The following is a 101,622-nucleotide window of genomic DNA, read 5'->3' as shown; positions in this document are numbered from 1 at the left end:
TGGGTGGGCCTATGCCCTCCCAAGCCCACTCATGGCTGTGCCCCTGCTCCTGCCCCTGCCCTTTATATTTTTGTTCAGTACATAATGCTGTATTGATATGTAGCAGTTACAGTACCTTCGGAAAGTATTCAGACCCCTTGACTTTGTCCACATTTTGTTACGTTATAGCCTTATTTTAAAATGGATTAAATAAAAACAAATCCTCAGCAATCTCCACACAATATCCCATAATAACAACGCGAAAACAGTTTTTTTTTTACATTTTTGCAAATGTATTATATAAAAACAGAAATATCACATTTACATAAGTATTCAGGCCCTTTGCTATGAGACTCGAAATTGAGCTTAGGTGCATCCTGTGTCCGTTGATCATCCTTGAGATGTTTCTGCAATTTGATTGGATTCCACCTGTGGTAAATTCAATTGATTGGACATTATTTGGAAAGGCACACACCTGTCTTTATAATGTCCCACAGTTGACAGTGTATGTCAGAGCAAAAACCAAGCCATTAGGTCGAAATAATTGTTCGTAGAGTGCCGAGACAGGATTGTGTCAGGGTACAGATCTTGGGAATGGTACCCAAACATTTCTGCAGCATTTATGGTCCCCAAGAATACAGTGGCCTCCATCATTCTTAAATTGAAGAAGTTTGTAACCACCAATACTTCCTAGAGCTGGCCACCCGGTCAAACTGAGCAATCGGGGGAGAAGGGCCTTGGTCAGGGAGGTGACCCAATGGTCACTATGACAGTGCTCTAGAGTTCTTCTGTGGTGATGGGAGAACCTTCCAGAAGGACAACCATCTCTGCAGCACTCCACCAATCATGCCTTTATGGTAGTGGCCAGATGGAAGCCACGCCTCTTTAAAAGGCACATGGCAGCCCACTTGGAGTTTGCCAAAAGACACCTCAAGACTCTCAGACCATGAGAAACAAGATTCTCTGGTCTGATGAGACCAAAATTAAAGTCTTTGGCCTGAATGCCAACCGTCATGTCGGAAGGAAACCTGTCCCCATCCCCAAGGTGAAGCACGGTGGTGGCAGCATCATGCTGTGGGGGTAATCAAATGGTTACTCAGACTACCTGCATTGACCATTTTTTACACTGACTTTATGCCCACACACTGGACTCTACCCACACACTAGACTCTACCCACACACTCACATATGCATACACTGACACCCCAACACGCGCACACATGCATACTGACGCCATACACACATTGACACACACTTTCACACTCACCACATACGCTGCTGCTACTGTCTTATCTATCCTGTTGCCTAGTCACTTTACCCCTACCTATATGTACATAACTACTTCAATTACCTTGTAAACCTGCACATCGACATTTATTGGACTCTGCCGACACCTCGTGTGTGACTGGTGTCTTGCTCAGAAGCACGAGAGGCTTCCACGTCATCTTTACTGGGTTGGTGTTTATAACACATAGACCAGGATATTGCACTTTTTGTCAACTCACGGAGCATGGAAAAGTAGCTAGTTGGAGCTGTGGTGACATTGAAACGCATAATTAGAGGACTATAGAGTCACCAATACGTTTAGAAATGGATGACGATGTTACCATTGAGGACGAAGGTGGACCAGAAATACAGAAGACACCCCTTGGAAACCAGGATTTAAGTTTCCTGCAACAAACTGGTAAATTGGCTAGCTAATATCAGCTGCACATCTGTCAGTTTTCTGGCTTGTTTACCAAGCCTAGCTGGCCTGGCTAGATATCCTTCAAAGACTAAAGCTAATAATGCAGCTAGCTAATGTTGTAGCAGTGGTTGTAGCTAGTTTAGCTAGTGTAGGCTAAGATGGCTAGCTACAGTAGCTCGCTAGCAAAATAACTAGATACAGAGACGCCTCATTCATTGACAGGGCTGCCAACTTTTGAAGAAAGCAAATATAACTCCAAGCTATGTGAATTTAATTTCCCCTGGCACACTCCTAGATGGGAGAACATGTTACTGTTTTAAAGCTCTTTCCTGCAATTCTACGTATTTTGACATGGTTTAGGCCCATGACCAGGGTAACAAATAACACCGGTTCGGTGTATTCAGGAATCAGGATGCTTAGAAAATTGAATGAACACAACATTTTACGACTTTGGGATTTTGGGTGGCTGAAATGTAAAGTATGCTAATATTTTTTTAAACATTAAAAAAAAAAATGTTTGACACTATTCAGACAGTAATAAGATGGGGAGACAGGCAAATGTGAGACAGTGGAGAGGTTGAAAGCAGGGATTGATCCCTGTTCTCAGGTGGAAAGTACGGGAGTGTTATCACTACACCAAAGCTTTGCACAGGAAATTCTAATGTTGATGGCAGTGGGTAACCAAATCCTAGATTGTAGTCTCCTTGTCCATAGACTGCCTTCAAGGTAAGGACACAAACGTTTTCAGTATTTTGTAATTTGGGTGAATTCTCTTTAAAATAGGTCTCGAATAAATTCCTGCTTCATTTCTCCTGCTTCAATCACCCAACCTTCAAGGAAACATCTAATAAATATCAATATGGGTTCTGGCCATCATCTTACTCTATGTAGACAAAATATGTGTTTATGAGTTGAGTCCCCCTACCATCTCTGCCTAGCATGTGCCCCATACTAGAATGTGACATTTATTTGATTCCTGGAACATTTCATAGCAATGCTTTTTTTGTATGATCTATTCAAGACTGTCCATGAATGGCTGCAAAAATACATAGCCTCGTACAATTCATTTTCAAAGACCCAAGTAGTCATATCAGATTTTGAATCTGTGATTACACTGGCAACATTGGGAAGAAGTGGAATAATAAAATAATTGTTTGGAATAACAGTTGTGTTATTGCTGACATCACATTAATCACCCTGTATTTTAGCCCATTGTTAAGAATGAGCATTTTTACACTGATCAGTCTAAATAAAGTAAGTAGATAATCAAATCACCTGAAAACAAGATGACATTAATCTGCCCCTACACCCTAACCAAATATGTGTTTTATTTATTGTCCCCCCTCTAGAACCAAATTTACACATTTGGGTTCACAATCTGTTAGGCACTTTTTGTGGTCCCCCTTTTGATGTTGGAGAAGAAAATGTAGTGTTTTTAAGTTAATTTCCTGCAGTTCTACACATTTTGCCGTAGAGGGGCCGTAGAGTGAAATAAAGCAAGTTTTCTGCTATTCTACGCTTTGGTATGGAGAGAACTTTGCAATGTTACAACACATTTCATGCAAATCATTTTGCCATGGGACAGAGAAAAAATGTGCAGTTTCACAGCTTATTTCCTGCAATTTCTACCCATTTTGCCGTGGAGTGGATCAACATTTTCCCCCTGCAATTATACACATTTTGTAATTAATTATGCCATGTTAATATTATATGAGTGTGCATGACTAACAAAATCAGTAGGGCCCCCCTGTAGGTCAGGGCCCATGGGCACATTCCCTTCATGCCCGGTCCGTATTCGGCCAGGATTACTACTTGTTTAGATTGGTTGGTAGTTAGCTTAAACTAAAAATTGTTAGCTGACATGGCTAAAAGAGAAAAGCTACTAATGCACAAAAAAAAATCTAAATTGCACCTGATGTTTTCTACTGTTTTTACACTCAATACTAAGTTGAGACCTCAACATAATTTCCCTTCCTGTCCACAGTCGGACCATTGGTGGCAGAATATGGATGGTATCTGTTGTTCATGTGTGTGGGGGTCTACCTGGTGGTCCAGCACCTGAGCAAGAGGAGAGCCAGCCAGGGACAGAGCAGCTCGGCGTCTGGAGCAGTGCAAGGTGAGTGGCCGTAACCAATAGTTTTTTATTTAACCAAGGAAGTCACTGAGTTTCACAAGTACATTTAGTCTCTTATGCAGACACACCGTCAGAGACACACACACACACACACACCTAGGACATGAGCATTCTTGTTGCAGCTCCAATGCCACATATTCTCAAGACAATGACAAGCTTGCTAAAGCAGAAACCAACTGGCACTCACAGGCTAGAGCCAGCTCTCATTCCATCCAGGCGACTGACACATCAGGAACGGAATCTCGGAATGCCATGGAATTAATGGAGTCAGTAATATCATCCAATCTTAAAAAAAAAAAAAATATCTGGCAGATCCCAATGCAGTAGTGAGGAGACAAGAGGCACTGGAGGCGTCCAGGAGAAGAATGCAGGAGGAGCTGGATGCCAAGGCGGCCCTCTTCAGGCTGAAACAACAACAGGTATAAAGTGACACCTTTCACATAGACGGACCGCACATAGACCATGGACGAACCGTACATAGACCATGGACGAACCGTACATAGACCATGGACGGACCGTACATAGACCATGGACGGACCGTACATAGACGTGGGACGGACCGTACATAGACCATGGACGGACCGTGCATAGACCATGGACGGACCGTGCATAGACCATGGACGGACCGTGCATAGACCATGGACGGACCGTGCATAGACCATGGACGGACCGTGCATAGACCATGGACGGACCGTGCATAGACCATGGACGGACCGTGCATAGACCATGGACGGACCGTGCATAGACCATGGACGGACCGTGCATAGACCATGGACGGACCGTGCATAGACCATGGCGTACATAGACCGTGGGACGGACCGTGCATAGACCATGGACGGACCGTGCATAGACCATGGACGGACCGTGCATAGACCATGGACGGACCGTGCATAGACCATGGACGGACCGTGCATAGACCATGGCGTACATAGACCGTGGGACGGACCGTACATAGACCATGGCTTCTTAGCAAAGAACAATTTCTCAAGTAAGAATTTTGCTAGGATTGTCTGAGTTGGGAGGGGAAAACTATCTGTTATTGGCAGAGAGGTTTGGAACTCTTTCTTATTGGCCTATTAACTAATTTAACGCCTGGTGATATCACCAGACAGGCCAAAACGCCGTCCCACCAAAACAGGCGGAAATTTCAGGCGGTCTTTTCAAACAGCTCTCACACTAAAAGGGCATTATCATTGTTTTCACAGTATTATGCTAACCTCATAGTGTGAAAATAAATATGTAAAGCACAGGAAAGTCACGTTTTTGACTGCACTGGGCCTTTAACACCGATCTGAAACCCCAGGCACCATAACCAAGTTTGCCCATTGTCCCTGCCAAATCTGATCTTGAAGACTTTTTGGTACTTGTCTTTTGTTTGATAGCTGGAGGAGGAGAAGAGACAACAGAAAATTGAGATGTATGACAGCATGAAAGAGGGGAGGAGTTACAGAGGAAAAGCAAAGGCAGCCCAGGTAAGCTGCCTTCTCTATCATAGGCCTACATACCATATGCCATTTAGCAGACTCTTTTATCCAAAGCGACTTGCATGCATTTTACATATGTGTGGGCCTGGGAATCGAACACAACCCTGGCATTGCAAGCGCCATGCTCTACCAACTGATTCATACAGGACCACCATACATAAAATGCAAAGTAAATGCATCATTTGATAGATATTATGGCAGAGTCAGGAGTTTTTTACGGCAGGTCACAGGGTCAGAGAAATCTCTTGGCTGTGATAAGTCGTGATTAGCACCCAGAGTTTTCCCTGACCATGTCCATCCTGACCATGAAGAAACTCCTGTCTCAGACATATTACATAAGTCGTAGTGCTTACATGAAACCCATGAACAAATCTGAGGTTTCTTGTCTGTACATGAAACTAGCTCATAATTATTATTATTATGATGTAACATTTCAGAACACTGAAGAGGCCAGCACATCGACTACAGTGTTGAAAGCAAAGACTGACAAGAAGCCCCTACGGAGCAGTGGTATGTTGACATATTTGATGATGAGAGCAGTATTGTAATTGGGGGCTTCCAGAGGTATGTTTGTAATGGCTGGGAGGGTGTGTAAGCAACACAAAAAGTGTAATTATAATTTTTATGATTGTATTTCCCTTGTGACCCAATAATAAAACGTAAGACATCATGCTCACTGTTAGTAATTAAACAGGTTCTGAATCCTACTAGATCCGTTTCTGCCTCCATGCAATGATGAGCCACTTTCATAGTCATGCAAGGCACTAATCTTACTGTAAATTAAAAGCACTGCTATTCTTACTGAAACCTATTCAAATGTTATACATTTAACATTTCCACCTGCAAATGGTGCCAAATATAAAGTACATACCAGTAGTAACGAAGGAATGAAATCCACAAAAGAAAAACAATTGAACACTGCGCAACGCACCTTTGTACTGCAACTAGTTGGTCTTGCTAGTTATGTACATCTGTCTGTATTATGATGCAGGAAAACAGATAATATTGCTAATATTTTGTATTTCAAAAACATTAGCGATACAAAATGTCCATCCTTGCAACTGATGTTTTTTGGATTATGATCCGGTAAGAAGCAGTACTAAGCTTTTTGGGGGTGGGGGATATCCAAACAATGTCTTTAAAAAAAATGGCTAAACTGTGACGTTGCTCCTTTAAGTAGTAGGTAGGTGACACTGGCGTCCTCCATCTCCTCTCTGTTCCAGTAACCTACATTCTGCCCTGCTGTGTGTATTTCAGGCTTTAATCCCCTGAGCGGAGAGGGAGGTGGATCCTGTGCGTGGAGACCAGGAAGGAGAGGGCCGTCAGCTGGCGGCGGATGAGGTTAAAGGAGGTCAGAGCCACAGGCTCAGGGTAGACATCTCCCCCTTAACCCGGATCTAGGATCAGAATACCCTACTATCGTTCCTAACATGAACTATTAGGAGGATGGAAGAAATATCTGACCCTGTATCTGTGGCTAGGTGTGACTTGTGCCTACTCTGAGGTGACCTGTGAACTCTGATATTTGACCCATCCGAGTCACACACACTGACCCACTGAAGGAAGCTGCCAGCAATCTCAAAGCCCTCTTAGTTATTGATCTAAATCAATCTGTTATTTGTTACTCTCTGTGTTTGGGTTTAGGGATTGGTTTCACAACTGTCTGTGTTTTAGATCATGTTGCCTCAGTAATATTAGCATTGTCAAAAAATACAATGTGTTGCCACATGATAACGATGGATCCTTTCTGTTTTACTGCCTTTGGACAACTTCAAACTAACCAGTGTTGAAAACGATTGTCTTGTTTCCACATTAAAATTTTGGCTTATTGAATCATCTTATTTCAGGACACCCGAGAAGGACTTCTGAGTACGACAGTTTCTAATGATGCTATTCCTGTAAATGGCACCTGTGCCAGTGGGTTTGGCTGATGACTTTCAGTGTATGTGTGTTTTCTTGTCTTCTTTTGGGGTTGGCATCTGTGTAAACTTTCAAATGTGCGCTGCCTACCAAGGCTTCATGTTGTGAGAGTAGATGCTAGCCAGATGGCTTTAGTAGTGCTGTGCACCATACTGCTTTTTATACAATTACATAAATCAGATGTAACCGTTAGTCATCGTGTTATTTATTGGAATATCAATGATCATCAAGCAATTTTAGTTACTGAGAAATAAACTGACCTGCACCTTTTTATCACAATAAAGATATTATAGATAAGTTGTCTACGTATCTGTGATGTTTGCTAGGGAGGCTGACTGTGACGAGACACAATAGCTAATGTACTGGTCCAGTGGCGTAATCATACACCTGCCAACTCCATGTTGCCCACTAGATGGCGGCAGTGTAATGTAAATGAAGCCACAATCATAACGGTGTAGGTACATAGTTTCTAAACTGTATTGAGTAAGATCGCACTGATTTCTATGGCTGTCATAGACATTGTTGTAGTCTTGCTCTTAAATTGATAAGAATTTTATACAATCATTATAAGCCTTATGTTAATTTTCTGCACACCATTTACATTAATTGAGTTCTAGAGCATTTTGTGGTTGGCCTAGTCGGTTATGTCTCAGAGATTGCTTTTTCATTTCACTCTCAGTGCCGCATATTAACTCGGCTGACGTTTAATTTCAAGGTTCAACAATGCTTGCTCTGTACTTTTTTGCACGTCTGCATGCATGGTCTTTCACTTTCACCGGCTCATCACCAGGGCATTCTCAGCTTGTGATCAGACTTGCACGTCAAATACTGGAAGAAAAAAAGCTGAGACCACTGCGTAATCACACACCCCAGCCAGTCAGAGCGCTCCTACGGAGTATCCACTAGGTCAAATCACACAGTTAAGCCGCGTTGCTACTAAGCGTTTTCGACATTCTCACAATGGCGAGGTAGTGGAAAGAATGGGTTGGCTACGCGTCTCTGGGCGAAGAAGAAACCATACATTTTGTTGAAGGTCGCAGTTTTTTGTCATTTATTGATAGCGACGGAATGCTTGCTGATTAGTAGGGCCACATGAAGAGAGGAGTGTACGTTCAGGTGGTGGGTTTATGGAGACTGCTACGTATGCAGCAGCCAGCTTACATCGGGACCAAAAGCGGGTTGGAGAAGAAAGAGGCTTTCCTACCATGAGAGCGAGTTAACCCCGTTTTTTTATGAGGGAGAAACAATTGAACCAATATTGCTTTACAAAGACGCTGTGTTGGCAACAGCGAGAATAGGCTACGAGGCAAATCGGAGTTGGGTCAAGTTTTGGGGAATGGCAGGTCGAAGCCGAAGAGCATGGTTTAGTGTTCTGTTGGGGCTGGTTGTCGGGTTCACCCTGGCTTCCAGACTCATATTACCGAAGGCTACGGAGTTGAAGAAATCCGGTCAGAAACGCAAGGCGAACCCAGCCGGTTGCGGGTTGAACGGAGGTCTGAGGAGAGAATTCGGTGGGATATTATGGCCCCCGCAAGATAACGGATTTTCGGCGACCGAGAAGCCAGTTCCGAGGTCCAACAATTTCCTTTACGTCGGCGTCATGACTGCCCAGAAGTACCTGAATAACCGCGCCATCGCGGCACATAGGTAAGTTATGTGTAGAAATAGAAGGAATGTTGCTTTTTCTCTTTAACAAGATACCATTTTCAGCTATTAGTTTTCTGTCCCAGGGTTTCTGTACGCATCAGTTCTGCTCATTCCTCTCCCCATTCTGAAATTGTCAGCCTACATTTTACATATGTAAATATTGTTGCTAGTTTTCTGCCAAATAGGGATACCGAATTTCAACAATGTTGCCTACACTCTTAAGTCTTATGCAAAATTGTTATTAATCTAATCGATACAAATGTTGCTAGTCGCCATTTAACAGTGTATCAATGCCATGTGTGGCTGTGGCCTGTATTATGATAGACCTTTTTCTTGTGAGCTATTAAACACCTCACGTTAGGCAGATCATGTCCTAGAAGTTGCCAAGACAAAACCTTGTTGGATATACTATTATAGATGATATACAGTCACTATAACTTGTCCTAAGTGACATTTAGAAGTCTTTGTTACAGGGTCTATGTTATAACATGCTCTCAACATTCACACCCACATTTACCCTACAAAAATCATACTTCAATAGGCAAACTCTTCTGTTCAGGTTTTCAGGCCTTTGCCAACTCTGAACACATTCGCTTCACGATTGAGCTGTATCATTCTGTGGTGATGGTTTTGCCATCAGATGAGCTGCGTAGGCTCTTTGGTAGGCTAGTTTTGAATTAGATTGAGTAGGCAATGGCTCCATGCAAGATATCTCCAATTGTGAGGGGTTTCTGTAGGTGTTTCGTAGTAGACTATCACTGATGCTATTAGTATAGCTCTAAATGTAGAGATGTCTGTTTGGAAAGAGGGAATGTTAATGTCATTAGCCTTGAAATGTCTTTCATCTAGGCCCGACTGAAATGCAGTGAATGTGAAGCTGAAGGTTTTATGAAATTATGGGTTGGACCGAGAAGACAGCCTGCAGACTCAACAGTGCTATCTTTTCATGTGTCCAGTCATGTGGAAGATTCAATATAATTCAGGGGAAATGTGTTTGCACATCTGCAAAGACATACAAGTATATCTGTATTCAATCAGATGAATTAGTAGAGTAGTTTATTTAGTCTCCCTCGAATGTCCTTTCAATGGACCGATCATGATGAACGTCTAGAGACCTGAGAAGGAGATATCTATCACAGTTACATCCACTCCCATGTCTTTATTTTGGACCCAAAGTAAAGTCCCATTTAGTTTATTTTCAGTGCAGTGTCTCAGTTGTTAGTTAATTACTAGATTCCCCACTCAAATACAGTTCTATATCCCAATGAAACATTACTAGTGCTCAGTTGGGTAGGGCTCAAGTCAGTGGGCTCAGTGGGCTCAAGTCAGTGGACCTCTTGTAAATACAGGTTATAACACGTTATGCTGTTATTACATGACGTTCCTCCATCTATTTGACATTTTAGTCATTTAATAGACTCTTACAGTAGTGAATATTAGAGGTCGACCGATTATGATTTTTCAACGCCGATACCGATTATTGGAGGACCAAAAAAACTGATACCGATTAATCGGCCGATTTAAATAAATAAATAAAATATATTTATTTGTAATAATGACAATTACAACAATACTGAATTAACACATATTCGAACTTAATATAATACATCAATAAAATCAATTTAGCCTCCAATAAATAATAAAACATGTTCAATTTGGTTTAAATAAGGCAAAAACAAAGTGTTGGAGAAGAAAGTAAAAGTGCAATATGTGCCATGTAAGAAAGCTAACGTTTCAGTTCCTTGCTCAGAACATGAGAACATATGAAAGCTGATGGTTCCTTTTAACATGAGTCTTCAATATTCCCAGGTAAGAAGTTTTAGGTTGTAGTTATTAATAGGACTATTTCCCTCTATACCATTTGTATTTAATTAACCTTTGACTATTGGATGTTCTTATAGGCACTTTAGTATTGCCAGTGTAACAGTATAGCTTCTGTCCCTCTCCTCGCTCCTCCCTGGGCTCCAACCAGCAACACAACGACAACAGCCACCACATCGAAGCAGCGTTACCCATGCAGAGCAAGGGAAACAACTACCCCAAGGCTCAGAGCGAGTGAAGTTTGAAACGCTATTAGCGCGCGCTAACTAGCCAGCCATTTCACTTCGGTCACACCAGCCTCATCTCGGGAGTTGATAGGTTTGAAGTCATAAACAGCGCAATGCTTGACGCACAACGAAGAGCTGCTGGCAAAACGCACAAAAGTGCTGTCAGATACTTAGATACTTGTATGCTCAGTCAGATTATATGCAGCACAGGACACGCTAGATAATATCTAGTAATATCATCAACCATGTGTAGTTAACTAGTGATTATGATTGATTGTTTTTTATAAGATAAGTTTAATGCTAGCTAGCAACTTACCTTGGCTTACTGCATTTGCGTAACAGGCAGTCTCCTTGTGGAGTGCAACGAGAGAGAGGCAGGTCGTTATTGCGTTGGACAAGTTAACTGTAAGGTTGCAAGATTAGATCCCCCGAGCGGACAAGACAAAATCTGTCTTTCTGCCCCTGAACAAGGCATTTAACCCACCGTTCCAAGGCCATCATTGAAAATAAGAATATGTTCTTAACTGACTTGCCTAGTTAAATAAATATTAAATAAAGGTGTAAAAAATAATAATAATAATACATTTTAAAAAATCGGCAAATCGGCGCCCAAAAATACAGATTTCCGATTGTTATGAAAACTTGAAATCGGCCCTAATTAATTGGTCGACCTCTAGTGAATATATATATATATATATACGTTTTCCCTGGTGGGAATTGAACCCACAACCCTGGCGTTGCAAGCATCATGCTCTACCAACTGAACCACATGGGACCATCTATCTATGTCCTTCGTGGGCCCAGACTTGTGTGTGTGTGTGTGTGTGTGTTAGTACTCTTACCCACTCTCCATCCTATAGAGTACCTGACCTCTGCCTGTGTCTCTCTCTGTAGAACGTGGGCTCAGACCATCCCGGGCCATGTGGAGTTCTTCTCCAGCGAGGGTTCGGACACCACCATCCCCATCCCCATCGTGGCGCTGCACAACGTGGACGACTCCTACCCACCGCAGAAGAAGTCCTTCATGATGCTCAAGTACATGCACGATCACTACCTGGACCAATATGAGTGGTTCATGCGGGCCGACGATGATGTGTACATCAAGAGCGAGCGCCTGGAGGGCTTCCTGCGCTCGCTCAACAGCAGCGAGGCCCTCTTCCTGGGCCAGACGGGCATGGGCGCCCGCGACGAGCTGGGCAAGCTGGCGCTGGAGCCCGGTGAGAACTTCTGCATGGGTGGCCCCGGCGTGATCATGAGCCGCGAGGTGCTGCGCCGGATGGTTCCTCACATCGGCCAGTGCCTGCAGGAGATGTACACCACGCATGAAGACGTTGAGGTGGGCCGCTGCGTGCGGAGGTTTGCCGGCGTGCAGTGTGTCTGGTCCTACGAGGTAAGAGCAAAGATGGCGGCTGGTCGTATTGTATACTGCAGTTAGTCCATCTATCACTGCTTTTGAAGGGTTCTTTTTAATTGGTGTTATACAAGAGAAGGCTGGGTAGAAAACCATCTGAGAATGAGGATGTAGTCGGTAGAAACAACCTTCAATGTAGTCCGTCTGAAGTGTACTAAAATGTGAGGGGAATCGCCAACAAGACGCCTATCTTGGTTTGAGGTACTCTGTGAAGTGAAGGACATCATGCAGTGGATTTCCCACACACCACAGTAGAGTGTCAAGGGCATAAGTTGATAGTCAGTAGATCTGGCACCTTCAGTAGGCAGTCCTTAGACTATCTCCTGGCAGATTTACTATTCACATCTTATTCATGTGACCATATGATTGCTTGACAGATGAAAGAAAGGGACAATTCCATTAAGTTATGCTGAGACCAGGGCTCTGAAGTGCCATTTTGGTTGCATATGCTCCCACTGTAAATATTTTTCTGTGTGACCTGACATGTTATTTTGGGAGCGCCAGTGCGTCTAGGAGAAAAATGAGTCCGATATTAATTGCTGTAATGATTAGGGTTTGCTGTACCGTCGTTCCCCAGTGACCTACCGTAGAGTAAAAACCGAGCACATATTCGTTACTGTCATGGCTGCACCTTTACAACAGAGAAGATGGACTGTTTCAAACACAAACAGGTAAACCGATGTGACCCATACTACTGGTGCAATATTTGTTTCTTCCTGTGGTGGGATTGGTGGGCTGCATTTTGCATTCGTAAACCATGAATGTTTACACCTTGTTCCGTCATGTTACCTCATTATCTAGCGAGCTAACAGCCTGGTTACTTCACCATTCTATCCACTACACATTAGAGGCACAGAAAGAAAGGAAAGGGGTGGCTTCTTCAGCAGAGGAAGGATCACACCAATGAGTGAATGACTGATCTCTTGCATGTCGTCACCCACAAACTCAACGTTCTTAAAGAGACCCTGTACAATTCTAATGTTTTGCATCTCAATAGGTACACAATGTAGAAACCTCATTTTTCAATGGCAGGTTTTTGTTTCAACATTTTAGCTTTTTATAATAAACAAATGTCTTTACACTGTTAAATATTAATTTACATAGCACAACGTGTGCTTCATATATACTGTATCTCAATCAATTTCAACTTTATTTTCTGGCCAAACAATATTTTTTTTCCCGCTTATACTGCAATCAAACTTCCTTGTTTCAGACTTTTGCTTTCAAACGTGCGTTGTTCTAAAATCAACCCCATTTAAGGTTCTGCAGGCGTAATTTAACAAGGTTCTGCAGGCGTAATTTAACAAGGTTCTGCAGGCGTAATTTAACAAGGTTCTGCAGGCGTAATTTAACAAGGTTCTGCAGGCGTAATTTAACAAGGTTCTGCGGGCGTAATTTAACAAGGTTCTGCGGGCGTAATTTAACAAGGTTCTGCAGGCGTAATTTAACAAGGTTCTGCAGGCGTAATTTAACAAGGTTCTGCAGGCGTAATTTAACAAGGTTCTGCAGGGGTAATTTAACAAGGTTCTGCAGGGGTAATTTAACAAGGTTCTGCAGGGGTAATTTAACAAGGTTCTGCAGGGGTAATTTAACAAGGTTCTGCAGGCGTAATTTAACAAGGTTCTGCAGGCGTAATTTAACAAGGTTCTGCAGGCGTAATTTAACAAGGTTCTGCAGGGGTAATTTAACAAGGTTCTGCAGGCGTAATTTAACAAGGTTCTGCAGGCGTAATTTAACAAGGTTCTGCAGGCGTAATTTAACAAGGTTCTGCAGGCGTAATTTAACAAGGTTCTGCAGGCGTAATTTAACAAGGTTCTGCAGGGGTAATTTAACAAGGTTCTGCAGGGGTAATTTAACAAGGTTCTGCAGGGGTAATTTAACAAGGTTCTGCAGGCGTAATTTAACAAGGTTCTGCAGGCGTAATTTAACAAGGTTCTGCAGGCGTAATTTAACAAGGTTCTGCAGGGGTAATTTAACAAGGTTCTGCAGGCGTAATTTAACAAGGTTCTGCAGGCGTAATTTAACAAGGTTCTGCAGGCGTAATTTAACAAGGTTCTGCAGGCGTAATTTAACAAGGTTCTGCAGGCGTAATTTAACAAGGTTCTGCAGGGGTAATTTAACAAGGTTCTGCAGGCGTAATTTAACAAGGTTCTGCAGGCGTAATTTAACAAGGTTCTGCAGGCGTAATTTAACAAGGTTCTGCAGGCGTAATTTAACAAGGTCCTGCAGGGGTAATTTAACAAGGTTCTGCAGGGGTAATTTAACAAGGTTCTGCAGGCGTAATTTAACAAGGTTCTGCAGGTGTAATTTAACAAGGTTCTGCAGGTGTAATTTAACAAGGTTCTGCAGGTGTAATTTAACAAGGTTCTGCAGGCGTAATTTAACAAGGTTCTGCAGGCGTAATTTAACAAGGTTCTGCAGGGGTAACTTAACAAGGTTCTGCGGGCGTAATTTAACAAGGTTCTGCGGGTGTAATTTAACAAGGTTCTGCGGGCGTAATTTAACAAGGTTCTGCGGGCGTAATTTAACAAGGTCCTGCGGGCGTAATTTAACAAGGTTCTGCGGGCGTAATTTAACAAGGTTCTGCGGGCGTAATTTAACAAGGTTCTGCGGGCGTAATTTAACAAGGTTCTGCGGGCGTAATTTAACAAGGTTCTGCGGGCGTAATTTAACAAGGTTCTGCGGGCGTAATTTAACAAGGTTCTGCGGGCGTAATTTAACAAGGTTCTGCGGGCGTAATTTAACAAGGTTCTGCGGGCGTAATTTAACAAGGTTCTGCGGGCGTAATTTAACAAGGTTCTGCGGGCGTAATTTAACAAGGTTCTGCGGGCGTAATTTAACAAAGTTCTGCGGGTGTAATTTAACAAGGTTCTGCGGGCGTAATTTAACAAGGTTCTGCGGGCGTAATTTAACAAGGTTCTGCGGGCGTAATTTAACAAGGTTCTGCGGGCGTAATTTAACAAGGTTCTGCGGGCGTAATTTAACAAGGTTCTGCGGGCGTAATTTAACAAGGTTCTGCAGGCGTAATTTAACAAGGTTCTGCAGGTGTAATTTAACAAGGTTCTGCGGGCGTAATTTAACAAGGTTCTGCAGGTGTAATTTAACAAGGTTCTGCGGGCGTAATTTAACAAGGTTCTGCAGGCGTAATTTAACAAGGTTCTGCAGGCGTAATTTAACAAGGTTCTGCAGGGGTAATTTCGGCTATCAGAGATTATGGGTTGCAGCTTGGCAAAAGGTGCCTGTTTTCTGACTGGCATCCTTTGTTAGTGTGTTCATCTCACCGTAACTGTGGAGCTTCCGTGCTGCTGTCCTCCTCACAAGCATTAGACAGAGACTAGAGAGGGAACTGTCAGACTCTTAATTCAACTGTCGATCAGTTCATGTCTTTATTCATTAGGCCCACTTGATCTGACGTGTGCGTTCGCTTACGCCCCGGTGCCCCGCTGGTCCTTTGATATCAAGGTTATTATGACCCAGAGTCACGTGTGTGTGTGTGTGTGTGTGTGCCGTGTGTGTGTGTTTATTGACCAGTTTGTAAACCATAACAAGACATGTTCAGTTTGCAGTTGTCCACTGGGTTCCTTTGCAAACTACCGGAAACAGTATGTTGTGTATTTTGGCAGCAGGCACAAGGCTCGGCACCCACCCACCATACGGTTAACTTGGCATTCTTCACTTCAGTTAGTCATTTAGCCATAAATCAAGTCACGGGTCCCATAGTCACTGTTGAGACATGCAGCTAAATGCACATTTCTCCCATCCAAATAAATCTGCATATAATATCAGGCCTGTGAACAAATTGGTCAAACACAGCATCTGTTTTTTTTTAAAGCTGCTAATTAATCTGGTTTGGTAGGTGGAATGAGACAGACATGTCTGCTGTCTCATATACAGAGTTCAGTCCCAGCCACCTTTACGACTGGCCTGGGGCCACTTTTAAACAGCCATTTGATGTGCGTTTTAATTACAGCTTATTGTTTATCTAGTTACAGAGAGCGGAGCCAAGCAACTGCATCATTAATATCAGTGAGAGTGTGTGTGTGTGTGTGTCTCTCTGTCCTCTTCCTCCTAAGTGTGTGTGTGTCTGGCTGTCTGTCCATCCCTTCCTCTCTCCTCATCACATCTCCATGGTGAATCTAAATGACTGTTTAACATTACATTGTCTGAAATCTCAGACCATTTCCACATTTTGATGATTCAGTCCGTTGGTAGGAAACCTTGCTGACATCACAGTGGAGGTCTTTACTACTAAAATACACATTCAAAGTTTCTTCTGAAGATGTATTCCTTCAATAAGAGGCAGTTGTTTGGTCAGCCAAGCCACCGACAGTGTGTTTTGTGGGAGCGTTTGAATGAATGTCTGTACATTAGTCTATTTAATGTGGTGAAGGAAGAGAAAGAGGTGTGACCCAAACCAAGGCTTATTATTCATCTAGGAGTCCAGTCTTAGATGTGAGACACAAAGCCTCTCTTTGTGGTACTGCTAATAAAACACATCCCACTAACTAGTGGAGGGGTGGGATGCAGGGGTGGATGGATGCAGGGGTGGGATGGAGGGGATGGATGGATGGAGGGGTGGGATGGATGCAGGGGTGGGATGGAGGGGGTGGATGGGTGGAGGGGGTGGGTGTAGGGGTGGGATGGAGGGGATGGATGGATGGATGGATGCAAATAATCACATGGGCTCACAGTGAAATATGGTCCTGAGTCACGTGATTGTGTCTGTATAGGCCCAGGTCTCACTCCCTGACCACAGAACCATCTCTGGTTTCCTCAGTAATGCCTGCCTGTGGAGTTAGTTGCTATGGTAGCTGTGCATCCATGTCTCCCTTCACTACGAGTGAGTCAGTGTTGAGAGTCATTATCCAGATGGTGTTTTAGAAGAGCCCTCCAGTGATTTAAGAAAGAGCAGCAGAACCACCATCACTGGGCTTTGAGTCTATTTACCCTCTATCACAGCCACAGAACCCAGCGGTTTCTGTCAGACTAGCTGTTATCATACACTACAAGTATGTGGACGCCTGCTCCTCGAACATCTCATCCCCCTTTGCTGCTATAACAGCCTCCACTCGTCTTGGAAGGATTTCCACTAGATGTTGGAACATTGCTGTGGGGATTTGCTTCCATTCAACCACGAGCATTAGTGAGGTCAGGCATTGATGTTGGGCGATTTGGCCTGGCTCGCAGTGGGCATTTCAATTCATCCCAAAGGTGTTTGAGGGGGTTGAGGTCAGGGCTCTGTGCAGGCCAGTCAAGTTCTTCCACACCGATCTCGACAAACCATTTCTGTATGAACCTTGCTTATTGCACAGGGGCATTGTCATGCTGAAACAGGAAAGGGCCTTCCCCAAACAGTTGCCACAAAGTTGGAAGAAAAGAACTGTCTAGAATGTCATTTCTGTAGAATTAAGAGTTCCCTTCACTGGAACTAAGGAGCCTAGGGTTGTTGTTGTACTGCTACAACCTGCGGTCACCAGTCATGAAGGCAGTCAAATTCCACGTGACCATTTAGTCACAGTAGTTAGGCTTCTCCAAGTTCAGATGCTGCTGCTGGTCATTAGTAACCTACCAAACTGGCTAACTGCCTGGTACTCAGCACTCTATTGTCCCTCTAATCACTCAGACATCAATGTAAATGTAATGGAAGATCTAATGATACTCTTCATTAGAGCCCATGAGCTCATGTTCACAACATTTCTATAGGCTATGCAACTGTGTGAGAAAACATTAAACAGAGGAGGATCCCATCAGCTTTCTAAAGGCCAGGCCTACTATATTCTCAACGTTCCTGATATGAAGCACATTGCTTCTCTTTACAACAGGAGTACAGCCTACCTGGCTGGCATGGAAAAACAAAGCAGAGCTCATGACTTTTTTCAAATCATCATTAGAGTCGCTTCATGCAGCCTATAGCCCAACGTTTGTAGAACAACTAAAGTTACATTAATAACTGTAAATGACACGTATAGATACCTATTTCTTTGTTAACCTCTCAACACAGAATAGCTGCATGTGCTCAACTCCCTCAACTCGTCTGAAGAAAATATGATATTTTATTCAGCTTTCTTCAGTTGTATTCTTCATACTATAAAATAATGCCATGGAATTCTAAGCAAACCTTGTCTGCTAAATGAACTAGTGTAGCCCGCAGCCATTTGGGATGGCCAGATCAGGGCCTGACATCAGGACAACTCAGAGTGTGTTATTCTGTTCTTCTAAAATAGACTCCACTCCAGCTGATGCTTGGCATTGCGCATGGTGATCTTAGGCTTGTGTGGGGCTGCTCAGCCTTGGAAACCCATTTCATGTATCTCCTGTTGCAACTCGGCAGTCCCGTTTTGTGAGCTTGTGTGGCCTACCACTTTGGTTGAGCCGTTGTTGCTAATAAACGTTTCCACTTCACAATAGCAAAAATAATGACTTGTTGGAAAGGTGCCATCCGATGACAGTGACACGTTGAAAGCTCTTCAGTTCGGGCTATTCTACTGCCAATGTTTGTCTATGGAGATTGCATGGCTGTGTGCTCGATTTTATACACCTGGTTGCCGCAAGTGGATCTTCCATCAAGACAATAACCTCAAGCACACATCAAAATCCCCAAAGAAATGGTTAATTGGCCACAAAATCTCCGGACTTGAACCCCATTCAAAAACCAGTGGTGTGAATAGAAGAGCACAGTCCATAAGCACAGATGAAGGATATCAAGGATCTGGAAGGATTCTGTATGGAGGAATGGTCTAAGATCCCTCCCAATGTGTTCTCCAACTCAAACATTTTAGAAATAGACTCAGTGCCGTAGTACTCGCAAGGTGAGGTATTGAAAACTCAGGTGTAAATAATTGACCCCTACTTTTTATTATTTTTTATTTTGTATTACTTGTTAAAGAATTGTATTAGTATTACAGGTCATTTCCCGTCAACATTTCTGCATACAGTCATTTTTGCACATCTTATAATAATGATTTTGGACCACACTATTTGGTTTGTGGCACATGCAAGGAGTTAACCCTGGTGTTACAAGCGTTATGCTCCAATCAAATGCGCCATTGAAATGATGTTAGGAAGGTCAAAGGGTGTCCTGCCTAGGGGAGAGAGGGAGATTCTAATTTGAAGATCCACACCTTCCAAGTCTTCCATTGATGATATGACTGCATGATTTACACAATCTCACGTTAGGGTTCATCCCAGAGAGGCAGCAAGTGGGAGGGAAGGGGGGGCTCTTGGATTTCACAACATGTTTGTTGGTTTTTAGTCTGTTTTTCTTTCGGAGGAGAACCAGTATTTCAGAGTATTTCAAGGTAAGGCAGGACTTCTCCTCCTGCCAGATGAATCCACAGGAAGTCAAACGCCCACATCTGTACTTTACTGTACAATGCCTCGACATGCTCTCTCTCTCATACTGTCCCATGCTCTCTCTCATACTGTCCCATGCTCTCTCTCATACTGTCCCATGCTCTCTCTCATACTGTCCCATGCTCTCTCTCATACTGTCCCATGCTCTCTCTCATACTGCCCCATGCTCTCTCTCATACTGTCCCATGCTCTCTCTCATACTGTCCCATGCTCTCTCTCATACTGTCCCATGCTCTCTCTCATACTGTCCCATGCTCTCTCTCATACTGTCCCATGCTCTCTCTCATACTGTCCCATGCTCTCTCTCATACTGTCCCATGCTCTCTCTCTCATACTGTCCCATGCTCTCTCTCATACTGTCCCATGCTCTCTCTCATACTGCCCCATGCTCTCTCTCATACTGTCCCATGCTCTCTCTCATACTGTCCCATGCTCTCTCTCATACTGTCCCATGCTCTCTCTCATACTGCCCCATGCTCTCTCGCTCTCTCTCTCTCTCTCTCTCATACTGCCCCATGCTCTCTCTCATACTGTCCCATGCTCTCTCTCATACTGTCCCATGCTCTCTCTCATACTGTCCATACTGTCCCATGCTCTCTCTCATACTGCCCCATGCTCTCTCGCTCTCTCTCTCTCTCTCTCATACTGTCCCATGCTCTCTCTCTCTCTCTCTCTCTCTCTCTCTCTCTCTCTCTCTCTCTCCCTAATACTGTCCCATGCTCTCTCTCTCTCTCTCCCTAATACTGTCCCATCCTCTCTCTCTCTCTCATACTGTCCCATGCTCTCTCTCTCTCTCTCTCTCCCTAATACTGTCCCATGCTCTCTCTCTCTCTCTCTCTCTCCCTAATACTGTCCCATGCTCTCTCCCTCTCTCTCTCTCTCTCTCTCATACTGTCCCATGCTCTCTCTCTCTCTCTCTCTCATACTGTCCCATGCTCTCTCTCAAATTCAAATTCAAATTCAAGCTGCTTTATTGGCATGAAAAACATTGTGTCAATATTGCCAAAGCAACAATGTATACAATATACATTGTAACAAAATTGTAAATGATAGCAAATAATAATATAAAATGGTAGTAAATAATAATACAAAAATAAATACAATAAAATGGTAACAGTCTACAGTAAACATTAATAATTATAGTAATAACAATAATAGTAATAATAAGTAAGTTACTGTTTACTATGCAGATGTTATTATTCAGTGTCCCTCAGGCTATGGCAGGAAAATACATATTTGGCTGCAAGAGGAGCCATTGCTCCTTCGCCCATGAGTATTCTTAGTTTTTCCTCTGGGTTCAATTTGTAAAAATGTGGAATATATGTAGTCATTTCTGTGAATAATGAATCTCTTTGTGAGGAATATTTATCACAGTAAAGGAGAAAGTGCATCTCTGTCTCTACCTCCCCTGTCATGCAGTGACCACATACACGCTCTTCTTTGGGTAGCCATGTCTTTTTATGTCTGCCGGTTTCTATTGCCAATCGGTGGTCACTCAGCCTGTACTTGGTAAGGATCTGTCTCTGCTTCGTATCTCTGACAGAGTAGAGATAATCAGCCAATTCATATTCTCTGTTTAGGGTCAGATAGCAATTTAGTCGGCTTTGGGATTTTGTTTCGTTTTTCCAGTATTGTAAGTATGATTCCTTTGATTGGTTCATGATTTTGTTTATTGGAATTCTTTCTTTTGAAGCAGTGCTGGTGTCAGCTTGATTGGTGAGGTCCAACACCAGCTGACTGAGAGGGCTCGTTTCTGGGCTCAGCTCTTGGGCTTGAAGTGCTTTAAATTGCAGACTCGAATTTGGACTTGAATTTAGATGTAGCCAAAATTTTAATGATCTTTTCTGTATTTTCATTATTACTGGAAAACGGCCCAATTCTGCCCTACATGCATTAGTTGGTGTATTTCTCTGGACTTGTAGAATTTTCCGACAGAATTCTGTCTCTCTCTCTCTCTCTCTCTCTCTCTCTCTCTCTCTCTCTCTCTCTCTCTCTCTCTCTCGCTCTCTCATACTGTCCCATGCTCTCTCTCTCTCTCTCTCTCTCTCTCTCTCTCTCTCTCTCTCTCTCTCTCTCTCTCTCATACTGTCCCATGCTCTCTCTCTCTCTCTCTCTCTCTCATACTGTCCCATGCTCTCTCTCTCTCTCTCTCTCTCTCATACTGTCCCATGCTCTCTCTCTCTCTCTCTCTCTCTCATACTGTCCCATGCTCTCTCTCTCTCTCTCTCTCTCATACTGTCCAATGCTCTCTCTCTATCTCTCTCTCTCTCATACTGTCCAATGCTCTCTCTCTCTCTCTCTCTCTCTCTCATACCGTCCAATGCTCTCTCTCTCTCTCTCTCGCTCTCTCATACTGTCCCATGCTCTCTCTCTCTCTCTCTCTCTCTCTCTCTCATACTGTCCCATGCTCTCTCATACTGTCCCATGCTCTCTTTAGCTCACTCTGTATCAGATAGTACCAACTGAAATACCCAGCAAGTCTTCAACAATCTCCCCTTTTCTCACTCTCCTTCTGTCCTCTTTCTCCTTGTCTGTTTGTCTCTCTCTGCCTCTTCCTAACTCTCCATCTTTCTCAATTCAATTTCAATTTAAGGGCTTTATTGGCATGGGAAATATGTTAACATTGCCAAATCAAGTGAAGTAGATAATAAACTATGAAAATTAACAGTAAACATTACACTCACGAAAGTTCCAAAATAATAAAGACATTTTAAATGTGTTGTACAGTGTTGTGACGATGTGCATATAGTAAGTACAACAGGGGAAAATAGTATTTATAGTGGTATCTTTTCTTATGTCAACAGATCTGTGATCTCTCTCTTACACTGGTCTTTGAGACCTAGCCTATAGCATCTATATTTAGTTGTCTTCACAGGCTCAAGTTATTACAAGGGGTTTTTCACACAGAAAATGACTGCCGTGAACAGCCTGACTAAAGTGTAATCATATCACTGCTAGAAGAGGAATGGCAGCTCCGGCTGTAACCAACATGATCTTCCATCCTATCACTTGACTTCCTCACTTTCTGGTGTGTCATGAGTTCAGAAGGTCGACCGGGCCAAATGCCATAAGACAATGCCACACCCAGTGAGCAGAGTCAGTCACCTGTTGTACGTCTGATTTAGGTTGATTTGGCCACGTTAGCCAGTTATCCTACGGTAAGGTCCCTATTCATGTCTTCAGTGACATGCCCTTTATCAGACAGAGCGTTATTAGGGTTGCTAGTCTAGTGGATATCTGTAGGTAGGGCCTTCACAGCTTGACACAATCTAAAGAGCTCCTGGTAGTATGTATCACTGCTAACCTCTTGGGCCATGTTCAGTTGGGCAAACTGTAGCAAAAATGAAACTATTTTTTATTTGAGAAGCCATTCCACTTCAAACCGTTTTCTCCCTAGTGAACTAACACTTCTCTGGATTTCTCTAGAAGCACGTGTGAGCTGTGGAGTGGATTAAGCGCCCTAGTATGGTAAGAGTCCTCTCAGACAGAGGGTTTCATCGTACTGTGTAGGAGGCTTAGCCTGGTGTCCCAGATCACTTCCTGTTGTATAGGCTAGCCAACTCCTTGTCAGTGACAGTTGTAAAGCCTCTCTCTCTCTCCTCCATCTCCGTCTCTCTATCCCTCTGGTTTTTCTCTCTCTAAGATGGCAGGGAATGTGGCGAACCTTGTGTATTTCTAGACATCCTGTGGCTGCTGGTGTATGTGTGTTCTCTCTTTTCAGCGTTGCCTCGCTAAACTTAGACCCCAAACAAGCAAATAAATGTTTACAGAAATAAACACAAACAGTGGCCAAAAGAGATTAATTTTGCATGAATTACAGTGGGTTTTCTCGACATAAAATGCACCCTCTGTCTAGCTTCAGGAGATGCTAATGATAAGCATGGCAGTGACATGACTACTTTTGGGAGAAAATTACTTAGAATTAGATTTGATCTGCTTTAGTGAATCAAGTCTCTGTCTGTCTGAGGGCTGTTGGTCTGTCTGTCTGTCTGAGGGCTGTTGGTCTGTCTGTCTGTCTGAGGGCTGTTGGTCTGTCTGTCTGTCTGTCTGAGGGCTGTTGGTCTGTCTCTGTCTGAGGGCTGTTGGTCTGTCTGTCTGTCTGAGGGCTGTTGGTCTGTCTGTCTGTCTGAGGGCTGTTGGTCTGTCTGTCTGTCTGAGGGCTGTTGGTCTGTCTGTCTGTCTGAGGGCTGTTGGTCTGTCTCTGTCTGAGGGCTGTTGGTCTGTCTCTGTCTGTCTCTGTCTGTCTGAGGGCTGTTGGTCTGGCTGTCTGTCTGAGGGCTGTTGGTCTGTCTCTGTCTGAGGGCTGTTGGTCTGTCTCTGTCTGTCTCTGTCTGTCTGAGGGCTGTTGGTCTGGCTGTCTGTCTGAGGGCTGTTGGTCTGTCTCTGTCTGAGGGCTGTTGGTCTGTCTCTGTCTGTTTGAGGGCTGTTGGTCTGGCTGTCGGTCTGAGGGCTGTTGGTCTGTCTGAGGGCTGTTGGTCTGTCTCTGTCTGAGGGCTGTTGGTCTAGCTGTCTGTCTGAGGGCTGTTGGTCTAGCTGTCTGTCTGAGGGCTGTTGGTCTGGCTGTCTGTCTGAGGGCTGTTGGTCTGGCTGTCTGTCTGAGGGATGTTGGTCTGGCTGTCTGTCTGAGGGCTGTTGGTCTGGCTGTCTGTCTGAGGGCTGTTGGTCTGGCTGTCTGTCTGAGGGCTGTTGGTCTAGCTGTCTGTCTGAGGGCTGTTGGTCTGGCTGTCTGTCTGAGGGCTGTTGGTCTGGCTGTCTGTCTGAGGGCTGTTGGTCTGGCTGTCTGTCTGAGGGATGTTGGTCTGGCTGTCTGTCTGAGGGCTGTTGGTCTGGCTGTCTGTCTGAGGGCTGTTGGTCTGGCTGTCTGTCAGAGGGCTGTTGGTCTAGCTGTCTGTCTGAGGGCTGTTGGTCTGGCTGTCTGTCTGAGGGCTGTTGGTCTGGCTGTCTGTCTGAGGGCTGTTGGTCTAGCTGTCTGTCTGAGGGCTGTTGGTCTGGCTGTCTATCTGAGGGCTGCAGCTGAATGATCTAGGCTGTGCAGTGTGTACCCATCCCCACCCTGTGAGAGAGCGAGAGAGAGAGAATTACACTGTCATTTGTTTGGAGACGTGTGCTGGGTGTTTCTTGTTTTACACTCTCCTATGTACATGAGCTCTCTCAGCAGTCCCCTTACTCTCGCTCGCTCTCTTGCATTTAAACTAAGACTTGGTTTACATTAGGATGCATTTGAGCACTGTGTTGTTGAAGAAAACCGTCAGTGATTGTAAACCGTCACCCATTATTATGAAGCCTTGAGAGTCCTTCTTTATAACAGTCTGTTGTAACCATGTGGTTGTTGACCTCTGGACTTCCTCTCTGCCTCTTGTTGTACAGTTGTCATTCACATTTGCACAGGCCTAAATCATGCATCGGGAGATACAAGATTTATGGGAAAATGGGAGTGGGCCTTGTCCAACCACAGTCAGTCAATCATTCAAAATGGGATCTGATCTCCTGTATGTAAGAGAACAGCTCTGTGTGTTTCCAGTAAGTGAATTCCCATCCCTTGTGTCAGCAGTAGCAGCTTTCCTTTCATGCCAACAGAGAAACCTGCAAGAACAGGGCTAATGGGAATCACAAGCATCCCCTGCTGCGTGGTATGAACCCACCGTTTTAATCCGAATTTCTCCTGAGTGGCCTGCCTTCCTCTGGGTCCTGCCTGCCTTCCTCGGGGTCCTGCCTGCCTTCCTCGGGGTCCTGCCTGCCTTCCTCGGGGTCCTGCCTGCCTTCCTCGGGGTCCTGCCTGCCTTCCTCGGGGTCCTGCCTGCTTTCCTCGGGGTCCTGCCTGCCTTCCTCGTGGTCCTTCCTACCTTCCTCGTGGTCCTGCCTGCCTTCCTCGTGGTCCTGCCTGCCTTCCTCGGGGTCCGTCCCACCTTCCTCGGGGTCCGTCCCACCTTCCTCGGGGTCCTTCCTACCTTCCTCGGGGTCCTTCCTGCCATCCTCGGGGTCCTTCCTACCTTCTTCGGGGTCCTGCCTGCCATCCTTGGGGTCCTTCCTCTCTTCCTTGGGGTCCTGCCTACCTTCCTCGGGGTTCTGCCTGCTCCCGTACACTAGTGTATGTGTCTGAACCCCTAGGAACAAGAGAGCCCCTGTACTGGGGCTCTAGTAGGTATTTTCTTCAGGCCCCACTACTGCCGTTCCCCCTACCTTACCTCAATTCAATTTGTCCTTATTAATATGTCACTTTGTTCACGCCGTGTTGCACACGGTTCAGGTTAAATCTGATAAATGTGGTGGTTCGGGACGCTCTTCCTCTTCCTGTCAGAGGTAGATGTGGGGGGGATGGAAAGTAAAAGCTGATTGGCCGTGCTCACGCACACACACACAGAGCTGTCACTCTCTCTCTGTATTTCTTTCTCACGTCTCTGAGCCCATGTAATGAATAGGTCTTCAAACAACAAAGAAGGTAATGGTTGGAGTTATTCATGTAGTCAGACACTTTAAAGCTGCTACCATGTTTACTGATTCAACTGAAATGGTGTGGCTGTCACAGGAAATCAAAGTCCTCAATTACACGTGTTTTTAAGGACCGGGAGTTGGAGCTTTAAGCCAGACGTGACTGAGGACAGGTCATGTGACTCAGGAAGAGTGTTTGGGTAGCAGCCTGGCTGAACTGCTTGTATTTCAGACCTGTGGATCCGGTCCCCTTGTCCCCAGCATCAGCCTCTGGTAGAGGATCACCTTGAACAACACAACGCAGCACAGCGATACATCACGCAGCACAATTAAACATGCAGCACAACAGCAGACATGTACCTTCACAAGGCCCATAAATGAACATGGACATGGCCTTCCTGCTATGTCAGTTCTAGAGGAAACCCAGACTCCTCAGACCAGCCGAAGCTGTGGAGACGAAAGCGTGTCATTAGCCCCTGTCTTACCGCCTTACCCTGTGTGCTCGGCTGATCCAGTACGGGGAATTATTGTGTCGACAAGGTGTCACATTCTCCCCCTGCCTCCAGGGCTCAGAGAACAGGGCCGGGGTTAACTCAGGCTCTCAGAGAACAGGGCCGGGGTTAACTCAGGCGCTCAGAGAACAGGGCCGGGGTTAACTCAGGCGCTCAGAGAACAGGGCCAGGGTTAACTCAGGCGCTCAGAGAACAGGGCCGGGGTTAACTCGGGCTCTCAGAGAAAAGGGCCGGGGTTAACTCGGGCTCTCAGAGAACAGGGCCGTGGTTAACTCGGGCTCTCAGAGAACAGGGCCCAGAGAACAGGGCCGGGGTTAACTCGGGCTCTCAGAGAACAGGGCCCAGAGAACAGGGCCGGGGTTAACTCGGGCTCTCAGAGAACAGGGCCGGGGTTAACTCGGGCTCTCAGAGAACAGGGCCGGGGTTAACTCGGGCTCTCAGAGAACAGGGCCGGGGTTAACTCGGGCTCTCAGAGAACAGGGCCGTGGTTAACTCGGGCTCTCAGAGAACAGGGCCCAGAGAACAGGGCCGGGGTTAACTCGGGCTCTCAGAGAACAGGGCCCAGAGAACAGGGCCGGGGTTAACTCGGGCTCTCAGAGAACAGGGCCGGGGTTAACTCGGGCTCTCAGAGAACAGGGCCGGGGTTAACTCGGGCTCTCAGAGAACAGGGCCGGGGTTAACTCAGGCTCTGAGAACAGGGCCATGGTTAACTCAGGCTCTCAGAGAACAGAACCCCCCCCCACAGGGGCCCTCTGCACCACACAGACAAAGAGAGATGGTATGGCCCAGCCACACAGCCTGGAGGCTGGTTGAAGTGAATAAGGCGTTGATAGTAACTGCAGGTGGACAGCCATGCTAACTGGTGCTGTGATGGGCTAACTGGCTTTGTGCTAACTAGCCCTGTGCTAACTAGCTCTGTGCTAAATTTACCTGTTAAACAGGCACTTTTGGCGAACCAGCTCTGTGCTAGCTATGTACTAACTAAGCTAACTAGCTCTAACTTAACTAGATTTGTGCTAACCAGCTCTGTGGCACAGGTCATGCGCATCAAAAGCTGTGCTTAGGTAGCACAGAGCTGCAGCCGTACGATCTGTTCTGGCTGTCACAGGGCCAGGAGGAGATTTTATCTCTGCAATCAGTGATTTCTCTCACACCCTCTGGGTTTAGTTCAGGGACGGCGTTAGCCGGTGCGGAGCTAACTGGCTGCTGCGATGCTGTTCAGGCGTATGATCTGAGGAGATATTATCTCTGTAATCAGTGATTTCTCTCACACCCTCTGGGTTTAGTTCAGGGACGGCGTTAGCCGGTGCGGAGCTAACTGGCTGCTGCGATGCTGTTCAGGCGTATGATCTGAGGAGATATTATCTCTGTAATCAGTGATTTCTCTCACACCCTCTGGGTTTAGTTCAGGGACGGCGTTAGCCGGTGCGGAGCTAACTGGCTGCTGCGATGCTGTTCAGGTGTATGATCTGAGGAGATATTATCTCTGTAATCAGTGATTTCTCTCACACCCTCTGGGTTTAGTTCAGGGACGGCGTTAGCCGGTGCGGAGCTAACTGGCTGCTGCGATGCTGTTCAGGCGTATGATCTGAGGAGATGTTATCAGAAAGCAGCATCAGTTAGCCTATCAAACACCCCACTGGGTTTAGTTCAGGGACGGCGTTAGCCGGTGCGGAGCTAACTGGCTGCTGCGATGCTGTTCAGGCGTATGATCTGAGGAGATGTTATCAGAAAGCAGCATCAGTTAGCCTATCAAACAACCCACTGGTTTATCTGAGGTGAGCAGAAGTTTTCTCACTACTGGATCTTCTGATGTCTCTTTCCACCGTCTCAGTTCTAGTTCAGCTATTAGGCTACTTGATTTCCTGTTTGTCTGAATCGACTTGACTGATTGGTCGCTGTCTCTGTGGCTAGGCTAGTCGTTAAGGTCATCATTAGGTTTCTTTGTCACTTAACTTCTGACTTGCCTAGTTAAATGAAGGTTCAATAAAACATGTATAAAAATGTATTTATTTACCAAAGTAAGTTTGGTAACGATGGAAGGCAGTTGAAACTCAATTCATGAATTGAGAATCCCTTATGGAAAGCATGGTCCATAGTGCTTTTCAATTCATGAATTGAGAATCCCTTATGGAAAGCATGGTCCATAGTGCTTTTCAATTCATGAATTGAGAATCCCTCATGGAAAGCATGGTCCATAGTGCTTTTCAATTCATGAATTGAGAATCCCTCATGGAAAGCATGGTCCATAGTGCTTTTCAATTCATGAATTGAGAATCCCTCATGGAAAGCATGGTCCATAGTGCTTTTCAATTCATGAATTGAGAATCCCTTATGGAAAGCATGGTCCATAGTGCTTTTCAATTCATTTCCTGAATGGACTTAATTGAAATGGAATTGGTCCTGGTTGAGATATACCTTGGTACAACACAGTGCTACACAATTGCCCAATTGTAGCCACTAATCGCCCAAGCGATTAGTCTTTTGTCGTATCAACAATGGTTCTGCTTTATCCTGTTTTGTCATGTAACTCTCTAATGTATTGACTTGACAAATGAACAGTAAACATTACACTTATAAAAGTTCTCTCTTTCTCTGTCCACTTCTGCCTCTATCCTTTCTCTCTCTGCCCTCTTTCTCTGTCCACTTCTGTCTCTATCCTTTCTCTCTCTCCTGCACCTCCTCTCTCTGCCCTCTTTCTCTGTCCACTTCTGTCTCTATCCTTTCTCTCTTCTGGACCTCCTCTCTCTGCCCTCTTTCTCTGTCCACTTCTGCCTCTATCCTTTCTCTCTCTTCTGCACCTCCTCTCTCTGCCCTCTTTCTCTGTCCACTTCTGTCTCTATCCTTTCTCTCTCTTCTGCACCTCCTCTCTCTGCCCTCTTTCTTTGTGTATCTGGCAGTTTGACACAGTCTGACAGGAAGTTGATTAGCTTGTCTGTTTGACGTGTCACTTCCACCACAGCCTCATCAAGTGATCCATTAGAGTAAGAGGCCTTTCCTGTTTAGGTTCTTGTCATATTATTTTCTTCCTTTCAGTGGATGGTGATTAGCCCTTCAGCTCGTCTTTGGCTATGAGTCGGTGGGTGTTTACACAAGTCATTATGTTTACCATGGCTACTCAATACTGCCACTCTGTCTGATATCACCATCAAGAGATGAATCATGTTTGTGTATTTTTTTTGTGTGATTTCACAACTTTTCCTTTCTACAAACTAATTAATGAATCACCCACTTCTAACTGAGACAGATGAAGTAGTGTGTGTGTGTGTGTGTGTGTGTGTGTGTGTGTGTGTGTGTGTGTGTGTGTGTGTGTGTGTGTGTGTGTGTGTGTGTGTGTGTGTGTGTGTGTGTGTGTGTGTGTGTGTGTGTGTGTGTGTGTGTGTGTGTGTGTTGGGCACAGTCTTGACTGAATGAATGCACATTCCTCAAACTCAAAATCTTTTGGAATTTAATTTGTTAGTCTACTGTTTATACAGTCATGTTTTTCATGTCAGCAATCAAGTTTTCTAGATCAAGACCTTTCAAAATACAGAAAGTGTCACAGTATGATGCATGTGTGAGTGTTTTAACATCTCTGCTCCTCTGTCTCCCCCCTCCCCCGCCATGCCCTGTGCCTGTGTGTCTGTCTGTCTGTGCCCTTGTCTGTGTCTATCCCTGTCTGTGTCTGTGTCTATCCTTGTCTGTGTCTACCCTTGTCTGTGTCTATCCCTGTCGGTGTCCCTGTCTGTGTGTGTCTATCCCTGTCTGTGTCTATCCCTGTCGGTGTCCCTGTCTGTGTGTGTCTATCCCTGTCTGTGTCTGTGTCCCTGTCTGTGTCTATCCCTGTCTGTCTGTGTCTATCCTTGTCTGTGTCTATCCCTGTCGGTGTCCCTTTCTGTGTGTGTATATCCCTGTCTGTGTCCCTGTCTGTGTCTATCCCTGTCTGTCTGTATCTATCCCTGTCTGTGTGTGTCTATCCCTGTCTGTGTGTGTCTATCCCTGTCTGTCTGTGTCCCTGTCTGTGTCCCTGTCTGTCTGTGTCTATCCCTGTCTGTCTGTGTCTATCCCTGTCTGTCTGAGTCTATCCCTGTCTGTCTGTCTGTGTCCCTGTCTGTCTGTCTGTGTCCCTGTCTGTCTGTGTCTATCCCTGTCTGTCTGTGTCTATCCCTGTCTGTCTGAGTCTATCCCTGTCTGTCTGTCTGTGTCCCTGTCTGTCTGTCTGTGTCCCTGTCTGTCTGTGTCTGTGTCCCTGTCTGTCTGTGTCCCTGTCTGTCTGTGTCCCTGTCTGTATGTGTCTATCCCTATCTGTCTGTGTCTATCCCTGTCTGTCTGTATTTGTCCCTGTCTGTCTGTATTTATCCCTGTCTGTCTGTGTCCCTGTCTGTCTGTATTTATCCCTGTCTGTCTGTATTTATCCCTGTCTGTCTGTATCTATCCCTGTCTGTGTCTATCCCTGTCTGTCTGTATCTATCCCTGTCTGTCTGTGTCTGTGTCTGTGTCCCAAATGTGTCCCATGTTTGACACAATTAGGGTTACGTCCCAAATGGCACCCTAGTCCCTATATAGTGTATTATATTTGAGCAGGGCACATAGGGATAGTGTTTCTAATAGGGGGCCGTTAATTACACACTAGAATATAACCTGTGTAGATAGTGGTCATTTAACCACGTACCACTAGTCCTAACTTGTCTGAAACTTCCGGCACTTCCTGCTTCTCACAGAGACAACATAGTCCGTGTGGGTCTGTGTAAAGTACTGCAGGAGTAATACAACAGCACATACCCACCTGCTCTGCTAGAGTTTGGGAGAGATATCCACCCTAAATCAATCCTGATTGGGACAGCTATAAATACACTGACATTGATTTGTTGTGGACAGTGGAAAGTGAGGTGGTGGTGGTGATTGAATGCAGACTGGCCTCTTTAACACGCTGTATGAAGTGGTTTATTAGATCAGAGGCTCTGTTCGGACGTGTCCTGTTTTATTACGTGGGCTGGCTGCTTCCTGTGACTAAGAACTCTATTCAGTCTGTATTGCAGAAGGTCAGCGTTACAGCGTGATCCACATTGGAAGGCAATGTTCCCACGGAGACTACATTCACGGTAAACTCTGCATACTGTATGTCTGCTCAATCGGAAATTATCTTAATGTACACTGCTCAAAAAAATTAAGGGAACACTAAAATAACACATCCTAGATATGAATGAATGAAATATTCTTATTAAATACTTTTTTCTTTACATAGTTGAATGTGCTGACAACAAAATCACACAAAAATGATCAATGGAATTCAAATTTATCAACCCATGGAGGTCTGGATTTGGAATCACACTCAAAATTAAAGTGGAAAACCACACTACAAGTTCATCAATATCCCCAGCATCTGTGTAGCCACAGGATCTCTGTTGATTTCCTCTGTCTGCTGCTAGCCCAGTCACAGCCCCAGCTCACCAGCCCCCTGTCTTCCAAACCTGCTAGCCCAGCCTCAGCTCCAGTTCACCAGCCCCCTGTCTTCCCAGCCTCAGCTCCAGTTCACCAGCCCCCTGTCTTCCCAGCCTCAGCTCCAGTTCACCAGCCCCCTGTCTTCCCAGCCTCAGCTCCAGTTCACCAGCCCCCTGTCTTCCCAGCCTCAGCTCCAGCTCACCAGCCCCCTGTCTTCCAAACCTGATAGCCCAGCCTCAGCTCCAGTTCACCAGCCCCCTGTCTTCCCAGCCTCAGCTCCAGTTCACCAGCCCCCTGTCTTCCCAGCCTCAGCTCCAGTTCACCAGCCCCCTGTCTTCCCAGCCTCAGCTCCAGCTCACCAGCCCCCTGTCTTCCAAACCTGATAGCCCAGCCTCAGCTCCAGTTCACCAGCCCCCTGTCTTCCCAGCCTCAGCTCCAGTTCACCAGCCCCCTGTCTTCCAAACCTGCTAGCCCAGCCTCAGCTCCAGTTCACCAGCCCCCTGTCTTCCAAACCTGCTAGCCCAGCCTCAGCTCCAGTTCACCAGCCCCCTGTCTTCCAAACCTGCTAGCCCAGCCTCAGCTCCAGTTCACCAGCCCCCTGTCTTCCAAACCTGCTAGCCCAGCCTCAGCTCCAGTTCACCAGCCCCCTGTCTTCCAAACCTGCTAGCCCAGCCTCAGCTCCAGTTCACCAGCCCCCTGTCTTCCAAACCTGCTAGCCCAGCCTCAGCTCCAGTTCACCAGCCCCCTGTCTTCCAAACCTGCTAGCCCAGCCTCAGCTCCAGTTCACCAGCCCCCTGTCTTCCAAACCTGCTAGCCCAGCCTCAGCTCCAGTTCACCAGCCCCCTGTCTTCCAAACCTGCTAGCCCAGCCTCAGCTCCAGTTCACCAGCCCCCTGTCTTCCAAACCTGCTAGCCCAGCCTCAGCTCCAGTTCACCAGCCCCCTGTCTTCCAAACCTGCTAGCCCGGCCTCAGCCTCCTTGTGCACGTCCAACCAACATGGCCTCCATTCAGTCCCAGCTTCAGCCCTTGCCCCTATCCAGTCAAAGCCTCCTCTCTCCTGCACCGCCACGGTGCACTGCAGGGCCCTCCACCGGCCTGCCAACTCACTCGTCTTGGTTTCCTTATTCTCGTTGGCTTTATTCCCCTCTTTAATTGTCTCCTCCCTCGCCCGCCCTGCCAGGAATCGTTTAGCAGGCGGCGGCCAGGAGCTTTCTTCCTCCTCCTCCCCCTCCCTTTCCTTCCACCCTGTCTCAGTCTCAGTTCTCTTCTCTCTCTGTCTGACAGCCTGGACAGTGCTGGCAGACGTCTTGTCCTCTCCCTTCCCTGTACATTTGTCCCTCATGTCTCTCTCTCTCTGTCCTATTCTAACCACAGTGCCCTTCTCAGCCTTTTCTCTTTTCTGTCTTTACTTCTGTCCGTCTGCCTGGTCAGCGCTGGGACACTCCTCTCCTCTTCTGTCTGTCTGTCTGTCTGTCTGTCTGGTCAGCACTGGGACACTCCTCTCCTCTTCTGTCTGTCTGCCTGGTCAGCGCTGGGACACTCCTCTCCTTCTCTGTCTGTCTGTCTGTCTGTCTGGTCAGCACTGGGACACTCCTCTCCTCTTCTGTCTGTCTGTCTGGTCAGCACTGGGACACTCATCTCCTTTGCTGTCTGTCAGCACTGGGACACTCCTCTCCTTTTCTGTCTGTCAGCACTGGGAAACTCCTCTCCTCTTCTGTCTGTCAGCACTGGGACACTCCTCTCCTCTTCTGTCTGTCAGCACTGGGAAACTCCTCTCCTCTTCTGTCTGTTTGCCTGGTCAGTGCTGGGACACTCCTCTCCTCTTCTGTCTGCCTGGTCAGCGCTGGGACACTCCTCTCCTCTTCTGTCTGTCAGCACTGGGAAACTCCTCTCCTCTTCTGTCTGTCAGCCCTGGGAAACTCCTCTCCTCTTCTGTCTGTCAGCACTGGGAAACTCCTCTCCTCTTCTGTCTGTCTGTCTGCCTGGTCAGCGCTGGGACACTCCTCTCCTCTTCTGTCTGTCAGCACTGGGAAACTCCTCTCCTCTTCTGTCTGTCAGCACTGGGAAACTCCTCTCCTCTTCTGTCTGTCAGCACTGGGAAACTCCTCTCCTCTTCTGTCTGTCAGCACTGGGAAACTCCTCTCCTCTTCTGTCTGTCAGCGCTGGGACACTCCTCTCCTTTTCTGTCTGTCAGCGCTGGGACACTCCTCTCCTCTTCTGTCTGTCTGCCTGGTCAGCACTGGGACACTCCTCTCCTCTTCTGTCTGTCTGTCTGGTCAGCACTGGGACACTCCTCTCCTCTTCCTTCTGCCCTCCTTCTCTCCTTCTCTGCTCAGTAGCCCACCACCACTTCTCTCCACGCAGTCTGTCTGTCTGGCTGGGCAGTGCTGGCATCCGCTGGCTATCCTTCCTCTCTGTGCCAGCGTAGTCCTCGTCATGCTCCTGGTGTCTGTCTGTCTGTCTGTCTGTCTGGCTGGGCAGTGCTGTCTACGTTTTAGGGACATATTGAAGCCTAGATCCTTCCTGTCCCTGCAGTGTTGTGTGTGTTGTCAGGCCATGTGTCACTCACTTTGTCTGTACTGTATTGATGTTCCTGCTGCTAGTACATTGCTCTTGTATTGTAGGCTAGTCTCTCATGTAATAGTATCTCATTTCTCTTTCAACAAAATATATGCACTAACGAGCAACACTCCGTTGGTGCATGAACAACTATCTGCCCGTTCCATGCAGGGCATGGTTCCCTGTCAACGATGAATAGATAAGTAAATGGCCGACAGCTAGGTTTTTAAACATTTTGTCAATGTCAGCTTCTGTCCAGGGCCATGTCCATTAGTCACCAAACTGATCAAAACAGACTGAAACCGTGAGGGACTACCTGGACCCGACCAAATCACAAATGCTCATTGACATTTTTTCCGTAGCAAAACATAAAAAGTTGTGCCATAATGAACACAACCCAGGTGGCCTCAGGCAGGCCCAGTGTTGTCTGTCTGTAGGGGGTGTGCTCCTCTCTGCTGTGCCTTTTTACCTTGACCCAAACACATGTTTGAACAGGCTGGGATAAGTGGAGCCGTTAATACCCTGGGTAGTACCCTCTGTCTGGCTGTAGGGGACAGGCCTTCTGTAAGCCATCTGGTGCCTGGACTGGATAGGAGAGGCTGCACTAGTTATGACATGCTTCCCAAATGGCCCCCTATTTCCTATATAGTGCACTACTTTTGACCAGGGTGTATAGGGTTATGGTCTAAGTAGTGCACTATATAAGAAATAGGGTGACATTTGTCCATGGTCATCACTGCACTGTGCTAGGAAGGACGTACCTAGAACCGCAAATAAAATGTTTAACCTTAACTCTGAATGAGCAACGAATAGGTTAGCCCATGTAGAAATAAATATGCTGCTCTTCTGTTGAGATTGTTCTTACATGGCTACCTGGTACTGACCGGGTCCAGACTAGTGGCCTACAGTCAACTTGACTCCTGAGATTTGCACTGTGGATAAACAGTTTTGATCATAAATGCTCTTGATATCTGCACTCTGGTTTGGCTCGGGCATATTGTCACGATGGTCATTGCATTTCTCAGTAGTCCAATGTATTTGACTGTAGGCTCGAGCTATATGTCTGTGTTGTTATAGTTACTCATTAAGGCCTGCTCCAAGCCTCCAGTCTGGCAACTATCCTACCTACCTCACTCACACACACAGGCCCAATGGCCACAGCCCATGATTTAGACAGAGATGTCTACGTTTATTCACTCCCTGCTGTTTCTCTTGTGTCCCAGTCCATAGCCGGCCCCTCTCCATGTCTGCTATCTTGGCTGCTTTCCTCAAATCCAGGGAGGAATTAGGAAAAGAGAACTGCTCACATAATAATCCCTCACCACAGCTTTTTTTTCTTTCAATAATGTTTCGGAGACGGGCTAAGTATGCCTGCCAGCAAGACTATTATGTGTTCATATTTAGGCTGCATCCCAAATCACACCCTATTCCCTATAAAGTGCACAGCTTTTGACCAGGGCCCTATGTTAAAAGGATAGGGTATTATTTTGGACTCAGCCTTAGTGTGAAAAGACAGGCTTAGAGTATACTGTTACTGTAGCTAATTGTTTGGGGCAGCAGATTGTTATTGGTGGACCTGGTCTTCATTATGGCCTCTATGTGTTTGTTGATGTCTCCAGGACCATGTATATCACAGTATCACAGTATTGTGCCAGATGTATTGGCTATAATAGGCTAAGCTAGTAGGCTACATACACCAATGACATAAACCTAAATCTAGTATCAATGACACAAACCTAAAACCCTGGGCATTAAACATCATGGAGTGGTCTCTAGTATCAATGACATAAACCTAAAACCCTGGGCATTAAACATCATGGAGTGGTCTCTAGTGTCAATGACATAAACCTAAAACCCTGGGCATTAAACATCATGGAGTGGTCTCTAGTGTCAATGACATAAACCTAAAACCCTGGGCATTAAACATCATGGAGTGGTCTCTAGTGTCAATTACATAAACCTAAAACCCTGGGCATTAAACATCATGGAGTGGTCTCTAGTATCAATGACATAAACCTAAAACCCTGGGCATTACACATCATGACAGAACAGAGAATATAGGACATACTCCAATCTGGGCACCAGGTGCGCAGGTCTAGCCTGATCACAGATGTGTTTGTGATCCTGACTCCATTGCTGTTTGGCATGACAATGAATGACAGCGATTTGGCCTGACGGCACAAACCGACTGGCACTCAGGCTAGCATGGGTCAGATTGCGACAGATGCTATCATAGGGCTTCCATCCCTTTCCTTTCCTCCCATCCCCCTCCTTCCCTCTCTCCTTCCCTCCATTCCCAGTGGTCCTGATGCCCAGAAGGCTCCACCTGGTTAATGATGTCATGGCTCTTTATTGGGTTGGATTAAATGATTCACTGGCAGATCGTATTTATTGGCATCCTGCTGTGGGACTGATGGAGAGGGCTAACAGCTACCACAGCGCTTTGCTGGGACAGATGGGCACAGCTGGTGTGTGTGTATAATCACACATCTGCTGGCTGGCCTGGTTGCTGCTGTAGGCCATGCTAGTGAGAGGACGTGTCAGCGACGTGGCCCGGTGGTGATGGATTCACATCCCTCTGTTTACTCTGGGGAGACGTCTGTCAGGGAGAGACCTGCTCTGTCACTGCAGGGTGGAGTGGGACTGTGTGTGTGTGCTGGGGATGGAGGTTACTGGACTAGTGAGGATGTCTGACAGGTGACCACAGGAAGGGGGTATATGGGGGTCATCTCCCGGTAGCTCAGTCAGTAGAGCATGGTGCTTACAACACCAGGGTTGTGGGTTCGATTCCCACAGGGGACCAGGATGAAAAAGGATGTATCACTACTTACTGTAAGTTGCTCTGGATAAGAGCGTCTGCTAATAATTAAGATATCAAATGTGTGTGTGGTTCTGCTAGTACTGCTCAGTGCCACTCAATCTCAGTAGCCGGCACAAAAACCACTGACATAACCTGACTTTATCTGCATGACTCATGCTCTGTTTTGGAACCGCTTCCCTTGAACAGCTTTGTTTGGGAACTGTCTCAAATTCTTTGAGAGAGACCCATGTTAGGGAAAAGTCGTCTGGTTTATTCACACAAGTTCACAATTTCCGTTTCCACAAACATACTTTGGCAGTTGACTTTAAAATGCTTCTATTGGATGCCTGTTCTGTTGGGGGCAAGGGTGAAAGTAAGCCGGTAAAACAGATAGTGGAGGGTAATACGTCGTACCGGTAAAACATGAGCCTACAATAATTAAAACGAAGAAGCCAAGAAAATAATAGGCAATTACATCATTATGTAACTTTACCGCATGTCAGCTGCATGAAAATGACAAACTTCATTTGAAAACGGGCGGTATGCACTCCGTTGTGGTTCGACAAGAACACAACATTTAGCCAAGGCGGAGATAAGTGGCCGAGACGCTCGTAGCCTACAGCAGACTACAAGTATAGTGGTCTTTATAGAGGTCAACCGATTATGATTTTTCAATGCCGATACCGATTATTGGAGGACCAAAAAAAGCCGATAACGATTAATCGTACGATTTAAATGTATTTTTTTATTTGTAATAATGACAATTACAACAATACTGAATGAACACTTATTTTAACTTAATATAATACATCAATAAAATCAATTTAGCCTCAAATAAAATGAAACCTGTTCAATTTGGTTTAAATCATGCAAAAACAAAGTGTTGGAGAAGAAAGTAAAAGTGCAATATGTGCCATGTAAGAAAGCTAACGTTTCAGTTCCTTGCTCAGAACATGAGAACATATGAAAGCTGGTGGTTCCTCTTAACAGAATATTCCCAGTTAAGAAGTTTTAGGTTGTAGTTATTATAGGAATTATAGGACAATTTCTCTATATACGATTTGTATTTCATATATCTTTGACTATTGGATGTTCTTATAGGCACTTTAGTATTGCCAGTGTAACAGTATAGCTTCCATCCCTCTCCTCGCCCCTACCTGGGCTCGAACCAGGAACACATCGACAACAGCCACCCTCGAAGCAGCGTTACCCATGCAGAACAAGGGGAACAACCACTCCAAGTCACAGAGCGAGTGACTTTTGAAACGCTATTAGCGCGCACCCCACTAACTAGCTAGCCATTTCACATCGGTTACACCATCCTAATCTCGGGAGTTGATAGGCTTGAAGTCATAAACAGCTCAATGCTTGAAGCACAGCGATGAGCTGCTGGCAAAACGCACGAAAGTGCTGTTTGAATGAATGCTTACGAGCCTGCTGGTGCCTACCAACGCTCAAATATCAAATCATAGACTTAATTATAACATAATAACACACAGAAATACGAGCCTTCGGTCAATATGGTCGAATCCGGAAACTATCATCTCGAAAACGAGACGTTTATTCTTTCAGTGAAATACGGAACCGTTCCGTATTTTATCTAACGGGTGGCATCCCTAAGTCTAAATATTCCTGTTACATTGCACAACCTTCAATGTTATGTCATAATTACGTAAAATTCTGGCAAATTAGGCGGCCCAAACTGTTGCATATACACTGACTCTGCGTGCAATGAACGCAAGAGAAGTGACACAATTTCACCTGGTTAATATTGCCTGCTAACCTGGATTTCTTTTAGCAAAATATGCAGGTTTTAAAATATATACTTCTGTGTATTGATTTTAAGAAAGGCATTGATGTTTATGGTTAGGTACAGTCGTGTAACGATTGTGCTTTTTTTTCACAAATGCGCTTTTGTTAAATCGTCCCCCGTTTGGCGAAGTTGGCGGTCTTTGTTAGGAAGAAATAGTCTTCACAGAGTTTGCAACGAGCCAGGCTAGCAGGCTATATTAACTAAATATGCAGGTTTAAAAATATATACTTGTGTATTGATTTTAAGAAAGGCATTGATGTTCATGGTTAGGTACACATTGGAGCAAGACAGTCCTTTTTCGCAAAAACACACCGCATTGATTATATGCAACGCAGGACACGCTAGATAAACTAGTAATATCATCAACCATGTGTAGGTTAACTAGTGATTATGATTGATTGATTGTTTTTTATAAGATAAGTTTAATGCTAGCTAGCAACTTACCTTGGCTTCTTACTGAATTCGCGTAACAGGCAGGCTCCTCGTGGAGTGTAATGTATTGACTGTGATGTTTCAATTGGGTAGCTACTGTGCAGTACATGTTTCCCCTATTTTCAACAGGGCCCTCAACTTTCTTTTTGTTTTCAAATGAAACACAATACCTTGCTCTTGTTAAAGCTTTTAGAATGTATTCGTTTTTTTGGATTGGACTGCATTTATGATCAATTCGATGCTATTTTAATGTTTTTCTTTCAAAAACAAGGACATTTCTAAGTGACCCCAAACTTTTGGACGGTAGTGTAGAGCGATGGTTAGAGCGATGGACTAGTTAACTGTAAGGTTGCAAGATTGAATCCCTGAGCCGACAAGGTAAAAATCTGTCGTTCTGCCCCTGAACAAGGCACTTAACTCACTGTTCCTAGGCCGTCATTGAAAATCAGAATGTGTTCTTAACTGACTTGCCTAGTTAAATAAAGGTTAAATAAAGGTGTACAAAAAAAATCTGCCAAATCGGTGTCCAGAGTTACCGATTTCCAATTGTTATGAAAACTTGAAATTGGCCCTAATTAGTCGGCCATTTCCGATTAATCGGTCGACCTCTAGGTCCTAATGACCAGATCTGAATCTCATTACACTTTTAGTTTTTTTGAAACGGTCTCTTTCCATTCATCAAATTGCGGGTGCACCAGAGGTGACACCGTGGGTCCCAGCGTGCTGTGCACCAGAGGTGACACCGTGGGTCCCAGCGTGCTGTGCACCAGAGGTGACACCGTGGGTCCCAGCGTGGTGGGCACCAGAGGTGGCACCATGGGTCCCAGCGTGCTGGGTCCCAGCGTGGTGGGCACCAGAGGTGGCACCATGGGTCCCAACGTGGTGGGCACCAGAAGTGGCACCATGGGTCCCAGCGTGGTGGGCACCAGAGGTGGCACCATGGGTCCCAGCGTGCTGTGCACCAGAGGTGGCACCGTGGGTCCCAGCGTGCTGTGCACCAGAGGTGGCACCATGGGTCCCAGAGTGGTGGGCACCAGAGGTGGCACCGTGGGTCCCAGCGTGCTGTGCACCAGAGGTGACACCGTGGGTCCCAGACCTCTAGGTCCTAATGACCAGATCTGAATCTCATTACACTTTTAGTTTTTTTGAAACGGTCTCTTTCCATTCATCAAATTGCGGGTGCACCAGAGGTGACACCGTGGATCCCAGCGTGCTGTGCACCAGAGGTGACACCGTGGGTCCCAGCGTGCTGTGCACCAGAGGCGGCACCGTGGGTCCCAGCGTGGTGGGCACCAGAGGTGACACCGTGGGTCCCAGCGTGCTGTGCACCAGAGGTGACACCGTGGGTCCCAGCGTGGTGGGCACCAGAGGTGGCACCATGGGTCCCAGCGTGCTGGGTCCCAGCGTGGTGGGCACCAGAGGTGGCACCATGGGTCCCAACGTGGTGGGCACCAGAGGTGGCACCATGGGTCCCAGCGTGGTGGGCACCAGAGGTGGCACCATGGGTCCCAGCGTGCTGTGCACCAGAGGTGGCACCGTGGGTCCCAGCGTGCTGTGCACCAGAGGTGGCACCATGGGTCCCAGAGTGGTGGGCACCAGAGGTGGCACCGTGGGTCCCAGCGTGCTGTGCACCAGAGGTGACACCGTGGGTCCCAGAGTGCTGTGCACCAGAGGTGACACCGTGGGTCCCAGAGTGCTGTGCACCAGAGGTGGCACCGTGTGTCCCAGCGTGGTGGGCACCAGAGGTGGCACCATGGGTCCCAATGTGGTGGGCACAAGAAGTGGCACCATGGGTCCCAGCGTGGTGGGCACCAGAGGTGGCACCATGGGTCCCAGCGTGGTGGGCACCAGAGGTGGCACCGTGGGTCCCAGCGTGCTGTGCACCAGAGGTGGCACCAGAGGTGGCACCAGAGGTGGCACCATGGGTCCCAGAGTGGTGGGCACCAGAGGTGGCACCGTGGGTCCCAGCGTGCTGTGCACCAGAGGTGGCACCGTGGGTCCCAGCGTGCTGTGCACCAGAGGTGGCACCGTGGGTCCCAGCGTGCTGTGCACCAGAGGTGGCACCATGGGTCCCAGCGTGGTGGGCACCAGAGGTGGCACCATGGGTCCCAGCGTGCTGTGCACCAGAGGTGGCACCATGGGTCCCAGAGTGGTGGGCACCAGAGGTGGCACCGTGGGTCCCAGCGTGCTGTGCACCAGAGGTGGCACCATGGGTCCCAGAGTGGTGGGCACCAGAGGTGGCACCATGGGTCCCAGCGTGCTGTGCACCAGAGGTGGCCCATTTTCTTTCTCTAGATGGTAACCAGGTAAACTCCTGAACCTGGTTGTAGCAGAGACCTTAATGTTGCTCTATTGGCTGTGTCAAGTGAACTGAGCAGTCGTGCTAGTTCAGCCTGCTATAAAGTTGAGCCTGCTATAAAGTTGAGCCTGCTATAAAGTTTCCCCCGGTGAGTTAGATTTACTGAAGAAGGCAACAGCCCTGAACTGTCACCGGCCCAACAGCTCAAGGTCATCTCTCTGCTACTCCTCTTGCTTGCAGGCACAAGCTGCAGTGTGTGTGTGTGTGTGTGTGTGTGTGTGTGTGTGTGTGTGTGTGTGTGTGTGTGCACTATTGGAATGGCTTCTCCTCTCTCTCGCTCACGGGTCAGGTGTCTGGTTGTATGGCAGTAAGCTGTCTGTCTGGCTGCTCCACTACACACCACGGCTTCTGCTCCCCCTCCATCCCCCTCTCCTCTCCTCATCTGACACCACAACTTCTCCATCCCCCTCAACCTCTCCCCGTCTGACACCACACCACAGATCCTCCTCCCCTCTTCATCCTCCTCTCCTCTTGTATCTAGTGATGCACCGATATGACATTTTTGGCCGATATCCGAAACTTTCCTTGCCCAAAAAAAACCGCTACAGATTTGAAGCATTTAAACATTTAATTTGCCAGTGTGGTCCAGTAAAAACCTCCACCTCATCGGTGAAAGGAGCCATCTTCACTAGAAACTAGTCAGCACTAACATCGCACGCTAGCTGCTAGCTAACTGGTTAGCTTAGCATTGATGAAATCAGAATGGGCACGCGCACTCCACTGTTATGTGACAGAATCAGTGACATTAGAATTAGAATACTACACTGATCTAACATATAAATCAACATGTAAAATGTTGGCACCATGTTTCATGAGCTGAAATAAAGATTCCAGATATTTTCCATACGCACAGAAAGCTGATCTCAAATGTTGTGCACATCTGTTTACATGCCTGTCAGTTTTGTTGAGCAGTCGTTTCAATGCCATGACAGAGGGTATCACGTCTGCTGCAGGCACAGTTGCTGAGCTTATTTCTCCAGTCAGTTGTTTTGAATGGAGCTAGCTAGTGTGTTCATGTTTCAAACATGTTCTCCGAGGCCTGTACTCTGGAGCGGGATCGATTTGGAGGGTCCGTCATGGTCTAGGGCGGTGTGTCACAGCGTCATCGGACTGAGCTTGTTGTCATTGCAGGCAATCTCAATGCTGTGCGTTACAGGGAAGGCATCCTCCTCCCTCATGTGGTACCCTTCCTGCAGGCTCATCCTGACATTACCTTCCAGCATGACAATGCCACCAGCCATACTGCTCAATCTGTGCGTGATTTCCTGCAAGACAGGAATGTCAGTGTTCTACCATGGCCAGTAAAGAGCCCGGATCTCAATCCCATTGAGCATGTCTGGGACCTGTTGGATCGGAGGGTGAGGGCTTGGGCCATTCCCCCCAGAAATGTCCAGGAACTTGCAGGTGCCTTTGTGGAAGAGTGGGGTAACATCTCACAGAAAGAACTGGCAAATCTGGTGCAGTCCATGAGGAGGACTGCAGTGCAGTACTTAATGCAGCTGGTGGCCACACCAGATACTGACCGTTACTTTGTTCAGGGACACATTTTTCAATTTCTGTTAGTCACATGTCTGTGGAACTTGTTCAGTTTATGTCTCAGTTGTAGAGTCTTATGTTCATACAAATATTTACACATGTTAAGTTTGCTGAAAATAAACGCAGTTGACAGTGAGAGGACGTTTCTTTTTTTGCTGAGATATATATATATATATTATTTATTGACAAAAAAAATCTAAGGGGGTTTGGAAATGAAGCAGACAACTACATTGATGGAAGCTACAATCTATCTGCAATATTAAAGCTGATCTACCCCTAAAAGAAAAGAGCACCTCTCCTCACCTGTCTCCCAACTACTTCTCACAGGAAAGGCACAAGTTAACTTCTTTCCTCTCGTCAACAAACACCAATTGATGTGTAATAAAATGGGACAAAATGTATGTTGTGTTTCTACTACTCTACAATAACTAATCTAAAACACTACAACGTTTCTGTGAGTTTTCCCTCCAAATATGGGATTTCCCCACTGAATTTAGGAGAATGTTCAGGGAAATAGTTGGCTCCCTTTAAATAAGTTTGTCTTCTCTGTAAAGACATTTGTCATTTCTTTCAAGGTACATAGAAACAGTAGCCTGATGGCCCAGATCCCAGCTCTAGTAATCCTCAGTAAGAGTCCCACGCTAAGACCTCAGCCTGATGGCCCAGATCCCAGCTCTAGTAATCCTCAGTAAGAGTCCCACGCTAAGACCTCAGCCTGATGGCCCAGATCCCAGCTCTAGTTATCCTCAGTAAGAGTTCCACGCTAAGACCTCAGCCTGATGGCCCAGATCCCAGCTCTAGTAATCCTCAGTAAGAGTCCCACGCTAAGACCTCAGCCTGATGGCCCAGATCCCAGCTCTAGTTATCCTCAGTAAGAGTTCCACGCTAAGACCTCAGGCCTGATGGCCCAGATCCCAGCTCTAGTAATCCTCAGTAAGAGTCCCACGCTAAGACCTCAGCCTGATGGCCCAGATCCCAGCTCTAGTTATCCTCAGTAAGAGTTCCACGCTAAGACCTCAGCCTGATGGCCCAGATCCCAGCTCTAGTAATCCTCAGTAAGAGTCCCACGCTAAGACCTCAGCCTGATGGCCCAGATCCCAGCTCTAGTAATCCTCAGTAAGAGTCCCACGCTAAGACCTCAGCCTGATGGCCCAGATCCCAGCTCTAGTAATCCTCAGTAAGAGTCCCACGCTAAGACCTCAGCCTGATGGCCCAGATCCCAGCTCTAGTAATCCTCAGTAAGAGTTCCACGCTAAGACCTCAGCCTGATGGCACAGTCTCCTGCCACACACACACACACACACACACACACACACACACACCCACCTCTAATTGACCTAAGCCCCTGTGGTTTACTCTAGGAGGAAGGATGTAGGTGGGTAGCCTAGCTGTACCCCATGGACCTCCAGACCACCCCGTTCTCCTCTGGCCACCTGGCCTGGCCTGCCCCTGGCTGGGGGGTTAATTATTTCACCATGTCCTTTAATCCACGAGTTGGTCCCCTCTCTTTCTCTATGGTTGACCACCCACTGGACTGAGATCGTGTTCTAAATGTCACCATATAGCCTTTCTAGGTCACTACTTTTGACCAAGGCCCATAAGACTGGTCAGAAGTAGTGCATTCTATAGGGTGCCATTTTAGAATGCATTCTCAGTCTCTCTTTCTTTCTACCTCTCAAGGCTCTTGTGATAAAGATACTGCTATTACTGCTACTACTATTAGTGCTACTACTATTACTGCCAGTGCTATTAGTGCTACTACTATTACTGCTACCTCTACTTCTATAACATTTAAATTCTATAAAATGTTTAAGCTTTTGAGGATTTTAAGGATTTAGGCTAATGTATGTGTTCACCCTGTGTTGCATGCGATGTATGTGGAGGATATGTGGCTGTGCCCTGGTTAATACCTTAATTGCCCCAGGGGGGATTGATTAAGTCCCATTGAATTAAATGTAATTGTCTTCAGCAATTAGGGGAAGACACAAAAGCACAAATGGCAAACAACATGCAGAGCAGTTAACCGCGTCTCGATTCACTTGATTCAACAGCTGAGCCCCCGTCCAGGCCATTACTCAGGATTAGTCTGAGGAGGAGCGGAGGATGTGGTTCACCATGTTTATCCAACATATTGAGAATACTTCCTGTCTATATATGATGTTGTGATATGTACTCATGTTGTATGGGGTCTGACACCCCCGTGGTTATAAAGGATACTGTATACTGTATGCAGGCTGTACAAGTTTGAGCGTCGACCGTTGCCTGTTAAGGGAAAATAAATAAATAAAATGAAATCCCAAAAAGGGTCATCCATTGTTTCCAAACACTGAAAGGTGAGTCAGCAAACGCAGCTTTCAGATCTGCATTGGTGAAGTCAGCTTATCGGCTCCAAGCGGGGGACTCGAAAGCAGAATATGACCAATCTTGTTTAAGGTTGATCAGTGTGTGTATAGGTCTTGAGGTTTGAGGTGTCGTTGTAGCCCAACGGTGAAGTCACAGAAAATGTATTCATTGAAGATGAGCCTATAGCAACATAACTAATAGTAACTATCTTCATTAACATATTAATTAGGAACTAACATGTAACAAACTTCATGAAGGTGACCTTTGAACATCTTGTCATGGGATGTACTGGTCAATGAATCGATTGCACATATGATCAATGAGTTGTGGTGTGTTGAGCGTTCCCATGACGACCTGTCAGTCTGTCTGGACATATGAAGGTTAGTGGCAAGATGATTCTGAGAATGTCTAAGTTGCCCCTTAATGGTTAAAGTTGGGTTTGGTCGAAGGAAAGCTGATCCTAGATCTGTATGTATGGGAAACTTCACCCTGGGGCGCCCACATTGATGAATGAGGTCACTGTTGTGGTCCTATAGACAAAACCTAAAGTCCTAGTCGCCATAAACATGTTTTGTGAAATGGGAAAATTTTGAACATATCCTAAATCTCTCAATTATGTGAGGACAACGTCCACAAAACATGTTGGGAATGATGAGAATTCGTCCTCCTCCTCAGACAAACCAGAGCAGAGTCGTTTCAAGGTCTTAGTCTCCAATGGGACCCCGTTTTCCTTTATAGTGCACTACTGTAGACGAAGGCACACTAGGGTTCTGGTCAAAAGTAGTGCACTATATAGGAATTAGGGTTCCATTTGGGAAGCATCCAAGGTCTTCGTGGTATGTTGTCTCGCAAAGAGAGGCAGCTAGTCAACCTGCAACAAGCGCTTCTAAAAACCAAACAGCCCCTAAAAACAGCACAGTCGATCTCTGGCCTTCCAAAACCAACCACATGATTGTTCTCCATTGTACACTTTTATATTTAGCAGAAATAACAGCTTTTACCACTGTGGTATGTATGCTAGTCTGTAGTAGACAGGGTTTTACCACTGTGGTATGTATGCTAGTCTGTCAGCTAGTCTGTAGTAGACAGGGTTTTACCACTGTGGTATGTATGCTAGTCTGTAGTAGACAGGGTTTTACCACTGTGGTATGTATGCTAGTCTGTCAGCTAGTCTGTAGTAGACATGGTTTTACCACTGTGGTATGTATGCTAGTCTGTCAGCTAGTCTGTAGTAGACATGGTTTTACCACTGTGGTATGTATGCTAGTCTGTCAGCTAGTCTGTAGTAGACAGGGTTTTACCACTGTGGTATGTATGCTAGTCTGTCAGCTAGTCTGTAGTAGACATGGTTTGCTGTCATCTTGTCAGGCCGTGTCACTCCTGAGCTCTGCTGAGAATTAGTTTGTCTACTTCTGATCAGGGATCAATTTTCCAGAGTCCTGTTGGGGCTGTAACTTCTCCCCCTCCCAGTTCCTCTGTAGATTAGCTACGGTCTTAGCCGGGCTGATAGAGGATAACCTTGTCTGATCCGAGAGGAGGTGGGGGGGGTGTACGTGTGTGACAGCTGAGCTGTTGACAGCAGAGAGAGCCCCTTCCCTCCTATGTTGAGGGCAGAGGGTTAGGAGTGGGGGGCGGGGTGATTTTTCAGATGGCCGGCTAATGGAGTTGGTCATATTTAGAACAGAGTACCCCTTCACTGTTTCAAGACTGGATGGAGGTGTGTGCGAGTGAATGTGTGTTACTGTCGAGGGGGTCTTCTGAGTACCTCTTAGACCCCATTCCAGAGAGGTGTGTGTGTGTGTGTGTGAGAAGCTCTGGTTAGAATGATATCTTTGTTCCTGAGCTGAGGCAGGTTAAGACTCCATGGCTCAGGTTGCTGCTGTCTGTAGACTGGAGTAGAGAGTTGCCCTTAGACTCTGATCTCAGGTCAGTTTGGAATTGCCTCCTCTAATGACTCAGGATGGATGGAGGGTAAACTGATCATAGATTACTTCTTTTTTTTTAAAGTGTTGTGGAGATTGGTAGACGGTGCTGAGTGGGGTGTGAGCCAAGGCTGTCCTGTATGCCCACTCTACCGCTACCTTCTGCTGACATATCTCATGGTTCCCCCACTGTTACCTCTGACAGGGATGGAGAACGCTGTCCAGGGCTGTGCACGGTATAGAATAACTATCTTCAAAGTAATGACTCAGGACGTCGGGTTTGAAATGAAAGCTTCTTTTAGTAATAATACGTGTTCACGTTACATTTAACTTTAGATTCTACAAAACAATAAAAGAAAGTTGCTAGCGAAAGTCAGGATAATCACTTGTCACTTGTACATAACTCGTGCGTTCTCCCCTCTTCCTACTACCTGTCGCAAGGCATTCTGGAACTTGCAGTCAATAGCGTAATCCAATACTAACCAATACAACATAAATATGTATGTAGTTCTCTCAATCTCCATCACAAGAATTCTAATACAATTACTTATGTAAATAACTGTGAAGAAAATATCTTTAGATACAGCTCAATGAATTAACTGTAAACATGAACTCTGTAACCCATTAAAAGTTACAACACACGGAGAACCAACAGGGCTGTAGCGGTAGGTATGGCCTTCTCTAATAGTAGGACAAGTTCAATTCAGTGAACTTGATTTGTTCTCTAAGGACTATTCTACCCAGACTAACCGTAACGGTACAAACAGCAGCAGACCACGTGAGAAATAGATAACCAATGTCAAATTAGACTACAGTAGATGAATGATGATGGACCCTATAGGCCTCCATTAACTTGCTCCGGGTTGTCTTCTGCTGGTATCTTAGCCCTGCGTTAGAAATGCTACGGGGTAAGTTTGCCCTAGGTACAGATCCAGGATCAGCAAAAAAATATATTCCGATTGGAATACAGGAGAATTGTGTTGGAACCAACCCTTTTCACTTTTTCCCCTGTCTTCCAAATGCCATGGAGTCCTGCCACATCAAACATCTTCAATTATTAACCTAGCTCTCAATGACCCACCATTTAATAATTCACCGCCTTGGTCATAGTCAGTCGTCTAGCCAGCCAGCCAGCTCGGCTGTACCTGGTTCTGTACTGAGACTGTAGAGACAGCCTGGCTACTCCTGGACTCCTAGACTAATAACTGAGACTGTAGAGACAGCCTGGCTACTCCAGGACGCCTAGACTAATAACTGAGACTGTATAGAGACAGCCTGGATACTCCAGGACTCCTAGACTAATAACTGAGACTGTATAGAGACAGCCTGGCTACTCCAGGACTCCTAGACTAATAACTGAGACTGTATAGAGACAGCCTGGCTACTCCAGGACTCCTAGACTAATAACTGAGACTGTATAGAGACAGCCTGGCTACTCCTAGACTAATAACTGAGACTGTATAGAGACAGCCTGGCTACTCCAGGACTCATAGACTAATAACTGAGACTGTATAGACAGCCTGGCTACTCCTAGACTAATAACTGAGACGGTATAGAGACAGCCTGGCTACTCCGGGACTCCTAGACTAATAACTGAGACTGTATAGACAGCCTGGCTACTCCTAGACTAATAACTGAGACTGTATAGAGACAGCCTGGCTACTCCAGGACTCCTAGACTAATAACTGAGACTGTAGAGACAGCCTGGCTACTCTTGGACGAATAACTGAGACTGTATAGAGACAGCCTGGCTACTCTTGGACTAATAACTGAGACTGCATAGACAGCCTGGCTACTCCAGGACTCCTAGACTAATAACTGAGACTGTATAGAGACAGCCTGGCTACTCCAGGACTCCTAGACTAATAACTGAGATTGTAGAGACAGCCTGGCTACTCCTAGACTAATAACTGAGACTGTATAGAGACAGCCTGGCTACTCCAGGACGCCTAGACTAATAACTGAGACTGTAGAGACAGCCTGGCTACTCCTAGACTAATAACTGAGACTGTATAGAGACAGCCTGGCTACTCCAGGACGCCTAGACTAATAACTGAGACTGTAGAGACAGCCTGGCTACTCCAGGACTCCTAGACTAATAACTGAGACTGTAGAGACAGCCTGGCTACTCCTAGACTAATAACTGAGACTGTATAGAGACAGCCTGGCTACTCTTGGACTAATAACTGAGACTGTATAGAGACAGCCTGGCTACTCTTGGACCAATAACTGAGACTGTATAGAGACAGCCTGGCTACTCCAGGACTCCTAGACTAATAACTGAGACTGTAGAGACAGCCTGGCTACTCCTAGACTAATAACTGAGACTGTATAGAGACAGACTGGCTACTCCAGGACTCCTAGACTAATAACTGTGACTGTATAGAGACAGCCTGGCTACTCCAGGACTCCTAGACTAATAACTGAGACTGTATAGACAGCCTGGCTACTCCAGGACTCCTAGACTAATAACTGAGACTGCAGAGAGACAGCCTGGCTTCACCTAGACTAATAACTGAGACTGTATAGACAGCCTGGCTACTCCAGGACTCCTAGGCTAATAACTGAGACTGCAGAGAGACAGCCTGGCTACACCTAGACTAATAACTGAGACTGTAGAGACAGCCTGGCTACTCCTAGATTCATATCGAAGTAATATCTTGGTTGGAGATTTGTTCAATATGTGTTATGGGACTACGGGAATGAATCCTTGTCTTATAGCAACTGTCTAACAGTTGTTAATTAAAGTTAAGTAAAGCACCTGTCCACCCTTGTCTAGTAGTAGGACTCAGCCAGAGGAACAACCTCAGAATCAAACTCAACACAACACAGGCTGGACTATGCCTAAATGTCACTCAAATGAGGAGTGATTTATTTGTCTCTTCTTCTTCCCAGTCAGTGTCATGATGACATACAGTAGGACGTTTTTAGCTCTTCCATTCTCGGTCGTCTACCTTCTGAACCAGTTAGCCTAAATAAAGACTTCCAATAGGACATCCACCCAAACCAGTAGAGAGACTGCCGTCTGGAAGCTCTTCACTATTTCCATCTCCTCACTCCTCCCTGCTGGAGTCAGCGAAAAGAGCTGTCTCACCAAATCCCCTGGTTAAGACGAGGCAAAACCTTGTAGCTTCCTATACTTTCCCTCCACTCTTCTCCCTCGCCCCTTTTCCACCAACATCCATGACATGTCCTCCAGGCACACTCCAGGATCCAGGAAGGACTTCCCTTCCCTGGCCTGCAGTAATAACTGCTTGAGCAAAGTAAAGGTAGGACTAGCCCTAGCACAGATCTAGAATCAGATTACCCTTGTTCAAGTTGCTATCCTTTACCATTAGCAGGGTCAACTGTCCTTAGCTCAGTGTATAGAGAGACTATTCCAGAAGAGCTTGAGTCTACAGCCACTGTTAGGAAAGAAAGCAGCGCTGGCGAATCATCTCAAATGACCTAGGAAATGTTTTGATTTATTAGTCTTAATTTTCACCTGCTTCTTTAGGAAATTAGCGTGAAGTAAATCTTGATTGGGGGTTCTTTTAGTTTTTTCTGTTCACCAGACGAGCTACTTCCATTATTGAAAATGTAACTTGGTATTGAGTGGAAAGACTAAGTAATTTGTGCTGAACTGTTATTTTTAAAGCTGCTCTTGCAGTTACCATATTTGTTCCCCTCTATGGTTTGTGTCACATCAAGGCTGCAATGACTCACAGCCGGCCAAAATCTAGGCTGCTTCCCAAAAAAGCACCCTATTAACTATATCATGCACTACTTTTGAGCCCTGGGTGCCATTTGGGACGCAAATCTACTCACCACAGCATGGTGGAAGGTTCCCTATGCTGTGTGTTTAAACAGCATTTAAGTATTTTTATATAGATGATGGAAAAAGCATTTAAATGCCCCTTTTTCGATCTTTATGTGCATCTGCCTCGGCATGAAACATCAAGTTTCCCTGTAATCTTTCAGTTCACCCACAAACCCTGTTACTGTGGGGTCTAGAATGGTATAATGTCCTTACATCTCACAGCTGGAGCCTATTAATCAATGGAGTTTGATGTGATGAAATGCCCTGTCTATTTCACTTACAATGATCATGTATATATTTTTAAAAGTTGTATTTATGGAGTTATCATAAATAAGTGTTTTAGTTTGATTTATTGATTTTAGATTTAATTTTTTATAAATTGCACAGGATATTTTTATGGTCTATAATGTTGTATCCTATAATGTAGGATCCTATAATGTTGTATCCTATAATGTAGGTCTATAATGTTGTATCCTATACTGTAGGTCTATAATGTTGTATCCTATAATGTAGGTCTATAATGTTGTATCCTATAATGTAGGTCTATAATGTTGTATCCTATACTGTAGGTCTATAATGTTGTATCCTATAATGTAGGTCTATAATGTTGTATCCTATAATGTAGGTCTATAATGTTGTATCCTATAATGTAGGTCTATAATGTTGTATCCTATAATGTAGGTCTATAATGTTGTATCCTATAATGTAGGTCTATAATGTTGTATCCTATAATGTAGGTCTATAATGTTGTATCCTATAATGTAGGTCTATAATGTTGTATCCTATAATGTAGGTCTATAATGTTGTATCCTATAATGTAGGTCTATAATGTTGTATCCTATAATGTAGGTCTATAATGTTGTATCCTATAATGTAGGTCTATAATGTTTTTGGACAGATTTCACCTCAACAGGTGTTATTCCCCTGCAGAAGATATTCAGTGCCATATATGCTGGCAATTATATGGTAGTTGTTCCCACGGTGCAAGTATAAACACCATGGGACCACGCAGCCGTCATACCGCTCAGGAAGGAGACGCGTTCTGTCTCTTAGAGATGAACGTACTTTGGTGCGAATCAAGTGCAAATCAATCCCAGAACAACAGCAAAGGATCTTGTGAAGATGCTGGAGGAAACGGGTACAAAAGTATCTATATCCACAGTAAAACGAGCCCTATATAGAAATAACCTGAAAGGCCGCTCAGCAAGGAAGAGGCCACTGCTCCAAAACCGCCATAAAAAAGCCAGACTGCTGTTTGCAACTGCACATGGGGACAAATATTGTACTTTTTGGATAAATGTCCTCTGGTCTGATGAAACAAAAATAGAACTGTTTGGCCATAATGACCATCGTTATGTTTGGAGGAAAAAGGGGGGGGCTTGCAAGCCGAAGAGCACCATCCCAACCGTGAAGCACAGGGGTGGCAGCATCATGTTGTGGGGGTGCTTTGCTGCAGGAGGGACTGGTGCACTTCACAAAATAGATGGCATCATGAGGGAGGGAAATGATGTGGATATATTGAAGCAACATCTCAAGACAAATGGGTCTTCCAAATGGACAATGACCCCAAGCATACTTCCAAAGTTGTGGCAAAATGTCTTAAGGACAACAATTCATGGTATTGGACTGGCCATCACAAAGCCCCGACCTCAATCTTATAGAACATTTGTAGGCAGAACTGACAAGGCGTGTGCGAGCAAGGAGGCCTACAAACCTGACTCAGTTACACCAGCTCTGTCAAGAGGAACGAGCCAAAATTCACCCAACTTATTGTGGGAAGCTTGTGGAAGGCTACCCGCAACGTTTGACCCAAGTTTAACAGTTATTAGTATATGTAAACTTCTGACCCACTGGGAATGTGATGAAAGAAACAAAAACTGAAGTAAATAATTTTCTCTACTATTATTCTGACATTTTACGTTCTTAAAATAAAGTGGTGATCCTAACTGACCTAAAACAGGGAATTTTTAGTAGGATTAAATGTCAGGAATTGTGAAAAACTGAGTTTAAATGTATTTGGCTAAGGTGTATGTAAATTTCCGACTTCAACTGTATGTGGTAATGAAATCTTTATCAGTTCTCAGTAGTCTGCCTGTCTGTCTGTCCCTCAATAGCCAGGAAACATTGGTTTTCTTGTCCCAATCTGCCTGGTGAGTCATTGTTTTAATTGGAGAGGGACGTGAATATTGTCATGGGAAAGTATCACACTACCACTTCTCTTTTTCCCACTGCTGCTAGCTAGGCTACTTAAAGACTTTTTATAAAGCCTTTGATTTCAATGGCTCACTGCAGTCAAACGTTACCCTGACAATGAACAACTCCTACTTCTTTAGAAGAGTCAAGGGATGCTTTCCCGTTCACACATTACGCCTAGGCCTGGACAAAAAAAACATCATCAATGGAGATTCTCCCTTGAAAAAGCTTTTAGTCCAGGATTAGGATTTATCTGTGTCCGGGAAACCAGGCCAAAGAGTTCAGGGAGTTTAATCAAACGGTTCACATTTCCAAATGTCTCTCTGTCTCTCTCTCTGTCTCTGTGTGTGTCTCTCTCTCTGTCTCTGTGTGTGTCTCTCTCTCTCTGTCTCTCTCTCTGTCTCTCTCTCTGTCTCTCTCTCTGTCTCTGTGTGTGTGAATGGGAGGTTACTCAGCACTTTTTGGGGCATGAGTGTGTGTATAAAGCTCATACAGTTTAAATATTCCTCCACTGTGTAGGCTGTATGAGGCTGTATAGACCCAGATATCCTGCCTGGAACTCCCAATAAAACTCTGACTGTTCCATTAAAGCACCAAATCTGGAACCTCCGTTCTATTCTCTGTCAGTGCCCCCCCCAGCGCTGGTTTCTGTTGCCTTTATCTTCTCCACGACTCTCCTTGTTGATGGGAATAAGTGTCATGGTTTTGCTCTGGAGGCACACGAGTGCATAGCAAGCAGATGGGCACATTGATTAGTGCTCATTGTGACAGTGTCCCTTATGTGTGGAATGACCGGCAGGGCTTAGACTGTCTCCTCTGGCTCTGCCAGCTCTGACCATCAACCTCTGCTACGGGCAGCCTATGGGAAGTTACCTCACTGTGGAGAGAGAGGGGAAGGGAGGGAAAGCCCTTCAGTCTGTGTCCCAAAGGCACCCTATACAGTGCACTACTTTTGCCCAGAGCCCTATTGACCTGCACTTAATATGTTGCTATTAGAGACGCTGCTCTAGTTTCCATCTGAGGACAGGGAGAGGAGGGCTCCATCTGAGGACAGGGAGAGGAGGGTTCCATCTGAGGACAGGGAGAGGAGGGTTCCATCTGAGGACAGGGAGAGGAGGGCTCCATCTGAGGACAGGGAGAGGAGGGCTCCATCTGAGGACAGGTAGAGGAGGACTCCATCTGAGGACAGGGAGAGGAGGACTCCATCTGAGGACAGGGAGAGGAGGGTTCCATCTGAGGACAGGGAGAGGAGGGCTCCATCTGAGGACAGGGAGAGGAGGGCTCCATCTGAGGACAGGGAGAGGAGGGTTCCATCTGAGGACAGGGAGAGGAGGGCTCCATCTGAGGACAGGGAGAGGAGGGCTCCATCTGAGGACAGGGAGAGGAGGGTTCCATCTGAGGACAGGGAGAGGAGGGTTCCATCTGAGGACAGGGAGAGGAGGGCTCCATCTGAGGACAGGGAGAGGAGGGCTCCATCTGAGGACAGGGAGAGGAGGGCTCCATCTGAGGACAGGGAGAGGAGGGCTCCATCTGAGGACAGGGAGAGGAGGGTTCCATCTGAGGACAGGGAGAGGAGGGCTCCATCTGAGGACAGGGAGAGGAGGGCTCCATCTGAGGACAGGGAGAGGAGGGTTCCATCTGAGGACAGGGAGAGGAGGGTTCCATCTGAGGACAGGGAGAGGAGGGTTCCATCTGAGGACAGGGAGAGGAGGGCTCCATCTGAGGACAGGGAGAGGAGGGTGGTCCCGTATCCAGGTGATGTGGTGTAGAAATGGGGTCAGCATTAAGCATGTTTTAAAGGGACAGCTCAACCACATTCCACTGTAACTGCTGGCTCACGTGGCATCAGCCCCAAGACAATGGGGCTCTGTTTTTGGTATGCAGTTAGAATCATTTGCCTTTCAGGACACCATACATTAAAAGTACATTAGTTCATTGGTTGGTTGACAAAGGCTTGTTAAAGATTTAAAATGGCAGAGTGGGCAGTCTGATAGCATCTATGCTTTGTTCACAGTTGCTGAAAGTTGATGTCTGTGGAGCTATTTCATCCCTTTTCCCCTTCACATTCCATTCCACCCAGACAACTTGGTTTCAGCTGTGTGTCTGTGGGACAGGGCAGAGGTGTGTGTGTGTGTGTGTGGGGAAAGGGTGTGTCACGTCTGCTTCCTGACAGAAAGATGGATGAAAGGGGTGCTCCATCTGTCTGCTCCTGTCTCTCTGTGTTCTCATAACGAGCCCTGGGTTTACCCCCCATCTGTCTGCTCCTGTCTCTCTGTGTTCTCATAACGAGCCCTGGGTCTGCTCCTGTCTATCTGTGTTCTCATAACGAGCCCTGGGTTTACCCCCTCCTGTCTGTCTGCTCCTGTCTCTCTGTGCTCTCATAACGAGCCCTGGGTTTACCCCCTGTCTGTCTCCTCCTGTCTCTCTGTGTTCTCACAACGAGCCCTGGGTTTATCCCCTGTCTGTCTGCTCCTGTCTCTCTGTCTCTCTGTGTTCTCATAACGAGCCAAACCCCTGTTTCTAATCCTGTGTGCGTGTACCTGTGTGCATGCTCATTACCCCTGTAATGTAATCTAATGGTCTGATGGTCTGTAATCTAATGGTGACTGCGAGTGTGTTCCGGCTCATTCTGCCAGCCAGCGTGGCTGATTTTCACTGATGCTGATAGTGCCTTCCATTTCAGAGGGAGTAGGCTGCCAGAGGAGACCCAAATTAACATTTGGAAAATGTTCCACTGTTGTGAAGGCAGGGCTCTGCTAGGTTACGCACACTTCCTACTCACTGGCTGATAACAACACACACACACACACACACACACACACACACACACACACACACACACACACACACACACACACACACACACACACACACACACACACACACCTTGCCAAGTTGATAAAGCCCCCCCCCCATGGTTTCCATTCCCCCAGACGTACCAGCCTCTGTTGGATTGAATTAAATTTGCAATTAAACTACTTCCTAAGGTGGAAACCAGGCCAGCAGCGCGCCAAGGAGCTTATCTTGTGGCACGTCAATGCCCATTGTTGCCCACTGACTGGGCACAGCATGGGGCGTACCGTGCCGGCTCTGTGTCTTTTGACCGGCTACCGATCAACACATTTAATTAGGCTTGGTCGTGCTGCAACTGAAGCCCCCGTGGGGATCTCCCAGGTGACCCTAGCAAGGCCTTGGTCCCTGTTGTGTATGGTCCTTAGGGAGTCTAGTTGATTAATGACTCATCTGGTGAAATGCTGGTTGTTTCCAGTCAGAAATGACCTCCGTTTTAGTTCACAATTCTGGAAGCGGTTGTATTGCTGAATTGGAAGCAGTTAGGCTAGATTCTCAGGAACCAGAATGGAGCTCCAGTTTCTGGAATCCAAATGGGTTTTTAGTGCCATTGTTGCATCCACTCTACAGCTGTGTGTGTTTACAGATATCACAGAGCCCTGTGTGAGAGTCTGTGAAGCATATGTGTGAAGGAGGCGTAGGTGTTTGTGATGCATATTGTGAAGCAACCATCTGACGCTTTCAGCGGGAGCTTCCTGGTGTCCTATACTCTTAACACATAGAGCCTCCTCCTCCTGTTCTGCCCGTGAACATGGCAGTTACCCCCAACAACAACTGCTCCCCGGGTGCCGATGACGTGGACGTTGATTAAGGCGAAATGCGGGGGTAACATTTTGGTTGAATGCATTGTTGTACAACTGACTAGGTATCCCCTCTCCTCCTCCACTGATTGACAAGGAGAGTGGATGTAGTTTCTCTGTGTTTCTTTCAGCAATAGTGTTTTCATAACCACCACCTATCAGAGAGGTCTTGGTCATTCAACGTGGCGTGAGGTACTGCCACTGATATTGACGGAGCTCCTTGAGTACCAAGTGTTGTTGTACAGAGTCCCTGGTGTGAGCCCAGGTCAGAGACGAGCACGGGATCTCCTCTCTTCCCGCATCAGATCGGCTTGGACGTCTGGAAAGGTAACACTCATTCAGTTAGTTGTGAGTATGGAGGAAAGGCCACACTGATGGAGGAGGATTCCAACCAAGTGCCACTGCTCCTGTTCTCATTCACCCTCATCACCAGCCTGACCAGGGGAACCCTTCACACACAGCATCCTCTCCGTGGGCCATTTCACTCGTTGGGTGATGAGAGGAGAGTAGGAGAGAGAAGAGCTCAGCATAGCAGAGTGGCAGTATCCCAGGTAGTTTTCCCAGGCTCTACTCTCTCTGAGTGGTGACATCTGGACTCTGGAGCAGAAACCCAGGGAGACGTGGAGCAGAAACCCAGGGAGACGTGGAGCAAAAACCCAGGGAGACGTGGAGCAGAAACCCAGGGAGACGTGGAGCAGAAACCCAGGGGCCCACAGTTGCTGCTCCCTCACCCTGAGGGGTCGACTGGCCGTGTCGACGACAGGATCAAATGGGGGGCCGGGGTTGTAATTACTTCCACGTCAACTCACAGCAGAACTAGTTAACTCACAAGTCAACTTCCAGCATAACTAGTTAACTCACAAGTCAACTCCCAGCATAACTAGTTAACTCACAAGTCAATTTACAGCATAACTAGTTAACTCACAAGTCAACTTCCAGCATAACTAGTTAACTCACAAGTCAACTCACAACATAACTAGTTAACTCACAAGTCAACTTCCAGCATAACTAGTTAACTCACAAGTCAACTCCCAGCATAACTAGCCATACCTTCACCTGTGTGGTACGGAGATGGATGACCTAGCTCCCCACTAATCTCTGAGGACTTGATCAAGGTTTTCACCTCCATGGCGCTGGTCACCTCTCACATTGGGTTTATTCATCATTTAGCCCCAAGTCTTACGAGAAGCAGACCTTTTGTTCTTCCATAGTTCTCTGACATGTTCATTACCGAGGACAATGTCTTACATGATTGAAGGAGTTATTTCCCCTGTCCTCTCTCCTGTTGTTTCCCCTGTCCTCTCTCCTGTTGTTTCCCCCTGTCCTCTCTCCTGTCCTCTCTCCTGTTGTTTCCCCTGTCCTCTCTCCTGTTGTTTCCCCCTGTCCTCTCTCCTGTTGTTTCCCCTGTCATCTCTCCTGTTGTTTCCCCCTGTCCTCTCCCCTGTCCTCTCTCCTGTTGTTTCCCTTGTCCTCTCTCCTGTTGTTTCCCCTGTCCTCTTTCCTGTTGTTTCCCCTGTCCTCTCTCCTGTTGTTTCCCCTGTCCTCTCTCCTGTCCTCTCTCCTGTCCTCTCTCCTGTTCTTTCCCCTGTCCTCTCTCCTGTCCTTTCCCCTGTCCTCTCTCCTGTCCTCTCTTCTGTCCTCTCTCCTGTCCTCTCTCCTGTCCTTTCCCCTGTCCTCTCTCCTGTTGTTTCCCCTGTCCTCTCTCCTGTTGTTTCCCCCTGTCCTCTCTCCTGTTGTTTCCCCCTGTCCTCTCTCCTGTTGTTTCCCCTGTCCTCTCTCCTGTTGTTTCCCCTGTCCTCTCTCCTGTTGTTTCCCCTGTCCTCTCTCCTGTTGTTTCCCCTGTCCTCTCTCCTGTTGTTTCCCCCTGTCCTCTCTCCTGTTCTTTCCTGTTGTTTCCCCTGTCCTCTCTCCTGTTGTTTCCCCTGTCCTCTCCCCTGTCCTCTCTCCTGTTGTTTCCCCTGTCCTCTCCCATGTCCTCTCTCCTGTTGTTTCCCCTGCCTCTCTCCTGTTCTTCTCCCCTGTCCTCTCTCCTGTTGTTTCCCCTGTCCTCTCACCTGTCCTTTCCCCTGTCCTCTCTCCTGTCCTCTCTCCTGTTGTTTCCCTTGTCCTCTCTCTTGTTGTTTCCCCTGTCCTCTCTCCTGTTGTTTCCCCTGTCCTCTCTCCTGTTCTTTCCCCTGTCCTCTCTCCTGTTGTTTCCCCTGTCCTCTCTCCTGTTGTTTCCCCTGTCCTCTCTCCTGTCCTCTCTCCTGTCCTCTCTCCTGTTCTTTCCCCTGTCCTCTCTCCTGTCCTTTCCCCTGTCCCCTCTCCTGTCCTCTCTCCTGTCCTTTCCCCTGTCCTCTCTCCTGTTGTTTCCCCTGTCCTCTCTCCTGTTGTTTCCCCCTGTCCTCTCTCCTGTTCTTTCCCCTGTCCTCTCTCCTGTTGTTTCCCCTGTCCTCTCTCCTGTTGTTTCCCCTGTCCTCTCTCCTGTTGTTTCCCCTGTCCTCTCTCCTGTTGTTTCCCCTGTCCTCTCTCCTGTTGTTTCCCCTGTCCTCTCTCCTGTTCTTTCCCCTGTCCTCTCTCCTGTTCTTTCCTGTTGTTTCCCCTGTCCTCTATCCTGTTGTTTCCCCTGTCCTCTCTCCTGTTCGTTTCCCCTGTCCTCTCTCCTGTTCGTTTCCCCTGTCCTCTCTCCTGTTGTTTCCCCTGTCCTCTCTCCTGTTGTTTCCCTTGTCCTCTCTCCTGTCCTTTCCCCTGTCCTCTCTCCTGTCCTTTCCCCTGTCCTCTCTCCTGTTGTTTCCCCTGTCCTCTCTCCTGTTGTTTCCCCTGTCCTCTCTCCTGTTGTTTCCCCTGTCCTCTCCCCTGTCCTCTCTCCTGTTGTTTCCCCTGTCCTCTCCCCTGTCCTCTCTCCTGTTGTTTCCCCTGCCTCTCTCCTGTTCTTCCCCCCTGTCCTCTCTCCTGTTGTCTCCCCTGTCCTCTCCCCTGTCCTCTCTCCTGTCCTTTCCCCTGTCCTCTCTCCTGTTGTTTCCCCTGTCCTCTCTCCTGTTGTTTCCCCTGTCCTCTCTCCTGTTCTTTCTCCTGTTCTTTCCTTTGTTTTCCCCTGTCCTCTCCTGTTGTTTCCCCTGTCCTCTCTCCTGTTGTTTCCCCTGTCCTCTCTCCTGTTGTTTCCCCTGTCCTCTCTCCTGTTGTTTCCCCTGTCCTCTCTCCTGTTGTTTCCCCTGTCCTCTCTCCTGTTGTTTCCCCTGTCCTCTCTCCTGTTGTTTCCCCTGTCCTCTCTCCTGTTGTTTCCCCTGTCCTCTCTCCTGTTGTTTCCCCTGTCCTCTCTCCTGTTCTTTCTCCTGTTCTCTCCTGTTCTTTCCCCTGTCCTCTCTCCTGTTCTTCCCCCGTCCTCCCTCCTCCTCTTCCAGGCCCCGTTCCATATTGATTCCTCAGTGGCTTCTGGCTCGGGGCCAGTTGTTGCGGCACATTGGAAACACACAGTGGCGCGTGGTCACTTGGTCAGGAGCCTAGCTCTCGCTCTCTGTCTCTGTGTGTGTGTTAAACAGGGTTGAAGAGAAAGGCTGAAGGCTAAAGAAAGATCTCCTGGAGAGATCCCCATGGGCTGGGTAGGTTGTTCTAGCCCAGCGCTACCACACCTGGTTTCAGTCAATCATTCCAAGTCATCATGAAGACGTTGATTAGTTGAAACAGATGTGCAGTACTGGCTTGTCATTTAGTATTGAGAAGTGTCAATCTATTTTAGTGTGGGATGTTTTAGTGATCAGTGATGGAAGTGTCTGGCGTGTTTAGGACGCGGCCTGAATGGCGCTCCTCAGAGTGTCTGGTGAAGAGTAGTGATCTCTGCCACGGCCTGTGGCTGAAGAGGATGGAACAGTGACCTTAGGGCTGCTCCCATAATTCTGTGTGTTCTCAACCACCACACCCTTAGCCTGGGTCGTGTTCTTTAGGGCACAAAGGAAAATGAAAACAGGTGTTTCTTATTGGACACAACATGTAGTCCCTGTTTCAGTCTGTTTTATTCTATTTGATGCCTAATGAACATGACAAGTGTTCCAGTTTATTTGTGCTTTAGACAACTCCTCTGTGCGGGTTCATTTTCACACCAAACATCTGGCATATTGTACATGTATCAGGCATTGTGTGGAAAAACAACAGTAGAAGATTTGACCACAGCACATAGAAAATACTGGACCAGGCTATTAATTCCTAGGATGTTGCTGTAAGTTAGGCTACCCAACCCTTCAGATGACTAGCGGACACTGATTTAGGCCTGTTTCAACTAAAAGGTCCTCCCAGGGAGGAACACCATCGATTGCCAGACTCCGGTACAAGAAAAGGTTCAGAAAGCAAGCGTGCCATAAGGCCCTTCAACAGGAAGCTCTTAGTCAGAAAACATCACCACTGACAGAAATAGAGGTGTTGAGGAGCCAGTGTTGATGTTTATGTGAATGTCTGGAAGCAGTCATTTACAGTATGACTTTGATCACTTCTACCCAACCTGTATTTAAACCAGGAAATCAGTTCCATTGAGCTGCATATCTGCCATTTTGCACCCCTCACTTAGTTCACGTTTGTCAATAAACCCGTAAACACAGTGAGGTCACACAGTTCCACTTCAAAGGACTCGAGGCCTGACATTTCCAGGATTGTTTAGGGCAGAGACGCAGCAAAAAGATTATACTTCTACCTTGTTTTGCTCTCAATCATGGAGAGTTTGTGTGTAAACGTTTGTCTCAGAGAAACCAACGCCCACAGTTCAGTTGGCGTCTCTTCCTTCCCACCACCTCCCTGCAGCTTCCCCAGGGCGGCACTCTCTAATGCTATCCCCATGGACCAGTCCACCACCTCCCTGCAGCTTCCCCAGGGCGGCACTCTCTAATGCTATCCCCATGCACCAGTCCACCACCTCCCTGCAGCTTCCCCAGGGCGGCACTCTCTAATGCTATCCCCATGGACCAGTCCACCACCTCCCTGCAGCTTCCCCAGGGCGGCACTCTCTAATGCTATCCCCATGGACCAGTCCACCAGTACGCTGCAACCCGGGCCGCAACGCTGTAATTACTTTCAGCTGTAAATAAAAACACAACCGACATCGGCTACATTCTGTAACTCCAAATCTTTTACTGAGGGTTTTCATTTTGGCCTTGGTAACAGTTAAAGGGGAAATGGTAACAGTTAAAGGGGAAATTGTAGCAGTTAAAGGGGAAATGGTAAATGGTAAAGATAGACATCTGTCGCTAAGAGTTCTCCTATCAGGTTATGTCTATCAGGTTATGTTGACGTTTCTCGCTCTTTTCTGATCAAACACCACGTGTGGGAATGACCCTATATAAACAAAGCCCTATTCTAGTTTATTCATGCCCTGTAGTGTTTGTAAACCTGATGAAAGGATGCGTGTGGGTTTGTATAAAGGTGATGATTGCAGTGGAAGCATGAGAAGATATTTGTGTGCGTTCATTTCTGTTCTTGAGTTGGTGCATTAGTATATGTTCAGTTCAGCAGAAGTACATCAGCCATGGCATAGATGGAGATAGCAGTCCAGAACAGTACACTGCTGTAACTCCTAAACCGGCCTGTCTTTGAATGCACCGCTTCCGCCAGTCTTCCTCTCTGCCCTGCATTTGTAGTGCCGTTCCCCTTGCACGGGTCTGGGTCATGCCCCTCTGTCCAACTGTGTGAAGGTGGGAGGAGACAGGAAAGAGAGGGAGCCTGTGGAGGGCGCATCTCTGTGTTCTCCTGCCAGGTCCCAGGCCTCCTCTCCTCCGCCCAGATCCCAGCCATATCAAACTCTCAGCGGACACATCAGACACACACATCCCTGGCTTGTCCCAGTCTATGGTAGGCTCTCCTCTCTTCAGCAGCACAATAACATGGTTGTTTAGGATAGACCACTGTAACCTCCCTCCCCCAGTCCAAGGCTACACTACAGTACTTGAGAACTGAAGAGCCCCCCCAAAGTCTCTTCAAATACTTGGCACACCTTCCTTTCAACTTCAACTTCCACTCCTCACCGGGCCACTTTGTCTGCTTTTTCTTCTTTTCTGTGTATAAAGACAGACGGAGGGAGTCTGGACTCAGGACAGACACATGTTTCTGGTAGTGGTGAACGGTGAAGGGAGAAATCAGGGAACATGCTGATATTAATAGCTGGACTGGAATGAATGGAAAGCATGTGTTTGATACGGCTTCATTCCATTGCAACCATTACAATGGGCCCTTCCAGGGTTACCAGGGTCGCATTCACTAGGGACCAAATGGAAGCCAATGGATTGAAACGGGGAGGGACCTAACTAAATCTGTCCAATAAAAAAAACATGTTTTTAGTTTTCTGTTGCAAATCATTTTGCTGTGGTGTGCACTAATGAATATGACCCAGCCTCCACTGGTGGTGACTGGTTCTAAAGACCTGTGACCGTCTGACTGGTGATGAGCGCTGCCCAGTCTTCTGTGACTGTCTGACTGGTGATGAGCGCTGCCCAGTCTTCTGTGACCGTCTGACTGGTGATGAGCGCTGCCCAGTCTTCTGTGACTGTCTGACGGGTGATGAGCGCCGCCCAGTCTTCTGTGACCGTCTGACTGGTGATGAGCGCTGCCCAGTCTTCTGTGACCGTCTGACTGGTGATGATGAGCGCTGCCCAGTCTTCTGTGACCGTCTGACTGGTGATGATGAGCGCTGCCCAGTCTTCTGTGACCGTCTGACTGGTGATGAGCGCTGCCCAGTCTTCTGTGACCGTCTGACTGGTGATGAGCGCTGCCCAGTCTCCTGTGACCGTCTGACTGGTGATGAGCGCTGCCCAGTCTTCTGTGACCGTCTGACTGGTGATGAGCGCTGCCCAGTCTTCTGTGACCGTCTGACTGGTGATGAGCGCTGCCCAGTCTTCTGTGACTGTCTGACTGGTGATGAGCGCCGCCCAGTCTTCTGTGACCGTCTGACTGGTGATGAGCGCCGCCCAGTCTTCTGTGACTGTCTGACTGGTGATGAGCGCCGCCCAGTCTTCTGTGACCGTCTGACTGGTGATGAGCGCCGCCCAGTCTTCTGTGACCGTCTGACTGGTGATGATGAGCGCTGCCCAGTCTTCTGTGACTGTCTGACTGGTGATGAGCGCCGCCCAGTCTTCTGTGACCGTCTGACTGGTGATGAGCGCCGCCCAGTCTTCTGTGACTGTCTGACTGGTGATGAGCGCTGCCCAGTCTTCTGTGACCGTCTGACTGGTGATGAGCGCCGCCCAGTCTTCTGTGACCGTCTGACTGGTGATGAGCGCCGCCCAGTCTTCTGTGACCGTCTGACTGGTGATGAGCGCTGCCCAGTCTTCTGTGACCGTCTGACTGGTGATGAGCGCTGCCCAGTCTTCTGTGACCGTCTGACTGGTGATGAGCGCCGCCCAGTCTTCTGTGACCGTCTGACTGGTGATGAGCGCCGCCCAGTCTTCTGTGACTGTCTGACTGGTGATGAGCGCTGCCCAGTCTTCTGTGACCGTCTGACTGGTGATGAGAGCTGCCCAGTCTTCTGTGACTGTCTGACTGGTGATGAGCGCTGCCCAGTCTTCTGTGACTGTCTGACTGGTGATGAGCGCTGCCCAGTCTTCTGTGACCGTCTGACTGGTGATGAGCGCTGCCCAGTCTTCTGTGACCGTCTGACTGGTGATGAGCGCCGCCCAGTCTTCTGTGACCGTCTGGCTGGTGATGAGCGCTGCCCAGTCTTCTGTGACCGTCTGACTGGTGATGAGCGCTGCCCAGTCTTCTGTGACCGTCTGACTGGTGATGAGCGCCGCCCAGTCTTCTGTGACCGTCTGACTGGTGATGAGCGCCGCCCAGTCTTCTGTGACTGTCTGACTGGTGATGAGAGCTGCCCAGTCTTCTGTGACCGTCTGACTGGTGATGAGCGCTGCCCAGTCTTCTGTGACCGTCTGACTGGTGATGAGCGCTGCCCAGTCTTCTGTGACCGTCTGACTGGTGATGAGCGCCGCCCAGTCTTCTGTGACTGTCTGACTGGTGATGAGCGCTGCCCAGTCTTCTGTGACTGTCTGACTGGTGATGAGCGCCGCCCAGTCTTCTGTGACCGTCTGACTGGTGATGAGCGCTACCCAGTCTTCTGTGACTGTCTGACTGGTGATGAGCGCCGCCCAGTCTTCTGTGACTGTCTGACTGATGATGAGCGCTGCCCAGTCTTCTGTGACCGTCTGACTGGTGATGAGCGCTGCCCAGTCTTCTGTGACCGTCTGACTGGTGATGAGCGCTGCCCAGTCTTCTGTGACCGTCTGACTGGTGATGATGAGCGCTGCCCAGTCTTCTGTGACCGTCTGACTGGTGATGAGCGCCGCCCAGTCTTCTGTGACCGTCTGACTGGTGATGAGCGCTGCCCAGTCTTCTGTGACCGTCTGACTGGTGATGAGCGCTGCCCAGTCTTCTGTGACCGTCTGACTGGTGATGAGCGCTGCCCAGTCTCTCTCGAGAACCTGTACTCCGGCCTACCAGTGAGCGTCATCTGCTCAGGGCTTTTCTTACAACGGTTCTTTTTAAATGTAATTTGTTAACGGTAAATGAATGCCCTTGATACTTGTTTGATAGTTTTCTCCCTCCCCAAGTCAGCCCATTTTGAAAGAATGCATTGATCAGCAGGTGAATCGAGCCACTTGTGTGGTATGATGGATTGTTTATGCACATCGTATCCCGTAGAAATCAAACAGCATCTATCTTTGTCATTCTATCTCCACTGTGAATTGACTATCACTTAGTCGACCCTAATGGGTAATATCAGTCCCACTGTGAATTGACTATCACTTAGTCCACCCTAATGGGTAATATCAGTCCCACTGTGAATTGACTATCACTTAGTCCACCCTAATGGGTAATATCAGTCCCACTGTGAATTGACTATCACTTAGTCCACCCTAATGGGTAATATCAGTCCCACTGTGAATTGACTATCACTTAGTCCACCCTAATGGGTAATATCAGTCCCACTGTGAATTGACTATCACTTAGTCCACCCTAATGGGTAATATCAGTCCCACTGTGAATTGACTATCACTTAGTCCACCCTAATGGGTAATATCAGTCCCACTGTGAATTGACTATCACTTAGTCCACCCTAATGGGTAATATCAGTCCCACTGTGAATTGACTATCACTTAGTCCACCCTAATGGGTAATATCGGTCTTACAAAGATATCATACTGACCTTTTACACCATCATCACACACACATATATACACAATAATAATAATCAGTGACTTGAATTACCCCAGCTTCAGCTTGAAGCATTGTGAGTACATCTGGGACTGTCATTCAGCTACTGTGGTTGTGTATCATGTGTTGTTTCTCGTGCCCATGTTGATCTGAGCTGCTGTTAGGAAAGCACTGACACCTGCTGGGTCATTTCCCCTATATTGCTTTGAACCAGATTCAACACATTCACGTATGATACACTGAATTCTTTCTTTCTGAAACACTGAATTCTTTCTTTCTGAAACACTGAATTTCATGAGTGTCAGTCAGACTGTTAATATCCAGCCTCCTGTACAGTGTGATGAGTGTCAGACTGTTAATATCCAGCCTCCTGTACAGTGTGATGAGTGTCAGACTGTTAATATCCAGCCTCCTGTACAGTGTGATGAGTGTCAGACTGTTAATATCCAGCCTCCTGTACAGTGTGATGAGTGTCGGACTGTTCATATCCAGCCTCCTGTACAGTGTGATGAGTGTCAGACTGTTCATATCCAGCCTCCTGTACAGTGTGATGAGTGTCAGACTGTTCATACCCAGCCTCCTGTACAGTCTGTGATAATTAAATAGTAGCATCCAGCACACACTGACCTCTGAGAACTCAGCAGGGGTTTGTACTTCTGCTATCCTCAGCTGTGAGCTGTGTTGATGTCATATCCTCTCTGTAGACGAGTCTCCAGGTGTCTGAAATAAACATGTTTCTATGGTTCTGAGGTGTCTGGCAGGCTGACTGACTAGCCCTATGTTCTGTATGGCTGACTGACTAGCCCTGTGGTCTGTATGGCTGACTGACTAGCCCTATGTTCTGTATGGCTGACTGACTAGCCCTGTAGTCTGTATGGCTGACTGACTAGCCCTGAAGTCTGTATGGCTGACTGACTAGCCCTGTGGTCTGTATGGCTGACTGACTAGCCCTGTGGTCTGTATGGCTGACTGACTAGCCCTGTGGTCTGTATGGCTGACTGACTAGCCCTGTGGTCTGTATGGCTGACTGACTAGCCCTGTGGTCTGTATGGCTGACTGACTAGCCCTGTAGTCTGTATGGCTGACTGACTAGCCCTGTAGTCTGTATGGCTGACTGACTAGCCCTGTAGTCTGTATGGCTGACTGACTAGCCCTGTAGTCTGTATGGCTGACTGACTAGCCCTGTAGTCTGTATGGCTGACTGACTAGCCCTGTAGTCTGTATGGCTGACTGACTAGCCCTGTAGTCTGTATGGCTGACTGACTAGCCCTGTAGTCTGTATGGCTGCTACTGCATCATTGTTCTTCACTACTGGTCCTGTAGAGCCACAGTGTATGCAGGCTTTTGTTCCAACATGAACACACAATCCCTGATTTAACTAAACCAACTAATCGTCAAGACCTCAATTATTCTGATTTGGATGTGTTCATGCTGGGCTGGAACAAAAGGTCCAATCGCTCTTCAGGACCAGGAGTGAAAAAACCCAATCGGAGCGTCAGACATACCAAAGAGCAGTCACTGTGGTCGATACAGTCCGTCTATCGGTTCCCTCCTCTGCCCCTCTGTTCACATGAGAGAATGGAACATTGTTGTTTCAGCCACATGGGAGATACTCATCACGTGCTGTGTGATTGGGCCAGCTTAGGGGTGCTGTGTGATTGGGCCAGCTTAGGGGTGCTGTGTGATTGGGCCAGCTTAGGGGTGCTGTGTGATTGGGCCAGCTTAGGGGTGCTGTGTGATTGGGCCAGCTCAGGGGTGCTGTGTGATTGGGCCAGCTCAGGGGTGCTGTGTGATTGGGCCAGCTCATGGGTTAGTTTGATTGGGCCAGCTCAGGGGTTAGTTTGATTGGGCCAGCTCAGGGGTGCTGTGTGATTGGGCCAGCTCAGGGGTGCTGTGTGACTGGGCCAGCTCAGGGGTCCTGTGTGATTGAGCCAGCTCAGGGGTGCTGTGGGATTGGGCCAGCTCAGGGGTGCTGTGTGATTGGGCCAGCTCAGGAGTACTGTGTGAATGAGCCAGCTCAGGGGTGCTGTGTGATTGGGCCAGCTCAGGGGTGCTGTGTGATTGGGCCAGCTCAGGGGTGCTGTGTGATTGGGCCAGCTCTGGGTTGCTGTGTGATTGGGCCAGCTCAGGGGTGCTGTGTGATTGGGCCAGCTCAGGGGTGCTGTGTGATTGGGCCAGCTCGGGGTTGCTGTGTGATTGGGCCAGCTCAGGGGTGCTGTGTGATTGGGCCAGCTCGGGGTTGCTGTGTGATTGGGCCAGCTCGGGGTTGCTGTGTGATTGGGCCAGCTCAGGGGTAGTGTGATTGGGCCAGCTCGGGGTTGCTGTGTGATTGGGCCAGCTCAGGGGTGCTGTGTGATTGTGCCAGCTCAGGGGTTAGTGTGCAGTTTATTTTGGCAAGATGTATAAGCCCCCTTGCTGATTTATGGGTTCCGGTCTGGCATGGAGGAGTGGTCGGAGTGGTGAGAGGAATTCTGGGCATCAGTGACCCGTAGTGGCCCTGTACATTAGCGAGGTAGTTACCGTGGCTACTGTTCTCAACTTCCCAGGCAGCTTGAACATAAGCCTCTCAGTCTATAGGAGAACGTACTTACGGAATGTCCAATGTGTTTTTTTCCTTCTTTCCAGACTTCCCGATGGGTTTTCCCTCTTCCTCTTCTGCCCATTCGATTTTTCTGTCCGGTCTTTGGCAGTTAACAGCGCTTTGTCTGTGGCTGGTCCACTGCCAAGAGTAGAAATTCAACACTAGGCTTTTAGGCTGCATTCACCTCTCCTCCTAGGAGCAATTCTGACTTTATTAAAGAATAAGTGAGAGGTCTTGAGACGTAATTACAGCCAGACAATGGGGTCTCTTTATGCCGAGGTTATCGTTTTCCGTCTGTAAGACTACACTGTTTGGTATCCTAATTACAGCGAGACTATTGGGTCTCTTAATGCCGAGGTTATCACAGACAATGATGAGACAGCCTATAGGGAGGAGGTCAGAGACTTGGCAAATGACAAATGCCCTCGCCTAACCTGTACCTCCGTACATTGACTCGGTACCGGTGCCCCCTACATTGACTCGGTACCGGTGCCCCCTACATTGACTCGGTACCGGTGCCCCCTACATTGACTCGGTACCGGTGCCCCCTACATTGACTCGGTACCGGTGCCCCCTACATTGACTCGGTACCGGTGCCCCCTACATTGACTCGGTACCGGTGCCCCCTACATTGACTCGGTACCGGTGCCCCCTACATTGACTCGGTACTGGTGCCCCCTACATTGACTCGGTACCGGTGCCCCCTACATTGACTCGGTACCGGTGCCCCCTGTATAAAGCCTCGGGATTTTAATGTCATTTTCTTGTAACTTTTTTTTCTTGGAATGTTTTTTCACTTTTTAGTTTATTTAGTAAATATTTTCTTAACTCTATTTCTTGAACTGCATGGTTGGTTAAGAGCTTGTAAGTAAGTATTTCACTGTAAGGTTGCATGTGACAAATGAAATTTGATTTAGATTTTCTACATCTGCAGATGTGTTGGTTTAGTGTAACGTGAACTGTACGCTGAAGATGGAGCGCAGCAATGCAATGGACTCCTCTCTTCTCCACATAGCCACCAGGTACTTATTTTAGGTCCATTGTACATGTTGTGCTTTTTCAAACCTCTCCCGGCATGTTGAAATATGCTATCAGGAGTCTCCCAGCCACCCAGGGATATCCGGCCGCTCTGTCCCAAGGAGGGGGTTATGTGTGGGCGTGTGATATCAGGAGAGTCCCAGGCTTGTCAAGGCCTAGCTCAGGGGTGGAGGCCACAGCTTGAGCTAAGCCAGATAACCTCTCCATTGTATTGACTTTAATGTATCTGATAGCCACCATGGAACAAGATTAGCGATTGGTTCGTTTTTCTTGCCTTGCCACCTGTATCCTAAATCGGCCTACTCTTACTGGCATACGATTTAGCCCCCGCAACTCTGATATCTCTAACGACGTCCTTGGATACCACAGTGGCTTTGTAAACTACATATCTATGGGGAAAATGGCCCAGACAGGCAAATCTTATTCTCAATATGAAATGAGCCACCTTGTTCACATTGACAGTTTGACGGGACTCCAATTCTATTAATTTGCTTATCTGATCCGAATCTGTTCTTGTTCCTGCAGTCTGAACTGCCAAAAATAACATGACATCGGATATTACAAGCCACATTTCAAACCACCTTCGTAGGTGGTTTGAGGTCAGATACAAATCTGATTTCTGGCCATGTGACTTGTCTGAATTGATTTGCCCTCAAGTGGTTTTTAGACTTATTTGGCATATCGTGTTGCTTGCTAACTATTCAGTTGACAGTGTGACAAAATCATGTGATAGCTAACTAGCTTGTTAATTGTTTACAAAAACATTAGTGAATGTGCTAGAGAGCTGAACAGCCATCTAGCTAGGAATCATTTAGAGAGCTGAACAGCCATCTAGCTAGGAATCATTTAGAGAGCTGAACAGCCATCTAGCTAGGAATCATTTAGAGAGCTGAACAGCCATCTAGCTAGGAATCATTTAGAAAGCTGAACAGCCATCTAGCTAGGAATCATTTAGAGAGCTGAACAGCCATCTAGCTAGGAATCATTCAGAAAGCTGAACAGCCATCTAGCTAGGAATCATTTAGAGAGCTGAACAGCCATCTAGCTAGGAATCATTTAGAGAGCTGAACAGCTATCTAGCTGGGACTCATTTAGAGAGCTGAACAGCCATCTAGCTAGGACTCATTTAGAGAGCTGAACAGCCATCTAGCTAGGAATCATTTAGAGAGCTGAACAGCCATCTAGCTAGGAATCATTTAGAGAGCTGAACAGCCATCTAGCTAGGAATCATTTAGAAAGCTGAACAGCTACAGTTGAAGTCGGAAGTTTACATACACTTAGGTTGGAGTCATTAAAACTCGTTTTTCAACCACACCACAAATGTATTGTGAACAAACTATAGTTTTGGCAAGTCGGTTAGGACATCTACTGTGTGCATGACACAAGTAATTTTTCCAACAATTGTTTACATACACTAAGTTGACTGTGCCTTTAAACTGCTTGGAAAATTCCAGAAAATTATGTAATGGCTTTAGAAGCTTCTGATAGGCTAATTGACATCATTTTAGTCAATTGGAGGTGTACCTGTGGATGTATTTCAAGGCCAACCTTCAAACTCAGTGCCTCTTTGCTTGAAATCATGGGAAAATCAAAAGAAATCAGCGGAGACCTGTTAGACCACCACAAGTCTGGTTGATCCATGGGAGTAATTTACAAACGCCTGAAGGTACCACGTTCATCTATACAAACAATAGTATGCAAGTATAAACACCATGGGACCACGCAGTCGTCATACCCCTCGGGAAGGAGACTCATTCTATATCATAGAGATGAATGTACTTTGGTTCGAAAAGTGCAAATCAATCCCAGAACAACAGCAAAGGACCTTGTGAAGATGCTGGAGGAAACGGGTACAAAAGTATCTATATCCACAGTAAAACGAGTCCTATATCGACATAACCTGAAAGGCCGCTGAGCAAGGAAGAAGCCACTGCTCCAAAACCGCCATAAAAAAGCCAGACTATTGTTTGCAACTGCACATGGGGACAAAGATTGTACTTTTTTTGAGAAATATCCTCTGGTCTGATGAAACAAAAATAGAACTGTTTGGCCATAATGACCATCGTTATGTTTGGAGGAAAAAGGGGGAGGCTTGCAAGCCGAAGAACACCATCCCAACCGTGAAGCACAGGGGTGGCAGCATCATGTTGTAGGGGTGCTTTGCTGCAGGAGGGACTGGTGCACTTCACAAAATAGATGGCATCATGAGGGAGGGAAATTGTGGATATATTGAAGCAACATCTCAAGACATCAGTCAGGAAGTTAAAGCTTGGTAGCAAAAGCGTCTTCCAAATCGACAATGACCCCAAGCATAAGGACAACAAAGTCAAGGTTTTGGAGTGGCCATCACAAAGCCCTGACCTCAATACCATAGAACAATTGTGGGCAGAACTGAAAAAGCGTGTGCGAGCAAGGTGGCCTACAGACCTGACTCAGTTGCACCAGCTCTGTCAGGAAGAATGGGCCAAAATTCCCCCAACTTATTGTGGGAAGCTTGTGGAAGGCTTCCCGAAACGTTTGACCCAAGTTAAACAATTTTAAGGCAATGCTACCAAATACTAATTGAGTGTATGTAGACTTCTGACCTACTGGGAATGTGATGCAACAAAAGCTGAAATAAATCATTTTCTCTACTATTTTTCTGACATTTCACATTCTTAAAATAAAGTGGTGATCCTAACTGACCTAAGACAGGGAATTTTTACTAGGATTAAATGTCAGGAATTGTGAAAAACTGAGTTTAAATGTAAACTTCCGACTTCAACTGTACCTAGCTAGGACTCATTTAGAAAGCTGAACAGCTACCTAGCTAGGACTCATTTAGAAAGCTGAACAGCTACCTAGCTAGGACTCATTTAGAAAGCTGAACAGCTACCTAGCTAGGACTCATTTAGAAAGCGGAACAGCTACCTAGCTAGGACTCATTTCGAAAGCTGAACAGCTACCTAGCTAGGACTCCTTTTGAAAGTTGTATCATCTTATCCTTTGAGGATTTAAAGGTGTTCTTACACTATGATTTTGAACATTCAAAGCAACTGGGGAAACGTCCATGGCAGGCATTGTTGTGACCTTGGCAGAATTGGTTCATGGTGGGTTTTGTAGGATGTTGTGATTATGTTCTGCTTTGGGTCTAGGATTGTATTATCCTCCCCTAATCCTAACCTTAACCAATTGTGGGGAAAACTCAATTGACGTTATATCAGGGAATTGGGGCAACCTGATCCTACAGTGCCTTGCGAAAGTATTTGGCCCCCTTGAACTTTGCGACCTTTTGCCACATTTCAGGCTTCAAACATAAAGATATAAAACAGTATTTTTTTGTGAAGAATCAACAACAAGTGGGACACAATCATGAAGTGGAACGACATTTATTGGATATTTCAAACTTTTTTAACAAATCAAAAACTGAAAAATTGGACGTGCAAAATTATTCAGCCCCTTTACTTTCAGTGCAGCAAACTCTCTCCAGAAGTTCAGTGAGGATCTCTGAATGATCCAATTTTGACCTAAATGACTAATGATGATAAATACAATCCACCTGTGTGTAATCAAGTCTCCGTATAAATGCACCTGCACTGTGATAGTCTCAGAGGTCCGTTAAAAGCGCAGAGAGCATCATGAAGAACAAGGAACACACCAGGCAGGTCCGAGATACTGTTGTGAAGAAGTTTAAAGCCGGATTTGGATACAAAAAGATTTCCCAAGCTTTAAACATCCCAAGGAGCACTGTGCAAGCGATAATATTGAAATGGAAGGAGTATCAGACCACTGCAAATATACCAAGACCTGGCCGTCCCTCTAAACTTTCAGCTGATACAAGGAGAAGACTGATCAGAGATGCAGCCAAGAGGCCCATGATCACGCTGGATGAACTGCAGAGATCTACAGCTGAGGTGGGAGACTCTGTCCATAGGTCAACAATCAGTCGTATATTGCACAAATCTGGCCTTTATGGAAGAGTGGCAAGAAGAAAGCCATTTCTTAAAGATATCCATAAAAAGTGTTGTTTAAAGCTTGCCACAAGCCACCTGGGAGACACACCAAACATGTGGAAGAAGGTGCTCTGGTCAGATGAAACCAAAATTGAACTTTTTGGCAACAATGCAAAACGTTATGTTTGGCGTAAAAGCAACACAGCTGAACACACCATCCCCACTGTCAAACATGGTGGTGGCAGCATCATGGTTTGGGCCTGCTTTTCTTCAGCAGGGACAGGGAAGATGGTTAAAATTGATGGGAAGATGGATGGAGCCAAATACAGGACCATTCTGGAAGAAAACCTGATGGAGTCTGCAAAAGACCTGAGACTGGGACGGAGATTTGTCTTCCAACAAGACAATGATCCAAAACATAAAGCAAAATCTACAATGGAATGGTTCAAAAATAAACATATCCAGGTGTTAGAATGGCCAAGTCAAAGTCCAGACCTGAATCCAATCGAGAATCTGTGGAAAGAACTGATAACTGCTGTTCACAAATGCTCTCCTCTCCATCCAACCTCACTGAGCTTGAGCTGTTTTGCAAGGAGGAATGGGAAAAAATTTCAGTCTCTCGATGTGCAAAACTGATAGAGACATACCCCAAGGGACTTACAGCTGTAATCGCAGCAAAAGGTGGCGCTACAAAGTATTAACTTAAGGGGCTGAATAATTTTGCACGTCCAATTTTTCAGTTTTTGATTTGTTAAAAAAGTTTGAAATATCCAATAAATGTCGTTCCACTTCATGATTGTGTCCCACTTGTTGTTGATTCTTCACAAAAAAATACAGTTTTATATCTTTATGTTTGAAGCCTGAAATGTGGCAAAAGGTTGCAAAGTTCAAGGGGGCCGAATACTTTCGCAAGGCACTGTATCTATGCATTTGGGCTTGGCCTGGCAAAACTGTTGGCACCAAACATTTTATGACAATAGCATTCTAATTCAGAACTCTGACTAGAAGCAGTTGTCTTTGAACTTTTGGTGCCAACATGGAGGCTTTTAAAATCCTAACTCTCATAACAAGTTTGCCATGTATTGGCCTGGGTAGGGTGTTGTCTGTTTTAGGTTTAGAATTAGAGCTGTGGTGAAGGAAACAGAGTCACTGGAGAGAGGACTAAATGCTGACTGACTGACTGACTGACTAAATGGCACTGTGAGCCTGTGGTCACCAACATGTTAATTTCCCCACTTGCTCAACTACAGGGTGGAAGAAAAGATGTCAGAACGGCAACGACAATAAAACCAGAAGGAGCTGACGACTCATTTCCTCACATCATGCCTTTCATTGGGGTTTGCCCCTGCAGAATCCCCTTCCCCTTTCTAACCGTCATCTTTTGGAATTACAGCACTCTACCCTGTGGTTAAGATCAACTAAATTGAATATCTGGGGAAAGGGAGTACAGGAATTCCCTCACTTTGTTGTTACTTGTCAACCTTCCCTATCTCTGCTAGGCTGGTCCCTCTGACTAGAAGGCATGATGAAGGGTAGTTGGAGAAGTTAGCTAAAGCACACCCAGATCTGGGACCAGGCTATAGACTCCCCACCTCTCCCTCTAGGCCCTGGACATTCGGGAAAGACGACATCTGGATAGAGGGATGTCGATGGTAGTGGGAACAAAATAGGCTATAGACTCCCCACCTCTCCCTCTAGGCCCTGGACATTCGGGAAAGACGACATCTGGATAGAGGGATGTCGATGGTAGTGGGAACAAAATAGGCTATAGACTCCCCACCTCTCCCTCTAGGCCCTGGACATTCGGGAAAGACGACATCTGGATAGAGGGATGTCGATGGTAGTGGGAACAAAATAGCAGAAAGGATGTCTCTTGTCTCTCACCCAGGCCTGTTGTTGTCCTCAGCATAGCGCTGGGCCAAACTAATGGCAGTTTTTCAGATTCTACCCCTCGTTAGTGCTCCCAAGAATAACCAGAACCTAACTCATATGGCAGCACACTGACTGACAAGGCCCTTATCAAGATGGACGTCCGGGTTGTGCTGCGTTCTGAACAAGGGTGTCAAATGTCCTTCCTTTCCTCCATTACTTACCACTGATCTGAAAGGAGGTGACAGACTGACAGGGGAAAACAGTATGCAGCACATCTAGCCTATCCCTCCTGTCAGTTTGTGTCAGACCCCAGTAAGACTAGCCTATCCCTCCTGTCAGTTTGTGTCAGACCCCAGTAAGACTAGCCTATCCCTCCTGTCAGTTTGTGTCAGACCCCAGTAAGACTAGCCTATCCCTCCTGTCAGTTTGTGTCAGACCCCAGTAAGACTAGCCTATCCCTCCTGTCAGTTTGTGTCAGACCCCAGTAAGACTAGCCTATCCCTCCTGTCAGTTTGTGTCAGACCCCAGTAAGACTAGCCTATCCCTCCTATCAGTTTGTGTCAGACCCCAGTAAGAATAGCCTATCCCTCCTGTCAGTTTGTGTCAGACCCCAGTAAGACTAGCCTATCCCTCCTGTCAGTTTGTGTCAGACCCCAGTAAGACTAGCTGTCGCTAATGGAGATCTTAATAAATCTAATTAAAATCAAATGAGACACAAGTTTAAACAGTCAATCTGGCCGGACGTAACTTTTTTCTCTGCTCCATCGTATTAGTTCTGCACCACTCAGTCCCTTTTAGGATGGTATTACCTTGTTCTGTGCACGCTCTCCTTGAGCTTAATGAAGGATGCATTCAGTCCACATGATATGATTGCTGTTGACTTTGAGCCATCACAGAGATGTAGTTCGGGTCAATATTGACCATTGCCTAGCTTTATGCCACCCACTGCATTTAACAGCTTGTGTTATTGTTTTTCTATTGAGCTGTGCACTTTAAATGAAAGAGCATAAGGGATGAAGCAGTCCATTCTCAACCCCCTGTAACTGACTTTCGAATGCAGTAGAATTACATGTAGTCTGGAGAAGAGCTATGTAGTCCCATTCAGATTCTATATGGCTGAACTCATCAAGTCTAATCTAAATATTACAAGCAGCATGTGTGAAAAAACCTCTGCTCAGTGACTGATGTCCATTCAGGCCTGCAGCACAGTTCCAATACTCTACCCTGCCTGCATCTGAAAACTCTCACAAAGGAGACAAAGAGAAGAGGCTGTTTTTAGATTGTTGGGACAGGGTCCGTGTTGGGATCACTGCAATAGATTTACAGTGGTACTGTAGGAAAGAAGACTAGGAATCTGTGTTAGAATTGGGAGAGGGCCCAGCATTAGCTCAACAATAGTTATACACTGAGTGTACAAAACATTAGGAACACCTTCCTAATATTGAGTTGCACCCCCCTTTGCCCTCAGAAGATTCTCAATTTGTCGAGGCATGGACACCACAAGGTGTTGAAAGCGTTCCACAGGGATGCTGACTCCACTGCTTCCCACAGTTGTGTCAAGTTGGCTGGATGTCCTTTGGGTGGTGGACCATTCTTGATACACACAGAAAACTGTTGAGCGTGAAAAACGCGACAGCATTGCAGTTCTTGACACACTCAAACCGGTGCGCCTGGCACCTACTACCATACATTGTTCAAAGGCACTTAAATATTTTGTCTCCTCCCCTTCATCTACACCGATTGTAGTGGATTTAACAAGTAACATCAATAAGGGACCATAGCTTTCACCTGGTCAGTCTATGTCATGGAAAGAGCAGGTGTTCCTAATGTTTTGTATACTCTGTGTGTATGCTTAGTTGGGAAGGAGGCTGTGTTGGGGTGATGGGACAGCCCAGGGATTACTCTAGAGGTGACTAGCAGCCGTACTGAAGTCTTTTTCAATAGCAACACTCTGCCAGGCTAATCACTTTGGCGTGCCTCGCTAATTTCCCACAACAGACGCTTGTTAACTCGATTAAACCGGCTAGCACGCAGGTCTCGGAATGGAGGCTATGAACTGTGTTGGTGTGTGTTTCTTTGGGACATGAGCTTGGGGAGATTCTATGCAAGGCCTCGATCATGTGTTTCTGTTTGTTGCTACCGTGCTATTGAGTAGTGTTACTTTGCAGTTGAAGTAACCAAGCTATCAAAGGACTGTTTACATAGTAAGAATGGGATCTGCACACTCTGCTCAATTTCTCAAACACACACCTTTGTTGAAGGATAAGTTGTAGGACAGTTGTGTGTCAGATTTAGATTTCTCTCTGAGATAGAGACCTGTAGTATAGTGTGTTGGTTGGCAGAGCGCTAAAGGTAACATGTTAGCACAAGCCCAGGCATCCTCTCTGGGCTTTGTTATTTACTTCCTCTGGCAATCACCTGGAAAGCTGTAAGGATAACGCACACTGATTTGAATCACCTGTAAAACCCACCTGTGTGTGTGTGTGTGTGTGTGTGAGACAGGGTGGTGAGGGAGAACAGGAGTGATGACTGGGCATCTTCTACTGAAAGGCTAAATGCTGGAAGACATTAGACTACTAATCTTTTGGACATGCTTTACAACAACTCTCTAGAACTCCTGATTTCTTGACAGCCTATCCTAGAATGTCTCCTGCTGTGTCATGTTCTGCCTTGTGTTTTGCTTGGTTGAATGCCGATACAGGCTGGCTCGAAATCCATTAACCCCAAGATAATGGAATTCATTGCCCTTGACAATCAACCGTTCTCTGTCGTGGGTGATGTTGGCTTTCGCGACTGGTCGAGCACCGATACACATTAACATTACCAAGATGTTACCCTACCGGAGTTACACAGTAATAGCGTCACTGCTATTAGCTCACGACATACTATGGAACGCCGTTTGGGTCTTTGCGTGTCAAGAAAGATACACGTCAAATAACACTATTTTACGCATTAAATAATATTTTAATTTGACACTTCAAATAACACCGTTCTATTATAGAATGTTGTGTGTTCTGAATTTGCACGTGCAAGCCAAGCGCCACCACTACTATCAGTAGTACTGTCAAAGCTGTACAAAAAAGTATGCAAACAAACAAACACCGGCCACGAAAGATGCGTTTACAATACCGCGTTGATAATAAATTATTATTTGTTCGACTGCAACTTCTGGGGTAGCTAGCTAGCTTTAGCTTGGTACCTAGCTTCACCAATACAACCAGCCTGAAAACAATAACCAGTAGAAACTGCAGTCATTTTCACTATTCTTAGCAATGATTTAGGAATCCTTGTGAGTAAGTATTAGCTAGGTAGCCACTTGTTGTTCGCCTGTTGAAATTGAACTCCAGTTCATGAAAATAAATAGCTTGCCAGCTACTTAACCTTGTTGCACAAAGCTAACGTTATAAGCAGCTAGCTAGCTTCATCTGGCTAGTGAGGCTCGACCTGAACGGGTTAGGTGTTGTGAAGCTAGCCACAATAAGGATAAGGCACAATAGAATGAAACACCTGAACAACGAAACAGAACAGCAAGTGAAAGAAATAGGTTTTGATTATGTTTTACTGGTAATGGGGACATACGTAAATGCCAACAAAATAACTTTTTGGTGTGCGGGTGACCTTTATTTAACTAGCCATGTCAGTTAAGAACAAATTCTTATTTACAATGAAGTCCTACACCGACCAAACCCGGACGACGCCGGGCCAATTATGTGCCGCCCTATGGGACTCCCAACAACGGCCGGATGTGATACAGCCTGGATTCGAACCAGGAACTGTAGTGACGCCTCTTGCACTGAGATGCAGTGCCTTAGACCGTTGCGTCCATGTGTGTGTGTGTTAGCTATTTAACTGTACTAGAATGCTTAAAAGGCTGCTAAAATTGTAAATAGCGGTTATCGGTATCGGGTTTTTGGCAAGGAAAATATTGGATATTGGTATCGGCCACAAATGCCATATCACTACTCTGTACTGTCTTTTCGGCCCAAATGGCACCCTATTCCTTATATAGTGCACTACTTTTAACCAGGGCCATATGGTGCCATTTGGAACACAGCCACTGCATGTTGGCTTGTGGTATGTTTTATTCAAATGAGCCTCTCTTTCCTCTCTCCTCCTGGTCCAACTCAGGACCTCTCTCCTCTCTTCCTGGTTCAACCCAGAACCACTCCCTTCTCCTCTCTTTTCTTTCTCTGCTGACTCTGCAGATTGTTAGTTATTGAAGGGAGAAAACTACTGACGAGAGATAATAACTAAATGGTTAGTGGAGTGTTACTGAGTACCTCCGAAGCTACAGCAAGGAAATGAAGCCACACCGCTAGAGGAATCCAGCTACTTGTTCATCTTATCATCTGTGTGTCTCAGATGTGTTGTAGTTGAAGGAAACATGGTTGAATTAATTGTTGGCAAACCAGAAAGCGCTAATGGCTGAAAAGCAGATGTTTAAATCTGTCGATGACTGGAACAGTAGTCGACCACAACATGTGTGCAATATACACCAGAAACACTCTCTCTTTAGGCTCGTAAAAATATTTAGACTCTAGACTAAACCAGGAGTAGAATCTTCAGATGAGATTCTTTGATGTCTCTGATTTAGATGAGCAGTTGAGGAAATCTGTTGTCTGTGACATCTGCGGGATCGCAGTTCTTTGGAATTTGGGGGTTTTGTCTCTCCCAGCTGAGAATGCAGATGCACTAAACCAATAGTGTTGGAGTCAATTCAATTCCAACTCACAGAAATGCACTCTGGGCAGTGTTCCGTGTATGAATCAAATTTCAAATAATTTCCTACAGAGATACGAAAGGGCGTTGATCCAACTGCTGTCCAGCATTCTTTTCTATAGCTACAGCCATAGAGTTGGATAGGAGGCTCACTTGGCCCAAATCCCGTCATAAAGCAGCCATTGCAGAGAGAGGCTCTGTCATCTTTATGGCTACAGCCCACTGCATTCACCACCCAGTATGCTGTCTCCAGTATGCTGTCTCTATACATCAAAGATCTATTGATCTTTAGACTGTCTCTTTCAGCTTGTCTAATAATAGCCAATGGCTGCTGCTGCATGACAATACGTCTGGTGTCACAATGAAGTGATCTGGGTTGTGTCCCAAATGGCTCCCTATATGAATGTGGCTCTGTTAAAAAGTAGTGCACTATATAGGGAATATCGTGCCATTTGGGACACATACACTAAAAAATAATCTGGTGTCACAATGCTGCTGAAGGGTACACATCCGTATCCCCTCAGAGACTCAATTTCATGGCTATTGTGAGGCTGCCATAGGTGTGAGGAGAGGAGTGGCTATTGTGAGGCTGCCATAGGTGTGAGGAGATGAGTGGCTATTGTGAGACTGCCATAGGTGTGAGGAGAGGAGTGGCTATTGTGAGGCTGCCATAGGTGTGAGGAGAGGAGTGGCTATTGTGAGACTGCCATAGGTGTGAGGAGAGGAGTGGCTATTGTGATGCTGCCATAGGTGTGAGGAGATGAGTGGCTATTGTGAGACTGCCATAGGTGTGAGGAGAGGAGTGGCTATTGTGATGCTGCCATAGGTGTGAGGAGATGAGTGGCTATTGTGAGACTGCCATAGGTGTGAGGAGAGGAGTGGCTATTGTGAGACTGCCATAGGTGTGAGGAGAGGAGTGGCTATTGTGATGCTGCCATAGGTGTGAGGAGATGAGTGGCTATTGTGAGACTGCCATAGGTGTGAGGAGAGGAGTGGCTATTGTGATGCTGCCATAGGTGTGAGGAGATGAGTGGCTATTGTGAGACTGCCATAGGTGTGAGGAGATGAGTGGCTATTGTGAGACTGCCATAGGTGTGAGGAGAGGAGTGGCTGGCTGCCATAGGTGTGAGGAGATGAGTGGCAATTGTGAGACTGCCATAGGTGTGAGGAGAGGAGTGGCTGGCTGCCATAGGTGTGAGGAGAGGAGTGGCTATTGTGAGGCTGCCATAGGTGTGAGGAGAGGAGAGGCGGGCAGGGAAATTACTTTGGACAGACAGTTACACCTGCATAATTAGACCCTCTCCGCTGCGGGACATGCAAAGCTACTTTCCTTCTGTCACGGATTAAACATAGCCGGTGCCTCTCCTCTTCTCCTCCTTCTACCCTCCCTCCTCTTCTCCTCCTTCTACCCTCCCTCCTCTTCTCCTCCTTCTACCCTCCCTCCTCTTCTCCTCCTTCTACCCTCCCTCCTATTCTCCTCCTCTCCTCTGTCCTATGTTCTACTGCCTGAGACTCCTCTCCTCCTTTCCTCTCCTCTGTCCTGTGTTCTACTGCCTGAGACTCCTCTCCTCCTTTCCTCTCCTCTGTCCTGTGTTCTACTGCCTGAGACTCCTCTCCTCCTTTCCTCTCCTCTGTCCTGTGTTCTACTGCCTGAGACTCCTCTACTACTTTCCTCTCCTCTGTCCTGTGTTCTACTGCCTGGAACTCCTCTCCTCTGTCCTGTGTTCTACTACCTGGGACTCCTCTCCTCCTTTCCTCTCCGCTGTCCTGTGTTCTACTGCCTGGGACTCCTCTCCTCCTTTCCTCTCCTCTGTCCTGTGTTCTACTGCCTGGCACTCCTCTCCTCCTTTCCTCTCCTCTGTCCTGTGTTCCACTGCCTGGAACTCCTCTCCTCTCCTCTGTCCTGTGTTCTACTGCCTGGAACCCCTCTCCTCTCCTCTGTCCTGTGTTCTACTGCCTGAGACTCCTCTCCTCCTTTCCTCTCCTCTGTCATGTGTTCTACTGCCTGGGACTCCTCTCCTCTGTCCTGTGTTCTACTGCCTGGAACTCCTCTCCTCTGTCCTGTGTTCTACTGCCTGAGACTCCTCTCCTCCTTTCCTCTCCTCTGTCCTGTGTTCTACTGCCTGAGACTCCTCTCCTCCTTTCCTCTCCTCTGTCCTGTGTTCTACTGCCTGAGACTCCTCTCCTCCTTTCCTCTCATCTGTCCACTGTTCTACTGCCTGAGACTCCTCTCCTCCTTTCCTCTCCTCTGTCCTGTGTTCTACTGCCTGGAACTCCTCTCCTCTCCTCTGTCCTGTGTTCTACTACCTGGGCCTCCTCTCCTCCTTTCCTCTCCGCTGTCCTGTGTTCTACTGCCTGGGACTCCTCTCCTCCTTTCCTCTCCTCTGTCCTGTGTTCTACTGCCTGGGACTCCTCTCCTCCTTTCCTCTCCTCTGTCCTGTGTTCTACTACTGTCTGAGACTCCTCTCCTCCTTTCCTCTCCGCTGTCCTGTGTTCTACTGCCTGAGACTCCTCTCCTCCTTTCCTCTCCGCTGTCCTGTGTTCTACTGCCTGAGACTCCTCTCCTCCTTTCCTCTCCTCTGTCCTGTGTTCTACTGCCTGGAACTCCTCTCCTCTCCTCTGTCCTGTGTTCTACTGCCTGAGACTCCTCTCCTCCTTTCCTCTCATCTGTCCTATGTTCTACTGCCTGAGACTCCTCTCCTCCTTTCCTCTCCTCTGTCCTGTGTTCTACTGCCTGAGACTCCTCTTCTTGTCCCCTTTTGTTCATCTATCCACCCTACTCTGGTCCCGAACGCCACTCTTACTCTTACTCTTTACCCTTTACTCTTGTCAGCTGCCCTCTCTCTCCCTTTCCCCTCTGGCTGGTCAGCTCCCCTCTCTCTCCCTCTCCCTTCTGGCTGGTCAGCTCCCCTCTCTCTCCCTCTCCCCTCTGGCTGGTCAGCTCCCCTCTCTCTCCCTCGCCCTTCTGGCTGGTCAGCTCCCCTCTCTCTCCCTCTCCCCTCTGGCTGGTCAGCTCCCCTCTCTCTCCCTCTCCCCTCTGGCTGGTCAGCTCCCCTCTCTCTCCCCTCTGGCTGGTCAGCTCCCCTCTCTCTCCCTCTCCCCTTTGGCTGGTCAGCTCCCCTCTCTCTCCCTTTCCCCTCTGGCTGGTCAGCTCCCCTCTCTCTCCCTCTCCCCTCTGGCTGGTCAGCTCCCCTCTCTCTCCCTCTCCCCTCTGGCTGGTCAGCTCCCCTCTCTCTCCCTCTCCCCTCTGGCTGGTCAGCTCCCCTCTCTCTCCCTCTCCCCTCTGGCTGGTCAGCTCCCCTCTCTCTCCCTCTCCCCTCTGGCTGGTCAGCTCCCCTCTCTCTCCCCTCTGGCTGGTCAGCTCCCCTCTCTCTCCCTCTCCCCTCTGGCTGGTCAGCTTCCCTCTCTCTCCCTCTCCCCTCTGGTTGGTCAGCTCCCCTCTCCCCTCTGGCTGGTCAGCTCCCCTCTCTCTCCCTCTCCCCTCTGGCTGGTCAGCTCCCCTCTCTCTCCCTCTCCCTTCTGGCTGGTCAGCTCCCCTCTCGCTCCCTCTCCCCTCTGGCTGGTCAGCTCCCCTCTCGCTCCCTCTCCCCTCTGGCTGGTCAGCTCCCCTCTCGCTCCCTCTCCCCTCTGGCTGGTCAGCTCCCCTCTCGCTCCCTCTCCCCTCTGTCTGGTCAGCTCCCCTCTATAGTTGTAGGTAGGGCAGCTGATGGATGGTAGCTATCTCTCTGCAGCAGGGGTGTGTGTTGACAGCGAGAGCCGGTAATGTCACTGGACCATAATCGAACATTGCACCTCTGAGCTGAAATATACCAGAACTGGCCACCTAGAATTAAGCACCATTTAGACACAGATACACGCAAGCTGTCTCTCTCACATGCACACACAACAGACACACACACATGCACACACAACAGGCACACACACATTCACACACAACAGACACACACACATGCACACACAACAGACACACACACATGCACACACACAGACACACACACACAACAGACACACACACATGCACACACAACAGACACACACACATTCACACACAACACACACACACACACAATCACACACAAATCATAGAACCATAAAAGTCATCAATAAAACAACAGTACATAAAGGTAAGCCTTTTTAATGTACTTTTAAAGATGGAAGGGAAACAGCAGCTCTGGTGCTCCTTTATCAGGGCCAGAGATGTGTGGCTAGTCCCAGACTGTACCAAACCTGTCACACTGGTGGCAGCAATAGACTAGGTTACAGCCCTGTGGGATTCAACTGGTGGCAGCAATAGACTGGGTTACAGCCCTGTGGGATTCAACTGGTGGCAGCAATAGACTAGGTTACAGCCCTGTGGGATTCAACTGGTGGCAGCAATAGACTAGGTTACAGCCCTGTGGGATTCAACTGGTGGCAGCAATAGACTAGGTTACAGCCCTGTGGGATTCAACTGGTGGCAACAATAGACTAGGTTACAGCCCTGTGGGATTCAACTGGTGGCAGCAATAGACTGGGTTACAGCCCTGTGGGATTCAACTGGTGGCAACAATAGACTAGGTTACAGCCCTGTGGGATTCAACTGGTGGTAACAATAGACTAGGTTACAGCCCTGTGGGATTCAACTGGTGGCAACAATAGACTGGGTTACAGCCCTGTGGGATTCAACTGGTGGCAGCAATAGACTGGGTTACAGCCCTGTGGGATTCAACTGGTGGCAGCAATAGACTAGGTTACAGCCCTGTGGGATTCAACTGGTGGCAGCAATAGACTAGGTTACAGCCCTGTGGGATTCAACTGGTGGCAGCAATAGACTGGGTTACAGCCCTGTGGGATTCAACTGGTGGCAGCAATAGACTAGGTTACAGCCCTGTGGGATTCAACTGGTGGCAGCAATAGACTGGGTTACAGCCCAGTGGGATTCAACTGGTGGCAGCAATAGACTAGGTTACAGCCCTGTGGGATTCAACTGGTGGCAGCAATAGACTAGGTTACAGCCCTGTGGGATTCAACTGGTGGCAGCAATAGACTAGGTTACAGCCCTGTGGGATTCAACTGGTGGTAACAATAGACTAGGTTACAGCCCTGTGGGATTCAACTGGTGGCAGCAATAGACTGGGTTACAGCCCTGTGGGATTCAACTGGTGGCAGCAATAGACTAGGTTACAGCCCTGTGGGATTCAACTGGTGGTAACAATAGACTGGGTTACAGCCCTGTGGGATTCAACTGGTGGCAGCAATAGACTAGGTTACAGCCCTGTGGGATTTAACTGGTGGCAGCAATAGACTGGGTTACAGCCCTGTGGGATTCAACTGGTGGCAGCAATAGACTAGGTTACAGCCCTGTGGGATTCAACTGGTGGTAGCAATAGACTAGGTTACAGCCCTGTGGGATTCAACTGGTGGCAGCAATAGACTAGGTTACAGCCCTGTGGGATTCAACTGGTGGCAGCAATAGACTAGGTTACAGCCCTGTGGGATTCAACTGGTGGCAGCAATAGACTAGGTTACAGCCCTGTGGGATTCAACTGGTGGCAGCAATAGACTAGGTTACAGCCCTGTGGGATTCAACTGGTGGTAACAATAGACTGGGTTACAGCCCTGTGGGATTCAACTGGTGGCAGCAATAGACTAGGTTACAGCCCTGTGGGATTCAAGTGGTGGTAACAATAGACTGGGTTACAGCCCTGTGGGATTCAACTGGTGGCAGCAATAGACTAGGTTACAGCCCTGTGGGATTCAACTGGTGGCAGCAATAGACTAGGTTACAGCCCTGTGGGATTCAACTGGTGGCAGCAATAGACTAGGTTACAGCCCTGTGGGATTCAACTGGTGGCAGAAATAGACTAGGTTACAGCCCTGTGGGATTTAACTGGTGGCAGCAATAGACTGGGTTACAGCCCTGTGGGATTCAACTGGTGGCAGCAATAGACTAGGTTACAGCCCTGTGGGATTCAACTGGTGGTAGCAATAGACTAGGTTACAGCCCTGTGGGATTCAACTGGTGGCAGCAATAGACTAGGTTACAGCCCTGTGGGATTCAACTGGTGGCAGCAATAGACTAGGTTACAGCCCTGTGGGATTCAACTGGTGGCAGCAATAGACTAGGTTACAGCCCTGTGGGATTCAACTGGTGGCAGCAATAGACTAGGTTACAGCCCTGTGGGATTCAACTGGTGGTAACAATAGACTGGGTTACAGCCCTGTGGGATTCAACTGGTGGCAGCAATAGACTAGGTTACAGCCCTGTGGGATTCAAGTGGTGGTAACAATAGACTGGGTTACAGCCCTGTGGGATTCAACTGGTGGCAGCAATAGACTAGGTTACAGCCCTGTGGGATTCAACTGGTGGCAGCAATAGACTAGGTTACAGCCCTGTGGGATTCAACTGGTGGCAGCAATAGACTAGGTTACAGCCCTGTGGGATTCAACTGGTGGCAGCAATAGACTGGGTTACAGCCCTGTGGGATTCAACTGGTGGCAGCAATAGACTAGGTTACAGCCCTGTGGGATTCAACTGGTGGCAGCAATAGACTAGGTTACAGCCCTGTGGGATTTAACTGGTGGCAGCAATAGACTAGGTTACAGCCCTGTGGGATTCAACTGGTGGCAGCAATAGACTAGGTTACAGCCCTGTGGGATTCAACTGGTGGCAGCAATAGACTAGGTTACAGCCCTGTGGGATTCAACTGGTGGCAGCAATAGACTAGGTTACAGCCCTGTGGGATTCAACTGGTGGCAGCAATAGACTAGGTTACAGCCCTGTGGGATTCAACTGGTGGCAGCAATAGACTAGGTTACAGCCCTGTGGGATTCAACTGGTGGCAGCAATAGACTAGGTTACAGCCCTGTGGGATTCAACTGGTGGCAGCAATAGACTAGGTTACAGCCCTGTGGGATTCAACTGGTGGCAGCAATAGACTGGGTTACAGCCCTGTGGGATTCAACTGGTGGCAGCAATAGACTAGGTTACAGCCCTGTGGGATTCAACTGGTGGCAGCAATATACTAGGTTACAGCCCTGTGGGATTCAACTGGTGGCAGCAATAGACTAGGTTACAGCCCTGTGGGATTCAACTGGTGGCAGCAATAGACTAGGTTACAGCCCTGTGGGATTCAACTGGTGGCAGCAATAGACTAGGTTACAGCCCTGTGGGATTCAACTGGTGGTAGCAATAGACTAGGTTACAGCCCTGTGGGATTCAACTGGTTGCAGCAATAGACTAGGTTACAGCCCTGTGGGATTCAACTGGTGGTAACAATAGACTGGGTTACAGCCCTGTGGGATTCAACTGGTGGTAACAATAGACTAGGTTACAGCCCTGTGGGATTCAACTGGTGGCAGCAATAGACTAGGTTACAGCCCTGTGGGATTCAACTGGTGGCAGCAATAGACTAGGTTACAGCCCTGTGGGATTCAACTGGTGGCAGCAATAGACTGGGTTACAGCCCTGTGGGATTCAACTGGTGGCAGCAATAGACTGGGTTACAGCCCTGTGGGATTCAACTGGTGTTAACAATAGACTGGGTTACAGCCCTGTGGGATTCAACTGGTGGTAACAATAGACTAGGTTACAGCCCTGTGGGATTCTCTGACTGCTTCTGTAATGACACCCTATTCCCTACATTCCTTGTCCCCCCAACTCATGCTAATGACCTAATAATACCTGCATGTTGCCTAGGGCCTGAGTTTTTCCAGTCACATTCCTGCCCCTGATGGTTGCTGATCAGAGGAGCATATATTTCCCTCTGAGTTGCATTCCACCAGCCCTTCACATTCCAACACCTGAGAAGTTTTCTGTGCGCCAACCTGGCTCTATTCTCACCCTTTAATGGTGATTTCAGACAACTTGTCCCTTGTAATATTCGTTATGACTAGATGGTGTCTGCCGTTGGTGTTTCCCTTGGCCATGCTGTATGTTCATCACAGATTTGACTGGCGTTCAGTTTACGCACGACTCCAGAGGAAGCCTACGCTAGCCAGCGCTAGCCCCGACATGAGCCAGACTGGAACCGTCACTTACCCAGCCAGTGTCCTAAATGGCACACTATTCCCTATGCAGCTCACTACTTTTGACCGGGGTCCCATATGTTTCTGGTCAAAAGTAATGCACTACATGGGGATAGTGTGCCATTTTGGACACCGCCCCAGAGTGCATATCTACGTCTGCCGTCCAGACGTAATGTGTTGATTTAGGCCCAAGTAGCGCCGTCCAAGGAAGACAATTGTATCACCTGTCTCCGAATGCAATCGCTCCACAATGACTACTTGTTTGTTCAGGGGGGATATTTAGTCCCGCTGCGATAGTGTTGTCCTCTTGTAATGGACTTGACAGCACTGTTTGTTTTCTCTCTGCTTTGTTTGGAGTGGCGTCCATCTTGACTTTATGGAGGCTAGGAGATAAAGAGTTAGCAGGGAGGGAAGATGAGACGGTGGCATGACTTGAGTTGTCATCTTAATGTGTCCAGATATGATACAACACTGAGCTGTCATCTTAATGTGTCCAGATATGATACAACACTGAGCTGTCATCTTAATGTGTCCAGATATGTTACAACACTGAGCTGTCATCTTAATGTGTCCAGATATGATACAACACTGAGCTGTCATCTCAATGTGTCCAGATATGATACAACACTGAGCTGTCATCTCAATGTGTCCAGATATGATACAACACTGAGCTGTCATCTTTATGTGTCCAGATATGATAGGACACTGAGCTGTCATCTTTATGTGTCCAGATATGATAGGACACTGAGCTGTCATCTTAATGTGTCCAGATATGATAGGACACTGAGCTGTCATCTTAATGTGTCCAGATATGATAGGACACTGAGCTGTCATCTTAATGTGTCCAGATATGATACAACACTGAGCTGTCATCTTTATGTGTCCAGATATGTTACAACACTGAGCTGTCATCTTAATGTGTCCAGATATGATACAACACTGAGCTGTCATCTTTATGTGTCCAGATATGATACAACACTGAGCTGGCATCTCAATGTGTCCAGATATGTTACAACACTGAGCTGTCATCTTAATGTGTCCAGATATGATACAACACTGAGCTGTCATCTTTATGTGTCCAGATATGATACAACACTGAGCTGGCATCTCAATGTGTCCAGATATGATACAACACTGAGCTGTCATCTTTATGTGTCCAGATATGATAGGACACTGAGCTGTCATCTTTATGTGTCCAGATATGATAGGACACTGAGCTGTCATCTTAATGTGTCCAGATATGATAGGACACTGAGCTGTCATCGTAATGTGTCCAGATATGATAGGACACTGAGCTGTCATCTCAATGTGTCCAGATATGATAGGACACTGAGCTGTCATCTTAATGTGTCCAGATATGATAGGACACTGAGCTGTCATCGTAATGTGTCCAGATATGATCTCCTCCTGATTAAGTGCCTGAAGAGACGGTTGTATATTGGGGAACCTTTTGTCTTCTGTTCCCAAGCCGTCTATTCCGATGCCTCTGCTCTTCCACCAGTTGTTGTGATTACAACAGATTACTACAATCAGACCTGGGTTCAACTAGTATTTGATGTATTTCAAATGCTTTGTCTTTGATCTAGCTTGCCTGGAGTGCCAGATGGGCTGGGTTTGCACCATTCCATTGATTACATGTGAACTCAATCAAGTACAGATTTTTGAAGTGTTTGAACACAGAAGGTCTGAATACAATAGGTTGTTAAAACCTGGCATAAAACACATGGTATACTTTTCAGAGCTTAGTTTCTGTCCATCACTGAGCTTGGGGTTCTCCACCTTCTTCACAAAAGCACTGCTTGATGTGGTTGTGTGTGACACAAGACTTAAAACTCACAGCGATAATTTACCATTTATATTTTTCTTCCTTTTTATTTCTTAAATGAGCCATTCAGGGTGATTAGATGAAAGTGTGCTGATGTGAGGATTGTGAGCGGTGTGGTATGGAGGCTTAATGAATGTGAAAAATCATTCTAATGAGTCTTAACTGCTGAAGGAGACATGGAATATAAAAGTCAGGTCATTAGAGGTGGTAATGATGGGGAAGCCATGGGAGAGAGGGAGGTAGACATCCTGACTGGCTGACTGGCTGCAGTGCTGATGTCTACTGCCTCACAGCTGGGCACTCAGAACAATCTGACTTGGCCTACCTGCTGGGGTACGTCTCAGTACTCTGAAGTGGCTCCTTCTAATCTTCCTCCTTTCATTTGGCCACCTCTCAGAGCAGAAGAGATCTTAATTTGGCTACCTCTCAGAGCAAAGGAGAATAGATCTTAATTTGGCCACCTCTCAGAGCAAAGGAGAGGAGATCTTCATTTGGCTACCTCTCAGAGCAAAGGAGAGGAGATCTTCATTTGGCTACCTCTCAGAACAAAGGAGAGGAGATCTTCATTTGGCCACCTCTCAGAACAAAGGAGAGGAGATCTTCATTTGGCCACCTATCAGAACAAAGTAGAAGATCTTCATTTGGCCACCTCTCAGAGCAAAAGGAGAGGAGATCTTCATTTGGCTACCTCTCAGAACAAAGGAGAAGAGATCCTCTCCATGTCACTGACTTCTCCAATGTATGGAAGGAGATGATGGGAAGGAGAGATGGAGAGGAAGCCACTTTATAATATAAAGATGCACCCGCTGGTTTGGTGTCCAAAGAGGGCTATTTGCCAGTCACTTCTCAGAACCAGTGAAACATGGACACGTGTAGGGGTTGACTACTGCAACAATCTTTTTCCTAGATCTTATTTTATATGCTCATTAAATAAATGTGTGTAAGGCTGCCATGCGATAGCCCCCTTGGTTCTGATGTAATAGCCTACCTGACCCCTCACACTCTAAAGCTTGGGGTTTGCTCAAGATTTCCATTGATCAGACTGCTTGATTTTATGGTTGGCCACGTTCCAACTTCTCCTAGGTGCAGGAAGGCAGGGGCAGTGCCCATGGAAAAGCAAAGAGACTTATTCAGTGAGTTCTTGTGACCAGCCGTACTTACACTAGTTAGGTATCGCTTTTATAAAACTATCAGACCTGGCCTCTATACCGATCCTGTCCGATTCTGTGTATTGCCTTTCCCCCAGGGGACTGGGTTTGTGGCTGCATTCCAGAGCCGTCCTTCTCAAAATTGGAGGCCTTTTTCTGAGCGGTGTCTGTCTTTCGCAAATAGACCTCTGAGGACTCCCTTCATTGGATTGGTCAACAACACAGACCCTTCCTTCTTGGCCACGCTTGAGTCGCTGCCAATAGGGGCCTCAGCAGCTGTCCCACAGTTTACTCACAGGGCCCCCTGTGATTGGGGGAACATTAGGTTTGTAAAGCCTCAACAGGTTTGCAGTAAACACTCATGGAACCGTCGAGGCTTACCCACTCCCTGGTCAATATTTGAGGGCTCTGTAAGCTCGGAGCTCACCTCCAGAAGGCATTCCTTGAGCCTGTTCTAATTTGCACTTTGCATTAGCAGCAGGACGTCTGATAAAAATAACATCTCTGTTGGGCTGCAGGAGTTTACATTCATATAGACATCCACCTTAATAAATCCTCAGTGGAGCAGTATACAAGTACAGGCAGCGGAGAGGGGTCAACAGGGGTCAACTGGGATCAAGCTATGTTGTGCAACTTGTTTTTTGCTATTTTCACATTTTAGAGGGCAGAATGTTTTCTGTCCTAGAGCGCGCTCTATGAGTTGTGCTTTTGTACACTCCCACACAGGGCCTAGTCTATATAATGCATGAGTGTTCTATTGTGCCATATTGTGTTTATTGATGTAACCTCAGCCGTTGTCTCCCTCTCTTCTCTCCGCAGATGCAGCAGCTGTTCTATGAGAACTACGAGCCCAACAAGAAGGGATACATCCGCGACCTCCACAATAGCAAGATCCACCGGGCCATCACCCTGCACCCCAACAAGAACCCGCCCTACCAGTACCGCCTGCACAGCTACATGCTCAGCCGCAAGATCGCCCAGCTCCGCCACCGCACCGTCCAGCTCCACCGTGAGATCGTCCAGATGTGCCGCTACGGGGCGGCCGAGCCCAGCCGAGAGGACCTGCAGCTGGGCATGCCTCCATCCTTCATGAGGTTCCACCCTCGGCTCCGCGAGGAGGTCCTGGAGTGGGAGTTCCTGACGGGCAAGTACCTGTTCTCCTCGTCTGACGGCCAACCCCCCCGCCGGGGAATGGACTCCTCCCAGCATCTGGCCCTGGATGACATCATCATGCAGGTGATGGAGATGATTAACGCCAACGCCAAGACGCGGGGACGAGTGATCGACTTCAAGGAGATCCAGTACGGCTACCGGCGGGTCAACCCCATGTACGGGGCGGAGTACGTGCTGGACCTGTTGCTCCTCTACAAGAAGCACAAAGGGAAGACCATGACGGTGCCGGTGAGGAGACATGCCTACCTCCAGCAGACCTTCAGCCAGATCCAGTTCAGAGAGGAAGAGGAGATGGACGACAAGGCTCTCGCCAGCAGCATCAACCAGGACTCTGACTCCCTGTCCTTCCTCTCCAACTCCCTCAAGATGTTTGTGCCCTTCAAGCTGTCCAGCTCTAGCCAGGACCAGAAGGAGCCGAAGGAGCCTAAGGTCAACATACTGGTGCCGCTATCCGGACGCTACGACATCTTTGTCCGCTTCATGACCAATTTAGAACGGGTGTGCCTGATCCCCAACCAGAACGTCAAGCTGCTCATCCTCCTCTTCAGCACCGACAACAACACAGAGCGGGTCAAGCAGGTGGAGCTGATGAGGGAGTACCACATCAAGTACCCCCGTGCCGAGATGGAGATCCAGCCCGTGTCGGGCTCCTTCTCCCGGGCCTTGGCTCTGGAGGTGGGCTCGGCCCACTTCTCCAACGACTCGCTGCTCTTCTATTGCGACGTGGACCTGCTCTTCACAACCGACTTCCTCAAGAGGTGCCGGAGTAACACGGTCCTGGGGGAGCAGACCTACTTCCCCATCATCTTCAGTCAGTACGACCCCAAGGTGGTTTACGCCGGTAAGGTGCCCAGTGAGAACCACTATGTGTTCACCGCCAAGACAGGTCTGTGGCGTCACTACGGCTTCGGCATTGTCTGTGTTTACAAGGGCGACCTGGTCGGGGCCGGGGGATTTGACACCTCCATCCAAGGGTGGGGTTTGGAGGACGTGGACCTCTTTAACAAGTTTGTCCAATCAGGGATCCGGTTGTTCCGGAGCACGGACCCGGGGATCGTACACGTTCACCATCCAGTAGTGTGCGACCCCAACCTGGAGCCCAACCAGTACAAGATGTGCCTGGGCTCCAAAGCCTCGTCGCACGGCTCGACACAGCAGCTGGCTGAACTGTGGCTCGAGAAGAATGACCACGGCTTCCGGAAGGTCGGGAGCTCAAATAATGAATCCCTCAGGACAGCGTGAGAAAGCACTCCGGCCAGGACTGACAAAAGCAGTATGTGGAGTCCCCCAGGCCTGGGTGTCTTTCCCTCTTCCCATTTGTCTTAGCAGCATTTTTAACTACCTAATTTATTTTTTACAGAAACAAAAAAGACTTGGATATATTTTGGAAATCTGCTTTTTTTAAAGAAAACACATGAACGTTGAACTGACTGAGACAAACGTGACTGTAGAAGATGTTTTCATTCATGCTGAAAAATAAAGCATCTCGATGATGAATATTCCTTTGGATGAGCCTACCATAACTCTGGACGCAAGAACAATGTGCTCTGATGTCTTATTCTACCAGTCTAGTAATAAAGACCATTCTGTGTTATTTGTACAGTAACCTTGTCTCCAGGTTGTTGCACATATAAGCCTGTGATTTCAACAATTCAAAGTTTGCCTTAGTGGGAGTGACCATAGAATTCTATGGCAGTGACCTACTGAGTCAAGTACCTGTCATCATTTAATTTGAGCAAATCACACGACTGTGAGGCGTGTTATGGGAGATGATTGGTTGGTAGATTAAGCCAATGCACCAGGAGTTTCTCACAGTCATTCTGTATTGACTAACGAAGGCCAGGTTTGATGCGTTGGTCCATCAGACTCTTCCCATTTGGGCGAAAGTGTCTGGGAACTACATGATCTATAAAGAGAGTATGGGGGGGATGTGCTGATATTCGGGGTCATATTATGTGTACCTCAGTGATGTGCATGTACAAGCTCTTTAAAAGGTGTAGCGTTTGTCTTGTGCGTGGAGAAGATGGGTGTTGTCATCTTCTAGGACCAGCAGTGTGCTCTAAATGGAACTGTACTCTTGATTGTGAATGTTTACAGGAGGTTGACATGAACAAACATTTCATCATTGAAGAAGGTTGACTTAGATGAAAAGCAATTTGAATTAAGACTAAAGGGCCATTTGATTCCTTTTGATTTGTTTATAATACAGAATAACACTGTTGTTTTTTTCAATTGATTTTAGATTTTCTTTTTATTTACTTCTGTGAACACAACTGCTGGATTTAATATCTGCAATTCATCTTCCGCTGTCTAATTTATTGAATTTGCAGTCTCCATTCTGTGTTACCTGACTGTTGGAATATGTATATTAGAAACATTGTATACCCATCTGTTGTTGGATTGTTGTTTTTCCATTTTTTTTTTGTTTCTCTCTCAAACTCATCTGATTACCAAAGAGTTTTTGCACAGTGTGTTTTAGGTGTTGTGTGTCATGTTGTTTTCTAGGAGGTGCAGGCACAAACATGACATGAAGAGGTATAGTGAGTGAGGAAGCACCTTCCTGGCTCCAGCTCTTTGCTCTCATGAGGACTCTAAGGCCTATATCAAACTAGTCATCCAGATTTAGGAACAAAGGAAGAGGAAGGCCAGGGAATGCTGTGCTCCTTCATAGAACTGGAAGGAATTCTAAATCATTTTAGAACCCTTGGAGTGAATTCCAGAACCTTCTCAGCACCCATTGGTACAATGAATTAGAATAGAACTCTTAGAATGAAATCTGATTTTATACTGAACAAAAATATAAATGCAACAATTTCAAAGATTTTACTGAGTTACAATTCATATGAAGAAATCAGTCAATTTAAATTAATTAATGAATCTACGGATTTCACATGACTGGGAATACAGATCTGTTGGTCAAAGATACCTTAAAAGAAATGGGCCTCACAATGGTCCTCAGGATCTCGCCACGGTATTTCTGTGCATTCAAATCGCCATCGATAAAATGCAATTGTGCTTGTTGTCCGTAGCTTATGCCTGTCCGTACCATAATCCCATCGCCACCATGGGGCACTCTGTTCATAATGTTGACATCAGCAAACCGCTCACACACATGATGCCATACACATGGTCTGTGGTTGTGAGGCCGGTTTGACGTACTGCCAAATTCTCTAAAACAATGTTGCAGTCGGCTTATGGCAACAGTCAGCATGCCAACTGCATGTTCCCCAAAACTTGGGATATCTGTGGCATTGTGTTGTGTGACAAAACTGCACATTTTAGAGTGGCCTTTTATTGTCCCCAGCACAAGGTACACATGTGTAATGATCCTGCTGTTTAATCAGCTTCTTGACATGCCACACCTGTCAGGTGGATGGATTATCTGGAAAAGGAGAAATGCTCACTAACAGGGATGTAACCTTTTTGTGAGTATGGAACATTTCTGGGATCTTTTATTTCAGCTCATGAAACATGGAACCAACACTTCACATGTTGCGTTTCTATTTCTGTTCAGTGTAGAACTCTGAGAATGAATTATAATTCTATGAATTATCTGGTCCCTGTCCATATAGCTGTCTATTTAGGAGAATGTCTTCTGTGCAGCAGCAGCACTCCCCTGGTTTAAAGGTCTCCTCTACTCCACACAGTCTTTACGCCCAAGAGAAGACAGGGTCAGCTACACTTGGAGCAGGAGGGACAACTGTGCTCTACCATAATAGTCTTGGTTTTCTGGGGATTTTTAATATTTCTGTTGTTCATTCAGCTCTGTCCAACTGGGAAAGGTTTTATATTTAAGAAATAAAATGAAAAATGTTTATCAAAAATGCTTTTGTTGTGGTGGTGTACTTGTTTTAGATAGGCATTCATTGACCATGTGGCCATTTTAAATGATGACCGTTGCATTTTACAGGCAAGACATAACAATAGTAGTACCAACTTTGGTGATGACTGTCAAAAGCTTGAATTTGACAAATTACAGTAGGATCCATAAATGTACCCTGGTTCCAGATCTGTATATTCTATCATGTCAACTCCTTGACAATGAGTTGGCATGATGACATAAACTGATCTGGGACCAGGCTACCATAAATGGGCCTGGACAAGAGATTTGCTCAGCATAAGTGTTTGCTTAACATATGAATACTCATATGATAACCCCGGTGTATTAAATTCCCAGCCTGGCTTCATAACATCATGGCCACCTAATCATCTCTTGCCTCCTAATAACCCTCCTCTTCATTATGAAAGCTGGTGACTGGCATGCTTTCTGGGGCCAAATGGCTCCCGTGCATCGCCCAGGTGGGGGCAGCACGTTAATAGTGGATGCTCCTGCTTTGAGCACATCTAGAAAAGCAACATAATCAAATATATTATTTATTTATTATTATTATTTAGGAGTAAATGTATTATCAAAGTGTACTGTATGTTCTCATGGACAGAAGTGCCCTGGAGTGAGGCTGCCTGGAGGAGACTAGAGTTTGTTTTCTGAATCTCCTCTGAGAGACAACTGAAACCAGGACATTATTAAGCATATGTTCCAAATGGCACTCTATTCCCTACATAGTGCACTACTTTTGACAAGAGCTCTAAGTACCATGGTCAGAAGTAGTGCACTACATATGAAATAGGGCACCATTTGGGATGAAGGACAACTGATGAATCATGGCTGTAGCTGATCTCCTAGGCCTAGCTCTATGAAGCATGTGGTGAGCTTTAATAGAACGCAGCCATATGGCATCCTGTGTCCTCTAGAAGTCAGAGAGGAGAGACCCAGTCTCAGGCCGTTCAGATACACGCTGTGCTCTGCCCTCTTCACAAAGAATCTCCCTCTCAGAAATATAGCTTTTCTAAGGTGGCAAGTGATGTTTTTTACTCTTTCCAGATGTTTGCTAGACCAGTAATATGGTGCCAGGTAGCCTAGTGGTTTAAGCGTGTTTGACCAGTAACGGGAAGGTCGCTGGTTCAAATCCCAGAGCTGGCAAGGTGGGGGAAAAAATGTGCTGTTCTGCACTTGAGCAAGACAGTTAACCCCCAGCAACAATCTCTCCCCGGACGCCGATTAAGGCAGAGGGGTTGGGCTAAATGTGGAAGACACATTTCATTTGAATGCATTTTATTTAACTAGGCAAGTCAGTTAAGAACAAATTCTTATTTACAATGACTGCCTAAGAACAGTGGGTTAACTGCTTTGTTCAAGGGCAGAACAATAGATTTTTACCTTGTCAGCTCCGGTATTCGATCTAGCAACGTTTCGGCGACTGGCCCAATGTTCTAACCACTAGGCTACCTGCCGACCCAATTATTTGAGTTATTCAGTTGTGCAACTGACTAGGTTAGGTATGCTTTATTTCTTTGAAGGAGTCATGGAGTTATGTTACTTCTGGTACAGGTATCCATACCTGGGTTCAAATGGCACCGTGGGCATCTGCTTCAGCCTGTCTGGAGTGCCTGATGGGCGGGGCTTTGCTCTTTGGGAACTATTCCATTGGTTCCATTTCAGGTAAGCAACGATCTCAAATACCGTTTGGGGTGGATGACAAATGCTGTGACTGTGTGTCTGTCTGTGAAGGTCTATGAGAATGCCTGTTTGTAGACATTGTGTGTGTGTGTGTGTGTGTGTGTGTGTCATCTGTTCATGTGTGACTGCATAAGCCTGAGACATGACTGACACTCTTTTGTCCCCTTCCCCCATCCCCAGTCTGTGTCTTTATGGTCCCAGAGCAGACACAATATGGGGTATTGACTTATCCTGCTATTTGTATGAGGCCCGGTTTCACTGAGCCCGGTAGGAGCTTCCTGTGGCCCTATAGCAGCCTGTTCCAAATGCACCTATTGCCTTTGTAGTGCACTACTTTTTACCAGTGCCCATAAATAGGGGATAGTGTTTTTTTTTGGGATACATACAGTCTCTGGTAACACTAGCCGATTAGCTAGGCTGAAATTCAATCAAACCTGCCATAACAATATCTACCTAGTGTTTTGTTTACAAACTTCAACCTGTGTCCACACACTTGTTATTCTGAAAGGTGAAAACATATATCTAAGGGGAGTCTACTGTACCTACCTGGTAGTTGTTTAAAACAGTACTCAAGACCAATAGCTAATGACCTCTCTTATGTCCCCATCATGACATCCTTTGTAAGCTCTTTCTCTATTGAGAAAGGTCTTCTGACCTCAATGCCATTTGGTTCAATCAGGTTAAAAAAAGCCTCATCAAATCAATTGCCCAGATCAAATGCCACCCTAACTGGCCAAGAATACTGCTGGAGAATGTCTTCCCTGCTCCTGTTCTCCATAACGCACCACTGCAGGGCCAGCAGCAGCAACGATCTGCATCAGCAAAAAGATTCTGCCAGCACACCTCCCCCTCTCTACCATGTCTCTGACTGTGATCAACTGTTTCTGCCAGCACACCTCCCCCTCTCTACCATGTCTCTGACTGTGATCAACTGTTTCTGCCAGCACACCTCCCCCTCTCTACCATGTCTCTGACTGTGATCAACTGTTTCTGCCAGCACACCTCCCCCTCTCTACCATGTCTCTGACTGTGATCAACTGTTTCTGCCAGCACACCTCCCCCTCTCTACCATGTCTCTGACTGTGATCAACTGTTTCTGCCAGCACACCTCCCCCTCTCTACCATGTCTCTGACTGTGATCAACTGTTTCTGCCAGCACACCTCCCCCTCTCTGCCATGTCTCTGACTGTGATCAACTGTTTCTGCCAGCACACCTCCCCCTCTCTACCATGTCTCTGACTGTGATCAACTGTTTCTGCCAGCACACCTCCCCCTCTCTACCATGTCTCTGACTGTGATCAACTGTTTCTGCCAGCACACCTCCCCCTCTCTGCCATGTATCTGACTGTGATCAACTGTTTCTGCCAGCACACCTCCCCCTCTCTACCATGTCTCTGACTGTGATCAACTGTTTCTGCCAGCACACCTCCCCCTCTCTACCATGTCTCTGACTGTGATCAACTGTTTCTGCCAGCACACCTCCCCCTCTCTGCCATGTCTCTGACTGTGATCAACTGTTTCTGCCAGCACACCTCCCCCTCTCTGCCATGTCTCTGACTGTGATCAACTGTTTCTGCCAGCACACCTCCCCCTCTCTGCCATGTCTCTGACTGTGATCAACTGTTTCTGCCAGCACACCTCCCCCTCTCTGCCATGTCTCTGACTGTGATCAACTGTTTCTGCCAGCACACCTCCCCCTCTCTGCCATGTCTCTGACTGTGATCAACTGTTTCTGCCAGCACACCTCCCCCTCTCTGCCATGTATCTGACTGTGATCAACTGTTTCTGCCAGCACACCTCCCCCTCTCTACCATGTCTCTGACTGTGATCAACTGTTTCTGCCAGCACACTTCCCCCTCTCTGCCATGTCTCTGACTGTTATCAACTGTTTCTGCCAGCACACCTCCCCCATGTCTCTGACTGTGATCAACTGTTTCTGCCAGCACACCTCCCCCTCTCTGCCATGTCTCTGACTGTGATCAACTGTTTCTGCACAAAAGAAGAAAACAAAAAACAACCCGTCAACAAGGGGGATGGATTGTTGTGCAATATTTATCCTCTGGGCAGATGAAACGTTTCGTTGGAATCGCTCCATCTCAGAAGGGTTCCAATTCAATCTTCCTCCCCACCCGTTTGTTGGTTTGGTTCTTTCTGGCCTGGCTACATCTGGTTTTGATTAGGGCAGTAATGGCCGTCTCTGCCGTTCCCTCAGGGCGAGATGAACTGAAAACAATTTTGAATGGCTTCCTGCAAGGATCTGGATGTGTTTGGGGGCTATTGTTGAAATGGCAAAGGTGCCTTAAGTTGTATTCCAAATGACACCCTATGCCCTTAGTGCACCACTACAATAGGGCTGTGGTTTAAATGTGCCCTATATAGGGAATAAGGTGCCCGTGACAGGTCATGGGGTTTAACACTGTCTGGGTATCGGGCATAGGCAATGACTCAAAGGTAAAGGCACAGGAGATAGGAGCGCAATGCAAACAACGAGGCTTTTATTGAGAAAAGCTCATTAAACCCTGGCTCTTTCAGAGCTGTACAAGGTTCAGACTAAACTCATATCCCTTTCATACACATACCAACATCCCTCAAATGTACCATGCCTGATCGTTTTACACCAGGTCTGTGGTATATCTGAAAGGGGTTGGGGGTAAAAAAAAAAAAAAGTCAAAAAAAGTCAATTAAAATCCACCTAAAGACCTAATCATGATTTCTGCATTTTCACAGACCCTGTAACCAAAATACAGGTATCGGGTCTGGGTGAATGGTTCTCTGCTTTTTTGCAGGTAAATTAATTAACACTAATATTGTTTAACGACTCCCAAATTTGAAATGAAAACCTCCCCGACCCTCCCAATTTGTCAGTTACCTACTGATAAGCATAAAAGGGGTATACATAAAAGGAATGCACACCCCTTGTACCCTACACATATAAATAATTGTAAGGTCCCACAGTCAAACACAGATTCAGCCACAAAGTCCAGGGAGGTTTTCCAATGCCTCGCAAAGAAGGGCACCTATTGGTAGACGGGTACAAAAAACAACTAAAAACAGACATTGAATATCCCTTTGAGCATGGTGAAGTTTTTAATTACTCTTTGGATGGTGCATCAATACAACTAGTCACTACAAAAATACAGGCATCGTTCCTAACTCAGTTGCCGGAGAGGAAGGAAACTTCTAAGGGATTTAATGGCTAAGATAGGATAACGCTGA

At 46.8% G+C, this 101,622-nt stretch overlaps 2 protein-coding genes and 1 non-coding gene across 3 annotated transcripts; 2 read left to right on the top strand and 1 right to left on the bottom strand.

The window, feature by feature from the left end:
* Positions 1-1,221: 1,221 nt before the first annotated feature.
* LOC110519300 (selenoprotein S-like) lies at positions 1,222-7,501 on the top strand. The gene is made up of 6 exons (XM_036963928.1): positions 1,222-1,663; positions 3,651-3,782; positions 4,113-4,219; positions 5,183-5,272; positions 5,722-5,794; positions 6,542-7,501. The coding sequence occupies exons 1-6, from the start codon at positions 1,570-1,572 to the stop codon at positions 6,622-6,624; spliced, it is 579 nt and encodes a 192-aa protein (XP_036819823.1). The 5' UTR covers positions 1,222-1,569; the 3' UTR covers positions 6,625-7,501.
* Positions 7,502-8,067: 566 nt separating this feature from the next.
* LOC110514694 (chondroitin sulfate synthase 1) lies at positions 8,068-95,794 on the top strand. The gene is made up of 3 exons (XM_036963293.1): positions 8,068-8,851; positions 11,794-12,289; positions 92,535-95,794. Exons 1-3 carry the CDS (start codon positions 8,541-8,543, stop codon positions 94,128-94,130), a joined length of 2,403 nt encoding a protein of 800 aa, XP_036819188.1. The 5' UTR covers positions 8,068-8,540; the 3' UTR covers positions 94,131-95,794.
* trnaa-ugc lies at positions 11,602-11,674 on the bottom strand. The gene has a single exon. It is a non-coding gene; the product is annotated as a tRNA-Ala (tRNA).
* Positions 95,795-101,622: the final 5,828 nt, after the last annotated feature.

This window comes from Oncorhynchus mykiss, chromosome 26 (genome assembly GCF_013265735.2).
Source record: "Oncorhynchus mykiss isolate Arlee chromosome 26, USDA_OmykA_1.1, whole genome shotgun sequence".
NCBI classification, from domain to species: domain Eukaryota; kingdom Metazoa; phylum Chordata; class Actinopteri; order Salmoniformes; family Salmonidae; genus Oncorhynchus; species Oncorhynchus mykiss.
Note: the sequence above shows the minus strand (reverse complement) of the source record. Positions and strands in the feature narration are given on the sequence as shown.

Coding starts and splice junctions, on each gene's coding strand:
- LOC110519300 (XM_036963928.1), top strand. CDS start 1,570: ATGGATGACGATGTTACCATTGAGGACGAAGGTGGACCAGAAATACAG. Junction 1,664..3,650: donor AAGTTTCCTGCAACAAACTG/GTAAATTGGCTA, acceptor TCCTGTCCACAG/TCGGACCATTGGTGGCAGAA. Junction 3,783..4,112: donor GGCGTCTGGAGCAGTGCAAG/GTGAGTGGCCGT, acceptor AATATCTGGCAG/ATCCCAATGCAGTAGTGAGG.
- LOC110514694 (XM_036963293.1), top strand. CDS start 8,541: ATGGCAGGTCGAAGCCGAAGAGCATGGTTTAGTGTTCTGTTGGGGCTG. Junction 8,852..11,793: donor CGCGCCATCGCGGCACATAG/GTAAGTTATGTG, acceptor CTCTCTCTGTAG/AACGTGGGCTCAGACCATCC. Junction 12,290..92,534: donor AGTGTGTCTGGTCCTACGAG/GTAAGAGCAAAG, acceptor TTCTCTCCGCAG/ATGCAGCAGCTGTTCTATGA.